At 41.9% G+C, this 144,179-nt stretch overlaps 2 protein-coding genes across 4 annotated transcripts; one reads left to right on the top strand and one right to left on the bottom strand.

Moving 5' to 3' along the window:
• Nucleotides 1-34,611: 34,611 nt before the first annotated feature.
• LOC124118972 (eukaryotic translation initiation factor 4 gamma-like) lies at nt 34,612-47,152 on the bottom strand. Its single transcript, XM_046481321.2, has 9 exons — nt 47,017-47,152; nt 46,639-46,671; nt 46,231-46,247; nt 43,302-43,778; nt 38,269-38,334; nt 37,362-37,565; nt 36,817-36,939; nt 36,546-36,693; nt 34,612-36,406 (listed from the first exon to the last, which is right to left on the bottom strand). Exons 2-9 carry the CDS (start codon nt 46,655-46,657, stop codon nt 36,006-36,008), a joined length of 1,455 nt encoding a protein of 484 aa, XP_046337277.2. The 5' UTR covers nt 46,658-46,671; nt 47,017-47,152; the 3' UTR covers nt 34,612-36,005.
• Nucleotides 47,114-90,911, top strand: LOC124118986 (serine-aspartate repeat-containing protein I-like). 3 transcript variants are annotated; one of them, XM_048382725.1, is made up of 12 exons: nt 47,114-47,229; nt 48,395-48,598; nt 49,057-49,259; nt 49,384-50,467; nt 50,704-50,843; nt 76,228-76,258; nt 76,912-76,988; nt 77,280-77,343; nt 77,582-77,724; nt 78,579-78,609; nt 89,219-89,316; nt 89,655-90,911. In XM_048382725.1, exons 2-12 carry the CDS (start codon nt 48,397-48,399, stop codon nt 89,721-89,723), a joined length of 2,142 nt encoding a protein of 713 aa, XP_048238682.1. In that variant the 5' UTR covers nt 47,114-47,229; nt 48,395-48,396; the 3' UTR covers nt 89,724-90,911. The 3 variants fall into 3 exon arrangements, with proteins under 3 accessions (XP_048238682.1, XP_048238684.1, XP_048238683.1); XM_048382727.1 differs by having other exon boundaries at nt 49,387-50,467; XM_048382726.1 differs by lacking the exon at nt 47,114-47,229 and adding an exon at nt 47,318-47,458.
• Nucleotides 90,912-144,179: the final 53,268 nt, after the last annotated feature.

Raw genomic sequence — 144,179 nt, forward strand, 5'->3', positions numbered from 1 at the left:
TCGCTATAACTAGGTCATGGTTTGTGCATAGCCACAGCTGTGGTTATTTATGAGTAGCTATTGTATAGCTTTTAATCAGTTCTTTTTATGAATAAAGTCTAATCTCTTCATTCTCTGCTGTGTATATTGTAACTGGGCTGCTTGGTATTGTTCTAAAGCTTCGTTATGTCGTTTACGCTCCTCTTCAACCTCTTTAGCGTTTGATTCCCTCATACTGGAAAATGAATGAATACTCCCTGAAAAAGCTAGAGCATTAACAAAAGCTCCACCGACCATCATCGCAATTGTTGCCATAGTATATGAATATAAAATATTCAAATGTTTAATTACTTCATTATGTCTTCTTGGATAAGTCCTTGTTTGATGAGCATATCCTTCGTTGCCATTGCTAATCCAATATCCAGAACCATCATACCTATATCAAATCCATTAAAATCTAGCTTGGGTGGTGTGGCTTTAGTCATCATTTTAGCCATACGGGCATAGCCAATGGCCAAGCCGGTGACCACCCCTGAATGATACGTCGCGTTTACCAACATTTTACCGTCTGTAACTGGAGTAGTCGTGCTTCTTATAGCATTATATGAGGACTAATCTCTAATTGAACTTGTTGTTGCGGCGGGGGTGATGTTTTCTCTTCTCCGGTTATTATAAAAGAACCATACAGCCGCTATACCAGCAACTCCTACTAGTGCCCATGTTTTAATCGGATTAATATTTGAATTATTTATTAATTTCGCTTTGCTCGCCAGCCCACCCTTTCTTCCTGCAGCTATTTCCAAAGGATTCTTTGTCACTCTGGGTTGTTTTTTTGTTTGTGGTGCATTCACATCCTCATTCACATGTTGTTCCTTGTTCACAATCTGTTGTGGTGTCACCTGTTGAGTCTCCATTATTATTAAGTGGGCATGTATGTTTAAATTGACAATACCTAGCTGTTATTAAAGCTGTGGTGAACGGAGCTAAGAACATTCCGAATCTATGATAAAACTCACAGCTCACTGAGCTTATAGCGTGTTCGATGAATGGGTCTTTCTCTAGAGATTCGCATAAATACATGCGATGTTCTGCAGGGATGGGGAGAAACGTACTAGCTACGACTGTGTATAGTTGTAATATATACAACCCTATCGTTTTAGTCATGGTAGCTCCCAATCTAGACTCGTAACGCGCGTACAGTTTTTTAATTTCTTCGTCGGTCATGTTATCAATTTTTTTGATGGTATAATTTTCTCCCAAATATTGAGATCATTTTCTACCAGCTACCAAAGTCTTTCTCTATGTTTATCTACATGTTGATGTGTTTTTTTATCTGCATTAGATTCTTTGAGCATTTGGTCGATGAGTTCATCGCATTCCATAATGTAATACCTAAGGAGATATTTAAGTCTAACATAATATAATATGGCATATCCTATACATCCCGTAATAATGAACTGTTGCGAAAGAATGATGATTTCGAACCACATTTTATGTAATATTAACCGCTAATGTTCAATTTGTTACATTTTGCTATAATTTTGCTATATTTTACTATAATTTTGCTATAATTTTGCTATAATTTTGCTACATTTTGCTAAGCAATTGCATAAGCAGCTGGTTGATCGGTTTTTAATACGAGTTTACAGTGCTTCGTTGCCGCTAACTGTTTTCTGACTTTATCTCGTTCGCCCTTGGTATAAATGACATCATTTTCGCGTAAACATTCCTCGAATGAATCTCAGTCTTTGCAATGAAACAGCGCTACCCATTTGGTCTGCTCTCTGAGATCTTTCAGGACAGAGTTGTATTTTTGAGTAAGTACCCAAACGCTATGTTGAGTATGCCGACCGGAGAATGCTAAATACGAAAGCATATCTTTCCTTTTTGTGAGTTCTTTACTCGCGCTGCAGTCGTCTATTACGAAAAGGGTTGATTCTCCTTTGTATTTTTCGTGACATACTCGGAGGCAGTCTTGTAATCGATGGCCCGGATCGACTCTGTGTACCCCGTTGTCATTCATTACCCAATCTCTCGATAAGTATCTTTTATTATTCCGCAGCCCGTTTGCCTGCATATGATAGCGCAGTGCGGATCTTTAGGTAAAAGATTATTAATAGATTGCTTGTACGAATATCCCATTCTGTATTTTAAGTTGCGAATCCATAATCACGTACAAATATATGTTTAATTTACCAGCCGATTCCTGGAGCTTCGTTATCTGTATGGTGACACCCTCGCCAGCATTTTCTATTCTCCTCCCACTACCGTGTAATTGGTCATCGTCCGTTGTTCGCATGTCGAGCCATAGCGCATACTTCGTGGTGAGGTATTCCAAATCGATACACTCCCTAGAGACAGATCTTTCACGACCGCGTTCACTTCCAGAGAACTTTTTATAAAAGGAAGTTTTTTAATCTCATCCCACTGGTGATACGCTAGCATTCCTTGGCTATATAGTTGATTAGGAACGCCCTCGATAGTCAATTCTACTTTTGTAATCTTGGGATTGTAGAACTTCTCGGTATTTCTTTTAAACACATCGGAGGGGTCCTCGAACAATATTAAAATACCCTTCAACGACCTCGTGGGGACGTTTAGATTTAAATTCCACATCGTATCTTTTTTGTCCCTCATGATCTTTCGATGTCGCAGCACGCGATCGTACAAAATGGCTAAACTTCCGGTATACTGGCTACGAATTTGTCTGGCTAATTCGGGATCCATTATCATATTGTACTCCAGCGAGATATTGTCAATGGAATAGCTAGCATCTTCAGCAGCTCTGATTACTCTGCTGTAGTCATTAAAAGTGAGTTCGTATTCTAACCTATCGCCTAGGGATGCTTGATAAAAGGGCATGTGGGAATCTAGTAATTCAAAGTCTAGGGGAACATAGAATCGGTTACCTAATGCGTCGGCAACGGCCTTATCTTTTTCGTTGGTATCAACACCATTATCATCGCCCACGTGCAGTCTCAATGTGTTCTTATTACAAATACCTTGGTACTGTAAGTTTTCCTGCTCTTTATCCATTCTCCAGAGATCCATGTAACAATAGTATACATCGCTATCATCGATACTCAAAACCTCATTACCGCTAATTTTAATGACGATTTTCTTAACGATAGCACGACCTATGTTCTGAACGGGCTCCCTTTTAACGTCGGTAGAAGTCAAACTAATCGTAAATGCTAGTCGGACAGTTCCCGGAACTAACACATCGTGTGCGCCGAGATTAGGAAAGTGAACCAGAAGCGTTTGATTCTGATCGATGGTACTTGGATTATTAGTTATAGTTACAGACTGACGAATTGCTTTGACCCCTAATGGATGTCGAAGTCTACGTTGTGGTTTTAACTTGCGTCCGTATTGCGAAGACATTGTTATATTGAAAACATGTACCCTATGTTTAATATAAAAATGACAGATTTTGATATTAATGACTTTGATCTAAGTACCTTTGATGATCCGAATCGAACCGAAGAGGGTACTGATGCAACCAGGTTTAGTAGTCTTAACGATGAACTTTTACAATCAAACGTCAATGATTATTACGATGCCTTAAAAGAAGATAAAAATTATGTTAACCCAATAGGCCGTGACTATTCAAAGTTTACGATAGATAGTAAAGGAATATTGCGACTGCGTGACTCTCCGTATATTGATCTTATGAATTCTCGTACTCGTAAGCCCCTAGCCTTGTCTACTATAGCCGGTAAACACGGTGCCGTGTTTGTTCATGATAAATTAGGTTGTGTAGACTACTCGCGGCTTTCCTCGAAGACTACTAAGGTTCTTCGAACCGTGCGTACTGAACTCGGTAATACAGATGATTTGGAAGCAGCCTCGATGGTGGCCACGAACGGAGAAATCTTGGATACCTATTAAGATAATTCCACGGTCAGTGTATCACCATATTCGGAGTTCAGTATGAGGGGAATTACGAGGTCTTGACAAGGCAATGCGAACAATGCGGTGAGAACTCATGAATAATATGGCCAAGATATCCGAATTCGACAAGCATATAGTTTACGAGAAAACAAAACTTGAACAGGCGGGCGATGAGTTCAGTAGACGCCGCGTAGCGGAAAGATTGCATAACTTAGAAGAGGAAAGATCGGCCCGCCTCGAAGCAGCTTCCAGTAATAGAAAGGCACTTCTTTCGCAAATCAGTCGTATTCGAGAAACTATCGATCAAGTCCTCAACGATGACATTACACTGGCCGATAAAATTAAAACATTGTTCAGAGAACAGGGAAAAACCATTGCCAGTATTTTAGCCGCGTTGGGATTTATTATATCGACTTTGACTCTCTCGTTAACAGGTGGCACAGGTGGTAGTACACCGCCTAACGATAAACATGGTATAAAAGAGTAGATAAAAAAGCATTTAAAAACATTAGGTTCAGCACTGGGAAAGCTCGCTTAGAAAGCTGCGGCCGCACTTCCCGGTATAATAGGGAGTGTTGTTTCCTGGCTATTGAATTTATTAGCTAAGACCACGACTTGGCTTAGTCAAAACTTGTGGGGGCTGATCGTAGCAATTGCAGGGCTGCTGTACGTATTCACTAAGAACTATTTAACCAAATCAGTTCGCTAAGAACTATTTAACCACCAAATCATGAGTAAACCATCCGAGACTCCACCCACTACAAGCGCTGTTTTTTCATTGTTGATTTTTAGCCTCAATATGCGGTGGCACTTGTGCGTTAGTAGATGGTTGTGCATTAAAAGATGTTTTAGTAGATAACTGCGGCTTGACTATTCCCTTTTCGCCCGTGATTGTTTGCGTTATTAATTCGACATTAATATCTGAATTTATACCTGGTTTTTGTTGATCGGTAGCGATAACAATTTTAGTATTATAACCTATCACTTGACCGATCTTAAGTTCCATATTACTCGGAGACATGTATAGTCCCGGCGCATAAACGTAGTCCACTTTGGATTGAGCGTACTTGAAAACGCTTTATAGACGATGGTATGTCAACTGGTGAATTAATGGCGTCCTCCACGTTTGCGACAAACTGTTTTTGCGCATCGAACGCTGTCTCAGTACCGATAATGGACGTTCGTGTTTCCGATTGTGCAGCGAGAATTGCCCATACATAAGTTCTTATCACTTCATTAAATCTTACAAATCCTGGGTTAGTAAAATTATTTTCCGTTTTATCATTAAGAAATTCATTCCATGCGTCATCGTTCAGTTGTACAATTTTTTTAACAATATAAATAGACCCACTCTTAAAACTCATAATATTCCCTCTCCAATTGTTACTATAAAGTTCCCAGCCTTTATACCAATGACTGGTTTTATGCCAATGATCATATATTCTTGCGTAAAGTTTGCTGTCCTGCCGCAACTTACCAAAATTAACTGGAAATTTATTAAGTGTTTTATATACATAATCGCTTTCTTCTTTGACGGATATATTTTCCTCTGTGTAAGGAACACCTAGACCATGGTTTGCTCCTTTAATACGCCAATCTTTACTCGTAGAAACATTAAATTCCTGACAAATAAGCTCATACGCAGACCTATCATAATTATTATTTGTGGAATTCCACGCTCGATCCTGCGGTAATGGAGCATTAATTTCTTTAAGTATACGTCTAATCTGATAGTACACGTGAAATAATAAAACAGACTTATATAATTTAAATCCTGGGGCATTAGCAGATACGCCACATCCCGTTGTGGCACACCATACGGCAGAGTTTAACTGATTCTGCGAAAATTGCATCGGACGGTTAAACCAATCGTCCACCATTGTATCGTTAGTTGCCGTGAAACTGTATTTTTCAGAAATATCAGGGAATTTAACTGTAAACTCAGCACCAGAGGCAGTTACTATAATCGATTGATTAGTAATGTGAGTCGATTTCATATTTAAGTTATGATATAGTATCATTGTATATTTAATATGTATGTTACACTCCCTGGAATAACAAATGGTCAGTCTATTGAACTGCTTCATACTATCGATAACTCGGATGGACAACTCGAAGTAGCTCTATGCAATGTAACGTATTACCCACTGTCGACCAATATAAGTGATGCAAAAAGAAATAATAGGATAATGATATTAGGTGAAGACAAATTCATTATTATGCCTGATGGGTATGACAGCGTATGCTCACTCAATGATGAAATTTTTAAGCCTTTGGGATCTAGTCTCACACAAAATGAGGCGACTGGGACAGTGAAATTCGACTCTAGAGGAAAAGGTGTAATTTTTTACTGTAACTTACCAGTTACACTTTGATTTACACTCCCCGCATTTATAAAAGACAGAATAATAAATGGAGATACATTACCCAATCGAGTTCCCTATAAAGAGTTGTGTATCCATCTTGATCAAATAAGCACGACAGATAATATTCAACAAGAAAGACCTACAACTCTACTCAGATGTGTTCCAGTGAAAAATGAAAAATATAATAGTGGTAGAACGGAATCTTTCTCAACATTACAATATAAAAAATTAAAGCGGGGTATTATTTCAGACCTCAAGATTTCTGTATTAGATGCAAAACACCAACCAGTACATATAGGATACTTAAGTGTAACACTCCATATTATGAATAATGGTTGATTCCATATTTAAGTTATGATATAGTATCATTGTATATTTGATATGTATGTTACACTCCTGGGAATAACAAATAGTCAGTCTATTCAACTGCTTCGTACTATCGATAACTCGGATGGACAACTCGAAGTAGCACTATGCGATGTAACGTATTACCCACGGTGGACCAATATAAGTGCTGCAAAAAGAAATAATGAGATGACTATATTAGGTATTTTCGACCCCATTACTATACCTGATGGGTATTACAGCGTAAGCTCACTCAATGATGAAATGTTTTAAGCCTTTGGGGTCTAGTCTCACACAAAATGAGTCGAATGGGATACTGAAATTAGACACTGGAGGAAAAGGTATATTTATTCATGAGAACTTATCAGATATACTTGGATTTGCACGAGTACTAATTGGTGAATACGGATATATGGAGTTATTCAAGGCAACATCTTATGGATCTAAATTGCCCGATTTAGTTCCCTATAAGGAGTTGTGTATCCATCTTGATCAAATAAGCACGACAAATAATATTCAACTAGAAAGTCCTTCAACTCTACTCAGATGTGTTCCAGTGAAAAATGAAAAATACAATAGCGGTAGAACGGAATCTTTCTCGTTATTACAATATAAAAAATTGAAGCATGGTATTATTTCAGACCTCAAAATTTCTGTATTAGATGTAAAACATCAACCTGTACATATAGGATACTTAAGTGTAACACTCCATATTAAAAATAATGGTTGATGCATCAGGCCCTGGAACACTAAGACAATGTAATACAATTGCGCTTTCCGATCTCGCAGACACAGAAGGATTTGATAAACCCGGTTACAATGGTAAGTTATACGCTTTACACTTACACGATAATGTATACAAGCGGAAAGAAGTCACATTCACGGGTAATCTAGAAGATTTAAGCGATGTCAACGTTAGTAGAGTAATTAAAAACACTTCGTACAATATTACTCGCAACGACGATAATAAATGAACTATGATCATAGCAAACATCGAGTAGCTACTGAATATCGTCATTACCCCACCTTATGTGATGATGGGTAAGGCACATAATTTAACTAAGGTAATAAATAGTCGCATCATACTCGCGGCTTATATCCCGTCAAAACAAAAAGGTGTGTTGGTCACTCCCCTGCCACAAAACCCAGGTCATATGATATATAGTCGTCCGGCCTTAAAAAATGTTACTTTAAATTTGGTTACTGAATTCGATGATATTAAAGATAACTTGAGTGCAACACCTAATAGTTCCACGCTTATTATTGAAGTCTTGCTCGGAGATGCACCGGTAGATGCCTTCGAAATATTACCAGGTCTATCGATTAAATGGCTCAAGAAACACGAGCGTCAACGTTGCAGTATTATTCATATCAGAGCATCGCCCGTTGCAACCCTCGAGGGGGTTCAAATTATTAAAAGTGACAGCATTTCTCTTTCTAAGATATTCTTGCCGTATAATATACATTTGATAAGATTGATGTATAGTCTCAAAACATTAAGCAAGACCAATTAAAGACTGTTATATGATCGTAATATACACTATGAGTTTATATCCAGCCCTCGATGAAGCATTTGAAAAGATGGAAACTGTTGATGGATTTCGATTACATCAAATAAGCGACATAAAACATCGAAAAGAGAAGGATAGGGAGTTGAGACTTGGATTGTATAAAAAGTATCGCAGAGCCGTGAATACTCTGGACGGAGTTGACACTGCTCTTGTAGTATCTGGCATGGGACTCGGTGTAGCGGGTATCGGTTTACTATCAACTATAATCGCCGCGCCTATCATACTCGGCATTGAAATAACCGCTGGAGTCTCGGGACTGGCAGCAATAGCGATAAAATTCATTTCTCGTAGGTTGCAAAAGAAAGCATTAAAACACGATAGTATTTGGATACTCGCCGAAGCAAAGTTGAACAGCATTGAGGATCATATTTCGACAGCAATGGCCGATTGTAAGATATCCGAGGATGAGTTTCGTTTAGTGTTGTCAGAACTCACCAAATACAACGCAATGAAGCAGGAGATTCGATCAAAATCGCGTAAGACCAGTGGTATTAGCGAAGACGAGAAAAAAAAGTTCATAGAACAGGGGAGGCAACAAGCGCGTCAATTATTCCGTGCAAAAACCAAAGAACTGGTTGGAGATTAAAAATAGATTGCTTACTATCGTTTGATCACATTTAGACAAATGCTTACATAAATATATAATAATGGAGAAAGCTATTAAATGGAGAGAATTACCACAAGGTTTTATTATATCAGTGATGTCAAACCAACCAAATATGGTTTCTTATCAATTTACAAAAAGAGTGTAGTTATATAGTCTGGTCTCCTAGTAAAATGAACGAAGAACTTAATAAAAATGTTGAATATCGCTTTATCGATAACAATAATAAAGAATGTTTTTATTACCATTTAGACTCATCTAAAGCAATGATTGGCCCCAGGTATTGGTGAGCTAGAGCCAATCTCATGAATATCGTTGAATCGCATAATCATTTTGGCATAAAAAATGCCACCTGTAGTAGCAGTATAGATCCGGCTCCAGTGGAAGTGGTCCAGAACCATCATTACCTTAAAAAAATTGTATCATAGACTCCAGGTGGTGGTGAGCTAGAGTCAATTTAGGTGAATCTCATGACTATCGTTGAATCGCTTAATCATTTTGGCATAAAAAATCCCCCCTGTGGTAGCAGTATAGGTAATAAATCTGTCTCCAGTGGAAGTGGTCCAGAACCATCATTACCTATACTACTGGAATAGTCAAGCCACAGTCACCACAACCACCTACTGACGCACAACCACAAGTACCACCCCTTATTACAGCTAAAAATTAACAACATATCAATGAAAAAACAATGCTTATAGTAGGTCGAGTCGCGGCTGGTTCACTCATGATTTGGTTTAAATAGTTCTTAATGAACTGATTTGGTTAAATAGTTCTTAAGGGATACGTACAACAGCCCTGAAATTGCTACTATCAGTGCCCACAAGTTTTGAGTAAGCCAAGTGGTGGTCTTAGCTAATAAATTCAATAGCCAGGAAACAACACTCCCTATTATACCGGGAAGTGCGGCCGCAGCTTTCTAAGCGAGCTTTCCCAGTGCTGAACCTAATGTTTTTAAATGCTTTTTTACACCCTTTTTATCAGTAGGCGGTGTGTCACCTCCTGTACCACTGGTTCACGTCAGAGTGAAAGTGGATATAATAAATCCTAAGTCGGTTAAAATACTGGCAGTGGTTATTCCCTGTTCTCTGAACAATGTTTTAATTTTATCGGCCAGTGTAGTATCATCGTTGAGGACTTGATCGATAGTTTCTCGAATTCGACTGATTTGTGAACGAAGTGCATTTTTATTACTCGAAGCAGCTTCAAGGCGGGCCAGTCTTTCGTCTTCTATGTTAATCAATCTTTCTGCAACGCGACGTCTACTGAATTCAACACCCACCTGTTCAAGTTTTGTTTTCTCATAAGCTTAATGCCTGTTCTGATAGGTTGGCTATATTATTGATGAGTTCTCCCCGCATTGTTTGCATTGCATTGTCAAGGCCTCGTGATTCCCTAATACTGAACTCCGAGGATGGTACACTGACCGTGGAATTACCGTAATAGGTATCCAAGATTTCTCCGAGTCTGTCTGAGGCTAGCTTCGAGCTTTCTTCCAAATATCTATGGTGCCGAGTTTATCGCGCACAGTCCGAAGAACCTTAGTAGTCTTCGCGGAAAGTTTTTTGTGAGTAGTCTACAAGACCTAATTCAAAGTTGTTGCCGTGTTTAGTGGCTATCCTAGTCAAAGCTAGGGGCTTACGAGTACGAGACTTCATAAGGTCAATATCCGGTGAGCCACGCAGTCGCAATATTCCTTTACTATCTATCGTAAAATTTGAATAGTCACGAACAATTGGACTAACATCTTTAAAGGTATCGTAACAATCATTAACAGTTGATGGTAAAAGTTCATTGTTAAGATTCATGCCATCAAATCTGGTTTCATCAGTACTCTCTTCGATTGTACTAGTGTTATCAATAATTTCAATATAACAATGTCTTCGCAATACGGACGCAAGTTAAATCCACAATGTAGACTTCGGGATCCATTAGGATTCAAAGCAATTCGTAGGTCTGTAACTATAGTGAGTGAGTGAGGTTTTACGCCACTTTTAGCAATATTCCAGCAAATCACGGCGGGGGACACCAGAGACTGTAACTGTAACTAATAATCCGAGTACCATTGAACAGAATCAAATGCTTCTGGTTCTCTTTCCTAATCTTGGCTCACACGATGTGTTAGTTCCGGGAACTGTCTGGCTAGCATTTACGATTGGTTTGACTTCTGCCGACGTTAACAGGGAGCCTGTTCAAAACATAGGTTGTGCTATCGTTAAGAAAATCGCAATTAAAATTAGCGGTAATGAGGTCTTGAGTATTTATGATAACGATGTATACTATTGTTACATGGATCTCTGGAGAAAGGATAAAGAGCAGGAAAACTTACAGTGCCAAGGTATTTGTAATCGGAACACATTGAGACTGCGTGTGGGTGCTGATAAAGATCTCGCTGGTGCCTGCGCATTAGGTAAACTATTCTATATTCAGCTAGACTTTGAATTACTAGATTCCCACATGCCCTTTTATCCAGCATCCCCAGGTGAAAGGTTAGAATACGAACTCATTTTTAATGATTACGGTAGAGTAATCACAGCTGCTGAAGATGCTAGCTATTCCATTGACAATATCTCGCTGGAGTATGATATGATAACCGATCCCGAATTAGCCAGACAAAGTTGTAACCATAATACAGGAAGTAAAGGCACTTTGTACGATCGCGTGCTTCGATACCGAAAGATCACAAGGAGCAAAAAAGATACAACGTGGAATATCAATCTAAACGTCCCCACGAGATTGTTGAAGGGTATTTTAATGTTGTTTGAGGACCCCTCCGATGCATTTAAAAGAAATACCGAGAAGTTCTACAATCCCAAGATTAAAAATGTGGAATTGACTATCGAGGGCTTTCCTAATCAACTATATAGTCAAGGAATGCTAGCGTATCAACAGTGGGATGAGATTAAAAAACTCCCTTCTATAAAATGAAGTCCAGAAGTGAACGCGATCGTGAAAGATCTGTCTCTCGGGGATGTATCGATGGGTGAATACCTCACCACGGAATAGGCGCTATGGTTGACATGCATACAACGAACGATGACCAACTACACGGCTTTTTAACAGCTTTTTTTCTAGATAGTTTAGAAAGTCATTATCAGGACGGTTTCGATCATATTATTATTCTGTGACCGACTATAAGCGTTTATAAAACATACCTATCGAGAGATTGGGTAATGAATGACGATGGGGTACACAGAGTTGATCCTGGCGATCGTTTACAAGACTGCTTACAAGTATGTCACGAAAAATACAAAGGAGAATCACCCCTTTTCATAATAGACGACTGCAGCGCGAGTAAAGAACTAACCAAAAAGAAAGATATGCTTTCATATGTAGCATTCTCCGGACAGCATACTCAACATAGCGTTTGGGTACTTACTCAAACATACAACTTTGTCCTGAAAGATCTTAGAGAGCAAACCAAATGGGTAGCCTTGTTTCATTGTAAAGACTGAGATTCATTCGAGGAATTTCAACGCGAAAATGATGTTATTTATACCAAGTCCGAACGAGATAAAGTCAGAAAACTGTTAGCTTCAACAAAGCATTGTAAACTCGTATTAAAAAACGATCAACCAGCTGCTTATGCAATTGCTAAGCAAAATTAAAGCAAAAATTGCAAAAATTTGGCAAAATTATAGGAAATATAGCAAAAAGATAGCACAAGTAAATTGAACATTAGCGGTTATTATGACATAATTTGGCTTGAAATCCTCATTCTTTTGCAACAGTTTATTATTACGGGCTGTATTGGATATGCCATATTTTATTATGTTATCTCCTGAGGTATTACATTATGGACTGTGACGCACTCATCAAACAAATGCTCAAAGATGAGCCAGAACCTATGACAGATAAATCTTTAGATTAACATTGAGAAAGACTCGATTCTCTGGCAGCCAGTGGAAAATATTTTGGGGAAAATTATACCATCGAGAAAATTGATAACATGACCAGCGAAGAAAAAAAACTGTACGCGCGTTTCGAGTCTCGACTTGGAGCTACCATGACTAAAACAATAGGTTCGGCTATGTTACAACTAAACACATTCGTAGCTAGTACCGCAGAACATCACTCATATTTATGCAAATCTCTCGAGAAAGGCCCATTCAACGAACATGCTATCAGCTCAATAAGCTGTGAGTTTTATCATAGATACAGAATGTTCTTAGCTCCACTCACCACAGCTTTAATAACGGCTAGGTATTGTCAATTTAAACATACGTGCCCACTTAAAAATAATGGAGATTCAAGTGACACAACCACAGATTGTACAACAGGTTGTGGAAACACAATCACAACAAGTGACACCGCAGATTGTTAATGAGGAAATACCACAAGCCAGAGTGACGAAGAAGCCCCCCAAAAATCGCCGCCAGTAGGAAGGGCCCGACTGGCGAGGAAAGTGAAACTAATGCATTATTCAAATATTGAACATAGTTGTCCGATTAAAACTTGGGCTCTAGTAGGAGTTGTTGCTATAGCAGTGGTGTGGTTGTTTTATAAGACCGGAGAAGAGAAAACATCACCCCAAATATCACAACAAGTTCAGTAAGAGGTTAGCCCTCATATAATGCTATAATAAGAAGCATGACTACTCCAGTTACAGACGGTAAAATGTTGATAAACGCAACATATCATTCAGTGATGGTCAGCGGCTTGGCCATTGGCTATGCCCATATAGCTAAAATGATTACTAAAGCAACACCACTTGGCTATGGCAATAAAAGATATGCTCATCAAACAAGGGTCGGTGCGGCTATTGTTAATGCTCCAGCTTTTTCGGGGAGTAATTATTTGTTTTGTACTTTGAGGGAATCCAACGCTACAGAAGTTGAAGAGGAGTGTTAACGACATAATAAAGCATTAGAACAACTAGAAGCAGCCCAGTCACAATGGACCAGCAATAGGATATTAAGATAAGATTTTATTAATGAAGAACTGCTTAAGCAAGGACATCCAATTCAAAGGATGTTGAATCTACCATGCACGAATACTTCCTCGTTTATGGAAAAACAAACTTCACCCAATGCAAAAAAACAACAATAAGTCAGTTTTATACACTGTTAGAGGAACAAAAAAAACACGAGATAGCGTTCATAATGTTTGGGTTTCCAGTCATCCCTATTTATAGCTACATAATAACTACGCATAAACCATGACCTAGTTAGGGCGGGCCAGTCTTATCAGCCATGTCACCCTGACTCACCAGAGTAGATGTGATTTGCATTTAGACAAATGATATGATAGATGTATAACCATGAATCTGTGCAGATTTACACTCATGGGGAAGCCGACTCAATGCAACCGACGTTCTGTTGGTATTTACTGTGGCATCCACTTACATCAGCTGGGAAACATTAACTATACATGTTCATGACATGACTGCTGTAACCCATGTAGGCATCTTTCGCAGAAATATTTCTTTTCTTTATGGGTTGTTTGATCGTATAATAAAACGATGGACTCAACTTCCATGGTATAGACGAACCTACACCAATCACTCAAATTAATAAAGTGGAAAAGCAAAATAATTTAGCTATAAATGTTTTCGGTCATTCTTCTGAAGGAATTGTTGTACACAGGATAAGCTCCACTCCGGAACATATTCCCAGAATCAATTCATTTCTGGTCGAAAAAGATGGTAAAAATCATTAAACATGGATAAAGTGTTTAAGCAGACTATTATACAATCAAACAAAACATAAGGAAAAGAAAGATGCGAAAGATGCCTTCATGGGTGCCGCAGACAAGATAAAAAAAGAAGCGCATAAAGAAGACTGCAGAGGTGTGGGACAGACTGCTATCAGGATCGATACGCCTAAAGAGGGGAAAAATATATTAAAATTTGACCATTATTGTAATCAAATGCAAGTACCATACGTCATTTACGCTGACTTCGAAGCGCTAATCAAACCTATAGAAAATTATCAAGATAATCAAGATAGTTTTACATACAAAACTCAAGAACATATTCCTTGTGAGTTTTGATATATAGTCGTAAGGCATGATGGGAAAACAAATCCGCCTGTGATTTGCAGAGGTCACGATACAGCGTGAAAGTTCCTAGAATACCTTCAAAATAAAGAGAGAATAATCAGGGAAAATTTATCGTGTAAGAAACCCTTGTGTATGACGAGGGATGATTGGAGGGCCCATAAGAAGTCAACGAGTTGTCATGTTTGTAATAAACCCTGAATGGGGTTTCCGTAAGAGATCATTGCCACGTCACGGGTAATTATCGGGGAGCCTCGCATAACTAGTGTTACTTGAAACTAAAAATGAATTCTCAAACAATACCCATCCCCGTTGTGTTCCATAACCTTAGAGGATACGATTCTCATCTCATTATGCAAGCTATCTCAAAGACCCACGGTGGCTTAACATGTATTCCTAATAATATGGAAAAATATGTGTTGTTCTTGTTTACTAAAACTATAATTATAGGGACAAGGATGGGAAATCTAGAATAAAGCAAAGTAATGGGCTTAGATTCATAGACTCCATACAGTTTCTGTTATCTTCCCTGGACAATTTAGCTAATGCGACCAATCCGATGATTTTGCGATAACAAATCAATATACCGATTGGTGCCGTCATTTGTTGCGGAGAAAAGGTGTATATCCTTACAAATATATGGATGATTGGTCAAGATTCGACGAAACTAAATTACCACCCATTGAATCATTCTATAGTAACATAACAGAAACTAAAAAAACTGATGCCGATTATGAACATCCTCTGACGTTGTGGGATAAATTAGGTTATAAGAATTTAGGCGATTATCACGATCTGTACTTAAAAACCGATGTACTGTTACCCGACGATATATTAAAGATATTTAGAACGACATGTTTAAAAAATACAGCTTGGATCTGGCATGGCACTATTCCAGTCCCAGACTGTCATGGGATGCATTGTTGAAGAAGACCAGTGTAGAAGTAAAACAACTCACCGATTACGATATGCACTTGTTTATTGAGAAAGGATTAAGAAGTGGTATATCAATGGTAGCGAAAAGGTATTCTAATGCTAATAATAAATTAGTGGAAGGATATGATCCGAGTAAACCCGACACGCACATATCATATCTCGACGCTAACAATTTGTATGGATTGGCTATGAGTCAACCTTTACCCATGGGTGGTTTTGAGTAGGTCGAGTGAATAATATCCATAATATCAATGTGAATAAAGGGTACATACTAGAAGTTCACTTGGAATATCCAAGTTGGTTACATAAAGATCATAATAGTTATCCGCTAGCTCCTGAAAGATTAATGGTTAATAAAGATTGGATGTCGGATTATCAACACTCCTTGATGGGTAATACAAGGTTAGCTAACGTAGAAAAACTCGTACCAAATTTGGTGGATAAGACTAAATATATAGTTCACTACAGAAATCTCGAGTTATATCTATCGTTAGGTATGAAATAAAAGAGAATACACAGAGTTCTAAAGTTTGATCAAAGCCCTTGGATGAGCCCTATATAAGGTTGAACACAGATTTAAGAAAGATAGCAATTTTGAAAAGAATCTATATAAGCTCATGAATAACTGAGTATTTGGTAAAACTATGGAGAATCTAAGGAAGCGAGTTGATGTTGAATTAGTCAGATCTAATGAGGAAGAAATACTCAGGAAACTTATAGCCAGTCCGGCTAAAAACAGAAGCAAGATATTCGATAACGACTTAGCCGCGTTTCATATGCAGAAGAGTAATATAAAATTCAACAGACCCCTGTACGTTGGTATGAGTATTCTCGACTTGTCAAAACACTTAATGTATGACTTTTATTACAACGAACTTAAGAAGCAGTACGGCGATAGATGCGAGGTGTTATATACCAACACAGATTCTTTGTTGATGGAAATACAAACCGAGGATGTGTATAAAGATATGGCAGAAAAAATAGATGTGTACGACCAAAAGATAATCCACTGCACAGCATAATAAAAAGGTGTTAGGTAAGATGAAGGATGAATGTGCTGGGACCCCTATAGCAGAGTATGTCGGATTAAGACCTAAGATGTATTCTATAAAGAAGTCCGATAATGGAGAGATTAGAAAAGCTAAGGGTGTTAAGAAGAATGTGGTAAAAAAGCATATCAAACACGAACAGTATAAAGAAGCATTATTCAACGGTAGAACATTCAAACACGAGATGAACTCTATAAGAAGTTACAATCATAGGATATATGGATTAAGAATTAACAAGACATCATTATCCCCCTTAGATACAAAGAGATGGATTGATAATGATGGTGTAACTACCAACGCTTATGGTTATTTAGGGCGGTAATACTGTAATGTTGGGAACTATGAGCAACTCTTCTCGTAAAGAAAAGGCTCTCCGATCTTTCATAACCAATCGACTAATGTCTTAAGGGACCAAACCGGTTCGGTTGCATGACATAAGCCTCCTTCGAGTTCACCGGGATGGTATAAATATCTTACACTTACTCTATCCGGAAGTTTTTGTTCTTTGCCTCTCCTCGGTGCTGAAGATTCGGAAGACACAGATTTCATTTTAAACGCATCAGATGGTTTCTTCCCGATTAATCTCGTTACTTCATTATTCAGCGCTGATATAACGGCTAAAAATCGTTTTACTCATTCGGTTGATCTCAATCGTTCTGATTTCATTTCGATCCCATACTGATAGCCAAACAAATATTCCGCTAATGTCCGGTTAAATCTTTCAACGATAGCTTGACTACGGTGGGCCTCTTTTTCCCCCCGCCTTATTTCGACATCGTGATTTGGTTAGTTTAGTTACCGATCCTATAAACTCGCGACCAGGATCTACTTGAAATAGCTTAGGCCATTTTAGTGGTTCACGTTTATTTATGGGGCTCAGTGAATTAGCTACTTCTGTTGAATCTTTCGAGGTTAATGGCTCAGCCACAGACGCATCCACAAAACGTACGTCCGACATCTGGTCGTCTAGATCGCGTACTTAGATGTGTACCCCTCAAGTGTAAATTGGCATGGCTCCCATGGCCAAAAGCTATGAATTCACAATGCCTTTTAGAAAGTGGTCAAATGTTTTTGGTGGGTTGAGTCCCGTCTGGGATTCGAACCCACACTGCCAGAGTGGGTCACCTAATTCCAGACGGGATTAAACCCTCCAAAAAAGTCCGAGAATCTGTACTTTACTATGAAAGATCTGTCAATGCGACTGTAATCGTAAAATCTGCTTCACTTAGGGACATACTGTCCAGCTTCCAGCTGCAAAGTCTGGACATGGGGTGAAGGTTCTACAGATTATAGTTACAAGGCATCATAATCAGTGTTTAAAAAGACAGATCTTATACACTGGGCAAAACAATTCCATCAGAACCAAATCTACTGGTCACCCAATAAATTCCATAAACCAGTCTACTCTAACTCTGAACATTGGTCAGTTTAACCTAGAGCTCATTAATGCAACTATGTTTGGAGAATCTCAGCAGTAACAGAGAGGTAACTACCGGGGGCCTACTTGGGCGATGACACAAATACACCGCCATTCAAACTGGGAAGGTGTATACATTTAGCTTGTCTTTCTGAGTGAAATGAATTGTCATTACACGTCTTTCTTTATTCTCGCAGTGCTCAGGTATTTCGGTGTGTTCTTTCTATTAGGTGGATTATAGACGTACAAAAGATGTGAGGGTCTATTCACATAGAACGAACTATTTCAAGTGTAATTGTAAAGACATGACTGTCAGCCTGAAATCACATTTCAATCATGCAAACCCTTTGAAACGCAGGAGGTATTCCGAGCTGATTTGTTTTTCAGTCAATGCGCGTCCCACGCCCTTCATTGACACCAGTATTATATTTGTTGAGAAAGGAGGTCAAGGAGTTCTTGTGAATTCAACACCGCATATCTCCCACGATAACAGACCTTACTGTATGTCTGTATACGTGTCGAGGCTGTTGATGTCAATGGAGACGTAGACGAGGAGGGTGTTGTTGTGGAAGCAGTTGATGTGGTTGTAGAAGGTGACACAAGCATCGGCGTTGATGTTGACTGTGAGACTGGAGCTTGATGAAGCAAACTGGTCAGGATGGATAGAGTGTTTGCGTGTTTGCGTGCATGCGTGCATGCGTGCGTGCGTGTGTTTTAGCGCCCGGGGAGCATTAATGGTTTCTTCCACACTACTGAATTACAAGAGGGGAAACAATAGTCAACTTTCCCTTTATGTCGAGCCTACAGCAGTTCAGCCTTTGGTGTCTATATTTCGTAATTTTTGCCAGAAGTATTTTTTATCAGTGTTACATTATGCAAGGTCTTCGTGCAAAGTTGTTTGGGATGACATTTGTTTAGTAATTTCGAAATTATTGTCCTTTGTTTTGGATGAGTCCCATCTCGGAGTGAGGCACCTATTTGCCAACACAAAAAAACAGCGATGTAATCCACACAGCCACCTTCTACAAAAATGGAACCCCGACAATGGATAGTCTGGATCAGACATATTTTGGTAATCTCAGACCTAAATGTAAATTGGCACAGTTCTGGTGTAATGAATTTGTTTGCCTTTTATCATAGTTTTATATCGATTTTCATTTTCCTGTTATAACAGCACATTTTGCAAACATTTACTTGGCTTACAAACTAATGGAGATATCAGGGCTAAATTGCAGTTTGTTACTGATATGAATAATAAATTAAGCATGACTTGAAGTGTAAGTGTTGATGTTTAGTGTTGAGTGAGTGGGTTTAAACGCCGGTTTAACAGTATTCCAGTTATATCACGACGTGTCAGCTTAATGTGGGAGAAAAGCCCCAAGTGATGCAGGTCTCAAACGCTTACCACTTCGATGAAACCCATGAGCACGGGTATAGTGCTGACAAACCTAGAAACATAATTGGGGCGAATCGGGATTCGAACCCACCATCATAGGCTTTTGGCATGCCCGAGGGACACAACTCTGCACAGCAAATAGCGGCGCCTTAGACGACTGGGCCACCCGTGCCCCTCGATGTTTCCATGGGATTAATGGGCGCTGATTATTAAATCTGCAATGACACGAATTATATCCGGGAGCCATTGTTGGCATCGCGAACGTAAAACATCTGGGAAGTCATTAACATCGCCTTGGTCTCAATTCGGGTGGTGAAACACCCACTGCACATGTCAGTCACATTCACTCGCATACACAAGGTACATTCATATGAAGAATAAGTGAATGCAGGCTGAAGGTTATGTTTTAGTAGTGTGCTACCAGTTACTCAAGATAAAGGAAAACGCATGACTAATACAGTGGCGTTTCAAGATAAAAGAAAACACATGACTAATACAGTGGCACTTCTGAATATACAGCATGGGCTAGGGATATTCTCATCACTCGGCACTCACAGCTAATCACACATACTGCTACTGGACTGACGTGCATACGTCCTTGTGAATCTGTGAAGGTCTTCCATTGGCGATACCTTTGTTAATGACGAAATACAGGTCGAGTGACAGTTCTCTTGTTGAGTCATATCACATGTCCACCACAATCTTTAAATGTTGTGCAGGTGGTTGGCAGGTGCAGGTGTTAAGACACTAACAATGTTCGGTACACTAGTGTCTTCAATATCAACATGTGTGCAAGTTCTCATTATATACACAGTAAAAAAAGTGTTGCACCCCCACATTAATACGTTTGATACATCACAACATTTAAAACGCCCGACTCTGGTTTTAATGGTAGGTATTCCTTGGGGATCTGATGTTAAATGTGTAATGTTTTCGGAGGGAAGATGATCACCAAAACGTAGCAATCAGCACGTTAATTGCATGGTGCATGACATTTGCAGATTGCAGTATCTTCTTAAGCTCAACATCGCCTATAAAAGATGTTCTCTGACAGCCCAGTTTATTGTAACCCACAATGCCGGGTAGACGATTGTCAGAAGCAGTCAAGTGGCAGATTATTGGCCTTCATGGAGCAGGTCTTTCGTTCAAGAAGATTGGCAGAAGAACCGGACATCACTACTCAACAATAAGCCGTTTGGTCAGAAAACACGCACAAACTAATGACGTAAGGAATCGCAGACCCTCTGGCAGACCACGTAAGACCACAGTTAGAGATGACAGAGCGTTGTTGAGGGTGGTAAGGCGTCATCCATTTGCTACAAGCACAACCTTGAAACGTCTTTGGCTTCCTCGTCAAGAGTTCAGTACCCAGACCTGAGAAATCGTCTTAAAGCTGCAGGGTTGAAGTCCAGAAGGGTTATCAAGCGACCTAAACTCACAGACAACCACAAACGACTGCGTCTAGCCTGGTGTAGACTGAGACAGAACTGGAACTTGAGGTCCTGGAGAAGAGTCCACTGGTCGGACGAAAGCAGGTTCCTTCTGCATGTTGTGGATGGCAGAGTGAGAGTATGGAGGCGTCCTGGAACAGCTTATACTGCAAGAAACATCATGCCAACTGTACCATATGGAGGTGGATCTGTTATGGTCTGGGGATGCTTCTCATTTGATTGTAAGCTTGATTTAGTGACCATACGAGGCAACTTGACAGGGGAGCGCTACATCCAAGAGGTGCTGAATCCAGTTGTGGTGCCCCATTTTGACAATCATCCACTGGCCACCAGACCGATATTCAAGGATGACAATGCCAGACCACATCGTTCACGAGCTGTGACCCAGGTTATCCACAACAATGCTCTGACGCAGATTCCATGGCCAGCAATGAGTCCAGATCTGAATCCTCTGGAACATGTATGGGACATTTTGGGACGCCTGATTTATCGTCGGGACCCTCCTCCACAGAACTTGCGTGAATTGGAAGCAGCATTACACGAGGAGTGGCAGCAACTGCCCATGGAGCGATTCCAACGTCTGGTGAGGAGTATGAGACGAAGACTTCAAGCTGTGATCCACGTGCTTGGTGGAAGTTCTCGATATTGACTTACTGTGTTCGTCAAATCTCCATATGACATTCTTACCCTATTGGATGAATTTGGTCACAAAAAAATTATTGAGATGTCACCATACTTAATGCGTCTTCGTTGTTCGTTCATTTTTCGTAAAAGTTCAGCATGAGATTATTACATGCCATAAGGTCATGGAATACCCCATTTAAGTTCATTGTATAGGCAATACACTGGTTGTTGGTATACACGAAATCCTGGTTATAATATTAATTCGGTTATCTTTACACCCTTTCAAAACACCCCTCCATGAAAAAGTATAGGGGGTGCAACACTTTTTTTACTGTGTATAGTTGTTTACACCATGGCCTTGTCATTTCAAAAAACAAAATAATAATAATAATAATAATAATAATAATAATAATAATGCGATCATTGCTAGCAATTGATTAATAAGGACCGATTTAAAAAGGGATATTGTTTGAAAAGAATGTGGATGTTCCTTGTCAAATATTGACATGTGTATCAAAGTTGACACTTGCACTACGAGGACGTGAGAAGCACCTGGTTGAATCCACCAACTTGAGTGTCCCTCTGTGTGTAGACACAATATAATATGCCACAAGCAGACTCTTGAAATACGCTACAAATACACGTTACTGTTTCAATTAATTTAATGAATATTCACTGGTCCTTAACAAAAGGGGCATGCATTTTCCACAGCTGTGCATTGAACTTTTCACTTGGATCATAAAATAATAAGTAGATGGTGTCTGGTGCAGTTGTTAGGCTTTTTGTGGAAAAGTCAAACAAGCAATGCACACAAGATGATAAAGGCAACTCAACGTGCGGTTATGTAAAGAGACAAGTGCACAAAGGCAACTCTACTCTGTATATTCTGTAGTTTACTGTATTACTATCACTAAGTACATCTTTGTATGTCTGTAACCATCTGTTATTTTCAAATATCGCCTCCCTTTCTAAAGTATATGTGGCATAATGTGGCCTAAGAATCTGTGTCAATGGAAAGCATCTAGGTGAGAAACATTTGTTTGATGAAAGTTATAATAACCAAGGCCAATGTAAAGCTTTCAAAAAAACGTCCGCTTTTTATCTCAAAGAAACATATACTGAGTCAAATTAAAAAATTCACATTTTTAAAAGAAATCCCATTTATGATATACGACGGACAAATGTATCAGAGAAGGTAATTGTTAATCATTAATGTCCAAAGAAGGCTTTTAATTAACGGTGGTAACCATAATTTGTTCCGAGCACCTACGGTATTCGGTAATAACATCAACATTTTAAATCATAAGTCCCAAGCACGAGAATCTGATGGCACACAAGTTCAGTAGCGTGTATGGCCACCATGTGCGTTGACAACTGCCACACAACGCCTCCGCATGGACCTTGTGATGCTTGTGAACATATGATTGAGAAGACGACGCCATTGTTGCAAAATGGTGCCAAGATCTTGCAAATTCTGTATTTGGTTCTGGAGAGTGGAGACTTCTGCCAAGAGCATCCAAGATGTGTTCGATGGGATTTAGGTCGGGACACCTTGACGGCCAGTCCATGACGTTGACTCCCGCATTCTGAAGAAAATTCCTTGTCCAAATTGCTGTGTGGGGTCTGGCATTGTCGTGTTGGAAGATCAAACCGGGTCCATGTGCTGCCATAAAAGGCAGAAGTTCTGGTGCCAGTACCCGGTCGCGGTAAGCAGCAGCGTTGAGGTTGCCACGCATGACTAGAAGCCGGGAACGTGCATTGCCACAGAAAGCACTCCACACCATGACACTTCCGCCTCGAAATCTGTCAACTTCCTGTACACAACACTGGGCGTAACGTTCATGACGGCGCCTCCACAGCTCACCCTACCATCAGCAAATTGAAGATTAAAACGTGATTCATCACTGAAGATGGCTTGATTCCAATTCCTCTGAGTGCATCGTAAGTGTCGCTGTGCCCACAATTGACGTTGACGTCTGTGTAGTTGAGTCAGAATCGGCCCGCAGTATGGCCATCGTGCTTGAAGGTGAGCAGTTCTCAGAGCAGTTTGCGCACTCAGTCTACCCCTAAACAGTTCATTTCTAGTTGCTGTAGCCGTCAAAAATCGGTTACGGAGGTGAAGTAAGACAATCTGACGATCCTCTGCATGTGACGTCACACGTGGTCGACCTGGCCGAGAGCGATCAGCGGTGGTACCCGTTTGCTGTAGACGCGTCTGTAAATCAAAAACAGTCCGTTGACTGCAACCCATCGTCCTTGCGACTTTAGCTACGGACGTTCCCGTCTGTAACATGCCGATGGCACGTTCACGTTGCACATTTGAAAGGCGTGGCATGACAAATGGCTGTAAAGACTTTTGTTTTCATGTGTTTTTCTTTTTTTGTTAATGACTGTTAACAAGTATGTCTAAAAACACGTGCGGTATTATGGTCACGTGACAGTTGCACTTGAAAAAACACTTTTGCCACTATAGTGCTGTGCACATGCTTTTGATCGATTCACCTGCCCAAAAACGGGTGTTATCTGAAGACAATACTTGGCCGTTACTGTTTAAATACACAATAAGGGCCCACAATGATAAATGGTCAACATGTTCATATTTTAGGATTGTAAAGTTTTAATTGGGTTCAGTATATGTATGTAAACTGTCGACTGTAAAATTCTGTCGACGAAGGACAGTAAAACAACTATCATAGATATATGTTTAAAACTAGTACATAACCATAAAATATGACAATTCATAACATTACAATAGATGCAGTTGGGCTATATATCACCAGCAACTACAGTGAGTTCACCATACTGAGGACCATGGACCCCAGCAGGATTTGCACCATCTTTAGTCACTGGCGACCATTGACAGGGTTTAGCCAGATATTTAAAACAAACAAATATTCTACGATTTAAACACTGGGAAAATTACTTTGATTTATGTGGGCTTACATATCCTCTCAGGGGGACATAATGTAACGCTACTTCAACCCTCTTCGAGGATATAGCCACTAACAATCTCAGTTAATAATCATGTTCTACAAATTTATAAAATATATATCTTAGTACATCAAAGTTTATTGATTAATTCTATTTCTTTTAAAAAAAACGATGATTAAAGGAGCATGTGTTTGATTAAATCCGTTAATGATGTTGCACTGAAATAGTTGAAAAATCCAGACAGTCAAGACGTACATGCTTGACTGTCATTCTTTCATCACAAGGGATACAGAATGGAGGATCCTCACCTTTCATATATATTCATTTGTATATATTGAATGGCCAATACGACATCGTCGCATAATGACCTCATCAAATCTGGTCTGACAACCCAAATAGGTTTAACCGATATTTGGTTTTATTGCATGTAATTTATTTATACCCGCTTGGGTGTCCCATTACTTCTGAATTACATCTTTGATGTAAGAACTGATAACAGGCTTATAGTCACTGTAGGGAAGAAGAAGTGGTGTCACAGATTTGTTGAGGGCTACTTTTGCAGCATCATCAGCCATTGCGTTACCAATAATACCAACATGACTGGGTAACCAACAAAAGACGATGTCGTATTGGCCAGTTGCAAGATTATTATATACTTCTAAAATGTCAAGAATCAGAAGATGAGTAGCGCTTACATTGTATAGGGTTTGTAGGCGTGACACTGAATTGGAGAATATGATAAATTGATTGCACTGCCTTTGTTGCTGAATATATCTCAATGCTGTGTATATAGCCTTGGCTTCAGCAGCGACTATGGAGCTATTATCTAGTATTCTAGAAGAGATAATTGTTGATCCAACGACAGTGGCACTAGCAGTTTTGCAACCATCCTTGTACCCATCAGTGAAAATAGAGTGGTGAGAATAATACTTTGAACCTAATTGGATGTTTTGGATTTTCTAAAATTGGCAAGTGTTAGGTCTACCATTGGTTTGACAAGTTGCCAAGGAGGTGTAGACAGCAGCTTATTTGGCGCAATAATATCCAGATCTATGTTAGCTGCTACCATATGTGGCTTAATTCTGATCCCAAGAGCTGGAACAAGTGTGGGTTTAGACAGAAGAAATTCTTCATCAGTGGGATGAAAAACACAATTATAAATTGGATTTGATGGATTTGAGTATAATTGAGTAACATATTGTAATGCAAGGTTAAGACGGCGTTGTTTGAGGAAAGGTTCATTGGCCCCCACGTAAAAAATATCAACGGGAGATGTCCGGAAAGCTCCAAGACAGAGCTCCAAGCCCTGGTGATGTATGGAATACAATTTATGTAAACTACTTTTACAGGCTCCACCATATATGATGGAACCATAATCCAGTTTTGAGTGAATAGGTGATCGGTACAAATGGAGGAGGATTTTCAGTAAGTCATTTCAGGCATTTTGCAGGCAGGAAAGTCAGATGACGATTAAAAATAAGTCCAAGAAACTTGGATTCCTCAACTACTTTCATCGGAGAACCAGATAGAGAAACAGTTCTGGGTCCATATGCTGGCTATATTTTCTGCAGAAATGAACACAGTTAGTTTTACCTTTGGAAAATGTAAACCCATTGGCAAGCGACCATTTATGTATCTTATTCAGACACAATTGCCATCTACTGAATCGCTAAACACTTTTGTAAGACTATTGATCTTGATCCTGAATAGTGTGACAGACAAAATACTGTCTTGTGGGACACCCTGATCCTGGTTGTAATCGTCAGACAGGGTTGTACCCACTCGGACTTGAAATTGTCTGTCGGTTAAAAACTGTGATATAAAATGAGGCAGACGTCCTCTCAAACCAAAATCATGTAGTTCCTGTAAAATGCCAGCTTCCAGGTAGTATCATATGCTTCTCGAGATCAAAGAATATCGATACCACATGTTGTTTATTTACAACAGCATTTTTAACAAAGGATTCTAAATGTACTAAGTGATCAATAGTACTTCTATTTTTCCGAAAATCACATTGAATATTTGTGATAAGATTGTTGGTTTCCAAACACCATACTAATCTGTTATTTACCATTCGTTCCATAGTTTTACAGACACAACTGGTTAAAGATACTGTGCGGTAATTTGAGGAATCTGAGGCAGAGGGTTTACATTTTCAACCGAACCCGAGGGGGAGTGTTTTATCTGTCATATAAATCGACAGAAAATACGAAAAATGCACTTTTTCATGACACATTTTATTTGGGTATGTTGTATTTGGATAATTGTAATGCAGAGAGGAGGGAAACTAAGAAACGATTACACCCAAGCACATGCGCGGGCATCAGACTTTTCATGATTTGCACGTGCTGGAAGTTCGCGATTAAAGTCGTGGGACGACTTCTCATTTCTGTCAGCAGTACAGTGCACCACAAGAAGGATGGAGAGAGGAGACGGCGATGATATTTTTGTGACTCAGTTGAGCATTATTGAAATTGAGGAAAAGGATGATAGTGATTTTCAGTTTAGATTTGGTGATCCTCTGGACAGCATGGACATTGACATGGAACTCAAAATCGACAAGGTACAAAAGCGACTGGGCCCTTACGGTTTTCCAGAGATGGAGAGAAGACAAAGGGTTATTGATTACAATTTGGATCTTCCGAGTGAATGTACTGAATTTAGTTGCATTTATGTGTATTTGTTGTTGACGTAAGTGATACGAGTATTACCTAAATATATAAAATTGTGTAACGAAAGTGTAAATTGCACCTAATTTTACAGACCACATTCTGACCATGAATAAAATTCAAATTGTAATGACCCGGTTTGGATAGTTGATCCGTGAAATTCTGTAATTTAAGAAAATTCCTTTTTCCATGAAGGTCACAAGAGAGAACCTGTGCGAAGCTACAAACGTACATCGGACGTACAGAAGGCTAACATGTCTGACAACCTGTCAAATGCACCTAAGCGACTTCAGTCGGAGACAGCGACAACTGCATCGGAAGGGACAACTGTGTCATGTTCAATGTTACAATCTCGTAAATGTAACGATTGGTGTTTCAAGTGAATAATAAAATTTTGAAACTTGTTGTCCTTTTTATATTGCTTTATTGCCCGGGTAATTATGTCTTATAACCCTTGGTCATTCTATAGAATATCCCTGGGATGAGGGACGTTCTATAGAATATCCCTGGGATATTCTATAGAATAACCCAGAGAGCAGGTTATCGTGAGAAAAGAATACACTCGATAAACAATGACAAGCTGCGACTGGAGGTTTATATGTACAGAAAAGACTTAATTATAGTCTTCTCCATTGTCAGGCTTCAATTATATTTTTTATTTTTTCTGTTGTTTTTGTAATTTGTGAACTTCAGGAACATAATGAGATCATGAAGAATGTTTGGCAAGTGTTTCACCAAGTTTATTGGCGATGTCTATTTGATCAGTTGATAATTTTACACCATCCTTTAGATGGTGAATAGAAGCTTTGGAACCTTTGCCTTTTATTTTCTGAACCATATTCCACACCTTGGAGACAGGTGTAAGGGAATTTATTTTGGAAACATAGTTGCTCCATGATGGTCGCTTATTTTGTTAAAAAGCGCGTCGAGCCTTGGCATTTGTGATTTTAACCAAATCTAAATTATGGACTGTAGGATGTCTGCGAAAGTATTTTTCTGCTTTCTCCCTACACTTTCTGGCCTGTTTGCATTACAAATATGAGGATGCGCAGAGGACTTAGGAATTGTTTGGTCAACAATGTCATTGAGCAAGTCCGAAAACAGCTCTATTGGATCTAGAATATTCCTGAAAAGGTCATGTTTTATGATGTCAATACATAGTATCTCATATAATGACCAATTTTCTTTGGTAAAGTTCCATCACGATAAAGGTGGATCATCAGTAAGAGTTTTAAGAATGGTTGGGAAGTGATCACTCCAGCAGAGGTCATCATGGACCAACCATTCAAATTCATTATACAAGTTTGAGTCTGTGAGTGACAGATCGAGGGCAGAATACGTCCCAGTGGCTGGATGTAAATATGTGGCAGAATCATCATTAAATACACAGGTTGTTGTCAGAAATAAACTCCTCAATGATGTTTCCTCTATGACTTGTATTTGCACATCCCCAAAGCGGGTTGTGTTCGTTCAGATCACCCATGATGATGCAGGGCTTTTGGAGCTGGTTATACAGATTTTGAAGATCAGAGTGTCGAAGATCAGAGGAAGGAGGGACATACAAATAGCACAGCGTGAAAGCAATGTCAGAGTCAGACGAACAGCAACAGTTTAAAGATTGGTATCAAGAGGGACAGGACTATGTATGAGACCCTGTCACACCAAGATGGTAGAGTTGCTGTATCTCCTTGAGGAGAAAAGGAATGATTGTCATTGTACTGTCGTAAGGTCAACTGATGTGTAGTTTTCAGATATGTGTCCTTAAAACACAATTCTGACGGTTGAAAATCCTGTATTAATAATTGTATCTCATTAAAATTATGCAAAAGTCCTCTGCAATTCCACTGCATTATGTTGGACAATTGAGTCATGGTGGCTCAATTGGAGATCGCTCGCATGAATGTGAGGAGGAACTATTCCTCCGCCTGTCCTGTGAGGACAGAGTAACTTCCATGTCCAGAGGCCCAAAGGAGTTCTGTAAAGGAACCTCTGAAGGTGAAGGGACGATCGGTGGTTGGTTTCTATTCAATTTCTTTTTCTCTTTTTTTTTTGACGGATTTACTGGTTCTTTCACAGACGTTTGAGATTGTTTCTCAGACTGAATCACATCCACTCCGAATCTCCGTCTGAGATCCTGAACTAGATTGAGTGGCAGGAATAGGTCGATTGATTTGAATAGTAGCAACAGGTTTGTCTCACGAGACCAATGTCAAGTCAGTCTGCCACGAAATAGATGATGTTGCTACTGAGCGGGATACTGCAGCAGCGTAGGAAATAGTAGATGGAGTCGTTGTCTGATCTTTGAATAGTTTTGAGGCATCCAGATAGGATATGTTTCTTTCACATTTTAGTTTCATGATTTTAGATTCCATTCGCCACACAGGGCAAGATTTAGACGAAGCAACATGTGGGCAAGAACAGTAAGCACACTTCAAATCATGATCACAGTCAGTGCTCTCCTGGTTGTCACCATAACGATGACATACCACAGAGTTACAACAAGATTTGGAACCATGACCGAAATGTTGGCACTTGTAGCATCGGGGCAGATTGGGGACATATACGTCGACTGGAAATAACCTGCTTTAATTGACTGGGGAATAGTTGTACGGGCAAACGTCATGAGATAAGTATTTGTGTTTGTGATGACAGCATTTTTCTTTATCGTGAAACGTTTAACTGTAGTTACGTACTGGTCTCTTAACTCAGTAGCAGTTTCTTCTTCAGACATGCTGGACAGACAACGTATATGTACCCTGTCATGAACAATGCCTCGACAAAAATTTAATGTTCTGTGCACACCGCAACCTCAATATTGGCAAATGTAGAGATAGATAAAATATTGAGAGATTGCTGTCTCCGTGCACACTCCACCAGAAGCGAACCACTATAGAGATGGGTGACGTTCTTGACCTCCCCGCAAATCCCGGACACAGCCTTACACATAGCAAAAGGATTCAATCACCAGGAATCTATCTCAGGCATCATTATTTTTAGAAAGATTTCCAGTTTTCAATTTCCTCTAGACGTCTCTTTTTTCATTTCCAGATGAACCAGATTGTTGTTGAGCCATGATGAAAAGAAAATGATTCAGTACCCCTGCTCCTCACCTGCTATCGAGTGTCAACAAGGACAGTGTTATTTTGCACCGGATATCCAGGATGCAAACACCAGGGATACAGGGACGTTATACTCCAGGGAAGATGACACAAACAGCTGTATTTGTTTACCAACTCAATTCCAGACCCGTGAAGATTCCGGCGTAGAAGAGGTCTTCAGCAACCCATGCTTGCTGTAAAAGGCGACTATGCTTGTCGTCAAAGGTGACTAACGGGATCGGATGGTCAGGCTCGCTGACTTGGTTGATGCTTGTCATCGATCCAAATTGCGTGGAACGATGCTCATGATATTAATCACTGGATTGTCTGGTCCAGACTCGTTTATTTACAGACCGCCGTCATATAGCTTGAAATGAGTGCGGCGTTAAACAACAAACCAAGCAAAGCCAGACTGGTTCCGTCCATGACAAGAAATTGGAAACGTGTATTATTTGGAGGTCAAAATCACCAGATTGGTCAATGAGCCACCGCCTTCTGGCATAGGACTCTAGGCAATTTTTAGATTTGCATAAGTTGGTTTATCCTATTTCATCATCAAACTGTTTCAAATAGTATATCTCATTTGACAGTTATCCATGCACAGGGCATGGCGTGCCCAGCCGACCAGTTCTGTCATTCCCTTGAGAGGAACAGCAATGGTAAGAATCGTACTGTCTTAAATCAAGTTTATCAGTAGTTTTAAGGAACGTTTCTTATAAACAGAATGCCTTTGGTTTGTAATCTTGAATTTAAAGCTGATGGTCATTAAAATTATGTGAAGGAACTCTACAATATTGTATTAAATTAGCAGAGTAAGTCATGGAGGTTTAATTGGAGATTGACCCTTACTTCACCTGGATTGGCCCGTTTCTATCAATCGGCTGGTCACGCCATGCCCTATGCATGGAATACTTTAAAGAATAATTTCGAAATATATCAAACTATTTTGATCAGGATATATCGTAAACTTGATCATGTAAATTTTGCTTAGAGTCCTATGCCAGAAGGCGGTGCCTCATGGGCCAATCTGGCATTATAAACCTCTGAATGCTGTGTTTCTCCAGAAAAGTGGCATTGGCGAACCAGCCTGGCATTTCTTCTTTCAGACTCCATAGCTATTCAAGTTTCTATTTGCTGGGGTATAACATCCTTGTAGCCCTGGTGGTGCAGGCGGACTTCCACTGCACAATCATCCTTGTTGACACTCCATGGCGGGTGGAGAGCAGAGATGTCAAATCCTTTACTTGCACCGTCGCTTTTCCTATTACATCTGGTTCATCAAAGAATAAGCATAGACATGTTGAGTCTTTATCATCTGATGACGGCTCGTCTGATATTGTTAACTCGTGGCCAAAGTTCATAGTGATTTCATCTGCAGATGACAATCCTTTGAAACAAAACCACGTTGCTATCTCCTTGGACATTAAGGCATCTGTTGAGAGGTAAAGAAATGTATTACACCTTCGAAGTGGTTCACTGTTAGTGGAATGTGCACGGAGACAACAATCTGACAATCTCTTGAAATAAAAAACAGTTTGTGAATACACCAGATGTTGTCTCAGTGCACCAGACACTGAACTCTCCTGCAGTGGTATAGTCAGAGAAGGGCTCGTTGTCTTTCAGACATGAGCGAGGAGGAAATTGCAGCTGAGCTGAAAAATCAAGTAATAATTGCTGTAAAGCAATTTACAAAATGCAAAGATGATGGCACAATTACAAACCTAAACACTTATCTGTTTACATTTTCACTTTCTTCAGTTCCAAAGAATATAAAAGCTGGATACTTCAACATCGGAGTAGAGGTATACGTACCAAAGCCGCTCCGATGCTTCAAATGTCAAAAGTTTGGACATGGGGCCAAGTTTGGCCGTAACCATACAGTATGTTCCCGTTGTGGTGGAACTCATGAGGGCTCTGAGTTCTCCAACAGCATCAAGTGTGCTAACTGCAACGGTGAACACTTGGCCTCATCCAAGTCCTGTCCTTTATACCATCGTGAAACAAAAAAATAAAAAATAAAACACGCAACCAATATTTCGTACTTCGAAACGAAAATGTTGGTACCTCTTCTTACAAATTCAACTTTAACATATTCAGCTGCAGTTTCCTCTCCAGTTCCTGTTGCCAGACCAACCATAATATCGACATCGTGTCAAACATCGGTATCTTAGCTAGATGAACAGTTTATCCTTGATGAAACTCAAAACTGTTATTCCATCTGATGTTCCTCCCTCGTCAAGATGGAATTTGACCAAAGCCAACTTGACTTTGTTTGAAACACTTTCATCTAACAAGTTAAAACCTGACCTGTTTACTGATGTCCCTAATACTGAACAACTGTTCGCTGATGAACGAAACAAAATAGCTGATACCATCTACGATTCCACACAACGTACACCATGGTACAATTCTACCTGCAAACAAGCTCGGAAGGCTCGGAAAAAGGCAGAGCATTATTTCCGTCGCCATCCTATTATACATAATTTGAATCAATGTAAAAGATTGAATACTTAAGCTCGGCGAACGTCTAAATAAAAGAAACGCCAGTCTTGGCGAAATTTTGTTTAAAAAATGAACTCATGTACGCCAATGTCAAAAGTATGGAACATGATCAAACAAATCAAAGGTAAGGGTTTTAAATCTAACATTCGCCATCTCAAAAATGGTAATGAACTTTTGACAAATACTACAGATATTGCAAATAAACTTGGTGAAACTTTTGCTAAACATTCTAACTATGTACCTCAATTTCAAAAATATGAAAAAACAGCAAGAAAAGAAATTTTAAGTCAGATAATGGGGAAGATTATAATGAAATATTTTCTATTCATGAACTTCATACTGCCCTTGGGAATCAGAAACTAATCTTTTAATCTATCTGCAGGAACATAATCAGTTACGACATACCTACAATACCTACCGATATGTATTTACCCTATGGATCCAAGGATGGTGGTTCAGTGGCTGGCGCCACTGTTATTGGATCGAAAACAATCCCGTCAAGATTATCAGATGCTTGTTCCATTTTTACAGTAGAATCTAAAGCTATTTTAACACCTCTGAACACATTAATCAACAATCCAAATATAAACAATCAGTCATATTTTCTGATTCGCTTTCATGTCGTCAGGCCATTCAACATAATGCATGTCATAATCCAATTTTATTAGAAATTGTCCAATGTTATAATGATCTTGCTACTGGCCACTACGACATCTTTTTTCGTGGGTTACCCAGTCATGCTGGCACAACTGGTAACACGATGCTGCAAAAGTGGGACTCAACAAATATGTGACACCACTTCAAATTCAATACAGTGATTATAAACCAGTGCTCAGTTGTTACATCCGAGATCTGATGCAAAAGAAGTGGGACACCCAAGTAGGTATCAATAAAAAACATGAAATTTTACCAAATATCGGTTATACCTACTTGGGCTGTCAGTCAAGTTTTGATGAGTTCATTATGCGACGATGTCGTATTGGCCATTCAAGATATACCTATGAATATATATTGAAAGGTGAGGATTCTCCATTCTGTATCCCTTGTGATGAAAGAATCACAGTCAAGCATGTACTGCTTGACTGTATTGTTTTTTCTATCACAGGGATAAATATTTCAGTGCAACATCAATAAAGGATCTTTTTAATAATGTTTCGTCTACTTTAATAATTGGCTTTTTAAAAGAAAAAAAATGATGGATAAATTTTGATTATAATATAGTATAATGTAAGTGGTTTTTAATTTGGAAGAATTATTTCATAACTGAGATTTTTATTGGCTGTCCATTCACAGGGGGTTGAAGTATCGTAAAACAACTGTCCCCCTGGGAGGGTACGTGAGTCCGGTATCATTCCTCTTTGATTTTAATCGTAGTAGTATTGTTGATTTTAACTGTTTGGCTAATCTTTCTGACCATCGCCAGTAGCCAGAGGGATGGTGTAAATCCTGCTGGGGTACCATGTAGGTAGCAGAAGTACCGTAATTCCCATGGTCCCTAGTATGGTGGCCTAACTTTGGTTGCAGGCGATCTAAAGCCCGTTTTTTATAATGTGTCGTCTGTTATAATGTAATGATGTTATTGTTCTAAAACTAGTTTTACAATTATAATCTGTGATATATTGCTGATTGTTGTACAGTCCTTCGTGGACAGTTTTTTATATATATAATATTAATGCATAACTGGTTCGTCACGATATGGATGAAATATGGCCGATGTGACTTTAAATATATTACTCACTCACTCACTCACTCACTCACTCGGTATGAACAATTCAAGAAGAATTTTAAGGTAACAGTTTATTTCATATTGTTTGATAGGCATTCCTTAAGGAAAGGTGTTTTTTATGAAGTCATTTCTACCTACTGTGTCTGGACAAATTTAAGGATCAGTAGAGAAGCCAAGTGAGTTCTGTGTTATGGGATATTCCAACTAAGTGAATAGAAACATGTTTAACCCTTGACACTGAACATATATATATATCACAATGAATCAAGTGTTGATTAAAGCCTGTAAGACTGAATTTAAAGATGAAATAAGCCCTGCAAATTTGTCTACCGTGCGTCACTTATGAAAATTAATAAAAGAACAGTTTATCCAGAGCTTCCCGCCACAACATATAACCCCATCACAACAGTACAGATAAATGTTCATGTTTTATTGACACCTTTATTGTAAATTATGTATTCCATTGTTCCATAAGAAAGTTACTGCTCAAATAGCATACAAAATGCATGTTTCTGCACTCCTTAATAATTTTATTCAAATGATGCCTCAGACAATCTTGGTTGGATTTATTTGGTCAAAAACATGACCTGATGAAAATGTTAAGAATCACAGTCTCCAAATACCTGCACTCCATAGTAATGTTATTCATATGATGCCTCAGACAAATGCCCTTCCAAAACTTACAATACAAACACTTTCCATATTCATAAGAGATCTGCTAAAAACCTAGTGTATAGAAAAGAGTCCGACTATATCATGAGCATGTGTTTACGAATCATTATGAAATAGTGATTATACTAGGTGGTCGTGAAAAGGTTAGCGCATCCTGATACCGGTCTAACACACATGCAAAGGCAAGTCACAGCTCAGTAGTGTCCCTATTTTTGGATTTCACTCTGTGGGTTGTATTTATTTCTCTTGCTCCAAAACATGCTCTAATGAATATGCTGAGAATAACAGCAAACAAATACTAATAGCATCACTTCAATCTGTGTACTGGCTGTGAAGTAACGATGTGACTTTCAAGTTTAACTCACTCACTCACTATTGTCAAAACATATGGCTTTCATATGCATAGCAGAGGATGGTTTTACATTTGCTGGGCATACATATATACCACAGCCAACAAAAGTATCCCAACAGCAAATATTAACATTGGGATGGTCCAGTCGATTGACGCAAGCTTTTTCTCTTCAGATACATCGCCTGTATCGGCTCAGCATCATATTTCAAGTTTTCATTCGTTAGCTGAATAATCTGAGCACCCATCGAGGTTTTCTTTCACAAATGTTTCCCATGATTAAAAATATAAATATGACCTTTTAAAATAATTCATATATTTGTAAATTAATAATACACATTGGTTATTAGTTTTGAGTGAAGGTGAATGACACTAACTTACAAATTATTCAGGACATTTTGCCTACATACTCAGAGAAAGGTTTTACATTCACTGGATAAACATATATACCACAGCCAGGAAAAGTATTACAACAGCAAATATTGACATTGGGATGGCCCAGTCGATTGTCTCCCCATCATCAGGTGCATCCTCATACATCTTCTTCTGAAGTTTGTTATCAATCATCTTCTCCACTTGGTCAGCTGTAGAGGTGAGGATTCTGTCAAGAGCTCTCAGGTGAAGCAGCTTGGTGTTGGTGTCTGTTTCTGTTTCCGTCACATAATTCTTCACGTAACTGATGGCATACCCTGGAATGCCAGTTTGTTCTGACATGTTCTTCACTGCTTCTTGTACTAGAGGGGAAGTGTACAGGTTGGGGAGATTATCTGGATCCTTGAACTGTGGGTCACACTCATCCAGGTGAGTCAGCACCAGGTGGTAGGACAGAGCTGAAACACGATACATTTTATCATTACTGGCATGTAATCAGTACAGGCGGTACTACAAAGCTCTTTTGTATATCGCAATAAACACCCTGAAGTTGCGTGACCTTGTCAATAGGAAGTTCTATCATACGTCTAAACTTACCTCCACGTCCGCCTAATTGTATGATAACATCTAGCTGGCGCTTCAGTTCTTTACCCAGAGTGATGCCATGATGGAGAACCAGAACAACACATGACACATCCCTTTGCGCCTCTTGTAGGTTGCCTTTCACATCAAGGGTTTCTGTTATCTTGAAGCAAACAAATGGATATAAATCTCAATAGATTGTGCATGCTGATTATGTTACCTGCGTCAAGATATATTTAGGCCATATCTAATATATACATATATGGTAGTACTCTGCTGTGCTTACCTCGGCATCAAAGCGAACCCTGCCGGATGCAATGGCTTCAATATTCTCCGTTTTCAAAAGATTGGATTCAAGTATTCCTGGCATGTCAATAACCCAGTGATGTCCATATCGTGCAGCCTGAAACTGTAAAATGAAGCTTTGTGTTGTAGGATTAAGCTCAGCTCAGACGTTATGTTTAGAAATGTATTGGACTCAACTGACACATAGTCAATTTTACACATGCAACTCCAATATCTCATGATAACAATGGTCACGGAGCTAAGTAAGAATCATCACTGTAATCTCAAGTGGTGTATAGATTCTACTTTGGGACACGTTTTAAGAAAAGTTCGTATTGAGGTAACGACTTCCAAACGATGTACGAGGCTACCAAAATGTATCAATGACATAATCTTATGGTCTCTGGTGAGTATAAAGCTATCAGAGGTGACGAAAATACTCGAATCATAAGAGACCATTATAATTAGGAAATAGCATAACAAAAGGATAATAATCTAATTTACAGTGAGGAGAATTATTCAAGATTTGTTCCAGAGAAAACATACATTTTTTGTTAGTGCCCCATCGCACAAACCGACAGCATAGTAGTTGGCAGGTATGTCATAATCCTTAAGTGCTGATCTCAAGCCATTGCAGAAGGAGGATTTTCCAGCACCACCTGGGCCAAATATCAGGATCTTCCCACATATCACCTTCCCTTCCTTGTCTTTGTTGCGTTTATAAAATTTCTCGCGGAGTCGTTTTACCTCCTGCAGAATAGTTAATAATTGAAAGCAATAAAGATACAGCTATTCATTATATAATACTCAACGCTTGCTAATGACACAATTTTGGTGATATCATAATAAATAAAGATATTTATCATATAATGGGTAGGTTTCTCGGCAAGGTAAAGCCAACGGATAAAAACGATATATGTTGGGGTCATATGTGGATAGAGATGCAAATATCAAGTAGGGACTACTTTTCACTGTTTACAGTCACCATATGCTTGAACTTTATCAAACACATGTGGAATGAGCTGCTGATCTTCCTACCAAGAAGTCCTTTCGTTCTCTACAAACCCTTGGCAAGGTTCTAAATGAAGGGAGTTACAACCTTCCCTTGGCAACTATTCAGAACCATATTGGGACAGTACTAGGTTGTGGTTGATTTACACGGATCACATAGCGCCACTGACAATTCTTTTGTTTTGGACAATTAATCTCTTTTCAGGATTGTTTGATGTTTTAGTTTTCGTCAGATACTCTTTCTTTGATGGGTGATCTGCCATATGTGTGGCAAATGACAACATACTTTTGTTTATCAACATGTCTTCATGCAATATTGTCTCTGGCTATTTCAACAAAGTTTTGATCCTTAGCAACTGTTGAGTAGAGTGTATGTCAACTACAGCTGTTCAGCTCTCTGCGAGAGTTTTATTTCTATCTTTTGTTTCTTAGAAGAACACACCATTGATGCCTGATCTTCTCCTTTTGATGTCCCTCTATTTGTCTTATTTGGTCCCCATGAAAACTTCTGAAAATTAAGAATCAAGATTAAATATTGTGCACATATATAAACATGATCACACTTCAAAAAGTGAATGGGAATACATTTGGCAAGGTAACAGAAAGGTGTCTAAAACATTTAGACTTGAATTGAAACAAGAAGGCCTGGGTTTGTGTAATTTTGCTTGAGTAGTACACCTGGGGAGCTGGCTGCCTGAGCGGGTTAAGTAATTATGTCACAAGTGAAGCTTGTAGCTAATCAGCATTATAGTATAAGGTTGGGGTGATTCAAAAATAGTTAGTTTTTCCTGCTTCTTGGGTGTTGGCCAGACCTGTATTTTAATCTCCTCATTTTTAATGTTAAAGTTCAGAACACTGTGTGAGAGATTGTATCCCATGTCGGGGCTTGTGAAACTGAACTAGAAATCATGCTGATATCTGCAAATGTGTGTCTTGGAAAACTTGCATTGTGAGCTTATGTGGAACTATGGATATATGTGTTTTCGTGGAACAAGGAGTGGAGTGAACAATCAAACATGGAAATCAGGGTGACTATATAAGTTATCTGAAGTTGATAAGTTATCTGAAATGTCAGCAATGAGTTGGGTTTTTTTCGTTACAATCTGCAATTTTATTCGAATAGGCTTACAGACAGTCACATGAAACAGCTGATCTAATGTTGTTGTAGTATAATGGATACAGTTGGTTTCATTTTTCAAATAACAATATTCTCCTTGATTGAACTAGAAAGTATATCTAGTACATCACGATTGGAAAATGTATACGGCGATCGACGAGTAAATGAGACCGTCTATCATTTGACTAACACTATTACAATATTTGGCGCAGTTTTCCAATTTTGGTATGTTGACATGGATCATATATTAAACAACCTACACTTTTAATATGGTTGCTTCATATCTATAAGAATGTCGAATGGTTCAATTCATAACATCAACAGTACAAGTAATTAGATCTACACACAATATATAGATAATCGATTTCGGAAAGACAAACTGTTTTCAGTGTAAATGTGATTTCGTTTTGATGTTTTATGTAGTTTTATTTATGTTTTTTTTTTCATTTTGCTTTATCTAAATTATCAAATACTTCACCCAGTGACATAGTAGTGATTACTTTGTTTTGTATCCTTAGTAAGAAATAGATTTTTCCAAAAATGAATATTTGTCTAACAGCAAAATCAAAGCATTCTTGTGGTTCTTTTTCGCCATTTTTACTTGTACATTTTCCCTCCAAAGCCGTAGTTTAGCTAGGGCAAAAAAGGAAAGGCATAATAACTGAAAAACATATATATTTATCATTTTGCTGGTTAAACTTTCGAAGTTCAATACCAAGAATTTTTCTTTTCTTTTATGACGACCCGTGAAGTTCCGGGGTAGAAAGGGTCTTCAGCAACCCATGCTTGCGGTAAAGGGTGACTATGCTTGTCGCGATAGGCGTCCAACAAGATCGGGTTGTCAGGTTCACTGACTTGGTTGCGGCATGTCATCAGTCCCATTTGCGTGGGTCGATGCTCATGATGTCAGTCACTGGGTTTCACTGGTCCAGACTCGATTATTTACAGACCGCCGTCATATATCTGAAATATTGCTGAGTGCTGCGTTAAACAACAAACCATCTAACCAACCTAATATGACAAATAATTCCATTACTTTCATTGACCTCCGATCATTATCTATTTTAACTTTTCCCTAGTAAAATGGGATGGCATTGGAAACTACTGCAAATAAACTATCACGTATGTCCTAAAATATGCATGTATACATACCTAGGTGTAAATACACTTCTAAAGTCGTATTTATAAAACATTTTGGAAGAAATATTTGTTTTTAATGGACTGGCCATACTAATATATATTTTGATCAATTGTCTAAGAGTATGGCAGCCAAGTTTGAAATACTAGCTGAGACGAGGATGTAAGTTTTCTCGTGGTCATAGTAAAACAAATTTGTTCAGAATTTTGAGCACATGAAATCTATATACACAAATACTACTTAAATTCGAAGAAATTCATATTTTCGTAATTTCTCTTTCACTTAATCTAGATATTATTTTTAACTGTACCGTAAAACAATAATATTGCCCACTTTCACCTGCACTTTGCAAGTTATTGATTCCTTGTATTAAATATAGCCTACTCTGCTCTTCCTTAACTTTCAAATTCAATTATTAGAATTGTCCAATTACGTCTCGTTTCAATCTTTATATAAGATTTAATCCATTAACAAGACATCATGACACCCTAAATATCAATAGGCGGTCTGTGTGATTGCACAACAAAGCAATGACATATGGCGCAAGTGATCGAAAATAGGTTTGTTGAATAGATTTGCTGCCATGAAAACGTTTTAATGATTTTGATTGAAACTACATGTATACTTACTCTTGGATGGTATTATTACGTTAGTATAATCTTGTTAATTATCAAGAAATAATAATGATGTGAGCGATGTCAATTTGACTATTGTTAGGGCTGTATACCGATCTTTCACATTTTGTCCTTTGAAAACGTACGATGTCAATTACCTCGAAGTTATTTTTATCACTAATAAAAGAGAACGGTCACTGAAATCTACATGGACGTTACCGGGATTTCTTCAAGATATACATTCCAAACTGTCATTCGTATCGCGATATTATCTTTGAAACAGTCTGCGTATGAACTTATCGTGACCACTTCCGTCAATTATGTTTTGACGTCAGAAAGACGAACGATTTCATCTCGATTTATTATCAGTAAATATAACTAACAGAAAATTCTTAATAAATGTGGCACTCGCGAAGAGCAACCTCCCCGTGGTGAATGCTGGGTCACGCTAATGTATCCTCAGCACCCCACTGCTGGTCGTTGCCACTAAATTGGGCAACCTGTTTGCCGTGGGTTGCGCCTCCTGTGTCGGTGGAGCAAGGGATCCTGGTGGTTGAGGGCACTGGAGCCAGAAACAGGTATTTCTTTTGCCCAACACACCACTTCGACCCTAACTTCACCTAGACGAGTGGTAGAATGGGCCCGATTCTATCAATCGTCTGGTCACCCCATGCCCTGTGCATGGAATGCTTGATTATTTAAAAATGTCATCTCAGACCATTTTTGATCAGGATATCTGATGACCTTGATTATGTACATTGAAAATTTGCCCAGAGTCCCATGCCAGAAGCGGTGGCTCATGGGCCAATCTGGTGATACAGACCTCTGAATTCTGTGTTTTTATAAGAAAATGCCATGTGCCGAACCAGCCTGACATTTCTCCTTTAATTAACCACAGCTATTCATGTCTCTATTTCTGGAGTATAACATCCTTGTTGTTGCAGGCTGGCTTCAACTGCAACATCATCCTTGATGACATTCGTTGGCGGGTGGGGAGCAAGGGTGGGAACTTCCCACATTATTCTAAACAGTGAAGTGTATCTGTGTGCGTGATGTATTTTGAATTTTATTCGACTTCAGAGTGAGGGTGGAAATGGATGGACATGTATGTCTTCTGGCATCCAGGAGGTTAAAAGATGTCTCACACCTAGGCAAAACATTTTTTTACTGTAGTTGCTTTTTCACTATCTGTAAACAGCTACTGGCAAAAGCATGTACAGGTTGGCTTATACATGTCAGCTTTATTTCCATTAGACATTTATTCTACCGAGTAAAGATTATCTTTGTAAATATATATTTTAAAAAACACAATATAGATGATACACAGTAGCATAGTACTTAAGTTACTTTCTGGTGATTTTAGTTTATTTAGGAATGACAAAAGTAATGCTGAGTATAGTGTTGCCTTAATTTCCTGACGGAATGTCACTTCTATTCCTACGACTATCTGGAAGCAAACTGTATGACTAAAAACGTGGCTTAACATCCTATTTCTATCGGTTGGCATATTTGCTTGTGTCAACAATGTTTTTAAAACATGATGATAACATTGATGTAATATCTTGTTGCATAACATTTATGCACCATGTTGAAAACACTGTAAGAACATGTTATGAAATAGTTTAGCCTGTCTTATAGCATGATGTTCTTTAATAACTTCTACAAATATTTAAGTAATATTTTATAAAACGGTAACATTCAACACCTTATTTGTTTGAATTTGTATATGTGTCCATTTCTGCAATGTGTTGAAAACATTGTAACAACATGGTCGAACATTTCAATAACATTTCAAACAGTTGTGAAACCATCTTTTAAACGTTAATCTTAGAAGTAAAAAAACATTAATAAAACCTTATGAAAATGGATGAGCTGAGATTACAATTTTTTTAGATCAAGCCACCTGTTTCTGTACTTTATTTTTCTCATAATAATTTAATCCTTAAATTTGCTTATAGTTTAAAATATGATATATGATTTCATAGGTTGAGTCGTTGTATTTTCCCAAAAATACGATAATATATTTTATGGAGACAAAAACGTAGAAAAGCAATGTACAATGTCCGCGTAGCATAACAGGTTTACACGATCTGAACAATGACAATAAGACTTACATTTATATCTCCATGAACCAAAAAACAGATTTGAAATCAATTCTTATAGATAAACAAGATAACAATAATAACTTCAGAGACAATTAACACAAACAAATTGAAATCAGTGATCTCAGAACCTTATATGATTATGAAAAGTGGTTTATAATTTGTATTCATCGCAAATAATTAAGGGGCTAAAACATGGGCTGGTTGGCTTGTGTCTGAAAGGAGTATTCATATCCAACTGTGGCATGGTATCACATTTGGACAGCACTATATAATCGGCACCAGCCTGGATTAGTACAAGCAGCCGCACACACACGTGCATGCACGTCGCTATATATGTGAAATAATCTTGGAAACGATGTTAAACATCTAAAAAATCCTGCACCTAGAATATCTTTTTAAAAACTGCTCTTTTTGTGATCTGCGAGACGTTTCTTGTGCGTTGACCTGTCGGACATCTGTTCAGGTATATTAGGATACAAATAGTTATTATTTCACACTTACCATTAACGTTTCATCCCTCCTCTGCTTTTCATCTCTCTCATCCAGAAGGCGTTGGTTTTCTATCTCAGCAGTTTCTTTCTTTTGTCTCATCTCCTCTGATTTCTTGGCTTCATCTTCTGCATGTGCTCTTGCCTCTTCTGCTCTCTCTCTCTCCTCCTTTGCAATTTCATGTGCCTCAAGTGCTCTTCGTTTTTCCGTTTGAGCTTGTTCTTTAGCTTGTTCAGCTCTTCTTGCGTTTGCAGCTGCTTCTTCCTTTGCTTTGGCAGCAGCCTTCCTTTCCCTTTCTGCCTGTTCCTTCTCCTCATTCGCTCTTTGCCTCTCCTTTTGGGCTCGTTCTTCGGCATCTTTAGCTCTTGATGCACTTTCATGTGCTTTTTCCTTTGCTTGATCAGCTTCTTCCCTTTCCCTTTCTGCACGTTCCCTTTCATCTTCCGCCCGCCTGCTTTCGGCTCTCAGTGCCTCATCTTGCTGCGCTCTCTGTATTAATGTTTTACACCGGAGTAACCATTATCCTAGCTAGCATGGTGGCATATGATTAATCTAATATCAGTGTTCGAAATAACTGCCTGCCCGACCGTCCGAGACGGGTTGATTTCAACTTCTCTAGCTTATCCTGAGAAACATATGATTATAGTGGGCAGGCAGGTTTTGGTCAGGGCTGGCAAGGATTTCAGCTAGCCAGTCCTGTGGTTTGGCTGAAATTTTTGGGAGATTCATACCCGGCTAATATTGAAAGTACAATTACATCACTCGTTGCCTAAGGGATGTTCTATGCCATTCAATCATGCCCTGATTTTGACCTATTATAACCCCATTACTCTTCATTTTACTGAACAGTGTGTTGTTGAATTTACAATTTTGCTGAAATCATAATTCTTCATAAATTTTGATCAACTTTACTTTTGGCTCAAAATTCATGACCAAACTGATACATGTTACTTGAATCACGTGGAATGCATGATCAGCAGTTTAGTTTGCACAGATATATGCTGCATATGCCTATTCTACCCTGGAATCGTCACGGGTCTGAACACATATATGTACGTTTTAATTGTATTGTTGTTTTCCTTTATTATTATCATTCATTGTTATATACTGAACCGAAAAAGAAACGTCACCCCACGTAACATTGCATGAAATGTTGTCATCTTAATATCTTGGTAATTTTTTACCAAGTTTCTAAAATTTAACATTACCTTGTCCGAAAAAATGAAATTTGATGATAAAAAAACAAAGCAGGTGACAATAAAACCGATCGCGGCAACGGCTTTGGTAACCTGATGCACGTGAATTCCATGCAAATTTAAATGCACATGCATCCCCCCATTTTGTGCCCTATAAAAAAGCACCAAGATCGGATAACATTCATTCGTTATTGAATTATGCTAAAACATGCCAAGATTGATAAGAAATCAGCGACACCAAGCCCTTGAACTACTGCAAGCTGGACAAACCGCTCGGCAAGTGGCCAATGATTTTCAAGTCCATGTAAGGACCACATACAGGCTCGAGCAATGGTACCAGACCAGAAAACACTACAGATGACCGACCATGTAGTGGAAGACCAAGGGTCACCACCCGACATCAGGATCGTCAGATTGTGCGACAGCATCTTCAAGATCGCTCAATTACTGCTGGGGAAACTGCTCCACAGACCATGGGGACACACCAGCGACACATAAGTGCGGACACTGTGCGTCGACGATCGACGAACAGACACCTCCACTGTCACATGCCACACCGAGAACCCATTCTGACACCACGTCATCGCCGGGTCTGTCTTCAAGGGGCAACACAGCACCAGCATTGGCACCACAAACAGTGGAGAATAGTCCTCTCCTCAGACGACGACCGTTACTGTATCTCAACAGCAGATGGCAGAGAGTTTGGCGACGCCATCGGGAACGTTAATCGGATGCTTGCGTTGTTGAGAGAGACTCGTGGGTTGGTCAGAGCATCATAGTGTGTAGGGTGGAATTGGTCTTGCAAGGCAATGGTGTCACAGCAGCTCGGTACATTGATCAAGTCTTGAGACCACATGCCATACCTCATTTGGAACGTCGCCACAACCACTAGTTTCAGCCTGATAACGCCCGTGCCCATAGTGTGAGAGCAACAAGAGACTTCCTCCAGCAGAATGGCATTAGAACCATGCAGTGGCCTACCCACAGTCCCGATTTAAATCCAATTGAGCACCAGCGGGACGACATTCAAAGACGGCTGAATGACGTCCGACCAAGGCGTCTCAAAGTATGTTAACAGTATTTGGACAAATAAGGTTTCTCATATATCTATCCATGGTGACGTTTCTTTTGCAGTTCAGTATATTTGGCGAGGTTCTTGCCTATGGCTTAGTGCTATGTATTCTGTTTTTTTTAATTATGTGTAAAACAAATAAACAATTAGGATGACTTACGTAATTTTCTGAAAAGATTGTAGAGATTTCAAGTCAGGATATGCCCTAAGTGTCCTGTTTTTCTTGACATGGGTTTGTGTCATAGCTAAACAATGGCGATTGCAGCATGAAATAACTGCAAACATTTGTCACAATGCATATATACAACAACAAGTTTAAGAATTAAATCAATCTGAGGAGTGTTATTCTTGTGTTTTAGTTTATACTAATAAAACGTCCTATAAACATAAACGTGCAGTGTCCATATTCAAAAAACTGATTCGATCCTAAGAATTAAACCTCAAAAGTGAAGGAGTGTTCTTAAAGCAGAAACTGATGGGTTGTGTGTAAAGAGAAATACATTAAAACAAATTGGGCAACCAATTCCCTTCCATTGCATTCGCTACTAAAATGTTATATAGTATAGCTATTACATGTTACACCACTGTGTATACTTTGTGCCTACTAAAAATACTGCTTTTTTCAAAAGATTCTGACTGCAAGAACATTGGCGTGAAGAGAAATATTCCTTACCTTTCCTCCACCCACATCTGTAAGATAAAAGTGCGCAAGTGGCAGTTTGATGAAGTGAACACATGTTGGTTTTAAAATATTACCAAATGCTAGTAGTAAGAGTGTTTGTAAACTTGATGCGTATAAACTGTATACGTCTCAATCAATTTAATTAACCAGTCTTAATTATCATGATATATTTTTAAATGTTTCAAAATCACATTACTGTCACATTACTACAGCTAACACACACCCTGTAAGATGATTTCAACTCGTAGGGTTATATTTCAGATGTAAACGCCAAGACAACTGATGAATTAGAATGAATCGCAATTTTAGTTGTACTGAATGTTACGGTTGATAAATATGTAGGTGTATAAAATCAGCCAGGGAGAGGACGATTTCATTTAAAAACAGATGTAAACTTACCCCAGTCCAACCAGCTCATGCTTTATTGATGCGCTGAAAAAGGCAAACATAGAAACATGATCTGACACATACTAATATGTTGGTATATACTTGGTCTAAAGAATATATACAGGTTAAATGTTCAAAATGGTTTGAACATCTATCACATAACCTCATAACCATATGAAATCATTATTTATTTGGCCTCATAATCAAAATAACATTTTCTCATCCATTATCCGATCCGGAATTGACATTATTCTCCAAATAAAAACGGTAATTGAGCTTCAATCATAGATACAAACGAAAACAAAAAGACGAGAATCAACTAAAGTCTGCAAACATATACTAGTATCAGGGTAGTCTCACATCTATTAACTTCATGTGATGTCAACTTACGTTGCGTTGTGGCCTGCGAGGAATAACACGTCTCAACAGCTTGGTGTGCACACATTCACTGAACCAGGATGTCCGGGGCGGCGGTATAAACAAGACGAGTCCTTCCAGCTGGGTGGTGTGCAAAGCCTGACAGGCTGCCAACCACATAGCTGTGACAGGCCCACGCGAACGTACAGGTTATTTTAAGTTGCCTGGCTCCCGCAGTAGGTACAGGTGAGTTAGATATTTCCATATTGTTTTAAGTACCAGCTATTGATAACATGTAGTGGATTAACAGTTCCGTCCTAACTATATGTGACCTGGAATCCGTCTACGTTTGCTTACACGATGTTCTCAACTAAGCAACGTGACATCTATCGCTTTTCATGTAAAGCTTTGATGTCATTACTTACTTCAAATACATAGTTGACTCCTGATTACTGCTTTTTCAACAAGATTGAAGGTAATGGTTGTGTTCTTTAATACATTTCATCTATCATCTAAACAAAATAAACTCTCATCGTAGTTGAAGCAGATGAACGAACATTTTACGTTCTCTTTTATTTCATAAGAAATTTTCAATGACGTTTTAGTTCTCCTCAAACATTGTTCAAAATTATTACATGCTTTTTTTAATGAAATGAGGAGATTTACTTTGTGTTCAAGATACTTTAGGAAAATGCCTATCTGGTGACAACAGAACACAAAGTAAATAAGTATTGTCAGGTTTGATATCGCAGGAAAACTGTCGTCTAAACCTATTATAATCAACACTCATTATAGTAATGTTCTAATCATTCATCAAGCAAATGAACCAAACTTTTACAAATTGTAAAAATGAAACATCAGTTCTGATGAGAATTTATTTATACTAATATAAATATATTTATTGGGTTCGTAAATTGAAACACAATTTCGTTTATCTAAGGATCCCTGGTATGGTGCTGACATTTCAATCAGGCACATCTGAATTCGAAATCCAAATCATGAGTTCTTTTTTTAAACACCATCTCACCATACCTCATCGCATAGTGATTATGTTCTAATCACACGTCAACCAAATGAACGAATCTTTTACGTTCGCTTCTCTCTATTATCAATTGAACAGTTGTTGTTTGTTCTGCTCAAAGTATTGTTTATATACACAGCAGGCTGTGTTTATTGAAATGAAAGGATTTCTTAGTTTCGTTGTTTCGTTAGTTCACAAACTTAGGATAGATCCAAGGATCATCTGAATGGTGCTGAGACTTCAATAACAATAATCAAACCTAATCAAATGCATTTTTTGTAAGATTCTCATGGTCAAGTCAGAGAAGAGAGAAGCCATTTAAATACCTAAATATGGACGTATTTTTTCTTGTAAGATTATCAGGGGCTTTCTTGTTATGATCTATTTCAGATATGCCACTGCCTCTTCTTGTTCTGCCTTGCTCACCTTATGATGACAAACTCAAGAAGTCTTTCATATACCAACTGTCACTTCATGTTGACATAAACAGAGAGCTGTCGCCGACTGTTTCACCACCGATCATTGTGATATTCCGGCCTCAAGGCAGACCGAGCGATGAATTTGATGGCGTGGTTCAACCTTTCCTTGTCATAGGTAAGTTGTGTTGTGAATGAAGACTGCTATGTTGAAGAGTGCATATTGATATATATGTTGATTAATTGTTTTATTCTCGAATGCTTATCATCTTCAGTAACTCTGTAAAATGTTGAAGAATTTGATGGAGTTGTTCTACCTTTCCCTTGTAAATGTGAAATGTGTTGAATGTTATTCTGTAATGATGCATTATCTTATCCAGTCTGGTGAATGCGAAATTAAGGACTTCTATACAAAAAGTAATGAATTATTAAATGTTTCATTTTGTCATTAAGACAAGTTTTCTTGTCCTTCTTTATAATGAAGAGGGGTTTACGACTATAGTTTTCAGCATAAGATATTTTGATAAATTGTAGTTTTACAGATGCTATTCTGGAGAACATATCAATCTGAACATAATTATAATTTAAGCATCTATTAAACTGAAGATATAAAAAGCATTGATCTTTTCATTTCAGGTAATTCTAACTGTAGGAACATTATTCTCTTCACTGCCTTTGCCACGTCACTGCGGTATGGCCGGGGTTTCACTCCAGATTGTGTATCACGCTTTAAGTACACGGACAAACTCTTTATAACGTCTGGACATCTTGATACACAAGTCAACAAGTCCACATTTGAAAGACTTGGGGCTATCCTTGTGAACGAATATGAATTTAAGGTATGTACATGTTATAAAACAACTGGGACATAATTAAAAGAGATGACACTGTTATATATTTGTAGGATAAATGTAAAGCAGGAATTTAACGATTTGAATCCGATTATTTTGTTTGATATATTAGCAGGTTACTGATGACCAATCACAACTAGGCGATTCTACTAGAAGTGATGCTAACAGCCAAGTGGACAAAGGCAAATCTGCTGGAAGAGATGCTGACAGCCAAGTGGACAAAGGCAAATCTACTGGAAGTGATGCTGACAGCCAAGTGGACAAAGGCAAATCTGCTGGAAGTGATGCTGACAGTCAAGTGGACAAAGGCAAATCTGCTGGAAGTGATGCTGACAGCCAAGTGGACAAAGGCAAATCTGCTGGAAGTGATGCTGACAGTCAAGTGGACAAAGGCAAATCTGCTGGAAGTGATGCTGACAGTCAAGTGGACAAAGGCAGATCTACTGGAAGTGATGCTGACAGCCAAGTGGACAAAGGCAAATCTGCTGGAAGTGATGCTGACAGCCAAGTGGACAAAGGCAAATCTACTGGAAGTGATGCTGACAGCCAAGTGGACAAAGGCAAATCTGCTGGAAGTGATGCTGACAGTCAAGTGGACAAAGGCAAATCTGCTGGAAGTGATGCTGACAGCCAAGTGGACAAAGGCAAATCTGCTGGAAGTGATGCTGACAGTCAAGTGGACAAAGGCAGATCTACTGGAAGTGATGCTAACAGCCAAGTGGACAAAGGCAAATCTGCTGGAAGAGATGCTGACAGCCAAGTGCATAAAGGCAAATCTGCTGGAAGAGATGCTGACAGTCAAGGGCACAAAGGCAAATCTACTGGAAGTGATGCTGACAGTCAAGTGGACAATGGCAAATCTGCTGGAAGTGATGCTGACAGGCAGGTGGACAAAGTCAAATCTACTGGAACTGATGCTAACAGCCATGTTGACAGAAACTACTCTGCTAGAAGGTGTGCTGGTGGTCAAGTGGACAGAGATCACTCTACTGTAAGTAAGGCCAACAGCCAGGGGGAGAGAGGCCACTCTACGGGAAGAGATGCCGACAGCCATGTGGACAACGCCCTTTCTTCCAGAAAAGATGTCAAAGCGGGCAAAGCGCACTTCACTGTAAGTGATGCCACAGGCCAATTGGACAACGGCAGCTCTGATCCAAATTCCGAAACAGGAACCATTTGCAATCTCGGTGACATTAGTAAGTATTTATGAACAACATGTGTGTACCCTTGTTTTGGTTATATTATCTCAGTGATACCCCATTTATCCCGGCAGTAAGGATCTCTGATATTGTCCGGAGTGAAATATTTCCAGATTAAAGAAACATGGGTACAAAGAGCATAACGCTGTATGCATAGAAGTGTTGTCAGTTGTAATTATTCTGAAGTTTCTGAGTCTATAACTATCACGAATTCAATCCTTTCTGTATTTCAGACAGATTACGGATGATACGGCAAGAAATGGAGAGAGGAACAACTGACTTGAAAGGCAAGGTGGAGAAAAGGTCTGCGTTACAACCATGGATACGGATAATACTTGAAGCCGTGATGGAATATCTCTTCCCTAGGCAGGAGGTAACACAAATCACGTGATGTAGAATATTGTTCTTTCACATCTGCGATGTCTTTTAGATAAAGCATGTCGGCTTTACATATTTCTTCCTCTGAAATACTGTGGGTTTAACACTGCTCATAATTATGCATCCCTTTGGACATTCTGGGTTATGCCACATGCATGTCCCCCAAACTGTGTTAAATAGGGATTTGATGGTCAGGCTCTATGAATTCGACTGTGTGTAATGCTTACAGTTTCTGGTTTATCTGGATCAGATTCGACTGTTTACAGGACACTGTGAAATAAATTGAACAGTTGTTACTTGGCAATCACCAGCCTTCCCCCTGCTTTATTCCACAAACGTTCTTGTTTACACTGCAAAAAAATCCATCTATACAAGCTTGTATATGCTTTGGAATGATGATATTTCAAAAGCATATACAAGATTGGAATGATGATATATACAAAAATATACAAGTTTGTATAAACGACATATACAAAAATATATAAATTTTTATATATGGTGTATCCAAATTTGTTTTCTTTGTATATATTGGTAAAGGGGGATAATTGTTATGTATTTGTGTATAATTATTTTATATGTGCAAATTGAAATGTTTTAAGTTGAGCACTGTGTTTCTTTGTATATGTTGGTAAAGGAGGATTATTGCTATGTATTGTTCTATAATTGTTTTGTATGTGCAAAATAGTACAGTATAATTACAAAAAACTGATATAGTGGCGTGTAACATTACTGGAATGTTTAATTAGTCCTCCACACTGTTAGCGGGAGTATATACTCTCCTTGCAATGATAATGACGGGTAAGCGATTGAGGTGTCTGGTACTTTTCCTGGCGCGGTGCTTGGTATGTGAGTAGACTTTATGGTCAAATGCACAGAGAGGATAAGCTGTCGGGGGTGATTGTATTGGCGGTGGCTTCTGTTTTGAAAGTGTTAAAATCAATTTGTGCTGAGCTTGTATTCGTGTGTACGGGGAGGCTGCGATGTGATTTGTAACATGCTCTCGTGCACATGGCAGATTAGCCAACAGATTGGATTGCACAGAGGATGAAAACTATTTTATTATTAATTTAATGTGTTGAATTTGGTTTGTTCTGAGGTGTCGGTTTAATTGTAGGGTATACATTGTTATAATGTCAAATCTAGGCGGAACGCAGAAAATCGCGTTTTTTTAAAACGGCAGTCCTTGGAAAAATCCTCTTCAAAATATAATCAAAGATTTTTTTTAAAATATACTCCGAAAATATCGTGTTGCCGGAAACTGTGGCGGATTGTCCTGTTTTCGATCAGAGTTTTCAGCATCAAACATGCCTATATTATTATTCATCACACAATCAAGGGATCATTTCCGGATATCATACGTTTTCTACAAAGGTATGCTTTTCTCAATATTCTCAACATTGCACGATTGTGGCAGTATTGCTCCCAGGTGGTGGCGGCGTCCACTAATGCCTACATCCACTAATGCCTACGGTCTACAATAAACAAAGTCATGCACCAGTGATTTTCAGCGACACCTGCTATCAGTGCATCATTTCTGCATCATTGCAGTAGTTCTTATAGTATACACCAGCAGATATTTGATGATTTCAAAGAATATTCAAAGAGTGCATTCCTAACATGGGTATGTTGTTTTCATTGTATAGGCATTATTCCACACTGCTTTATTTTTTTGTAGGCAATAGTAACTGTAGGCAAACGTGAACGTAGGCATTAGTGGCTGGAACCCAGGTGGCCGGATGCGCAGAAAGTATTCCCGATTTTTTAAAAGTACTGATGTAACTCCGAAATGTTACATCCGCCATCTTTGTTTATTTGACTTTCGCAACTGTTCCATTTGTTGGTATGAATATTGTCTAAACGGCACAAAATTGCTTAAAATGCAATCGAATGTTCAAAACATTTCTTGGGGCTCAGCCTAATATCGTTAGCAAAGTCAACAAACTACGACCATAAATGTAATGTACAACAGGAGCAAGAAAATTAAAAAAATTCTTACAAATACAAATGATAAGAAGTCGAATATGAAATCTTATACCTGTATTATAAGAACAAGAAATTGAGACGCTTTGACGTATTCAGTTTAAATTGACATGTTCTTTACTTATGTAAATGCAAATGATAAAAAAATAATTAACAGTGAGATACTCTGGCTATTGTGCAAAGCATCCAGTCCCAATGAAAGTGAACAGCATGCCAATGTTATACAAAGCAATCATATAATATATCGCAACTGATAGTTCTAAACAATCAGGCAATCAACATAATGATGGTATCAGTGGGCACATCGTGATATTTGAAGATAAAAAATTATAACACATGTCCGCAGTCTGGGAAGTAGTACACAGCATCTTGACAATGAACAAAAAGAAGAAGAAGAATAGTTTATTAAAGTGTCACTATTTACACAACCAACCATTTTGGCTTTCGAGACAAAATTCACATCACACCCCAATATAGAAGTACCACGAACACACACATCCGCAAATTCAGTCACTAACCCACCCACATGTATTACGTTACACACACCACACCACACCACACCACACCACACCAAACCAGTACTACGGATTCCATACTCGGTATTGACCCAAGACATATCCTTCTTCATGTCAGGGAATGGGTTTTTGGATGGTGGTCAACGGACACGTCTTGCCTTAGGGAAAGCTGCTGTAGTGTCCAGCTTCTTCATGTATGTCTCATCTTTGAGCCTCTTCGCCATCTGCAGTTCCGTCGACTCGCAGTTCTTTGGTCGTACTGTAAAAAATCTTTATGTCGTCTTCGTCATAGTTACTTTCCTCGGAGGGCATCAACTGAGCTATCTTTAATGTGTCCTCGTACCTCTGTTTCTTCTGGACGGGAAGGTTGCGATGGCGTATCCCGAGGACTCGGTTACGACTCTTCTGAAGAAAAACTTTATTTACAATTGCATTTCAAATTTATAATGCATATGCATGTATATCCATGTATATCCATGTATATGCTCATGAGCAAAGGAGGAAAATATGTGAAAATCAAATTCAAATTTATTCCGATAACCCTTTAGCAACGTGTCAGTATTATAGCTTGATGTATTAGAACAACACTATTTGTGAATGCCAGGTGCTACCGGTAGTGTAGGGTATGCTTAGCCTCTTTGAAGATTCCTTTCTTTGTAATTCGACATAAAACGGATTGCATCACAATCTAAGTAAACAATCTCATTTAACCCTTAATTAGTTAATTAATCTAGTTAACCTGCAGTATACTGTATCACTTAACGAGGAGTAATCCCTTGTCAGTTGTTGGTGAGTGATCTATTAATGTCTGGAGAAAGGGATTAGCCTTACTCACAATAAATTTACATTTCACACTGCAACAGAAGAGATTATCGATCATTATGCCTTTATAAGAAAGTGAGAAAGATAAAGAATGAATGATACAGAACGGGCCGTGCCTGCATTATATAGCCTGCAAGACTCGTCACTGTATTAATTAATTTCAATTTAACAGAATTTTCAACTGCTAAGTATATGATAAAGTGTTGAAGTAGCATTAGATATGTTTGAGATTACAGTTTTCAATTAACTGTATAATGTACCTTGCTGTCTTTGAGAGAGTCAGTGTCTGTAGAGCTGGCTTGGTCTAATTGGTATTCAAACCCTTGGACACTAGTATTGTTTACTAGCATAGTATTGTGAGCAGCCGGATGCGTAAATAATATGTAATATATTTCCGTATTTTATTTTATAGTACTTGTTGTTTTAATATTGTTAACAACCGAGGGAACGAAGATTTTTTTTGAAAAACCACATAACCACATGAAAAACAGCATTCATATGTTCTAGCAAAAGGAAACTTGATAAATATTCATTTTGGTTAATTTCTACTTTGGAAAACTTATTTGGCGCTCTGAAAGCTTGATGCTGTGTAATTTGGCACGTGCATGGTTGGATGCAAACCAAATGTTTAATTCTCGCAAATTAAGACACCAGCGGCGGTATAGGAGCATAAATCTGATGTCATTCAATACAGAATAATAAATCAAGATGGCACTTTCAATGTTAAGTTTAAGTATTTCTGAAGATATGGGTATTAAATCTTGATAACTGTTTTTAATCTTTGATCTTTTGGGAAAATAATAGTGGAACTGGTTGAGTGACTGGTGTATTCTACATTAAAAGTGAGAGATACGTGATTTACATCATTAAAATTTAAAGTGATACAGTGATACAATTATAAGTGAGGGTTGTGATTTATTTAGGAAAGAAGTCAGTATTTGGGGATTTAACTTACGCTTTCCGACATTATGCATATTTCGCACACAATTAAGAAAACAACATAATTCATTTATTTAGACGAAGTACAAATGCATCAATCCTAAATCACCCGACTAAGTACATAGTTTGTTTTATTTCGTGAATATACAAATTGCATAACACACTCCCTGAGGACAAACCCAAATGGCCCGTCCCTTTGTGATAGGTGTTAATTAGAGAATGTATTGCCACCACATAATGTCCCGGCACTTTTATGACATGTAATAAACCTAGTCGGTCCCTTGGTCTGTAACAACAACATTGGTTTTATAAAATCAAAGTAGCATAAATGTTACTTAATTCGTATCCAAAAATTGACTGAAAAAATATTACATGAATATAATTGCCTTTTTGGAGATAATATAATATTGGGAAAATATACTAAATAGTATATGATTAAAGAATTTCAGAATCAACTGTTTCTTGTATTTATGACCGACTTCACACAAACTGAATAATGAAACATATGTTTATATAGCTATAATTACATGCATTTCCCATACATAAATCCTAAATCCTTTGTCAAACAGAGAGAAGTCATATAGATATCATATCTAACTGGTACTAAAAGTTCACTATCAATCTCCTCTGATAACAAACTATTACGTTTAATATCCCCAAGCACCAATACCCAGTATGCTCATGGAGTAATAATCAGAAACCCGAATAATATCCTGTCTTCATCGTCACACCCGGTGATTGTTAAGACATTCAGACCATATGGCAGTCTGTATTCATTTCTTATATCCCAAAAGTCCCCACCAAGCTTCCTATATACAAATTATATTTAATAATACATATATACATTAAAACAGAACAAAAAGGATTGGTCAACAGTTTGGTGAGGTCGATGGAAAGGTGTTCAATTACTAAGAAAAGCTATTTAACTGTTTAATACTGAATACATGTCTTAAAACATGAATTAATTCCTAAGTTATAACATTAGTGCAAATTCACCCGAATGTAGGATGTCTGATTTCAAAATAGCTAAATTGACAAATTGTTTCCCATAAACCACTGAATATAAACTCACTTAGCCTTTAGAATAGAAAGGTGAATCGTTTCTTAATATATTGTCTTTTAAGCCGATGGAAGTTTAAATCACTACAACCGAGCCCGAGGCGATAAAGGATTATGAGACAAAATCTGGTATCATGGCTTAACTGTATATAAGTAACAGTGTCCAAGTTTAATAATCCTCTATATCAGTTGACTATTCCAATTATTAATGGTATCAGGTAGGAATAACGTGGCATAGCATTCTGTTCTACAACATATAGCCTGTATATAGGTTCGATTTCTATAAATGTAATTACTAACAGCAAAGATGTTTTCCATCTTGTAAAAAGGTGTAATGACTGTGTTAGTTTCTCTATAAATTTTCTCGTGGCCTGTACCCCTTATCGCCCCACAAATAGTCCGTATAGTCCGTATTGAGTGAGTGAGTGAGTTAAAATTTAACGTCTCATCGGCATTATGTCAGCGTCCGAAATGAATCTTAGTGTAAATATTCTAGGATTAATTCTTCTTCTTGGTACAATTATCCCCAATATGGGCATTATCTGCTTGTTCATAATTTCTAACGATTTTGGGGAAAGGAGTTATTTAACTGAGTGAGTGAGTATGGTTCACGGCGGTGGACACCAGAAAGGTATCTAAGACTTTTTAGGCAATTAATCATAGGGATTTCCTTTTTAACTCTATCGTCAATATCAGAATCTGACTGAAATATTATTCCCAAAGTCATAATATTAATTCCTTTCATTTTAAGATTAGGTTTGGCACTTGGGAAGACTTTACTTTAACGTGGATTCTCTGGATTCAATTTTACTTGCTTTCATCCATTTGGTAATTTTCTCTAAATCAACATTAATATTTTACGCAGTAGTATTTGGAATTGTCCATTTGGGGAATTGTCTGGCCCCCACCGTAAACACAGTAAACAGAAATTCCAATGTGAATAACATGTACAATAGTTTGTTGGCTCGACATGCAAGACTCCATAATTTTAGTTATAATATAAAAGTCATAGTTATATTAAATTATATTTTTTAAAAATCATTAATGTATTTGACATGGAAGACGAAGCAACACACATTGTATTTTATAATAATGCACAATTTTGAATCTTAAAACCTGTTGAATTAAACAAATACTGGATTTGATGTTGTCATATAGTGAATCAATATGAGTCTAGTCTTCCAAATGTTCTATTGCGAACACATATAGTGTCAGCGCTCATGATCGCCATATCTATGAATGGATAAAAATATCATCATTAATAAACTCGCCTGAGCTCACTGTGTGTTCTGAAGACAAATCGCTGTAAGGCATCCTGCACGGCTTTGTTCACGTTCATCCTCAAATGTACCATAGAAATCTGCAATTGTGCGTGTTAAATGTTCGGATGCATTTATGAGACAGGCGCTCGTTTATTTATTAAAATTCCACTAATTCATAAATCACATTGAGTTGCTCGCCTCTTCTCCAGTTGCTCACACTCTCAACTGATGTAGCTGCCTTGATTAACTTGAGTCCGGATGTAACTAATTACAAATTCTGTTCTAATTATGCTAATCGTGGAAGTGCATTATACTGGATGACAAACTTAGTAATCCTTTCACACTAATGATCCTTGTTTACCATGAACGCATGTCAATTGACTAAACAAACATCCTTAAAGGGGAAGTGTACTCGCAAAAATCACTTTCTTTCTTTTTCTAAACAAAACGCAATTTTAGAATTAATTAGTATCTGTGTTTGAAAATATACACTCATTTTTTTCACAGTGAACGTAGGAAGCTCACAATAGTGTGAAAATGATTTGCCGTTATGAGGCCTTCGTTTTTCGAGCTAAACAGGCCTGAGTTATCCCCCTTAGATTATGACGTAATTGGTGCCAATTCAACTGGGTCCCTGTCTATTCTCAACGCAAAAGATATCAAGTACCAGTTTGCGGTAAAACAACATGGCCTACGACACACTCCGGCGCAGTGGTGACTCAGCATAACACTATGCTGGCTGGCATCTGAGACGCTAGAATCACACACCTGGACCTACACCACGTGAAGCGGCTCTAACAAAGCATGATGACGTCATAATGTTTATCAATTGGCGCCAATGACGTCATATTGCAAGGGGCAAAAACCATGGTGTTTTTGTTGTGGAAATAGAACACTTGGTAAATGTGAAAAATATAAATCATTTTAATGCGAAAAATATGTTAATTAATTGTGATATTTTTATATTTTTGTCTATGACACTTCTATGTTAACACTTTTAATGTGGAAAAAGTACAAGAAAAATAGGTTCATTTCCGTGTGAACTTGCCCTTTAAGTAGATGTATCACAATAGGCGGTGTGTACAACTAATTTTCAAACAATATCAACTAATATTTTATATTTAGAATCACCATTTCATGAAATCACAGAAACATATATATTAAATTTTCCTTTGAAAACTCCAGAACTAATGCTGTGAATCTAATATAATAGGAATTTATTCCAACAAAGTGTTTCCTATATATATATATATATAGATGTGTGTGTGTGTATGTGTGTGTTTCCTTGTACAATTTTAAATTCATGGATGTTTTATGTATCCATTTGCAATGATCGTGACAATCGCTAAAAGGCTACTCTCTTGCTATTCCGTTTATTGGTTATTCTAGTTTAAACAGCGACAGCCTATCGTTATACAAACAGTGCTTTTCTAACCCCGATTTATTTAAGACAGCGTCAGTCATTCGCATATGTGTGTGCATCGATAAATGATGTCAAAAACACAGCTACGGGTGTGATTCGTTTATTAGATGACGAGTGGTATACCCTTTCTTTCACACCCTGAAATGCACAATAACACTCAATAATAATCTTGTAAATTATGACAATTAAAATGAGAACATGATACTTCATTAGGATTACCTTATACATATATAGAGGATATGTATACGTCCGAACATGCTACATCATTAGAATTACATTATACATACATATAGTATATGCATACATCAAATCAAAATACTTCTTATTGGTGTAAAACGTGATCAATAGATAAACATAATAATAATGATAATATATATTTACATGTGGTGATAAGTAAACATACCAGAAGTATGGCCTCTAGGTGTAGGTTACACTTTAGCCTGTCACGACTACATGGTCAGGGCTACAGTGACATCAAAGTACCTATAAATATGGAAGTTATTCTAAATGTACAATAAAACTAGCTTCCTTACACAATGCTCTTGCACGTGTGGACATTATTGTCAAATCAGTGCTATTGTTTATACATATTTACAGATCTGAACACAGCACTACCATAAAACACAATAAATTACTAAACATCCTAAAACTATCATAAATGTCCACACACTTACAATACATTTAACACATATATGATAATAGCCTCATAACATAGTCAAACAAAACTCTGTCCAGGAGAATCAGACATTGACTAAATCTCACACACATCATAACAAATACCTTATTTAACGTACACCTATTTATATAATCATATTTATGAAAAGATAGATTTATATATGTTTACGTATTAAATTGGAAACATACCTTGACTTTACAAAATCTGTAAAATGTGTCCACTTGCTGTCGTCTGTCAGTGACTTGTCTGTGTAGTGACTGAGGTGCAAGTGAGGGTTAAAAAGCATGCAAAGCTGACCCTAAGGAAAACAATAGGGTCAACCACTCAACCAGAACATTTGCCCAACGTGGCTCTTCCAGGCTCTTCCAGTCCTTCTTGCTCTCTGGGTCAAGTGTCCCAAGCATGTTGAGAAGTGTCCTGTTAAACCGTTCGCACATGCCATTACCCATGGCATGATAGGGCGTAGTGCGAGACTTCTGCATGTTGGTCAATGTGCATAGTTCTTTCATGAGAGCTCCTTCAAAGTTGGCACCTTGATCTGAATGAATACGCACAGGTAATCCATAATGTACCACAAAGTTGTGAAAGAATACATCAGCAGTGGTCTTGGCAGTCATATTTCTGGTTGGATATGCCTGTGCATATCTGGTGAAGTGATCGGTGACTACAAGAATATGTTGTTGTCCGCCCTTGGATGGTTCCAGTGTCAAAAAGTCCATACAGACTAATTCCAGAGGTTGTGATGTTTGTATGTTCACTAATGGGGCTCTTCCTGGGGTAGTCTTGCGTCTAGTACACCGTTCACAATTCTGTACATGTCCCTCTATATCCTTTGTCATCCCTGGCCAGTAGAATCTTGCTTTTATCAATGAAGATGTTCGATCTCGACCAGGGTGACCCACATTGTCATGAAGACTATGCAGCGCTCCTTTACGGCATCTTGTTGGTAGCACTAACTGTTCCTGTACCTCTCCATTGTCTTGGATTACTCGGTAGAGCACACCTCTCTTCAGCTTGAAGTGGTCAAAGCTCTTCAGTAAAGTAACCATCTCTGTATTTCCAGTGTAGTCTGTGTAAAGTGGTCTTGTCCGATTCCTAAGATGGGTCATAATAATGTCTAGAGCTGGATCTCTTGCTTGGGCTCTCCGCCAGTCTGTAGCATTGATGGAACAGGTTTCTTCAGTGATGTTTAGTTCTTCATCAGGCAAAGCATCTGCTGAAAAACAAACACATTCCAACAGATTTGTAGGTAAAATCGTGCCACAAATAGCATGAACGGAGTCTTGAGAAATCACATCCACTTTCTCGTTTACTTCACTGGACTCTGGCAGCCTAGATAGTATGTCAGCATCGACATTGGCTTTTCCTGCTCTGTATTTGATGTCAAAGTTGTACGAAGCAAGGGCAGCTAACCATCTGTGTCCAGTGGCATCCAGCTTGGCACTAGTGAGGATATAAGTGAGTGGATTGTTATCCGTCAGTACAGTGAAGTTCTGTCCATAAAGATAATCATGGAACTTCTCACAAATGGACCATTTCAAGCACAAAAACTCAAGCTTGTGGGCAGAATAGTGGCGCTCCGACTTGCTAAGTCCCCTGCTGGCATAAGCAATCACTCTTGGCTGTCTATTCTGTTGCTGGTATAGCACTGCTCCAAGACCATGACTGCTGGCATCTGTGTGCAGTTCAAAGGGGAGGGAATAATCCACATAACCAAGAACCGGAGGTGTAGATAGACACGTCTTGAGTTCTTGAAAGGCACTCTCTTGAGCCGGTCCCCACTGCCACTGAACTTGCTCCTTCTTAGGAATGTGAGATTTCTTTCGATGAATCTTTGGCATTAGTTCTGAAAGAGGCTTGGCAATTGCGGAAAAGTTCCTCACAAACTTTCTATAGTAACCAGCAAATCCAAGGAATTTTCTGACGTCTTCTGGTGTGCAAGGTGTTGGCCAGTCCTGAATCTTGTTTATCTTTTCTGGATCTGCCTCAATGCCATCTTCAGATACTATATATCCCACATATTTCACTCGTCTTTTGAAGAATTGGCATTTCTTTGGGGCTAGCTTCAAACCACATTCCCTCAATCTCTGTAGGACACGTTCCAGTCGCTCCAGATGTTCCTCAAATGTTCTTGAAAAGATAATCAGATCGTCAAGATGGATTAAACATATATCAAGATGTAATCCAACGAGACACTGTTCCATTAGACGTTGGTATGTTGCCGGTGCATTGCACAAACCAAATGGCATACGATGGTATTCAAAGAATCCAAGAGGTCCAACTGTGAATGCTGTACGCTGCTTATGGTCCTCCTCCAACTCAACCTGGTGGTAACCACTCTTCATGTCCAGGACACTGTAATATTTCATCCCTCTGAGACAATCCAAGAGTTCTTCAATCCGGGGAAGAGCATAGGAATCCTTGATGGTCTTACGATTCAGCTGTCTGAAGTCAACACACATCCTCAGCTGGCCTGACTTCTTCCGTGCTAATACAACATTCGATGCCCATGGGCTATGAGAATGTCGTATCACTCCAGCAGATAAGAGTTGTTGAAGGTGTGTCCGGACTTCATCATACATGGCAGGTGGTATACGCCGGTGTCGCTGTTTAAAGGGGACATCATCAACCAGATCTATCCTATGCTTGACTGCATCTGAATGGCCTATGTCCTCTTCACCTTTTGAGAATATATCACGAAACTTCATGATGACTTGTATCCCTCTCTCAAACTCTTCTGGTGTGAGGGTACTGTGTTCAATCTCAACTTGCTCTGTCAATGAAATTCCTTCAAATAGCTTGCCAGTGGGCGGATGGTGTAAAGTAACTGGTTTGAGTTCACAAAGAATCGCTCTCGGTTGTATCACAACAGTACCTGTGGTAACATTAGCAATATGCACGTCTATGTATCCAGGATAACTGAAGTCATAGTCAATAATGGTAGGGGCTATGTCCAAATCCGTAGGAATGGATGAACTGATTGTTGGCTGTAAAAGGGCACAAACTCTTGGACATCTAACTCCTTTGGTAACTTGGCCTCTAAGTACCGCACGGCTGTTGGCTGGTATGGTAACTCTGGAACCTTCAGCATTGTATACTAGTCCAAGTCTCCAGTCATTCTTCTCCAAGTTCTTCTCACACAAGGTAATGGTTCTAAATGCAATGTACCAAGGCGTTATTAGGTTGGCATGCTGCAAGTATCTGGCACCATGTCGTACCTTGCAATCCTTCAAGAAGTGGGTAAGCACATTGGTTCCTAATAGCACAGGCACTTTCCCATTGTACTGTGTATCTGGTACCACCAGTAACAAACAAGGAATAGCTTCACTAGTACCAGAACCTATTGCATTGACCTTGACCTCAATGAAACCATCGTAAGGTAATGTTTCGCCATCCGCGCATTCGATATCCAATAGATCTCCTAAGGGCTCAATAGGAATACTTGAGAGATGAGAATTGTAGAAGGACCTAGACACCAAAGATACTGATGCTCCTGTATCCAACAATGATCTGACCTGTGTTTCTCCCATATATAAATCAACCTCATTCGTATTCCCAACTAATCCCTCAGGAACTCTGTTCCTGGGCTGTCTTGAAGGACCTATGTCTTGCCCCTGCCCATAGGCCTGCATGAGTTTAAAGTCCTCCCACGACGACTGTGTTCGAGTCTCACTCGGCATCCATACTGGTAATGGCCTCTCTGTCCACATCGCCAACACTCTGGATCAGTTGCTTCACTTCCTGCTCTTATGAGTGAATAAGGCGAATATTCAGAATGGCCTTCTGGTCTTGGGTTAGAATAGTTGGAGGGCTGTTGACTCCTCCACTGGTTATCTCCCCTTGGCACTTGTTGATAGTCCTGGGATGTTCTCCAACTCTGTCCTCTTTGGTTTTTCATGTCAGCCATGTCTGTAGTAATTTCACTGCAAAAAAAATCCATATATACAAGCTTGTATATCCTTTGGAAAGATGATATTTCCAAAGGATATACAAGATTGGAAAGATGATATATACAAAATATACAAGTTTGTATATATGACATATACAAAATATACAAATTTGTATATATGGTGTATCCAAATTTGTTTTGTTTGTATATATTGGTAAAGGGAGATAATTATTATGTATTTGTGTATAATTATGATGTACAGTGTGTGCAAATTGAAGTGTTTTAAGTTGAGCACTGTGTTTCTTTGTATATGTTGGTAAAGGAGGATAATTGCTATGTATTGCTCTATAAATGTTTTGTATGTGCAAAATAGTATCAGCAAGTTACAAAAAAATGATTTAGTGGCGGGTAACATTACTGGAATGTTTAATTAGTACTCCACACTGTTAGCGGGAGTACATACTGTCCTTGCAATGATATTGACGGGTGGGCAGTTGAGGCGTCTGGTATGTGAGTAGACTTTATGGTCAAATGCACAGAGGGGATTAGCTGTCGGGGGCGATTGCTTTGGCGGTAACTTCTGTATTGAAAGTGTTTGAGCTTGGATTTGTTTTAAGGGGAGGCCGCGATGTGTTTTGTAACATGCTCTCGTGCACATATGCCAACAGAGTGGATTGCACATAGGATGAAAACTATTTTATCACTACTAAAAAGTGTTGAATTTGGTTTGTTCTGAGCTGTCGGTTTCATTGTAGATATACATTGTTATAATGTGAAATCTCGGCGGAAACGCGGAAAATCGCGTTTTGTAAAACGGTAGTCCTTGGGGAAAATTGTATTATGAGCAACCGGATGCGTAAATAACGTGTGTAATATATTCCCATATTATATTTTATAATACTTGTTCTTTAAATATTGTTATCAATGCGAGAACGAAGATTACCTTGAAAAAACACAACAGCATGCATATGTTCTAGCAAAAGGAAACTTGATATATATTCATTTGGCTTAATTTCTACTTTGGAAAACTTAGTTGGCGCTCTAAAAGCTTGACGCTGTATAATTTGGCACGAGCATGGTTGGGTGCAAACCATATGTACATCAATAATAATAGTAAAAATAATAATAATAATAATAATAATAATAATACATCATGATGGCAGTTTCAATGTAAAGATTAAGTATTTTTAAAGATATGGAAAATAAATCTTGAGAACTGCTTTAATCTTTGATCTTTGGGAAAATAATAATGGAATTGGTTGAGTGACTAACGTATTCTACTTTAAAAGTGACAGGAACGTGATTTACATAATTAAAATACAGAATAATATACAAATTATAAGAGGGTTTGTGATTTATTTTGGGATGAAGTCAGTATTTAACTTGCGCTTTCCGACATTATGCGTATTTCGCACACGGTTAAGAAAAAAAATGCAATTCATTTATTTATAAAAAGTTCGAATGCATCAATCCTACATCACAGGACCATGTACATAATTTGTTGAATGTTACTTCGTGAATACACAAATTGCATAACACATTCCCTGAGGACAAACCCAAATTGCCCGTCCCTTTGTGACAGGTGTTAATTAGAGAATGTATTGCCACCATATTATGTCCCGGCACTTTTATGACATGTAATGAACCTAGTCAATCCCTGGGTCTGTAACAACAACATGGGTCTAATAAAATCAAAGTAACATAAATGTTACGTCATTCGAATTATAAAAGAGACTGAAAAAATGTAACATGAATATAATTGCCCTCTTGAGGGTAATATATTTTTGGGAAAATATACGTTTTCTTGTATTTATGGACGACTTCACACAAGCTGAAAAATTAAACATATGTTTATATAGCTATATTTACATACATGGCATTAACATGTAATAATAATATTGATCATGTTTGTTAATTTGTACATTTCGTTGTTATTGGTATCCTGAGTATGTTGTAATAATGCATGTGTTCTGATCTTATTTGACGTAGATTACATGAACTAGTAGAGTGACTTTCTTTCATCAGCGTGGAAAGATTACCCACACATATACCCTTAATCCTTTGTCAAACAGAAAGAAGTCATATAGATATCATATCTAACTGGTACTAAAAGTTCACTATCAATCTCCTCTGATAACAAACTTACATTTAATATCCCCAAGCTACAATACCAAGCATTCTCATGGAGTAATTATGAGAAACCCGAATGATATCCTGTCTACGTGGTCACACCCGGTGATTGTTAAGACATTCAGACAATATGGCAGTTTGTATTCATTTCCTATATCCCAAAAGTCCCCACCAAGCTTCCTTTTATTAACATTGGGATGAGGGGAGATATACATATTGTATTAAATAATACATCAATACATCAAAACAGAACAAAAAAGATAGGTCAACAGTGCGGTTGATGGAAAGGGGTTTCTTAAGAAAAGTTATTTAACTCTTTAATGATTAATACGTGTCTCAAAGTATGTATTAAGTCTTACTACTAGTTATTATATATGTGCAAATCCACCCGAACGTCGGATGTACATGGCCGATTTCAAACTAGCTAAATTAGGCACTGTTCAAATTGTTTCCAATAAACCACTGATTAGAAACTCACTTAACCTTTAGAATAGAATCGTTTCTAAATATATTGTAGTTGGGGCATGTGTAAAAATTAATGCAGTGTACCATTGTGACAGCCACAAGAGCATGCATGATGTGTTATCTGAGATGAGTTTTTTAAGCCGATGGAAGTTTAAAGTGACAAAATCTGGTATCATGGCTTAACTGAATATAACATTGTCTAAGTTTAATAATCCTCTTTTTCCGGTGACTATTCCAATTATTAATGGTATCAGGTAGGAATGACTTGCATTCAGTTCTACAACGTATAGCCTGTGAATTGGTTAGATTTCTTTATATGTAATCACTAACAGCAAAGATGTTTTCCATCTTGTAAAAAGGTGTAATGGCTACGTTGGTCTCACTCTACATTTTCACGTGGCTTGTACCTCTTATTGGCCCACAAATAGTCCGTAATCAGTGAGTGGGCGAGGTAAAAATTAACGTCTCATCGGCATTATTTCAGCGTCCGTAATGAATTAATGTGTAGACATTCTAGGATTAATTCTTTTTCTTTGGTACAATTATCCAAAACATGGGAGCAAAATATTGGCAATATATATATGCTTGTTCATGACTTATGTAAAAGGGGTTATTTATCTGAGTGATTGAGTATGGTTCATGGCGGTGGACACCAGAAAGGTATTTAAGACAATTAATCATAGGGCTTACCTCGTTAACTCGCCAATATCATAATCTGACTGAAATATTAATACCAAAGTCCTTTCATTTTAAGAATAGGTTTTGCACTTGGGCACACTTTGACGTGATATTGAACAGTTTACTTTTTCCCTGGATTAAGTTTTACTTGCATTCATTCATTTGGTAATTTTCTCCAAATTGGCATTAATATTTTATGCAGTAGTATTTGGAACTGTCCATTTTGGGAATAGGGTTGACCCCACCGCAAGCACAGTAAACAGAAATTCCAAGGTGAATAATATGTACTATAGTTTGTTGGCTCGACATGCAAGACTCCATAATTTTAGCTATAAATTCATAGTAATATTAAATTAATTTTTTTTATAAAGAATTCATTGATGTATTTGACATGAGACGTAGCGACACTCATGTATTTTTTAATAATGTACAATTTCAATGCCTTAAATCTGTTGCATTAAACAAATTCTTTGATTTGATGTTGTCATATTGTGACTCAATTTGTGTCTAGTCTTCCAAATGTTCTATTGCGAATACATACAGTGTCAGCGCTCATGATCGCCATATCTATGAATGGATGAAAATATCATCATTAATAAACTTGCCTGAGCTCAATATGTGTTCTGTAGACAAATCGCTGTAAAGCATCTTGCACTGCTTCGTTCACGTTCACCCTCAAATGTACGAAAGGAAAATCTGCAACTGTGCGTGTTCAATGTTCGTTTGCATTTTTGTGACAGGCGGTCGTTATTTTCATTAAGATTCCACAAATTCATAAATCACAACTGATGTAGCTGCCTTGGTTAACTGGAGTCAGGATATAACTAATTACAAACTCTGTTCTAATTATGCTTATCGAGGAAGTGCATTATACTGGATGACAAACTTAGTAATCCTTTCACACTAATCCTTGTTTACAATGAACGCATGTCAAATGACTAAATAAACATCCTTTTTTATTTTCTTAAGTAGAAGTATCACAATGGGCGGTGAACACAACTGTTTGTAGAATGATAGTTTCAGAAAGGAATACAAATACAAATATACAGAAAGGGGTTTAAAATGGTTTCTTTCTTTGCATCCACCATTGTTGTTGTGGATGCGGTTATTTGCTGTCGGAATTGTTTTTGCAATTCAATTAGTTAATTACATGTCACATGACAACTGCATGTCACGGGGGCCTGGACATAAATCACGTGGTGCACTATTAGGCCTATAATAACCCCCAACCTTGATTCCGCATCAATTCAAAAACTCCTGAATCCTCATCGACTCCTGAACACTTAGATTTTGACGTTGTCATCTTGATCATCAGAACCATCAAAGGCGGCAAAATACAGTAAGCAACTTTTCTCCCACTTTTCAATTCAGATGTAGACAAGTACAACACGTTTAGTAATGATTTAAAAAATTGTACGAGTTTCTTAGTGTCAATAATTAGTAGAACAGACGTAAAACAGACATACGAATGGACACGTTATAGACAACAATCCTATATATTTTAGTAACAATTTAGTAACAGTTGGAGTGACCAGTATATATTTGCAAAAAATAGATTTATAAAAGTTCAGCTTATTAAGTACAATACACCCATCAAATAGAGCTGCATGTGTCAGGGACCCAATCTAGATAGCGCCAACATCTAGAACCGCTGCGCCGGAAGTAGGTAACGTTTCTAGCTCTTACGTGGAGTAAAATCAGAAATGATTCGCATGATACATATATGATGTACATATATGTGAACAGCCTCTCGTTATTAATGCCCTTTAATTGTAGTCATCTTACTATTTGATCGTTTGTGCCACACAAAGCTATAAGTTCCGTAATAAAAATACGGAAAAATGAACAGATTAATCTCATGGACATATATTCAAAAATGGTAGCATAAGGAATGAAGTAATGTTTTAATTTCCGTTCCCATAATACTGTTTAGATGAAACACCGTTAGCAACTTGAATGGGAATAAACAGTGGTAGCTGTCACTAGCCAAAGGATACTAGACTATACAAGAATAGTTTTAGCATCTCACACCGTCCCGACAGGCGCCAACCTCTCAAATATTGCACAACATATATTGATGGCGTAGTATGATATTAATATTACATTGTTTCTTGAATACTGTGCGAAGAATATTTTGTACGATGGCAAGATTCAAAACAAGTATCATTATCTTCTTTGCGAGGAATTTAGAAGTTGGAGTATTGAGAGAGGATAAGATCTGTGGATGAACAACATCACTTGCTTGATAATGGTGTTACAACATACACCTAAGCGTCGCTCCTAACTGTAATAAATCATATATCTTATCTCTACTCATTATCGCTAAAATTAGACAAAACTGTAAAAATGGTTTAACATGTGTGGTAGCACAGCTAGTCCCTGTAAAATTTTCATTTAAAAAAAATAAATAAAAAATCACAGCGCACAGGGAAATTGAGCGAGGCTCAATTCGAACGGTATTCCCATGTTATGATATGTTTTTCTGAAAATGTACATGAAGGGGATTGGTCAAGAAGTTTATATGAAGACCACTCCGGAATACAATGATTCAAAAATGCATATATGATATTGTAAATATATCTAGATTTTTAGACAGGATAATGCATAGATAATATTCCAACAGTCAGATTAACCAGATTAAACAGATTCCTCTACGCTGGGCAAACACTGGTCTATGTAGAATCATATCGTTATCTGGGACTACGGGTTGACGAGCATCTAGATATGTGAAACTGTGAAAGAGTTGTACAATTCTGCCAGCCATGCTTTGTCTTATTCTGTTGGGTGTATGTCTTATGATGTTTTTTATGAAACTGTATGAAAGTCTTGTTGAGCCGGTAATGATCTATGGCTCTGGTATATGAGGATAAAACATTAATCTAATCCACAATAGAGCCCGTAATTATTTCTTGGTGTTAGTAACGGTACCTCCAGTATAGCCACTAATGGAGACATGGGTCTCTCCTCCCCGTTTGTTACATTACATGCTAATGTTTTTAGACTACCCCAAGATTTAATAACAGTACTTGTAACGCTTTGATGAAGAAAATGGTTACTATGTAAAAGTTCATGGAGTACTAAAGTTGTTAAAATTGCCTGTAATCTTAATATTTATGATGTTATGAATATTATGACTGCTCCAATGTCCCGAAAGAAGAAAATTGCCCATATTAAAAACGTTCTCGTAAACAAAGATGAACTGAGCTGGAGAACAAAGCTTTGGAACGATAAACATAACGTTAAGGGCAATACATTAAGAACTTTCATGATCGTAACGTTGTTGCTCCTTATGTTTTAAATACAGGGACCACCGTCGCATTTTAGCTAGTTTTAGATCTGGATCGAAACAGGACGATTTACAACCCCCCAAACCTTTTAGAAAATAGAATTTGCCCGCACTGTTTTAAAATTGTTCATTAAAGTTTGTCGAAAATGAATTTCACTTTATTAAATGTTATGTCCTTTATGATCTTAGAAGTATTTTACTTAGATAATGGTCATCTCTTTTGAAACACGTGACGCATTCATAAAATAACTTCCTCTGTAAGGTTCACACCCAATTGTCAGATATCCCATTTGGCAGGTGACCGAATCATCAGACAGACCAGTCAAGTGTGACCAGTGTATTCGCCTGGTCTAAACTACTAATTACTGTGCTGCTCTCGACTGTGGGCAGAGTAAGCTATTCACCACTCGTTAAGTGATACAGATTAACCAGATTCCATTACGCTGGGCAAACACTGGTCTATGTAGAATCATATCGTTATCTGGGACTACGGGTTGACGAGCATCTAGATATGTGAAACTGTGAAAGAGTTGTACAATTCTGCCAGCCCTGCTTTGTCTTATTCTGTTGGGTGTATGTCTTATGATGTTTTTTATGAAACTGTATGAAAGTCTTGTTGAGCCGGTAATGTTCTATGGCTCTGGTATATGAGGATAAAACGTTAATCTAATCCAAAATAGAGCCGGTAAATTATTTCTTGGTGTTAGTAACGGTACCTCCATGTATAGCCACTAATGGAGACATGGGTCTCTCCTCCCCGTTTGTTACATTACATGCTAATGTTTTTAGACTACCCCAAGATTTAATAACAGTACTTGAAACGCTTTGATGAAGAAAATGGTTACTATGTAAAAGTTCATGGAGTACTAAAGTTGTTAAAATTGCCTGTAATCTTAATATTTATGATGTTATGAATATTATGACTGCTCCAATGTCCCGAAAGAAGAAAATTGCCCATATTAAAAACGTTCTCGTAAACAAAGATGAACTGAGCTGGAGAACAAAGCTTTGGAACGATAAACATAACGTTAAGGGCAATACATTAAGAACTTTCATGATCGTAACGTTGTTGCTCCTTATGTTTTAAATACAGGGACCACCGTCGCATTTTAGCTAGTTTTAGATCTGGATCGAAACAGGACGATTTACAACCCCCCAAACCTTTAAGAAAATAGAATTTGCCCGCACTGTTTTAAAATTGTTCATTAAAGTTTGTCGAAAATGAATTTCACTTTATTAAATGTTATGTCCTTTATGATCTTAGAAGTATTTTACTTAGATAATGGTCATCTCTTTTGAAACACGTGACGCATTCATAAAATAACTTCCTCTGTAAGGTTCACACCCAATTGTCAGACATCCCATTTGGCAGGTGACCGAATCATCAGACAGACCAGTCAAGTGTGACCAGTGTATTCGCCTGGTCTAAACTACTAATTACTGTGCTGCTCTCGACTGTGGGCAGAGTAAGCTATTCACCACTCGTTAAGTGATACAGATTAACCAGATTTCTCTACGCTGGGCAAACACTGGTCTACATCATATAGTTGTCATAATGAAAATAGTATTAAAGCATTATTGTCACATGCAATAATTATACTGTTCGGTATCATTAGTAAACTTTGCAACCACATATTATGTGAAACATTCTATAAGAGGTGAGGAAATTGAATGAAGCAGTGGTAAAATCTAACCATATATACAAAGTTGTATATTTTGGAAATACCAACTATACAAAATTGTATATTTTGGAAATATCAAATATACAAAATTGTATATTTTGTATATATGGGTATTTTTTCTTGTGTAAGTTGGTGTAGGATAGTCTTCATATCTGACATTTCCTTCTTCAATTCTGGTTCAGACTCCATGGCTCTCTTGACGGTACAGGCCTGTTTCTGTTGGCGAGCTGATGTGGCGCTATGTTGATCTGCCTCGATTTCACGTAGTGCTTCCAGTAAGTCCACAAAGTTATGGATACTGTCAAATTTGTGGCCAGATATATTTTTCAAAGATGGGTTAAGCCCAGTCCACAGCATATTATGGAGCATCTCATCCCGTGTCTCATACGTGATGGAGTTATCCCTCATGGCCCTTGAAAGAAGTTCCTCGAGTCTACAACTCCATACAGATACATCCTCTTTCTCTTCCTGCCGAGCGCTGTAGAAAAGTGCCATACTGCACTCTCTCCTCTCCACAACACCAAACACGCTTTTGAACTTCCTAAGTAAGTCAGTGGTGCCGGCGTCTGGTTGCATGTGAACGGCAATCTTGGCCGCCTCCCCCTTTAAGGAATCCCTTATAGCTTGGTCCTTAGCTTCAGAGGAATAAACCTTGTTGTTAATGAGACAATCTACATGGTATCTCCAGACTTCATAAGATGTGTCTTTGCCAGATTTGTCACCGCTGAAATTTGGAAGTCTGGGAAACTTCTGATACATGTAGGTAGGCATGCCTGATGGTGGCTGTGGAGCTGTAGCTTGGGCTATTCCCTCCTTGGATTCCCCCTCTGATTTGACTGCAGAGTATTCATTCATCCATGTTGCAAATTCCTCTGGGGTGTCTGCTTTGGGTTTAACACCTAACTTCTTGAAAGCCAGGACAATATTCTTCAATTCATCACCGGTGAGTTCCATCCTTATAAATAAATATTCGTCCAAGACTCGGAATGAATTGTTCACAATGACTATCAGAGTCAACAACTAAAACCAACTGAAAACCATGCTAAGTGTAGAACGGATACAACTGTCGTTCTATAAACGTACACTGAAAAACAGTTACAACTGTCGTTTTGTTGACGCACAGTGTGTTTGTGTGTACGGTTTGGGTTTAAATTGGATTAGATGGTTTAATTTTGGTTTAAATTGGTTTAAGTAAATATAGTTGTCGTCCAACTATACAGCAAAGTACATTGTACAGTGTATGTATAGAACAGTTTAGGTGAAAGCAGTTTCAAAAGTTACCTTTTCTGACCCGATAATACCACCTCTTAATGAACTATCACAACATTACACTGTCACTTAATAACAGCAATTACTTCACCTCACCACCCTCTTGTGGTTGAGGAAGTGTAATGCAGTTATACATGTGACAGCAACACATTGTACTTATTGTATGATACCCGAAAAGGAAACACAATGTAAGGTAGGTATTAGTAGTACTAAGTAACTGTATAGGAATAAGTAACTTTAATTACTTAATGTGGCTAAGTTACTTCATGGCTAACTACTACAAGGTTAAACATAACACCAATAATACTGAATGAATATGATACTGTACTGTGATATCTATCCTATTGAGTTCAACCCCACTGACTAACTAATAACTAATGTCATAAAACATTAATCCTATTAGAAATACATGACCCAAAACAATACTAAATCACTAAATAGCAAATTTTAGTATGCAGGGTGAGTGATTAATACGTGCTCTATTGTCTGTTCAGTTCAGTGATCTGTCTGTTGTCAATGAGAAAAAAACAATAAGGAAACCTACTAGCCTATATAGGTGAAGGTATAAGTATTTACGTAACTTTAGGGTAAGTTAGGTTTATGTTTCTTTGGAATGAAAGTTAATAATTTATTTACTCTCCCTCACAACACAAGATTCATTCACACTAAACTTGAAACTGAGATTGAATATGCCAGCATGACTATAATAAACCATGGTATACCAAAGCATGAAAACAACAGGAAATATATTTCAAATGGATCAAATTAAACAAACAACACAATCAGTGATCACCGGTATATTTGCAAATCACGACAACACGGCGCGTCAAGGGGATCCCGCGATCTGTGAAAGTGGCCAAGCATCTCGTTTCCACGTACTTACAACGAATAGTCCGAACATATATTTCACGAATGTCACAATCAAGAGTCACTAATCATGCCACGATAAACATGATAACGCGTAGGCCTATATGACAATACGTATATTAGATAACGTGAAAGGCTGAATTAATCAACTATTCAAGCACTATGGCATCCCGGGCAAACCATCACTGTTCATTCCCACATGTAGTCGTCAGATCCACACTCAATCATCAAGGTCCTCACTGGGGGCTCCATTTTGTAGCAGAATATGTGTGTGCATCGATAAATGATGTCAAAAACACAGCTACGGGTGTGATTCGTTTATTAGATGACGAGTGGTATACCCTTTCTTTCACACCCTGAAATGCACAATAACACTCAATAATAATCTTGTAAATTATGACAATTAAAATGAGAACATGATACTTCATTAGGATTACCTTATACATATATAGAGGATATGTATACGTCCGAACATGCTACATCATTAGAATTACATTATACATACATATAGTATATGCATACATCAAATCAAAATACTTCTTATTGGTGTAAAACGTGATCAATAGATAAACATAATAATAATAATAATATATATTTACATTTGGTGATAAGTAAACATACCAGAAGTATGGCCTCTAGGTGTAGGTTACACTTTAGCCTGTCACGACTACATGGTCAGGGCTACAGTGACATCAAAGTACCTATAAATATGGAAGTTATTCTAAATGTACAATAAAACTAGCTTCCTTACACAATGCTCTTGCACGTGTGGACATTATTGTCAAATCAGTGCTATTGTTTATACATATTTACAGATCTGAACACAGCACTACCATAAAACACAATAAATTACTAAACATCCTAAAACTATCATAAATGTCCACACACTTACAATACATTTAACACATATATGATAATAGCCTCATAACATAGTCAAACAACACTCTGTCCAGGAGAATCAGACATTGACTAAATCTCACACACATCATAACAAATACCTTATTTAACGTACACCTATTTATATAATCATATTTATGAAAAGATAGATTTATATATGTTTACGTATTAAATTGGAAACATACCTTGACTTTACAAAATCTGTAAAAGGTGTCCACTTGCTGTCGTCTGTCAGTGACTTGTCTGTGTAGTGACTGAGGTGCAAGTGAGGGTTAAAAAGCATGCAAAGCTGACCCTAAGGAAAACAATAGGGTCAACCACTCAACCAGAACATTTGCCCTGGCTGACACAAAGGAGCTGATAGGGTAGTGACTGACCCAAGCATAACTAAGTTAAAAGGTGTTGTATCAAATCTTCATTAAAATCCCTAAAGCCCATACTGCAAACTAATACTAAATACTAATACTAAATACTAATATTAAATACTAATATTAATAATTAAACTAATGCTAATACTAACTACAGTATGTATTATTTACACTATATACTAATACTGACACAAATAACTAATGCTAATATTAATACTAATAATACTAACTACACTATGTATTATATACACTATATACAACTGGTATATTACTGGTTAGTTGACAGTTAGACAAAACCTGTAACTGCCACACAAACAGTGTGTTTTTTAACCCTGATTTAGTTAAGACAGGGGCAGCCTTTCCCCATACAAACAGTGCTTTTCTAACCCCAATTAAATTTATACAGCGGCAGCCTTTCGTTATACAAACAGTGCTTTTCTAACCCCGACCTAATTAAAACAGCGGCAGCCTTTCGTTATACAAACAGTGCTTTTTCAAACCGTGATCTAATTAAGACAGTGGTATTATTTACATTATCTGTTACTAAAATCTGCACAAATGTTCTATTTCTTATGTAAAATGCTGTCAACATAACGAAATATAAATTATTTCATAACACTCCAAATATAGTTGCCATAATGAAAATAGTATTAACGTATTATTGTCACGTGCAATAATACTGTTCGGTAACATTAGTAATGTTTTCAAACCCACTGAATACCTCTTACGAGCTCAAAAAATTCAGTGAAGCAGTGGTAAAATATATCCATATATACAAAATTGTATGGTTTTGGATATACCAAATATACAAAATTGTATATTTTGTATATATGGGAATTATCCCTTGTGTTACTCAATCATGAAACAAATAGAGCGGTTTAGTATTTCAATATCTATTTCAATGTTAACTTGAAAATTAAACGGTATTATTGATTCCAAATAGATTTGAAATGTTTGAAATCAGGCAGATTCCATATATGTATAGCAGGCTATATAGGGTGTAATGTTTATTTTATGTTTATGTCAAAGCAAGTTGCAGAGCATATTACAATTATTAGTCATACTTTGGAACAGAAAACGAGGATTGTTTGTCGGGGGAGAATAATGGATTTATATTACATCTTATATACAAAATATAGTACTACCCTGCATGTATTAACATATTTTTTCAGGCTGCAGATACTTCGGAGATGAGGGGAAGATGTAAGTTCCAAACGGAAGTTTGTAGTAACCACATAAGTTATGTAGTAAAATAAAACGTTCAATGGGACTGTAACACTTGCAATGTAAGTTTAACACACGTTACCATTATCAGTTTTCATACACCTCTTAATGTAATATCAGTGGATTAAAAACGTTTTTCCTCATGCTCACATAACGACTATGAGCATCGTGAATGAATGAATTGAACTACTGTCGAGCAGAATCAATAGTTTTTTGGATATATATGTCACCTTTATATTTTTTAAAGATGTGGGTAGTTTGTAAGTTTCAAACGGACGTTCTGGATCGCAGAAGTAATCACAGAATCAAGGAGAAATGTAGTCTATGTAGAAAGTTACGATTATCAATATAAGGCTATAATGTGTTACATATTTTCCCAATACCTTTAATGGTCTTGATATTTTAAAAACAGTGTGTCAAACGAAAGGGTTAAATGCTCCTATTTTGTAGTTCAAGTAAAGACTACGAGCATCGTGAATGAATGCCGCTCACAACTGTTAAGCAGCAACAATCAGCGTTATTTGTTCATGTCATCTTTCTGTTTTGATAAAGATACGTCGTTTAGGCACTAACTTGTAATATTTGATTTGTGCGTGAGAATATGATATCATAATGATCAAAATTTTCGACAGCTCCACCTCTGTCCGGAGACGATATGGCCAGCACAATAGAGGATCGACTGGTGCTGGAAAAAGGCTCCCTTAATAAGGTATTACAAGCTCTGCTGAAGGTACCATTTACGTCAGGGTGCTAATTTTCTGTTGGTGCATAACTTTGTATTGTGTTTAATGTACAGTCAAATGTAGAAAGGGACATGAGATCAGGACATCTTTGTAGACGCCAAAGTATATAGAGATGTTCCGACACTGTTCCGTCAGTAAGTTGAATGTTTCATTGTATGCTGTTCTTAATGTACGTACCTAATGATACGTGCTCCGTACTGTTATTTTATTGCATGTGGCATGTTCCATATGTACACTGCTTGTTTTCAATTTTCTAGGAGTCAAGGCATAACCCTTGTGTACATTTAGGAACTGGATGCAACCAAAATGTCGATGACATAGGTAAGTTTGTTGCAACAAGAGTGGCCTAACTTTGTGTATGTTTATTTGTACAGTGAAAACTGCATTAATCCTACAAATAAACTCTTGTCCAGGGCAACATATTTCCAGATTAAGCAAGTGTACAAAGTGGTACCATGTTGTGTGCATTTGATTGTTCTCAGTAATAAGTATCCTGAAGGTACATTTCCTCAATTTGGATACGTCACTAAATCAAAACTCTCTTACTGGGATATTTCAGACAGATTAAGGATGATTAAGGATGATATGAAGACAAAGACAACTGATTTGCAACTGAGGGTGGAGACCAAGTTAAAGTTGCGAGCAGGAATACTACCTAGAATACTTGATAAGGTCCTGATACATCTGGAACAGGAACGAGAGGTAACAGAAATCTCATGATCTAGGGTATAATATTTTTGTCATCAATCATATGTTTCAGATTGTGCTGGTCAAACTCATATATTTCTTCCACTGAAACATTGTAGGTTTAACTCTTGCTTATCAGTTCTATATCCCTGTAGACATGCCAGGTCAGAAATCCTCATGTATGTCACCCGAAATGTTTAAAGTGGGGATGTCGCTGACTGTATGTAATTATGCCATGAAGCCATATATTTTTGCTCATGAATTCAGTTACCGGATTATTGTGATAATATTAGAATACTGTGATATAAATGGAAAGGTTCTGACTTGGCGATCACAGGCATTCTCACTGCTTCATTCTAAAGTTTTACTTATTTACGTAATCTGTAGAACAGTGGTTAACTGCTTCAATGTCCATGTACCATTGCAAAATTAACAAGAACGGTCTTATGGATTTCGAACAAATTTTTAAACGACTGTTTTTTGTATCAAAATTAGGCCGATTCTATGCATGTTCAGTCAGCTACATATGGATTATATTTATGTTTATGGTTATGTTTATGTCAAAGCAAATTATGCCCTCATTTCTTGAAATGCGTTTTGTGACTTTTCTCAGGAAGATTTGTGTGGTTTAGATAAGTCTATCATGTAAAACAGTGCATATATAATTATTAGGAAACCAGGACTGTGTGTTGGAGCGAGAAATGGAATTCTATTACTTGTTATACAAAATACTACTACCGTCCATGTGAGTGAGTGAGTATGGTTTAACACATCGTACCCATGTCGGGAATCGAATCCGGGTCGTCGGCATGACGACCCTGCTTGTATTTCAATAGACGTTTTTCAAGATAAATTGTCATATTTTTCAGGCTGCAGCAACTGCAGAGATAAGGGAAAGACGTAAGTTCCAAACGGAAGTTTCTAATCAGAGAAGTAAATACAGAAGTAATGTAATTGCAGTGTAAATATATGATGGGGCACCAATGAAACATATAATGAGACTCTCAATTCAATGTACGTTTAACAAGTTACCATTATCAGTATGATGCTGACAAAATAGAGTCTTCATACACCTTTAAACCTCTTATCAATGGATTAAATATACGTTTCCTGATGCTTAAATACAAATTATGAAGATCCTGAATGAATGACATTGAACTTCTTTTGAGCAAAATCAATAAAATTTAATTTTTTATTTCACCTTATTATTTTGATACAGAATTAATGCTTGCGCACTTAATGCCAATTGTTTTATCTATGCAAAAGGATGTGATAATAGTAGTTTTGTGCAGTACTTTGGGACCGCTCCTGGCTTCTGATTGGTCGAGAGGATCACGTGACCTCTGTGACGTCACATCCGGTCACGTGACCTGCGCATGCGCGCGGGGCATGATGGGACTTGCGTGCGCATCCAAGATGGCGGCCCATCCGTTTCCTGTGGCGTGCGCATCCAAGATGGCGTCGCATCCGTGTCCGGTGGCGTGCGCCTTCAAGATGGCGTCGCATCCGTGTCCGGTGGCGTGCACATCCAAGATGACGGCGCATCCGTGTCCGGTGGCGTACGCATCCAAGATGGCGTCGCATCCGTGTCCGGTGGCGTACGCCTTCAAGAGGGCGTCGCCTCCGTTTCCGGGGAGGAGGGATGGGGAAAAACCCGGAGAAGCGCACGTAAAAGGTGAACAGGATCGACATTGAAAGAAGCGCGTCAAAAATCTTTTGTTGTTGTTGTTGTTGTTGTTCTACACATAGACGTGGGGGTGGGGGTGGTGGTGGTGGTGGTGAAGGGAGGGTGGTGGTGAAGGGAGGAAAGTGGGAGGAGGAGGATGGAGGGAGGGAGGAAAGGAGGAGACGGGTCATGGTGTTGGCTGGAGGGTCGTCAAAGCAAAGGAGGATAGTTGTCTTTTGGGTGAGATGGCGATCCTGTTTTGTTTTTCTTCATCCTACAGACAACACAACACGACTATGGGTTCGCCTTCTTTTTAATCCCCCGCTCACATGAACCAACACAACAAAACAAAAGTCACAGGATTAGGGGCGTCCCTGTGACTTTTGTGAACATGAACGTATGTACACGTATGTGAACGTATGTACAGTTTGAAAAAAAGAACTTTTGCCACTTTGATAATGAACGTATGTACATTCCTAAAACGCAGTGGACGTATGTACACTCCTCAATCAGGAATGTTGACAGTCAGGTGATCGTAGGTTCAGTGAACAAGTGTCAGGTCAATAAGGGCAGAAAGGTTGGTTGTTTTGATGTAGGGTACGCGTCTGGGCACTCAGTCGAAAGGCAGGCATCTCATCCACAGGAACGGAGGTAGACACTTTGGTATGGAACCATGCTAATACCGTGGCATCATTCTTGGCGGTGTCCTTCCAGTCCAACGTATCTAACACTTGATTAAAAGTCCACCCACGCACGCGATAGGTCAACATGTAGAGACAGTACACGCCACACAACGTGCTGTATCCATGTTGTAAGGGGCGTGTATTCCATCGTTGTTGAATCTGACCCATGCGATTCAAAGTCTCTTTAAACAGGGGTAATGAATACAGTCCATAGCTATCCATCATTTCCACGGATCCAGCAGCTGGACGATAGATGCTCACCCAGTGTGTGCCAGGTTGATCGCTTAAATCTGTGTTGATCACGTAGGCTTTGGGGTAAAAGGGGTCATCCTGTTGCCATCCCAGTCTGGCAAAGTCATCTCTGGCCAGGGTGCCCCGGTAGATGGCATGAAGTGGTTCGTCATCAGCCACGAGGGCTTCTAAATCCAAGGTGCTCAACCCGAGTGGTTCATCCATGGTTCCTTGTAGGAGGAGAAAAAGTGTGGCATGACCGTCTGATGCTGCTCTTTTTATACCATCATCGCAATCCGGAAACGATCTATTTCCAGAACATTTTCGTATTCCTCATAGCAGATGAGGGTGACTGGGTCCTCGAGAGCTTGTCCAAACTGGATTTCCAAACCCAACTTGCCAGTGTGTCGAGGGTAGTTGATGCCTTCATCAGCGCCAAGGTCTGGTGTAAGATCCACCACCCACAAGGTGTAACCTTGAGTAAAGGCCTTGGGAGTCAGTTTGCAGGTCTCAGGTCGCCATAGCTGTCCCGTGTTTCGGAACAGATTCATGTAGACTTGTTTCAAATGGGCGCTGTTGTTGCTGAAGTCGCTTTTCATTTCCGTGCCATGGACTTCCTGGACGTTGACTTTGAGCTTCATCATGGTGACATGATTGTGTTTGAAGTTGTACGGATTCTTCTCTTTGCTTCCTACGTAGGCACTATTGTCCACCAGTCCAAGGACCACGCGTTTTGGTAATTGGCCACCGATGAGGTGATCCTTGTGAAAGTCCCTACCGCCTCTCGGGATGTCATGGGCAGTCACATGCACACGTGAAAGGGGATACTTGGCAGTCACCCCAGCGTTTAGACTGGACACGTGTGTTTCTCGGACAGCAGGATCGATGTTGAGCTGACGGACATAGAATTTGGCTTTGGTCAGCGCTAGTTTGTAGACACCATCAGCAGCACACATGAAGAAGAACTCATCGGGACTTCGTAGCAATTCCAGTTTCATAGGGACACCATCCAGCAGATAACGGTCTTGAAGAAACAGATCACTGTGTAGACGGCCTGTAAGTTCCACTTCTTTGGTGGGTACGATAAGATCGCGGCGCGTTCTGACACCTGTGTTTCTTGTGTTCGCATCTGCATCAGGATTGAAGACGTCCATTTTACCAGCATCGTCGGTGAACCATCCAGGACATCGAAGGTGAGATGTTTTGGCTCCTGTACCATAACTCAGAAGGGTTTCCAAGTAGGCTCTGTAAGGGTAAGTGCCCATGGAGGGTGTGATCTCCAACTGATTGTGTCCCACTTGCAGCCGCACTTCGCGAAACAGGGAATGCATCACATTGTTGACTGTCGATACAGGGTTATCCGCTAGAACGGTATCCGTGCCATCATCTTTCGTCACACGTAGACATACTCTCAGGTAGCACTGTTTCAAATCAATGTAAGCGTTCACGGGATTGGAAATGTTAAACTGAAGTGGTCCTGCTACAGAGGGTGGTGCCAAGGGACTATAGCGAATCCACTGACCCTCTTGCACAGAGGTGGACACAGGGGGTACAGTAAAGAGATCCAACTGGGCCTTTGAACATTCGCAAGCATCTCGGCGCATCATGATGATAGATGTTTCACCCTTTTCTCTGCCTTGAAGGACGTCTGGTCAGGTTGAAAGTCTGATGAGGACTGACCTTTAAACCGTTTTTCTTTTCCTTTTACGCTGTTTCTGGTGGGTGGTGGTGGTGGTTGGGACGACTTTACGGCTTTTAGGGGGTCTCGGCTCCTCACGTTCCTCCAAGACATCCATCAAAGCTGCTGTGCCGCGATGTTTCAGACTCTCTGACCATTTGCGTTTGCCTCCAACCACATCACTCACCAACCCAGGCAGGATCTTTTTACCCATCTTGAGCACCGATGTTCCGGCAGATTTAAGGAAAGGCAACGCCATCTTCAAGATACCTCCAAGACCACTGCCGCGTTGATGATAACGTCCTTTGTATACTTTGATACCACTCCCACGCTGGCCGAACTGTCCTCGATTCATCTGGTGTGCCAATGCGTGTCCCAACATGTTGCTTTCTGCGTTAGTAGCGGCGTCTGAAGTGGAGTGTCACGATGGCTTTCCCCATTTGAAATGGCACGGGTCACCCTCTGTCGTCCATGATATAGAGTTTAATACCGTCAAAGGAACCATGACGCAACCCAAGGTAGTGAATGTGCTGAGGGCTTTTAATCGCCACACTGTCTTGCATCATCTTCTTTGACACAGGCACGTAGATCAGCAAGGGAGCCATCGTATTGCCCACAATTTGATCTTCGACCAGGTTGGTGTAAATGTACACAGTATCAAATCCTGACAGACGATGTGCTTTTGTGTCACCTGTGATTTCCACATAGCCACCGGTCATGGGAGTAGCCCCCACTGAATAGACGCCTTTCTCGATAGGAATCTTCTTGCTTTCATAATGGACGACACCATACTGTGGGTGTGGTATAGCGCTCCCCGCGCTTTCATACACAAGGGTGTCTTTTTTCAGTTTGAGGTTCAGCGCAAACCAGTCAAAGGGTGGGGCGACGTTGTACCATGTCATCGGAAAGTGAACTTCGCTGACGCCCACCTCCCACTGTTGACGGTCCAGATGCAGAGGATAAGGCAACTTGATTTCATATGCATTGACGGTGTTGTTTGGATAGATGTCCATGGAGGCATCACTGGGCAGGGTCATGTAAAAGTCTTGTTTCGAAAAAAAGATGGCAGCCATGATGACGTGAGTTAGGGTAGAAAACTCTGGGTGGATGAGGTATCAAGTTGAAGTCTTCTGGTGGGCAGGGTCGTCGTGGGTATGCCTGGTGAGGCGGCCAAGGTGGGTGGTGGAAGTATGTATCCCAAACAACTGGAGAGCAGGGCTGTCCACAACTGTTTCTCTCCGTGATCCAAGGCCAACTGTACCATGCTCATGATGATCACGCCATATATCACAATGATCTGAGCAAAAACCACGACTTCACTGCGGGGTAACGTCATGCCAAAACAACACCAAGGTGAGTGTCGGCGCTGGTGATGACGAGGTGCAGCAGCAAGGGGTGGTTCATCGGTACCCACGGATGCTGAGAGGCTTCTCTGCAGAGGTGATGACGGTGGTGGTGGTGGTGGTGGCGGTTCTGTCATCGCGTGTGTCCACCCTCTGAATGAGTCTGAGAGACAGCATGCTCCTTATTTTATCTGTAAATGATCTGCAGGGATCCACGAATTAAAACTGGCAGGGTAGCCAGTCCATTTCACCAAGACCTCTTCTTGACCCTGTTTCGGTCCTGGACGTCTTTTCAGCACGCGATCCACGGCATACACATCGTCTGTTTTCAAGATGGGTTGTATTTCTTCAGGGTAAAAAGTTCCTTGGAGGACTTCACCATGATCATCTTTGATCCGATACACAGGAGGTGTTCTCCCAGTCACCAACCGATCCACCGTAAACAGTTCAGTGGTCCAATTGGGGAGATAACCTTTCTCAAAGGTGCCTTTGGTTTTGTTCAGACGTACACGGGTGCCCGGCAGTAAAAGAGAGGGGGATCTTTTCTTGGGGGACGACAGTCTTTGTGTTGTTATTTTCTTTTTGCGCTGAAGCCGTTGTTGTTGTTGTTGTTTTTCCTCCATGTAGTCTAACACCCGAATTTCTGACAGGGGATCTCCTGGGAGGACGTCCACAGGTCGCTGGCCAATGGTCCGATGCACACGACGGTTGTACGACTTGATCAACTGGGGTAAGACTTTCAAATAGTGTCTGGTCCCATGCTGTGTAAAGTATCGCCACATTTTATTTTTCAGAGTCCTTTGAAACCGTTCCACCACGGCTGCTTTCGTTTCAGGATTTTGACTGGTGTAGAAATGAATGCCATGCTTCGTCATGAGAGCCTGGAAAGGACGGTTGACAAATTCTCTGCCTTTGTCTGTTTGCAATTGAGCAGGGAGTCGATCTTTGGCTTGTTGCATCAGCAAGGTTTGAAAACCTTCGGTCAAAGCAGAACTGCTCTTGGCCTTCAGGGGTTGCACCCATGCCATCTTTGAAAACACATCGATCACGCACAGCAGATATTTGAATCCTTCGTTGTCGTCTTGAAAGGCAATCATGTCACTCAAGTCTGCTTGCCACAGTTCATCGACCCTCCCACACGATAGTGGTCTCTCGGAAAGGAGCGTCTGGCTGGTTTGTGCAAGGTGTAGGTACTTTTGGTTTGCAACCAACGCTTGATTTGACTTTGCGATGGCATGGTTTCTTCTTGCTTTTACTGGTTCTTGCATCTTGAGCGTGGATGCGTGCTGCTTTCCACAAAGGTCGCCAGCCTCCAAAACTTGCAGGATGTTCAGGATGAAAGTAAGTTTTTTCCAAACAGGCCGTCCAAAGGGAAGTAGGAAGTAGTTGTTTCCCTGCAGCAGCAGCAGCAGAGGGAAGAATGGGCTGTCGCGTCTTGGTCTGTCGCTTCATTTCTCTCAGACTGATGCCACTTCCGACATGAATGGCCTTTTTATAGAGAAGGGGAGAGATTTATTTTTTCTTAGGTGGTGCTAAAGGGTATCCATGAACCTCGCCTGTTGATGACTCTGTCCTGTTTGGTATCAGATGGAGGTGGAGTCATCAACCATGGGGTTGACATCACATCTTTTTCTTCCTCCACTGGTGGATCCAGTTGCCACGAAGGAGGTGGGGGTGGCATCTCATCTTCTTCTTCTTCTTCGTCTTCTTCTTCCGCTTGTGGATCCAGCTGCCGCCTCCTCCTTCTTCTTCTCTCTTTGTGACTTTGTGGGGAGAACGTGGGGAGGGAGAACTGGGTTATGGGGGTTTCTGGTGTGGCATGAGGATGGTGTTGCTACTGCTGCTGCTTCTGCATCCATTGCCATCGTTGAGGATTTCCAATTATTTCATGAGGGACATGACTGTTGGCCAAATGGTGACTCAAAATGGTCCAACCTGCAGGTCCCTCTTTGGTTTTCCGATGACGCACTAAATCGTTGATCAAGTCCACCATGTGTGTGCCAGGGACAGGTTTCCCTTCCACGGTCAGGGTTCCCTCTGGAGTCCAACTCAAGTCGGGATTGTTTTGAATCCTTGTCATCAAATTCATGGCTTTACTGGACATGGCTTTAGGAACACTCATGACCACTTCGTCTATCACTTGTTGAGGAGGGGCAGGTCTACCTGTGGTGTCCATTGTTGATGGTGATGACGGTGGTAGTGGTGGTGTCACTTTGGGTTGCAGTGGTTTGATGGTGTTGTTGTGCTGTTGGCGCTGCAACTCTAGCATGTGTTGCAACATGGTTGTATTCTTGTTCCCGCATGTGAAAAGGCTGCTGTGACCTCTGCATCAACGCGTCCATCTCTTCCAAAGTTTGGAGACGTTTCTTTTCCAAGAGAGGGGTATGAAGTGTCTGACGATGACGTTGTTTGGTGGCCTGTAGACTTTGCCATGTGTCTTCAGACACCAACACCATCTTGCGTGCGTACTTCATGGTGGCACACCACACACTGATCCCAACCTTCCCGGTGTCAGACCATTTATTACTTTCCTCCAAACAAAGAGGCTAGGGCAGAACCAATAAGAGGGATGAGTCCTCCTAATAATCCTCCTCCATGTTGAAGAAGTTTACGTTTCTTGCTTAGAGGTACTTGTTTTTTCATCAGCTTATTCAAGACTTTACCGTGTCGTTGCAAGTTTTGACGTTGCGTCGTGGTCATGGGAATATTGCCTGCATACAAGTTCACCACACATTCACAAAGGGCACGGATGAGATCAGTAGGAGCATGTTTGAGAATGGCTTTGCGCATCGCTGGAGCGGCAGCACACAAATGACACAGAGCATGTTTCTGTTTCCTGAGGCACTGAGACATCTTTCTTTCATGGAGGTATTAGCCTGAATGAGTCACCTGATCTGCAGCTTCTCTCTTTTATCAGGCAGTGGCAGGAGGTAGTTGCAACTGTTGATCTGCCTTCTTGGACTTTCTTTGGGTCCGCATGTGCACCAATCGTCTGAGAGCATCAGCTTGATATGCTTTCATGACATTTTCATGAGCCTTATCTTTTGGCTTAGTAGTCATCGTTGTTGTTGTTGTAGGTCGGTGACGCCTGGTGTTACCCTGTTTGAGGAGTGGTGCTTGAAGATAATGTTGCCATTGCAACAGAATGCGTGTCAAGACCCCTGCAAGTGTTCCACTACCACTGCGTTGCATCAGGTAGTCAAGACGTTCATCCATAGGCAGACGTGGATTGACAATTTTAGTCAGGGTATCATGATGTCTCTGCAACCACGTCTTATGTTGAGCTTTCAATGGGATGTGTCCTGCTCTCAGGTTCCGCACGACAATCGCAAACCACTGCAAACGACAATTTCTTCCTTTGACGGCAAGGGTTGTCGCATCCCTTGTCGGAAAAATAGACGGTCTCTTGTCTTTTTTCTTCCTTTGTGGGGGCTCCTGCTGCTGCAGACATTGAAAGCGTTGAAGATCGAGTGGGGGTGAGGGTGCTGATGAGGAAGGCCGTTGTTGTTCTTGACGATGCTTGTTCAAGGGTACCATCGAAGAGTAAGACGGACCTGCCTTGGACTTCTGCTCCTGCTGCTGTTGCTGTTGCAGAGGTTGAAAGCGTTGAAGATCATGTGGTGACGAGGGTAGCGAAGGTGCTGATGATGTTGAAGGACGTGGTGATGGCTGCTGCTGACGATGTATGTTCACGGGTACCATTGAAGAGGGACACGATCCTGGAGATGAAGGAGTCTTGTGAAATACAGAGGTCACAAGTCCCTGTAGCGATGAGGGGGAGACCATACTGTCATAGACATCATTCACCATCTCTTTGTCTTTGTTCTTTCCCTTCGTAGGATGAACATGTTTCCGTCTTTGCCCCATGATGGATGTAGGTCAACTGAAGGAAGGTCTGAGGGTTCACCTCCTTTTATGAAAGTCTCTTCATCTCATAGGATCGGCAGATACATGAGGGGTAATTCGGATCTCGAAAACAGGCGGGCGCGTACGCGATGGTCTTGCAACGTTGTGGGCTTCAAGTCCAAGAACAAGTAAGTGTAAGGCTCTCGGGTAGCGTCTTCATAGGCTTCACGCAGAAAAGGAACTTTGCCTGGAAACACCTGGCGAGCCAGACTGTCGATCTGCGATGCATCTCTCGGATTTTTAAAGAGGACCATGTAGTGAGCATTCAGGCTGATGGTGCTATGTTGCGGCGATTGAGCAAACAAGTTCTGAGTGAGATACAGCACAGATGTGTTTCGGTGATGACTTTTCTTGGTGAACCATCGCAGCACTTCGGTTTCTTCTTCTTTCGTATTGTCCCCCAGCAAATCATCGATGACCAGCCAATGTGGGGCCACCCCTTTTTCGGGCAAGGCACGATCCGCTTCTTTCATGCTGTGGACAAACTCAAGAGCGACCCCTAAGCGGCCTGCCATCTCTTCCAGTTCATGATGAAGCGGTTGCCATTCGCTGTACACCCACACGATGCGATGGGGTGACGTATCCAACACCTCGCGGCGATGCATCTGCTCCATACATGATTTCACAAAGGAACTTTTTCCTGATCCCGTGGGTCCCGCAATGAACATCGTAAAAGGATGGCGTAGGGTCAAAGGGCTTGTCATGGCCTCTTCATCATCATGTGATGCCATCCTGTGTTCTGGCTGACTGACACCAGGTAACTGATCTTTTCAAGCATGACCTTTCTCTTTTATCTGTTATTTTTTTCTTCCTATCTCTCCCATGACCCATACAATTTCTTATGAAAAAAAGAAACACAACGGTCGGTCCGATTTAGAAAACCGGGGCTCAGACCAAGTGTCGGAACGAACCCATCAGCACGATGCGTTTTCGACCAATCAGGAAGCAGGGTGTCAGTGCCTCTCCTATAAAAAGAGCGAAGCCACGCACACCGTCACAGTCGAGCACTGAAAGAGAGATCAACCATGTCGTCTCGATGCAGCTGTCTGACGTGCCAGACCAACAGTCAACAATGCCAGCGGAGGATGAAAGTCTATTCATGGACAATAGTGGGCTACCCACGGGGTGAATCGGAGACGATCCTATCACAGAGCCCACACTGGTTTAAGAACAAGTCTGAGGCTATGTCAGCATTACAACAAACTATTCAACGCGGAATTGACATACCCGACTGTTGGGGTGGTCCGTATTATTATCTAGTATCGAGAACAAGGAAAGTAATGTAATCAGGATGACAACCCTTGTCCAGCTTGTTTCCAGTTTGTTTTCCAACAGCCCTTTTCAGGGCCACCCATCTCTCCCGAAAGACAGCTTTCCTCCTTTGCTTTGACGACCCTCCAATCCCCACACCGTGAACCCACCCCCGCCTCCTCCCACCTTCCTCCCTTCACCACCACCCTCCCTTCACCACCACCACCACCACCCCCGCCCCCACGTCTATGTGTAGAACAACAACAACAACAACAACAACAACAACAAAAGATTTTTGACGCGCTTCTTTCAATGTCGATCCTGTTCACCTTTTACGTGCGCTTCTCCGGGTTTTTCCCCATCCCTCCTCTCCGGAAACGGAGGCGACGCCCTCTTGAAGGCGTACGCCACCGGACACGGATGCGACGCCATCTTGGAGGCGTACGCCACCGGACACGGATGCGCCGTCATCTTGGATGTGCACGCCACCGGACACGGATGCGACGCCATCTTGAAGGCGCACGCCACCGGACACGGATGCGACGCCATCTTGGATGCGCACGCCACAGGAAAAGGATGGGCCGCCATCTTGGATGCGCACGCAAGTCCCATCATGCTACGCGCGCATGCGCAGGTCACGTGACCGGATGTGACGTCACAGAGGTCACGTGATCCTCTCGACCAATCAGAAGCCAGGAGCGGTCCCAAAGTACTGCACACAACTACTGATAATAATTGAAACTATCTTCAGCTCCGCCTCTGCTTAGCGTCGACGTGGCCGGCAAGATAGAGAAGCAACTAGGACTGGATGAAGGATCAGTTAATAAGATCATAACATCTCTGCTAAAGGTACATTTACTTCAGGGCTGTAATATAGAACTGTGTTCAGGTAATTCTGGTGCTTTCATCCACTTGGAGGCACTTCGTTACACAGATGATACACCATGACTATTTCAGTGGAATGTCTCCCATAGCTTGGAGTCATGCCAAGTGTAAATGTACTCAAAGCCTTTTTTTACTTTGGTTTGAAGGACACAAATGAAATAAAAACAAAATCAGTGATACAGCAGATCAACTGATCTGAACTGATGAGAAGTAGCTGTTTCTCATTGAATGTTTTGTAGCTAAGCGATGATGACCATGTGGGAGGAAGGCTACAGTGTGGACTGTTTGATTGGTCCTTTCAGGTGAAGCCAGAAGTGAGCAAATGGAATATCCCTGGCAGAGTGAAGAACTGGTGGAATGAGAGACGCTGAAGAAAGTCTTGGGGGAGTTGTTGTGAAGAAGTTTCATATGACGCCTCCACGTGCGCAGCTTGTAGGCAAAAGGTTTAGGCAGTGGAACTAAATGAACATGAGTGTGCGAACTGGTTGAAGCGATATACATAAAGAACGTAGTTGTCTTATCCAGCAACTTTCAAGGACATTTGCAGCAGGTTAGGCGAATGTTATGCACCCATCCATAATCTCAAATACCTAGTGAAATAGTCATCAAAGTTCCACTATTTTCAGGCAGCAGACTCTACATATGAGGTTTTATATATCACACAAGACTGGATATACTTTAGGCTCGGTCAGGCAAAAGCAAGCGAAGCTATATATCATGTGAGACTGTAAATAAGGTTGAATGTTGAAATGTGAGTTTGTAATATTGACCTAATGCTAATATTTACTTTGTACGTATAAGCTTTGTTAAAGAGGAAGGCCGATTATCGTTCAGAGTTTAGAGAACAATGTAGTGTTATTGTTTTGTTTTGTTTTATTTTTGTATGTACGTAAGCATAACTCATCTGTGCTTTACATTCTGTTATAAGGCTTAATATATGTTGAGGATAACATGTGATGCTTGCAAACACATAGAGTGAATAAGCACCTTTACACTATATTCTAATCATTCATTTCAACTTAAACTCGCCTTAAACAGGTGAAACTCAAGAGGATGTAGAAATGACAACCAATGGATATTGATCCACTACCCACGAATCCAGGAACAACGGATCCCAGCACAACTACAATTTAATTTTATTTCACACAAATGAATTAAATTCAATGTGTGTACAAATAAGAAAAAACATTGTTATACACTCTATACTGTCTAAGATTTGAGTAAAGCGTGAATCCTATATTCTCGAACAAGAAAATGTTGCCAGACATCTAGATTCCTGCATATTGTACCACAAGGTTGCCATTGAAGAAAAACTGTAAATATATTGCAATAGTTGTTGTTATCGTTGCCCATGTCATCTAGCAGGAAGTGAAGTGTCGGAAAGTAAATACTTGACAGCTCATGTTGATGATAGAATACTGTAGTACGGCACCATTGTAAGAAACTGATACTGTAGCCAATTGTTGAGCTTAGGCCTTCATACACTGAATAATTTCATCCGTATTGAAGAGTGCTTTTGTGACAACTTTTTATCTCATCAACCAGAAAATACAGATAAATATAAATACTTAAGAATCATAGAACATAGAAATGAACGTCTAAAAGCTCCTCTTTTGTATATGTTATCTCATGTATAAATTCATAGTGGAAGTCTATTAGTTTAATATCTCTTGTATATTTTCTACATTGATTAAATATATCCTTTAAAACCAAAGGCTCTGTAAGTTGTATTTGCCTTTTAAAGCATACATAGAGTACTTTACTAGTTTTAATTAAGGTATCATAAAATTGTCTGCCTCCTTTACTATGAATTGATGTAAATGACAGTGCAAGAAATGTTCATCAACAATTTGTTATGATCTAAAAACGTATGCTTAATATCACAGTTGTCCTGGAAACCTGGAAACTCATCCATATTTTTTCCTTATCTATGTTTTTAACTGGATGTACCTTCATATTCACTCAACTTTTTATCACTAAGTCGGAATCTATAAAGTGAATATTAAGCCCCAGGGGTTCCCTAATTATTTCAACAACAAGACTGTACGTAGAGCTTTGCCCAAGTATTTAAAAAGTCTCTCTCAAATAGATAATCAATATGATAATGTGTATTGATACAAGCTCCTTCATTTAAACAAATGTGGAAATGGAAAATATGATATGTTGGCTGCAGCTTTTTGATAGCTCGTTTCACAAATGACAATTTTAAAGAATCAGTAAAAGCACTGAGATCAATCATCATAAGATAACTTATTCATTATAAAATTGATCCTCTTTATGTTATCAGGTTTGTCATTCCAGATGAAGTTACAGAAATATTATTTAATGTTTTTATTTAACTTTCAGGCGGATTCGGCAATGTTCTAAAATATGTATTGTTGTTGTCAATGCAAGTTTCTTGAGAATCGTAATTTTACCAAATAATTCCAAGTTTCTTCTCCTCTCGCTCGCCTTTATTAACATGTTTTAGTCTTTTTCTGGTGTTAATGATCCAAAGGTCCTCTATTTGTGGTTTTAAGTTTAAATCTCTAGTAAGTCAAAATTGCCTATATGCCAATCTGATTGTGTATTTTGACATAGCCTAACATTACTATTTGTAATTGTGCCAATCAAATTGCTTAATCTTATCTACATTAATCATGAGGCTGATATTTCTTTCAATATGTCAAGAGTATCTTAAGCAGCTTTGAGGCTTTATTCTGTTCAATCTAAAAGTAATTCTGTATTATCAGCATATTGTCCAAGTTTATTTTCAGTATTGTTGAGATTTATCCCCCTTATAAGTCTTTATTTATAACCATATTTCCTAAAATGACAGCCACAAAAGGGAAGAGATACGGAGCGAGAGGGTCACCCTGCCTGCTCACTCTTTCATTTTGAAAGATGTGGATCATGGGTTTGAGTTACTTCTCAACATATTGATCCGTTTTCTAAGGACTGGGTCGAGACCATACTTTTCAAGGACTAACATCATCAAAGCTTTCGATACAGTATGAAACGTTGTTTTTTTCAAAATCAATCAAAATGAGCAGTTCATGCTTTATTTTGTTTCCCGGTTTTGTTTCACAGATCACATAGTTTTGAAAGATGGAATGCTTGAAAGACCAACACCGCTTCCAACTTCTTACTTTTGTACACCGTTTTGCCAAGATGAAAAGCTTGACAGCTCGACATTGCATCTCACTTCCCACCTTCGTAAATGTGTTCAATAGAAATCTTAGAAGCTCAAATGTTCTGCCAATTTTGAATTTGATATTAATATATTTTGAAAACCTAAGGTTAAGGAGGTGGTTGTGCTGCTTGTTTACTCTCATCCTTTTTAAACGAGACCAACAAGGGTTTACGACAATGCCAAACTGATTTTGCTGTTGGGTTACGTCATTATATTAGTGGGGAGCATCTTTGGAATGGGCTGCTTACTTGTATTAGTGGGGAGCTTAACATGATCGATTAGGTCCTTGTATCACCCTGTTTAGGGTGTGTTGTGTTGTTGAAAATAACTTTCTTAATCAGCTTCAAACAGAGATAGATCAGGATACATGTTGTGCCTGCTTCGTTTTGGATCAGATATTAGAACCTCTGGCATTGTACTAGCTAATACTTTCTCCTTTTATCCAGGGGGCACGGGTGGCTCAGTCGTCTAAGGCGCCGCGATTCGCTGTGCAGAGTTGCGTTCCTTGGGCACGCCAGAAACCTATGATTGTGGGTTCAAATCCCGGTTCGCCCCGATTATGTTTCTAGGTTTGTCAGCACCATACCCGTGCTCGTGGGTTTAGCCGAAGTGGTAAACGTCTGAGACCTGCATCACTTTGGGCTTTCCTCCCACATTAAGCTGACACGCCGCGATATAACTGGAAAACTGTTAAAAGCGGTGTTAAACCAAACTCACTCACTCACTCACTCCTTTTATCCACAACCACATATTTAACTCGCAGGGCATGGATCAATTTTAGTGTATATCAAAATGAGCTTATGATGAAATTGGTTAATTATCATGTAAAATATGTCTATGGATGCATGTTTCGGCTTTTTTTTGTTATTTTATGAGGAACTCTCCAGTATTCGTGTTTTTCTTGTTTCCAAAATATCGCTGATAATGTCGTGTTGTGATATTTGTGATGCACTGTTGTTTGTATTGATGACACGAACCTGTAAACGTATTGAGCATAAGTGCCGGTCCTTAGTTCCACTACAAGTTAGTTGTCTATAGATGTCTGTAATGTATGATGCATCACCTCGCAAACAGTTATGAAGTCAGTTTGTTTTGCCAGCATGGTCGAGGTCATAAAGTATCGCTGTCACTGAAACCGTTTCCAGACAAAACTGAAGTGAAGTATGTGTTCTCACTATGGTTGAATACTCTCTCCAATGTAGCGTTCTGAATTAATTATATTAAAAAAAAAATGTTTGATGCCATCCTTCCTACAATTGTGTTCTGAGTGAGTGATTCCAGTATTCCAGTTATATCACGGCCTGTCAGCTTAATGTGTGGAGGAAAGCCCTAAGTGATGCAGGTCTCAGACGTTTACCACCTCAGTGAAACCCTCGATCAAGGGTATGGTGCTGACAAATCTAGAAACATAATCGGGGCAAACCGGGATTCGAACCAACAATCAGGCGTGCCCAAGAGACGCAACTCTGCACAGTGAATCGCTGCACTTTAGACGACTGGGCCACCCGCGCCCTCAATTGTGTTCTGAAGTAAACAAACAATATATTCAATACACAAATACATCTCCAAATCAGCTTCCTGAATTAAGTATGGACTATACTGGATACAAACCCTGCCCTCTTGAGTGTTCTGTACTATGTACTATATTCAACATATACTCTCCCCGTTCTGTGTGTAATGTATGATGCATCATCTCACAAACAGTTGTGAAGTCAGTTTGTTTTGCCAACATGGTCGGGGTCATAAAATATCGCTGTCACTGAAACGGTGATCTTGCGAATTGAAATACTTCTGTTTTCAGACGGAACTTTTGTGTTGTGAAGTAAACAAACAATATATTCAATACACAAATACATCTCTCAATCAGCTTCCTGAATTAAGTAGGGACTATATTGGATACAAGCCCTGCCCTCTTGAGTGTTCTGTACTATGTACTATATTCAACAGGTTCTAGGCAATGATTATGAAACGTTTCCACACAAATCTAAATGGCCTTCTAAATGCTTTACATTTGATTGTAATGTGTATGCTACAATTTAACGGTGTAATAGAAAATGAGAGATGCATTTTGGTATTTGCAATGCCGATGTAAAGTATGTGTTTTTGTGAAAATCGATGACAACAAATTAAGAATTGTTAAACCTCCAGCTTACAAGATGTTATGAAGCCTTCATCCTTTTCTTTGTATGACATACGGATAATAAGAAAAGAACAGGTTCTCCAGAATTGTATTCTTACTTATATGGAATTGTAAACGAAAAGCAAAAATCATAATTGTGTATTAAAAAATATCTTGGATGAGAATTGAGAGGTTAATCCACATACTAATTGTGGGCTACAAGATTCTCCTGAACGAGTACTGACAGTTTCAGATTTAAGTACAGCGGGCGTCAGAGTAAGCTTTTAGATCATGAACAGCTGAAGGGAAATAACTCTTGGCAACCTCTCGGGTGGGAGTTCAACAAGCATCAGTGCAGTACAGGCAACATGAAACCTGTCAGTGTGTCTAATATGTAGGGATAACAAATACAACTTGTTAACTGGCCTCCGCTCGCCGAGATCTCTTACAAACTAAAACCCTTAATCATATGTATCAATTGTATCATCCCTTTTGTCAAAGCGAGTGAGTTATGATTTTAAGCCGCTTTTAGCAGTAATACAGCAATATCAAATGGGTTTCACAAATTGTTCCCATGTGGGGAATCGAACCCGGGTCTTCGGCGTGATGAGCCAACGCTTTAACCACTAGGCTTCCCCACCGCTGGATAATTTGTGTCACTCTTTATGCATGGATCTATAAATCAATATGATAAGGCGCTCTCGCTGGTCTCTTATATTTCTATTTGGATAAATCAGTGGAAAAGAATGGGCTATTTGACTATTATTGAACAATATCAGATCATCAATATACCTTGTTATGAGGCACTGTGATTTATTGTTAAACTGTATTACTTTGTTGGGAATCCAAAGAAGCCTGAAACATTATGTTTTGATGCTTCTTAGTTGTGAGAAATGTTGTATACCCATAAAGATCCGGATTAGAATAGGTCTTCAGGGACCCATGCTTGCCGTAAAAGGCATCTATGCTTGTCGTAAAGAGGCAAGTATCGGGATCGGGTGGTCAGGTTCACTGACTTGGTTGATGCATGCCATGTTCTTTGGTTAAGTAAATATTGCAGTGATGCTTACAAAAGATGGTTATGCTATCTGAGGTGTTTGGTTCAATTGAAATATGATATACCTGCAACTCTACAATAAAATGTTTATACACATATTAATACAACTATTTAAATACTTTAGGTCAGTATACAAAAAAAGTATCTGCTACATTCCTGTTCACTGGGAATATTGCAATAAGCAACGAACAAACAAAAATAACATTTGTGAAAGTAGCTGTGCATGACAAAGTATCGCACAAAGAAGTGTGACTGGAGGAGTAGTCTCCCTTGCACTGTCCGTGCCCTGACAGTGAGCCTATTCCACCTCACTGCTATGATGATGTTGGTGAGACTGAAGGAGTAGTCTCCCTTGCACTGTGCGTGTCCTGACAGTGAGCCTCTTCCACCTCACTGCTGTGGTGATGTTGGTGTGACTGAAGGAGTAGTCTCCCTTGCACAGTGTGTGTCCTGACAGTGCTTCTCTTGCACCTCACTGCTGTGGTGATGTTGGTGTGACTGAAGGAGTAGTCTCCCTTGCACTCTGTATGTCCTGACAGTGCTTCTCTTACACCTCACTGCTATGATGATGTTGATGTGACTGAAGGAGTAGTCTCCCTTGCACTGTGTGTGTCCTGACAGTGCTTCTCTTGCACCTCACTGCTGTGGTGATGTTGGTGTGACTGAAGGAGTAGTCTCCATTGCACTATGGGTGTCCTGACAATGAGCCTCTTCCACCTCACTGTTGCGGACCTGGGCCCATCGGCACACTACTATGTCAGTTTTGATATGCCTACCGATCAGTGGTATAAATCTCATACGGTATTCATGTTGACAATGATTTCTTTCTTGTTCAATGCCACTTTCAGCAATATTCTTGCTTATGGTCTTTACATAATTGAATCTGGACCAGATAATCCAGTGATAGATAGACATGTGCCTCGATTACGTAATTGGAATACGACGACATGCATCAACCAAGACAGTGATTGCAATCGTGGTTCTGGTTGTGGTGGTGAGAGTGGTAGTTGTAGAGACATGAGGTAGTATATACACACGGGTGTGGAGTGTTGTAGATACATGGGTAGTATATACACACGGGTGTGGAGGGTTGTAGATACATGGGTAGTATATACACACGGGTGTGGAGCGTTGTAGATACATGGGGTAGTATACACACGGGTGTGGAGGGTTGTAGATACATGGGTAGTATATACACACGGGTGTGGAGCGTTGTAGATACATGGGGTAGTATATACACACGGGTGTGGAGTGTTGTAGATACATAGGGTAGTATATACACACGGGTGTGGAGTGTTGTAGATACATGGGGTAGTATATACACACGGGTGTGGAGTGTTGTAGATACATGGGTAGTATATACACACGGGTGTGGAGGGTTGTAGATACATGGGTAGTATATACACACGGGTGTGGAGTGTTGTAGATACATGGGTAGTATATACACACGGGTGTGGGGTGTTGTAGATACATGGGTAGTATATACACACGGGTGTGGAGTGTTGTAGATACATGGGTAGTATATACACACGGGTGTGGAGTGTTGTAGATACATGGGTAGTATATACACACGGGTGTGGAGGGTTGTAGATACATGGGTAGTATATACACACGGGTGTGGAGGGTTGTAGATACATGGGGTAGTATATACACACGGGTGTGGAGTGTTGTAGATACATAGGGTAGTATATACACACGGGTGTGGGGTGTTGTAGATACATGGGGTAGTATATACACACGGGTGTGGAGTGTTGTAGATACATGGGTAGTATATACACACGGGTGTGGAGGGTTGTAGATACATGGGTAGTATATACACACGGGTGTGGGGTGTTGTAGAGACATGAGGTAGTATATACACACGGGTGTGGAGGGTTGTAGATACATGGGTAGTATATACACACGGGTGTGGAGTGTTGTAGATACATGGGGTAGTATACACACGGGTGTGGAGGGTTGTAGATACATGGGTAGTATATACACACGGGTGTGGAGTGTTGTAGATACATGGGTAGTATATACACACGGGTGTGGAGTGTTGTAGATACATGGGGTAGTATATACACACGGGTGTGGAGGGTTGTAGATACATGGGTAGTATATACACACGGGTGTGGAGGGTTGTAGATACATGGGTAGTATATACACACGGGTGTGGGGTGTTGTAGAGACATGAGGTAGTATATACACACGGGTGTGGAGGGTTGTAGATACATGGGTAGTATATACACACGGGTGTGGAGTGTTGTAGATACATGGGGTAGTATACACACGGGTGTGGAGGGTTGTAGATACATGGGTAGTATATACACACGGGTGTGGAGTGTTGTAGATACATGAGGTAGTATATACACACGGGTGTGGAGTGTTGTAGATACATGGGGTAGTATATACACACGGGTGTGGAGTGTTGTAGATACATGGGTAGTATATACACACGGGTGTGGGGTGTTGTAGATACATGGGGTAGTATATACACACGGGTGTGGAGCGTTGTAGATACATGGGTAGTATATACACACAGGTGTGGAGTGTTGTAGATACATGGGGTAGTATATACACACGGGTGTGGAGGGTTGTAGATACATGGGTAGTATATACACACGGGTGTGGGGTGTTGTAGATACATGGGTAGTATATACACACGGGTGTGGAGGGTTGTAGATACATGGGTAGTATATACACACGGGTGTGGAGTGTTGTAGATACATGGGGTAGTATATACACACGGATGTGGAGTGTTGTAGATACATGGGGTAGCATATACACACGGGTGTGGAGTGTTGTAGATACATGGGTAGTATATACACACGGGTGTGGAGTGTTGTAGATACATGGGGTAGTACATACACACGGGTGTGGGGTGTTGTAGATACATGGGTAGTATATACACACGGGTGTGGGGTGTTGTAGATACATGGGGTAGTATGTACACACGGGTGTGGAGTGTTGTAGATACATGGGTAGTATATACACACGGGTGTGGGGTGTTGTAGATACATGGGTAGTATATACACACGGGTGTGGAGTGTTGTAGATACATGGGTAGTATGTACACACGGGTGTGGGGTGTTGTAGATACATGAGGTAGTATATACACACGGGTGTGGAGTGTTGTAGATACATGGGTAGTATATACACACGGGTGTGGGGTGTTGTAGATACATGGGTAGTATATACACACGGGTGTGGGGTGTTGTAGATACATGGGTAGTATATACACACGGGTGTGGGGTGTTGTAGATACATGGGGTAGTATATACACACGGGTGTGGGGTGTTGTAGATACATGGGTAGTATATACACACGGGTGTGGGGTGTTGTAGATACATGGGTAGTATATACACACGGGTGTGGGGTGTTGTAGATACATGGGGTAGTATATACACACGGGTGTGGGGTGTTGTAGATACATGGGTAGTATATACACACGGGTGTGGGGTGTTGTAGATACATGGGTAGTATATACACACGGGTGTGGAGTGTTGTAGATACATGGGGTAGTATATACACACGGGTGTGGGGTGTTGTAGATACATGGGTAGTATATACACACGGGTGTGGGGTGTTGTAGATACATGGGTAGTATATACACACGGGTGTGGGGTGTTGTAGATACATGGGTAGTATATACACACGGGTGTGGGGTGTTGTAGATACATGGGTAGTATATACACACGGGTGTGGGGTGTTGTAGATACATGGGTAGTATATACACACGGGTGTGGAGTGTTGTAGACATATTGGGTAGCATATGCACGGGTGTCGAGTGTTGTAGATACAAGGGGTAGTACATACACACGGGTGTGGGGTGTTGTAGATACATGGGTAGTATATACACACGGGTGTGGAGTGTTGTAGACATATTGGGTAGCATATGCACGGGTGTCGAGTGTTGTAGATACAAGGGGTAGTACATACACACGGGGTGTTGTAGATACATGGGTAGTATATACACACGGGTGTGGAGTGTTGTAGATACATGGGTAGTATAGACACACTGGTGTGGAGTGTTGTGGATACATGGGTAGTATATACACACGGGTGTGGAGTGTTGTAGATACATGGGGAAGTATATACACACGGGTGTGGAGTGTTGTAGACATATTGGGTAGCATATGCACGGGTGTCGAGTGTTGTAGATACAAGGGGTAGTACATACACACGGGTGTGGGGTGTTGTAGATACATGGGTAGTATATACACACGGGTGTGGAGTGTTGTAGACATATTGGGTAGCATATGCACGGGTGTCGAGTGTTGTAGATACAAGGGGTAGTACATACACACGGGGTGTTGTAGATACATGGGTAGTATATACACACGGGTGTGGAGTGTTGTAGATACATGGGTAGTATAGACACACTGGTGTGGAGTGTTGTGGATACATGGGTAGTATATACACACGGGTGTGGAGTGTTGTAGATACATGGGGAAGTATATACACACGGGTGTGGAGTGTTGTAGACATATTGGGTAGCATATGCACGGGTGTCGAGTGTTGTAGATACAAGGGGTAGTACATACACACGGGTGTGGGGTGTTGTAGATACATGGGTAGTATATACACACGGGTGTGGAGTGTTGTAGACATATTGGGTAGCATATGCACGGGTGTCGAGTGTTGTAGATACAAGGGGTAGTACATACACACGGGTGTGGGGTGTTGTAGATACATGGGTAGTATATACACACGGGTGTGGAGTGTTGTAGATACATAGGGTAGTATATACACACGGGTGTGGAGTGTTGTAGATACATGGGGTAGTATATACACACAGGTGTGGAGTGTTGTAGATACATGGGGTAGTATACACACGGGTGTGGAGTGTTGTAGATACATGGGTAGTATATACACACAGGTGTGGAGTGTTGTAGATACATGGGGTAGTATACACACGGGTGTGGAGTGTTGTAGATACATGGGGTAGTATATACACACGGGTGTGGAGTGTTGTGGATACATGGGTAGTATATACACACGGGTGTGGGGTGTTGTAGATACATGGGTAGTATATACACACGGGTGTGGGGTGTTGTAGATACATGGGTAGTATATACACACGGGTGTGGAGTGTTGTAGACATATTGGGTAGCATATGCACGGGTGTCGAGTGTTGTAGATACAAGGGGTAGTACATACACACGGGTGTGGGGTGTTGTAGATACATGGGTAGTATATACACACGGGTGTGGAGTGTTGTAGACATATTGGGTAGCATATGCATGGGTGTCGAGTGTTGTAGATACAAGGGGTAGTACATACACACGGGGTGTTGTAGATACATGGGTAGTATATACACACGGGTGTGGAGTGTTGTAGATACATGGGTAGTATAGACACACTGGTGTGGAGTGTTGTGGATACATGGGTAGTATATACACACGGGTGTGGAGTGTTGTAGATACATGGGGAAGTATATACACACGGGTGTGGAGTGTTGTAGACATATTGGGTAGCATATGCACGGGTGTCGAGTGTTGTAGATACAAGGGGTAGTACATACACACGGGTGTGGGGTGTTGTAGATACATGGGTAGTATATACACACGGGTGTGGAGTGTTGTAGACATATTGGGTAGCATATGCACGGGTGTCGAGTGTTGTAGATACAAGGGGTAGTACATACACACGGGGTGTTGTAGATACATGGGTAGTATATACACACGGGTGTGGAGTGTTGTAGATACATGGGTAGTATAGACACACTGGTGTGGAGTGTTGTGGATACATGGGTAGTATATACACACGGGTGTGGAGTGTTGTAGATACATGGGGAAGTATATACACACGGGTGTGGAGTGTTGTAGACATATTGGGTAGCATATGCACGGGTGTCGAGTGTTGTAGATACAAGGGGTAGTACATACACACGGGTGTGGGGTGTTGTAGATACATGGGTAGTATATACACACGGGTGTGGAGTGTTGTAGACATATTGGGTAGCATATGCACGGGTGTCGAGTGTTGTAGATACAAGGGGTAGTACATACACACGGGGTGTTGTAGATACATGGGTAGTATATACACACGGGTGTGGAGTGTTGTAGATACATGGGTAGTATAGACACACTGGTGTGGAGTGTTGTGGATACATGGGTAGTATATACACACGGGTGTGGAGTGTTGTAGATACATGGGGAAGTATATACACACGGGTGTGGAGTGTTGTAGACATATTGGGTAGCATATGCACGGGTGTCGAGTGTTGTAGATACAAGGGGTAGTACATACACACGGGTGTGGGGTGTTGTAGATACATGGGTAGTATATACACACGGGTGTGGAGTGTTGTAGACATATTGGGTAGCATATGCACGGGTGTCGAGTGTTGTAGATACAAGGGGTAGTACATACACACGGGGTGTTGTAGATACATGGGTAGTATATACACACGGGTGTGGAGTGTTGTAGATACATGGGTAGTATAGACACACTGGTGTGGAGTGTTGTGGATACATGGGTAGTATATACACACGGGTGTGGAGTGTTGTAGATACATGGGGAAGTATATACACACGGGTGTGGAGTGTTGTAGACATATTGGGTAGCATATGCACGGGTGTCGAGTGTTGTAGATACAAGGGGTAGTACATACACACGGGTGTGGGGTGTTGTAGATACATGGGTAGTATATACACACGGGTGTGGAGTGTTGTAGACATATTGGGTAGCATATGCACGGGTGTCGAGTGTTGTAGATACAAGGGGTAGTACATACACACGGGGTGTTGTAGATACATGGGTAGTATATACACACGGGTGTGGAGTGTTGTAGATACATGGATAGTATAGACACACTGGTGTGGAGTGTTGTGGATACATGGGTAGTATATACACACGGGTGTGGAGTGTTGTAGATACATGGGGAAGTATATACACACGGGTGTGGAGTGTTGTAGATACATGGGTAGTATATACACACAGGTGTGGAGTGTTGTAGATACATGGGGTAGGAAGTACACACGGGTGTGGAGTGTTGTAGATACATGGGTAGTATATACACACGGGTGTGGAGTGTTGTAGATACATGGGGTAGTATACACACGGGTGTGGAGTGTTGTAGAAACATGGGGTAGTATACACACGGGTGTGGAGTGTTGTAGAGACATGAGGTAGTATATACACACGGGTGTGGAGTGTTGTAGATACATGGGTAGTATATACACACGGGTGTGGAGTGTTGTAGATACATGGGTAGTATATACACACGGATGTGGAGTGTTGTAGATACATGGGGTAGTATGTACAGACGGGTGTGGAGCGTTGTAGATACATGGGTAGTATATACACACAGGTGTGGAGTGTTGTAGATACATGGGGTAGTATAGACACACGGGTGTGGAGTGTTGTGGATACATGGGTAGTATATACACACGGGTGTGGAGTGTTGTAGATACATGGGGTAGTATATACACACGGGTGTGGAGTGTTGTAGATACATGGGGTAGGAGGTACACACGGGTGTGGAGTGTTGTAGATACATGGGGTAGTATATACACACAGGTGTGGAGTTTTGTAGATACATGGGGTAGTATATACACACGGGTGTGGAGTGTTGTAGATACATGGGGTAGTATATACACACGGGTGTGGAGTGTTGTAGATACATGAGGTAGTATGTACACACGGGTGTGGAGTGTTGTAGATACATGGGTAGTATATACACACGGGTGTGGAGTGTTGTAGATACATGGGGTAGTATAGACACACGGGTGTGGAGTGTTGTGGATACATGGGTAGTATATACACACGGGTGTGGAGTGTTGTAGATACATCGGGAAGTATATACACACGGGTGTGGAGTGTTGTAGATACATGAGGTAGTATGTACACACGGGTGTGGAGTGTTGTAGATACATGGGGTAGGAGGTACACACGGGTGTGGAGTGTTGTAGATACATGGGTAGTATATACACACGGACGTGGAGTGTTGTAGATACATGAGGTAGTATATACACACGGGTGCGGAGTGTTGTAGATACATGGGGTAGTATATACACACGGGTGTGGAGTGTGGTAGATACATGGGGTAGTATATGCACAAGGGTGTGGAGTGTTGTAGATACATGGGGTAGTATAGACACACGGGTGTGGAGTGTTGTAGATACATAGGGTAGTATATACACACGGGTGTGGAGTGTTGTAGATACATGGGGTAGTATATACAGACGGGTGTGGAGTGTTGTAGATACATGGGGTAGTATATACACACGGGTGTGGAGTGTTGTAGAGACATGAGGTAGTATATACACACGGGTGTGGAGTGTTGTAGATACATGGGGTAGTATATACAGACGGGTGTGGAGTGTTGTAGATACATGGGGTAGTACATACACACGGGTGTGGAGTGTTGAACATACATAGGGTAGTATATACACACGGGTGCGGAGTGTTGTAGATACACTGGGTAGTATATACACACGGGTGTGGAGTCTTGTAGATACACTGGGTAGTATATACACACGGGCGTGGAGTGTTGTGGATACATGGGGTAGTATATACACACGGGTGTGGAGTGTTGTAGATACATGAGGTAGTTTAACACACGGGTGTGGAGTGTGGTAGATACATGGGGTAGTATATGCACACGGGTGTGGAGTGTTGTAGATACATGGGGTAGTATATACACACGGGTGTGGAGTGTTGTAGATACATGGGGTAGTATATACACACGGGTGTGGAGTGTTGTAGAAACATGGGGTAGTATATACACACGGGTGTGGAGTGTTGTAGATACATAGGGTAGTATATACACACGGGTGTGGAGTGTTGTAGATACATGGGGTAGTATATACACACAGGTGTGGAGTGTTGTAGATACATGGGGTAGTATACACACGGGTGTGGAGTGTTGTAGATACATGGGATAGTATATACACACGGGTGTGGAGTGTTGTAGATACATGGGGTAGTATATACACACGGATGTGGAGTGTTGTAGATACATTGGGTAGGAGGTACACACGGGTGTGAAGTGTTGTAGATACATGGGTAGTATATACACACGGGTGTGGAGTGTTGTAGATACATGGGTAGTATATACACACGGATGTGGAGTGTTGTAGCTACATTGGGTAGTATATACAGACGGGTGTGGAGTGTTGTAGATACATGGGTAGTATATACACACGGGTGTGGAGTGTTGTAGATACATGGGGTAGTATAGACACACGGGTGTGGAGTGTTGTGGATACATGGGGTAGTATACACACGGGTGTGGAGTGTTGTAGATACATGAGGTAGTATATACACACGGATGTGGAGTGTTGTAGATACATGGGGTAGTATGTACAGACGGGTGTGGAGTGTTGTAGATACATGGGTAGTATATACACACGGGTGTGGAGTGTTGTAGATACATGGGGTAGTATAGACACACGGGTGTGGAGTGTTGTGGATACATGGGGTAGTATACACACGGGTGTGGAGTGTTGTAGATACATGGGGTAGTATATACACACGGATGTGGAGTGTTGTAGCTACATGGGGTAGTATATACACACGGGTGTGGAGTGTTGTAGAAACATGGGGTAGTATATACACACGGGTGTGGAGTGTTGTAGATACATAGGGTAGTATATACACACGGGTGTGGAGTGTTGTAGATACATGGGTAGTATATACACACAGGTGCGGAGTGTTGTAGATACATGGGGTAGTATACACACAGGTGTGGAGTGTTGTAGACACATGAGGTAGTATATACACACGGGTGTGGAGTGTTGTAGATACATGGGTAGTATATACACACGGGTGTGGAGTGTTGTAGATACATGGGTAGTATATACACACGGATGTGGAGTGTTGTAGATACATGGGGTAGTATGTACAGACGGGTGTGGAGTGTTGTAGATACATGGGTAGTATATACACACGGGTGTGGAGTGTTGTAGATACATGGGGTAGTATAGACACACGGGTGTGGAGTGTTGTAGACACATGAGGTAGTATATACACACGGGTGTGGAGTGTTGTAGATACATGGGTAGTATATACACACGGGTGTGGAGTGTAGTAGATACATGGGTAGTATATACACACGGGTGTGGAGTGTTGTAGATACATGGGGTAGTATGTACAGACGGGTGTGGAGTGTTGTAGATACATGGGTAGTATATACACACGGGTGTGGAGTGTTGTAGATACATGGGGTAGTATAGACACACGGGTGTGGAGTGTTGTAGATACATGGGGTAGTATACACACGGGTGTGGAGTGTTGTAGAGACATGAGGTAGTATATACACACGGGTGTGGAGTGTTGTAGATACATGGGTAGTATATACACACGGGTGTGGAGTGTTGTAGATACATGGGGTAGTATATACACACGGGTGTGGAGTGTTGTAGAAACATGGGGTAGTATGTACACACGGGTGTGGAGTGTTGTAGATACATAGGGTAGTATATACACACGGGTGTGGAGTGTTGTAGATACATGGGGTAGTATATACACACAGGTGTGGAGTGTTGTAGATACATGGGGTAGTATACACACGGGTGTGGAGTGTTGTAGAGACATGAGGTAGTATATACACACGGGTGTGGAGTGTTGTAGATACATGGGTAGTATATACACACGGGTGTGGAGTGTTGTAGATACATGGGTAGTATATACACACGGATGTGGAGTGTTGTAGATACATGGGGTAGTATGTACAGACGGGTGTGGAGTGTTGTAGATACATGGGTAGTATATACACACAGGTGTGGAGTGTTGTAGATACATGGGGTAGTATAGACACACGGGTGTGGAGTGTTGTGGAAACATGGGTAGTATATACACACGGGTGTGGAGTGTTGTAGATACATGGGGTAGGAGGTACACACGGGTGTGGAGTGTTGTAGATACATGGGGTAGTATATACACACAGGTGTGGAGTTTTGTAGATACATGGGGTAGTATATACACACGGGTGTGGAGTGTTGTAGATACATGGGGTAGTATATACACACGGGTGTGGAGTGTTGTAGATACATGAGGTAGTATGTACACGCGGGTGTGGAGTGTTGTAGATACATGGGTAGTATATACACACGGGTGTGGAGTGTTGTAGATACATGGGGTAGTATAGACACACGGGTGTGGAGTGTTGTGGATACATGGGTAGTATATACACACGGGTGTGGAGTGTTGTAGATACATGGGGAAGTATATACACACGGGTGTGGAGTGTTGTAGATACATGAGGTAGTATGTACACACGGGTGTGGAGTGTTGTAGATACATGGGGTAGGAGGAACACACGGGTGTGGAGTGTTGTAGATACATGGGTATTATATACACACGGGCGTGGAGTGTTGTAGATACATGAGGTAGCATATACACACGGGTGTGGAGTGTTGTAGATACATGGGGTAGTATATACACACGGGTGTGGAGTGTTGTAGATACATGGGGTAGTACATACACACGGGTGTGGAGTGTTGTGGATACATAGGGTAGTACATACACACGGGTGTGGAGTGTTGTAGATACATAGGGTAGTATATACAGACGGGTGTGGAGTGTTGTAGATACATGATGTAGTATATACACACGGGTGTGGAGTGTTGTAGATACATGGGGTAGTATATACACACGGGTGTGGAGTGTTGTAGATACATGAGGTAGTATATACACACTGGTGTGGAGTGTTGTAGATACATGATGTAGTATATACACACGGGTGTGGAGTGTTGTAGATACATGGGGTAGTATATACACACGGGTGTGGAGTGTTGTAGATACATGAGGTAGTATATACACACGGGTGTGGAGGGTTGTAGATACATGGGGTAGTATATACACACGGGTGTGGAGTGTTGTAGATACATGGGGTAGTATATACACACGGGTGTGGAGTGTTGTAGATACATGGGGTAGTATATACACACGGGTGTGGAGTGTTGAACATACATAGGGTAGTATATACAGACGGGTGTGGAGTGTTGTAGATACATGAGGTAGTATATACACACGGGTGTGGAGTGTTGTAGATACATGGGGTAGTATATACACACGGGTGTGGAGTGTTGTAGATACATGGGGTAGTATATACACACGGGTGTGGAGTGTTGTAGATACATGGGGTAGTACATACACACGGGTGTGAAGTGTTGTGGATACATAGGGTAGTATATACACACGGGTGTGGAGTGTTGTAGATACATGGGGTAGTATATACACACGGGTGTGAAGTGTTGTGGATACATAGGGTAGTACATACACACGGGTGTGAAGTGTTGTGGATACATAGGGTAGTATATACACACGGGTGTGAAGTGTTGTGGATACATAGGGTAGTATATACACACGGGTGTGGAGTGTTGTAGATACATGGGGTAGGAGGTACACACGGGTGTGGAGTGTTGTAGATACATGGGGTAGTATATACACACGGGTGTGGAGTGTTGTAGATACATAGGGTAGTTTATACACACTGGTGTGAAGTGTTGTAGATACATGGGGTAGTATATACACACGGGTGTGGAGTGTTGTAGATACATAGGGTAGTTTATACACACTGGTGTGAAGTGTTGTAGATACATGGGGTAGTATATACACACGGGTGTGGAGTGTTGTAGATACATAGGGTAGTTTATACACACTGGTGTGAAGTGTTGTAGATACATGGGGTAGTATATACACACGGGTGTGGAGTGTTGTAGATACATAGGGTAGTTTATACACACTGGTGTGGAGTGTTGTAGATACATGGGGTAGTATATACACACGGGTGTGGAGTGTTGTAGATACATGGGGTAGTATATACACACGGGTGTGAAGTGTTGTGGATACATAGGGTAGTACATACACACGGGTGTGGAGTGTTGAACATACATAGGGTAGTATATACACACGGGTGCGGAGTGTTGTAGATACACTGGGTAGTATATACACACGGGTGTGGAGTCTTGTAGATACACTGGGTAGTATATACACACGGGCGTGGAGTGTTGTGGATACATGGGGTAGTATATACACACGGGTGTGGAGTGTTGTAGATACATGAGGTAGTTTAACACACGGGTGTGGAGTGTGGTAGATACATGGGGTAGTATATGCACACGGGTGTGGAGTGTTGTAGATACATGGGGTAGTATATACACACGGGTGTGGAGTGTTGTAGATGCATGGGGTAGTATATACACACGGGTGTGGAGTGTTGTAGAAACATGGGGTAGTATATACACACGGGTGTGGAGTGTTGCAGATACATAGGGTAGTATATACACACGGGTGTGGAGTGTTGTAGATACATGGGGTAGTATATACACACAGGTGTGGAGTGTTGTAGATACATGGGGTAGTATACACACGGGTGTGGAGTGTTGTAGATACATGGGTAGTATATACACACAGGTGTGGAGTGTTGTAGATACATGGGGTAGTATACACACGGGTGTGGAGTGTTGTAGATACATGGGGTAGTATATACACACAGGTGTGGAGTGTTGTAGATACATGGGGTAGTATACACACGGGTGTGGAGTGTTGTAGATACATGGGGTAGTATATACACATGGGTGTGGAGTGTTGTAGAGACATGAGGTAGTATATACACACGGGTGTGGAGTGTTGTAGATACATGGGTAGTATATACACACGGGTGTGGAGTGTTGTAGATACATGGGTAGTATATACACACGGATGTGGAGTGTTGTAGATACATGGGGTAGTATGTACACACGGGTGTGAAGTGTTGTAGATACATGGGTAGTATATACACACGGATGTGGAGTGTTGTAGATACATGGGTAGTATATACACACGGATGTGGAGTGTTGTAGCTACATGGGGTAGTATATACAGACGGGTGTGGAGTGTTGTAGATACATGGGTAGTATATACACACGGGTGTGGAGTGTTGTAGATACATGGGGTAGTATGTACACACGGGTGTGGAGTGTTGTGGATACATGGGTAGTATATACACACGGGTGTGGAGTGTTGTAGATACATGGGGAAGTATATACACACGGGTGTGGAGTGTTGTAGATACATGGGTAGTATATACACACGGATGTGGAGTGTTGTAGATACATGGGGTAGCATATACACACGGGTGTGGAGTGTTGTAGATACATGAGGTAGTATATACACACGGGTGTGGAGTGTTGTAGATACATGGGGTAGTATATACACACGGGTGTGGAGTGTTGTAGATACATGGGGTAGTATATACACACGGATGTGGAGTGTTGTACATACATGGGGTAGTATATACACACGGGTGTGGAGTGTTGTAGATACATGGGGAAGTATATACACACGGGTGTGGAGTGTTGTAGATACTAGGGTAGGAGGTACACACGGATGTGGAGTGTTGTAGATACATGGGGTAGTATATACACACGGGTGTGGAGTGTTGTAGAGACATGAGGTAGTATATACACACGGGTGTGGAGTGTTGTAGATACATGGGTAGTATATACACACGGGTGTGGAGTGTTGTAGATACATGGATAGTATATACACACGGATGTGGAGGGTTGTAGATACATGGGGTAGTTTATACACACGGGTGTGGAGTGTTGTAGATACATGGGGTAGTTTATACACACGGGTGTGGAGTGTTGTAGATACATGGGGTAGTTTATACACACGGGTGTGGAGTGTTGTAGATACATGGGGTAGTATGTACAGACGGGTGTGGAGTGTTGTAGATACATGGGTAGTATATACACACGGGTGTGGAGTGTTGTAGATACATGAGGTAGTATATACACACGGGTGTGGAGTGTTGTAGATACATGGGGTAGTATATACACACGGGTGTGGAGTGTTGTAGATACATGGGGTAGGAGGTACACACGGGTGTGGAGTGTTGTAGATACATGGGGTAGTATATACACACGGATGTGGAGTGTTGTAGATACATGAGGTAGTATATACACACGGGTGTGGAGTGTTGTAGATACATGGGGTAGTATATACACACGGGTGTGGAGTGTTGTAGATACATGGGGTAGGAGGTACACACGGGTGTGGAGGGTTGTAGATACATGAGGTAGTATATACACACGGGTGTGGAGTGTTGTAGATACATGGGGTAGGAGGTACACACGGGCGTGGAGTGTTGTAGATACATGGGGTAGTATATACACACGGGTGTGGAGTGTTGTAGATACATGAGGTAGTATATACACACGGGTGTGGAGTGTTGTAGATACATGGGGTAGTATATACACACGGGTGTGGAGTGTTGTAGATACATGAGGTAGTATGTACACACGGGTGTGGAGTGTTGTAGATACATGGGGTAGTATATACACACGGGTGTGGAGTGTTGTAGATACATGAGGTAGTATATACACACGGGTGTGGAGTGTTGTAGATACATGGGGTAGTATATACACACGGGTGTGGAGTGTTGTAGATACATGGGGTAGGAGGTACACACGGGTGTGGAGTGTTGTAGATACATGAGGTAGTATATACACACGGGTGTGGAGTGTTGTAGATACATGGGGTAGGAGGTACACACGGGTGTGGAGTGTTGTAGATACATGGGGTAGTATATACACACGGGTGTGGAGTGTTGTAGATACATGAGGTAGTATATACACACGGGTGTGGAGTGTTGTAGATACATGGGGTAGGAGGTACACACGGGTGTGGAGTGTTGTAGATACATGGGGTAGTATATACACACGGGTGTGGAGTGTTGTAGATACATGAGGTAGTATATACACACGGGTGTGGAGTGTTGTAGATACATGGGGTAGTATATACACACGGGTGTGGAGTGTTGTAGATACATGAGGTAGTATATACACACGGGTGTGGAGTGTTGTAGATACATGAGGTAGTATATACACACGGGTGTGGAGTGTTGTAGATACATGAGGTAGTATATACACACGGGTGTGGAGTGTTGTAGATACATGGGGTAGGAGGTACACACGGGTGTGGAGTGTTGTAGATACATGGGGTAGTATATACACACGGGTGTGGAGTGTTGTAGATACATGAGGTAGTATATACACACGGGTGTGGAGTGTTGTAGATACATGGGGTAGTATATACACACGGGTGTGGAGTGTTGTAGATACATGAGGTAGTATATACACACGGGTGTGGAGTGTTGTAGATACATGGGGTAGTATATACACACGGGTGTGGAGTGTTGTAGATACATGGGGTAGTATATACACACGGGTGTGGAGTGTTGTAGATACATGAGGTAGTATATACACACGGGTGTGGAGTGTTGTAGATACATGGGGTAGTATATACACACGGGTGTGGAGTGGTGTAGATACATAGGGTAGTATATACACACGGGTGTGGAGTGTTGTAGATACATAGGGTAGTATATACACACGGGTGTGGAGTGTTGTAGATACATGGGGTAGTATATACACACGGGTGTGGAGTGGTGTAGATACATAGGGTAGTATATACACACGGGTGTGGAGTGGTGTAGATACATAGGGTAGTATATACACACGGGTGTGGAGTGTTGTAGATATGTAGGGTAGTATATACACACGGGTGTGGAGTGTTATAGATATATGGAGTAGTATATACACACGGGTGTGGAGTGTTGTAGACACATGGGTAGTATATACACACGGGTGTGGAGTGTTGTAGATACATGGGTAGTATATACACACGGGTGTGGAGTGTTGTAGATACATGAGGTAGTATATACACACGGGTGTGGAGGGTTGTAGATACATGGGGAAGTATATACACGCGGATGTGGAGTGTTGTAGATACATGGGGTAGTATATACACACGGGTGTGGAGTGTTGTAGACACATGGGGTAGTATATACACACGGGCGTGGAGTGTTGTAGATACATGGGGTAGTATATACACACGGGTGTGGAGTGTTGATAGATAGATAGATAGATATTCTTTATTTCCTCCAGATATTGAAGATACATATCATATATGATATTATGTATTATTACAGCTGTACAGTAGTACAATTATGAGAAATGATAACTACAAAATGCATGACAATCCAGCATTCTTATAACTGTTTTGTAACAGAAACAGCCATTTACTACAGTATCTTGACACAATAACCATAAGGACGCTCCATAGACTTTGAGATAAAGAGCTTACACACTCAGGCATACCGCCAAGTAGTACAGACAGGATTATATAGAGACATCTATTACATCACAAATGATTTCAAATAGTTCATTTCTGTCATTCATATTCAATGTACAATACAAAAAGACATGCCTAATAATATCATGAGCTACAAGTCTACATCGACAGTCCCTAGATTCTATATTTAGTCATCTATCTATCTATACACACGGGTGTGGAGTGTTGTAGAAATATGGGGTAGTACGTAGACACGGGCGTGGAGTGTTGCAGTGACATAGGGTAGGATGTACAGACGGGTGTGGAGTGTTGTAGAGACATCGGGTAGTATGTACAGACGGGTGTGGAGTGTTGTAGAGACATCGGGTAGAACTTAGAGATGGAATTGAAGTGTTGTAGAGACAGACGGGTACGATGTACAGACAGGTGTGAAGTGCTGTAGAGATATCGGGTAGGATGTAGAGACGGGTGTGGAGTGTTGTAGAGATATCGGGTAGGATGTACAGACGGGTGTGGAGTGTTGTAGAGACTTTGGGTAGGATGTACAGACGGGTGTGGAGTGTTGTAGAGATATCGGGTAGGATGTAGAGACGGGTGTGGAGTGTTATAGAGATATCGGGTAGGATGTAGAGACGGGTGTGGAGTGTTGTAGAGACTTTGGGTAGGATGTACAGACGGGTGTGGAGTGTTGTAGAGACATCGGGTAGGATGTACAGACGGGTGTGGAGTGTTGTAGAGACATCAGGTAGGATGTACAGACGGGTGTGGAGTGTTGTAGAGACATCGGGTAGAACTTAGAGATGGAATTGAAGTGTTGTAGGTTCTACTACACCAAATCAGTACCAGTTTGGAGAGTGCGGTTTTCGTAGGGAGCCTTCAGTGCAGATCGAGAGATATCTGCAGGCTGTGATTGGAGGATATTCTGTAAGATTTTTATGTCTTTCAAATGTACATCCATCCAGTTATTAAAACTGACCATGTTTTTCTATATTTAGTACTGTCTTTTTCAACATGATGACTTATGCTGAATGTGACCACAGCTATTTTCAAGTAGGTGACATTTGGTGCGAAACTGGGGGTGGTGTGTTTAGCTTCCGGTACTCGGAAAAGGAGCTGGCTAAGCTAGTCATTTTTATTTTTTTTATTGCTGCTCTAAGGCCAAACTGTGCACACACGTACAGGTAATAGCTGTTGAATGCTTAGTTATTTTAAAAAAAATCATAACGTTACTATAGAAGTCTATGGGAAAACATTTGGTTGTGTGTAACCTGTAGGGTGAGTGCACATTTCAGTAATTCATACTTTACATGCTTTTCTGTTTATATTTCACCATGGATACACCATGGAGGCAAATTTAAAAATAATGACAGTAAAGTTGGGGACATTTTGGGTTGAATGGAGCATTTGGATGGGCTGGAAATGAATGTTGCTTCGTATTGTGGTCGAACTCAGCACGAACCCCCAAGGGTACCTCTGTCCAACAAGCCCTCCTCCTGCCTTTTGAATTTGTTGAAACTGATGAATTTGACAACAAATTAGGATAAAGTCACCACTGCCACAACAATTTCTGCCTTGTGTCAATCGCTTGCCAGTCAAGTTACGCGATGCCGTTATCTTGAGTATGAAGCATGTACACTGCTGACAGCAGAATATGTCAAACATCCCCTTATTTATAGTAAACAATGTAATATACCAATATTTCTTTCTGTTAGGTGCTCTTGTGTGAATGAATGATGCTATTTTTCTATTAAGTTTCTTAAAACAGACTTATTTTTCACTCATATGACTTTCAAATAATTATTTTGTCCCCTCAAGAACTGACTCCTGGCTGTTATATCCAAACTGGTTTGCCATTTGATATTGTCTGAACACTTTTTTCAGCTTTTCACATGCCTGATGTTGACTGGGGAGGTATATGTGCACTCATGCAGAAGAAGTAGGAGTTTCGACATCGAATTTGGCATTTGGAGAAGCTGATCCGAAGTCCGGTGTTGGCAGTGTGTGATCGACAACCCTTGTTTTGCCTCGCTGCGCTTTATTACCTTGTAGAAGTTGTGGAACTTGGACATGTAGGTACAGTAAGTACATTTAAGAACCCCAGTCCACTTGAGGCCCCTCTGTTGCTCACTATCAAGTGCCATAATAAGATCACCCTCATGCACTAGACATTTCTGACAGTGCTCCCTTAATGCCTCACTGTGCAGTTTTTTAGTTTGCAAACATGAAGTAAGGGCTATACACCAGTCCCAAAACCTGCTTAGATGAAAATAATATCCACTGGCTCTTTTGGAATGTAACATTATGGTTCTGAAATCATCTGTAAAGAATGTGATAGTGTTCGACAAAACTAAATTATCTCCCCTGTTTAGTAAAATGCATTGTATCTTTCATTCCCCTATAAACCCATAAATTATTGTAGAGAAACACTATTTTAAGCTGGTATTGCATGACACTGTTAATTGTGAATAAAAAGAATTACATTTATGTCAGGATAAGCTGTACATTTTCAAAATTATATGGAATTTTAACTTTGTTTCATTGAAACTGGCAAATAACTGAAATAAGCAAGTTTAGCCACCTTGAAACATTAAACAGTAAGAATGTTTGATGTCCTGTGAGTATTTTAAAGTCTTAACTAAATATATCAATAGAGTTAAGTGTAATTTCCTTCCATGTTGTGGTTTCAAAAAGCTTTTTTCTACTTGAGGGTCCATTTCAATTTCTCGGCTTTAATAGGCGGTATGGTTCACTGGTCAGTGTTTGAGATTGCTGTTAACAATGCATCCCTTTACTTCCTATTTTCTGGTAAAGTTCATTATCCAGCCTTACATATATGATGACTTTAAAGCTACTTAATGTGGCCCTTGCTTATTGTTGGCCTGAATTCCATGCTCTCTGTCCAATTTTGAGACTTTTTTTCTGATTCCTTTCCATGTGTACTTATGTCACCAGCCTATATCATAGATGATTATACTTTTGATTTTTGGAGTATATGAAAGCACAAACATTTGTGATAGCCCCTCCATAGATGATTTACCAAATGCTGACAGCCATTTGAGTGTTTAATTAAATAAACAATGGATGGTGTAAGTTCGAGCAATCTCAAACAATATCGATCGCATCATGTCATGAGTGTCAAAACCATATTCCATGAATGTAGCAGACTCTGCTATGTTCTGATGATGTCAGCAAAGGAAGGCAAACAACAGGCCACTACTTAATTTTAAATATGTATTGTAACTGATTTTGAGGTTTAAAGATTTGTTGAATTTTTTTAGTCGAAAAAATATTTTAGGGTGATATGATCTATGCAGCCTCAATCATTTATAGAATTGACCCCTGACCACCATCTTTTATGAAATATAAATGAACTTCCATGGTCAGTGCATGAAGGTAAAAACTTCTTTATTAATACAAAAATACCTTTTGTAAAACATTGATGAAGTGTACATCATTAAACTCTCACAACTCTTTCTGTGCATCAAAACTATGTATTCTGGTGCCATATAGACATGCTGGATAGGAACAAGTAGTGAAGTTTAATCCAATTTCCATTTTTTTTCTGAGAAGCTACATATATATACAATATATAAATCACAGATTTGACAAGTGCAAATATATTCTGATTTGTCTACAGGTTCTACTACACCAAATCAGTACCAGTTTGGAGAGTGCGGTTTTCGTAGGGAGCCTTCAGTGCAGATCGAGAGATATCTGCAGGCTGTGATTGGAGGATATTCTGTAAGATTTTTATGTCTTTCAAATGTACATCCATCCAGTTATTAAAACTGACCATGTTTTTCTATATTTAGTACTGTCTTTTTCAACATGATGACTTATGCTGAATGTGACCACAGCTATTTTCAAGTAGGTGACATTTGGTGCGAAACTGGGGGTGGTGTGTTTAGCTTCCGGTACTCGGAAAAGGAGCTGGCTAAGCTAGTCATTTTTATTTTTTTTATTGCTGCTCTAAGGCCAAACTGTGCACACACGTACAGGTAATAGCTGTTGAATGCTTAGTTATTTTAAAAAAAATCATAACGTTACTATAGAAGTCTATGGGAAAACATTTGGTTGTGTGTAACCTGTAGAGACAGACGGATAGGATGTACAGCCGAGTGTGGACCGTTGTAGAGACTTTGGGTAGGATGTACAGACGGGTGTGGAGTGTTGTAGAGACAAAGGGTAGTATGTACAGACGGGTGTGGAGTGTTGTAGAGACAAAGGGTAGGATGTACAGACGGGTGTGGAGCGTTGTAGAGACATCGGGTAGTATGTACAGACGGGTGTGGAGTGTTGTAGAGACATCGGGTAGAACTTAGAGATGGAATTGAAGTGTTGTAGAGACAGACGGGTACGATGTACAGACAGGTGTGAAGTGCTGTAGAGATATCGGGTAGGATGTAGAGACGGGTGTGGAGTGTTGTAGAGATATCGGGTAGTATGTACAGACGGGTGTGGAGTGTTGTAGAGACATCGGGTAGAACTTAGAGATGGAATTGAAGTGTTGTAGAGACAGACGGGTACGATGTACAGACAGGTGTGAAGTGCTGTAGAGATATCGGGTAGGATGTAGAGACGGGTGTGGAGTGTTGTAGAGACATCGGGTAGTATGTACAGACGGGTGTGGAGTGTTGTAGAGACATCGGGTAGAACTTAGAGATGGAATTGAAGTGTTGTAGAGACTTTGGGTACGATGTACAGACAGGTGTGAAGTGTTCTAGAGATATCGGGTAGGATGTAGAGACGGGTGTGGAGTGTTGTAGAGACATCGGGTAGTATGTACAGACGGGTGTGGAGTGTTGTAGAGACATCGGGTAGAACTTAGAGATGGAATTGAAGTGTTGTAGAGACAGACGGGTAGGATGTACAGACAGGTGTGAAGTGCTGTAGAGATATCGGGTAGGATGTAGAGACGGGTGTGGAGTGTTGTAGAGATATCGGGTAGGATGTACAGACGGGTGTCGAGTGTTGTAGAGACTTTGGGTAGGATGTACAGACGGGTGTGGAGTGTTGTAGAGACTTTGGGTAGGATGTACAGACAGGTGTGGAGTGTTGCAGAGACATCGGGTAGGATGTACAGACGGGTGTCGACTGTTGTAGAGACATCGGGTAGGATGTACAGACGGGTGTGGAGTGTTGTAGAGACATCGGGTAGTATGTACAGACGGGTGTGGAGTGTTGTAGAGACATCGAGTAGGATGTACAGACGGGTGTGGAGTGTTGTAGAGACATCGGGTAGGATGTACAGACGGGTGTGGAGTGTTGTAGAGACATCGGGTAGGATGTACAGACGGGTGTGGAGTGTTGTAGAGACATCGGGTAGGATGTACAGCCGATTGTGGAGCGTTGTAGAGACTTTGGGTAGGATGTACAGACGGGTGTGGAGTGTTGTAGAGACAAAGGGTAGGATGTACAGACGGGTGTGGAGTGTTGTAGAGACTTTGGGTAGGATGTACAGACGGGTGTGGAGTGTTGTAGAGACATCGGGTAGAACTTAGAGATGGAATTGAAGTGTTGTAGAGACATCGGGTAGGATGTACAGCCGGGTGTGGAGTGTTGTACAGACATCTGGTAGGATGTACAGACGGGTGTGAAGTGTTGTAGAGACATCGAGTAGGATGTACAGCCGGGTGCCGAGTGTTGTAGAGACATAGGGTAGGATGTACAGACGGGTGTGGAGTGTTGTAGAGACATCGGGTAGGATGTACAGACGGGTGTGGAGTGTTGTAGAGACATCGGGTAGGATGTACAGACGGGTGTCGAGTGTTGTAGAGACATCGGGTAGAACTTAGAGATGGAATTGAAGTGTTGTAGAGAGAGACGGGTAGGATGTACAGCCGGGCGTGGAGTGTTGTAGAGACATAGGGTAGGATGTACAGACGGGTGTCGAGTGTTGTAGAGACATCGGGTAGGATGTACAGACGGGTTTGGAGTGTTGTAGAGACTTTGGGTAGGATGTACAGACAGGTGTGGAGTGTTGCAGAAACATCGGGTAGGATGTACAGACGGGTGTGGAGTGTTGTAGAGACATCGGGTAGGATGTACAGACGGGTGTGGAGTGTTGTAGAGACATCGGGTAGAACTTAGAGATGGAATTGAAGTGTTGTAGAGACAGACGGGTAGGATGTACAGCCGAGTGTGGACCGTTGTAGAGACTTTGGGTAGGATGTACAGACGGGTGTGGAGTGTTGTAGAGACAAAGGGTAGTATGTACAGACGGGTGTGGAGTGTTGTAGAGACAAAGGGTAGGATGTACAGACGGGTGTGGAGCGTTGTAGAGACATCGGGTAGTATGTACAGACGGGTGTGGAGTGTTGTAGAGACATCGGGTAGAACTTAGAGATGGAATTGAAGTGTTGTAGAGACAGACGGGTACGATGTACAGACAGGTGTGAAGTGCTGTAGAGATATCGGGTAGGATGTAGAGACGGGTGTGGAGTGTTGTAGAGATATCGGGTAGTATGTACAGACGGGTGTGGAGTGTTGTAGAGACATCGGGTAGAACTTAGAGATGGAATTGAAGTGTTGTAGAGACAGACGGGTACGATGTACAGACAGGTGTGAAGTGCTGTAGAGATATCGGGTAGGATGTAGAGACGGGTGTGGAGTGTTGTAGAGACATCGGGTAGTATGTACAGACGGGTGTGGAGTGTTGTAGAGACATCGGGTAGAACTTAGAGATGGAATTGAAGTGTTGTAGAGACAGACGGGTACGATGTACAGACAGGTGTGAAGTGTTGTAGAGATATCGGGTAGGATGTAGAGACGGGTGTGGAGTGTTGTAGAGACATCGGGTAGTATGTACAGACGGGTGTGGAGTGTTGTAGAGACATCGGGTAGGATGTACAGACAGGTGTGAAGTGTTGTAGAGATATCGGGTAGGATGTAGAGACGGGTGTGGAGTGTTATAGAGATATCGGGTAGGATGTACAGACGGGTGTGGAGTGTTGTAGAGACTTTGGGTAGGATGTACAGACGGGTGTGGAGTGTTGTAGAGACATCGGGTAGGATGTACAGACGGGTGTGGAGTGTTGTAGAGACATCGGGTAGGATGTACAGACGGGTGTGGAGTGTTGTAGAGACATCGGGTAGAACTTAGAGATGGAATTGAAGTGTTGTAGAGACAGACGGGTAGGATGTACAGCCGAGTGTGGACCGTTGTAGAGACTTTGGGTAGGATGTACAGACGGGTGTGGAGTGTTGTAGAGACAAAGGGTAGGATGTACAGACGGGTGTGGAGCGTTGTAGAGACTTTGGGTAGGATGTACAGACGGGTGAGGAATGTTGTAGAGACATCGGGTAGGATGTACAGACGGGTGTGGAGTGTTGTAGAGACATCGGGTAGAACTTAGAGATGGAATTGAAGTGTTGTAGAGACATCGGGTAGGATGTACAGCCGGGTGTGGAGTGTTGTACAGACATCTGGTAGGATGTACAGACGGGTGTGGAGTGTTGTAGAGACATCGAGTAGGATGTACAGACGGGTGTGGAGTGTTGTAGAGACATCGGGTAGGATGTACAGACGGGTGTGGAGTGTTGTAGAGACATCGGGTAGGATGTACAGACGGGTGTGGAGTGTTGTAGAGACATCGGGTAGGATGTACAGCCGAGTGTGGAGCGTTGTAGAGACTTTGGGTAGGATGTACAGACGGGTGTGGAGTGTTGTAGAGACAAAGGGTAGGATGTACAGACGGGTGTGGAGTGTTGTAGAGACTTTGGGTAGGATGTACAGACGGGTGTGGAGTGTTGTAGAGACATCGGGTAGAACTTAGAGATGGAATTGAAGTGTTGTAGAGACATCGGGTAGGATGTACAGCCGGGTGTGGAGTGTTGTACAGACATCTGGTAGGATGTACAGACGGGTGTGGAGTGTTGTAGAGACATCGAGTAGGATGTACAGCCGGGTGTGGAGTGTTGTAGAGACATCGGGTAAAACTTAGAGATGGAATTGAAGTGTTGTAGAGACATAGGGTAGGATGTACAGCCGGGTGCCGAGTGTTGTAGAGACATAGGGTAGGATGTACAGACGGGTGTGGAGTGTTGTAGAGACATCGGGTAGGATGTACAGACGGGTGTGGAGTGTTGTAGAGACATCGGGTAGGATGTACAGACGGGTGTGGAGTGTTGTAGAGACATCGGGTAGAACTTAGAGATGGAATTGAAGTGTTGTAGAGAGAGACGGGTAGGATGTACAGCCGGGTGTGGAGTGTTGTAGAGACATAGGGTAGGATGTACAGACGGGTGTCGAGTGTTGTAGAGACATCGGGTAGGATGTACAGACGGGTTTGGAGTGTTGTAGAGACTTTGGGTAGGATGTACAGACAGGTGTGGAGTGTTGCAGAGACATCGGGTAGGATGTACAGACGGGTGTCGAGTGTTGTAGAGACATCGGGTAGGATGTACAGACGGGTGTGGAGTGTTGTAGAGACATCGGGTAGTATGTACAGACGGGTGTGGAGTGTTGTAGAGACATCGAGTAGGATGTACAGACGGGTGTGGAGTGTTGTAGAGACATCGGGTAGGATGTACAGACGGGTGTGGAGTGTTGTAGAGACATCGGGTAGGATGTACAGACGGGTGTGGAGTGTTGTAGAGACATCGGGTAGGATGTACAGCCGATTGTGGAGCGTTGTAGAGACTTTGGGTAGGATGTACAGACGGGTGTGGAGTGTTGTAGAGACTTTGGGTAGGATGTACAGACGGGTGTGGAGTGTTGTAGAGACTTTGGGTAGGATGTACAGACGGGTGTGGAGTGTTGTAGAGACATCGGGTAGAACTTAGAGATGGAATTGAAGTGTTGTAGAGACATCGGGTAGCATGTACAGCCGGGTGTGGAGTGTTGTACAGACATCTGGTAGGATGTACAGACAGGTGTGGAGTGTTGTAGAGACATCGAGTAGGATGTACAGACGGGTGTGGAGTGTTGTAGAGACATCGGGTAAAACTTAGAGATGGAATTGAAGTGTTGTAGAGACATAGGGTAGGATGTACAGCCGGGTGCCGAGTGTTGTAGAGACATAGGGTAGGATGTACAGACGGGTGTGGAGTGTTGTAGAGACATCGGGTAGGATGTACAGACGGGTGTGGAGTGTTGTAGAGACATCGGGTAGGATGTACAGACGGGTGTCGAGTGTTGTAGAGAAATCGGGTAGAACTTAGAGATGGAATTGAAGTGTTGTAGAGAGAGACGGGTAGGATGTACAGCCGGGTGTGGAGTGTTGTAGAGACATAGGGTAGGATGTACAGACGGGTGTCGAGTGTTGTAGAGACATCGGGTAGGATGTACAGACGGGTTTGGAGTGTTGCAGAGACATCGGGTAGGATGTACAGACGGGTGTCGAGTGTTGTAGAGACATCGGGTAGGATGTACAGACGGGTGTGGAGTGTTGTAGAGACATCGGGTAGTATGTACAGACGGGTGTGGAGTGTTGTAGAGACATCGGGTAGAACTTAGAGATGGAATTGAAGTGTTGTAGAGACAGACGGGTACGATGTACAGACAGGTGTGAAGTGCTGTAGAGATATCGGGTAGGATGTAGAGACGGGTGTGGAGTGTTGTAAAGATATCGGGTAGGATGTACAGACGGGTGTGGAGTGTTGTAGAGACTTTGGGTAGGATGTACAGACGGGTGTGGAGTGTTGTAGAGATATCGGGTAGGATGTAGAGACGGGTGTGGAGTGTTATAGAGATATCGGGTAGGATGTAGAGACGGGTGTGGAGTGTTGTAGAGACTTTGGGTAGGATGTACAGACGGGTGTGGAGTGTTGTAGAGACATCGGGTAGGATGTACAGACGGGTGTGGAGTGTTGTAGAGACATCGGGTAGGATGTACAGACGGGTGTGGAGTGTTGTAGAGACATCGGGTAGAACTTAGAGATGGAATTGAAGTGTTGTAGAGACAGACGGGTAGGATGTACAGCCGAGTGTGGACCGTTGTAGAGACTTTGGGTAGGATGTACAGACGGGTGTGGAGTGTTGTAGAGACAAAGGGTAGTATGTACAGACGGGTGTGGAGTGTTGTAGAGACAAAGGGTAGGATGTACAGACGGGTGTGGAGCGTTGTAGAGACATCGGGTAGTATGTACAGACGGGTGTGGAGTGTTGTAGAGACATCGGGTAGAACTTAGAGATGGAATTGAAGTGTTGTAGAGACAGACGGGTACGATGTACAGACAGGTGTGAAGTGCTGTAGAGATATCGGGTAGGATGTAGAGACGGGTGTGGAGTGTTGTAGAGATATCGGGTAGTATGTACAGACGGGTGTGGAGTGTTGTAGAGACATCGGGTAGAACTTAGAGATGGAATTGAAGTGTTGTAGAGACAGACGGGTACGATGTACAGACAGGTGTGAAGTGCTGTAGAGATATCGGGTAGGATGTAGAGACGGGTGTGGAGTGTTGTAGAGACATCGGGTAGTATGTACAGACGGGTGTGGAGTGTTGTAGAGACATCGGGTAGAACTTAGAGATGGAATTGAAGTGTTGTAGAGACAGACGGGTACGATGTACAGACAGGTGTGAAGTGTTGTAGAGATATCGGGTAGGATGTAGAGACGGGTGTGGAGTGTTGTAGAGACATCGGGTAGTATGTACAGACGGGTGTGGAGTGTTGTAGAGACATCGGGTAGGATGTACAGACAGGTGTGAAGTGTTGTAGAGATATCGGGTAGGATGTAGAGACGGGTGTGGAGTGTTATAGAGATATCGGGTAGGATGTACAGACGGGTGTGGAGTGTTGTAGAGACTTTGGGTAGGATGTACAGACGGATGTGGAGTGTTGTAGAGACATCGGGTAGGATGTACAGACGGGTGTGGAGTGTTGTAGAGACATCGGGTAGAACTTAGAGATGGAATTGAAGTGTTGTAGAGACAGACGGGTAGGATGTACAGCCGAGTGTGGACCGTTGTAGAGACTTTGGGTAGGATGTACAGACGGGTGTGGAGTGTTGTAGAGACAAAGGGTAGGATGTACAGACGGGTGTGGAGCGTTGTAGAGACTTTGGGTAGGATGTACAGACGGGTGTGGAATGTTGTAGAGACATCGGGTAGGATGTACAGACGGGTGTGGAGTGTTGTAGAGACATCGGGTAGAACTTAGAGATGGAATTGAAGTGTTGTAGAGACATCGGGTAGGATGTACAGCCGGGTGTGGAGTGTTGTACAGACATCTGGTAGGATGTACAGACGGGTGTGGAGTGTTGTAGAGACATCGAGTAGGATGTACAGACGGGTGTGGAGTGTTGTAGAGACATCGGGTAGGATGTACAGACGGGTGTGGAGTGTTGTAGAGACATCGGGTAGGATGTACAGACGGGTGTGGAGTGTTGTAGAGACATCGGGTAGGATGTACAGCCGAGTGTGGAGCGTTGTAGAGACTTTGGGTAGGATGTACAGACGGGTGTGGAGTGTTGTAGAGACAAAGGGTAGGATGTACAGACGGGTGTGGAGTGTTGTAGAGACTTTGGGTAGGATGTACAGACGGGTGTGGAGTGTTGTAGAGACATCGGGTAGAACTTAGAGATGGAATTGAAGTGTTGTAGAGACATCGGGTAGGATGTACAGCCGGGTGTGGAGTGTTGTACAGACATCTGGTAGGATGTACAGACGGGTGTGGAGTTTTGTAGAGACATCGAGTAGGATGTACAGACGGGTGTGGAGTGTTGTAGAGACATCGGGTAGAACTTAGAGATGGAATTGAAGTGTTGTAGAGACATAGGGTAGGATGTACAGCCGGGTGCCGAGTGTTGTAGAGACATAGGGTAGGATGTACAGACGGGTTTGGAGTGTTGTAGAGACATCGGGTAGGATGTACAGACGGGTGTGGAGTGTTGTAGAGACATCGGGTAGGATGTACAGACGGGTGTGGAGTGTTGTAGAGACATCGGGTAGAACTTAGAGATGGAATTGAAGTGTTGTAGAGAGAGACGGGTAGGATGTACAGCAGGGTGTGGAGTGTTGTAGAGACATAGGGTAGGATGTACAGACGGGTGTCGAGTGTTGTAGAGACATCGGGTAGGATGTACAGACGGGTTTGGAGTGTTGTAGAGACTTTGGGTAGGATGTACAGACGGGTGTGGAGTGTTGTAGAGACATCGGGTAGGATGTACAGACGGGTGTGGAGTGTTGTAGAGACATCGGGTAGGATGTACAGACGGGTGTGGAGTGTTGTAGAGACATCGGGTAGAACTTAGAGATGGAATTGAAGTGTTGTAGAGACAGACGGGTAGGATGTACAGCCGAGTGTGGACCGTTGTAGAGACTTTGGGTAGGATGTACAGACGGGTGTGGAGTGTTGTAGAGACAAAGGGTAGGATGTACAGACGGGTGTGGAGCGTTGTAGAGACTTTGGGTAGGATGTACAGACGGGTGTGGAATGTTGTAGAGACATCGGGTAGGATATACAGACGGGTGTGGAGTGTTGTAGAGACATCGGGTAGAACTTAGAGATGGAATTGAAGTGTTGTAGAGACATCGGGTAGGATGTACAGCCGGGTGTGGAGTGTTGTACAGACATCTGGTAGGATGTACAGACGGGTGTGGAGTGTTGTAGAGACATCGAGTAGGATGTACAGACGGGTGTGGAGTGTTGTAGAGACATCGGGTAGGATGTACAGACGGGTGTGGAGTGTTGTAGAGACATCGGGTAGGATGTACAGACGGGTGTGGAGTGTTGTAGAGACATCGGGTAGGATGTACAGCCGAGTGTGGAGCGTTGTAGAGACTTTGGGTAGGATGTACAGACGGGTGTGGAGTGTTGTAGAGACAAAGGGTAGGATGTACAGACGGGTGTGGAGTGTTGTAGAGACTTTGGGTAGGATGTACAGACGGGTGTGGAGTGTTGTAGAGACATCGGGTAGAACTTAGAGATGGAATTGAAGTGTTGTAGAGACATCGGGTAGGATGTACAGCCGGGTGTGGAGTGTTGTACAGACATCTGGTAGGATGTACAGACGGGTGTGGAGTTTTGTAGAGACATCGAGTAGGATGTACAGACGGGTGTGGAGTGTTGTAGAGACATCGGGTAGAACTTAGAGATGGAATTGAAGTGTTGTAGAGACATAGGGTAGGATGTACAGCCGGGTGCCGAGTGTTGTAGAGACATAGGGTAGGATGTACAGACGGGTGTGGAGTGTTGTAGAGACATCGGGTAGGATGTACAGACGGGTGTGGAGTGTTGTAGAGACATCGGGTAGGATGTACAGACGGGTGTGGAGTGTTGTAGAGACATCGGGTAGAACTTAGAGATGGAATTGAAGTGTTGTAGAGAGAGACGGGTAGGATGTACAGCCGGGTGTGGAGTGTTGTAGAGACATAGGGTAGGATGTACAGACGGGTGTCGAGTGTTGTAGAGACATCGGGTAGGATGTACAGACGGGTTTGGAGTGTTGTAGAGACTTTGGGTAGGATGTACAGACGGGTTTGGAGTGTTGTAGAGACTTTGGGTAGGATGTACAGACAGGTGTGGAGTGTTGCAGAGACATCGGGTAGGATGTACAGACGGGTGTCGAGTGTTGTAGAGACAGACGGGTAGGATGTACAGCCGAGTGTGGAGCGTTGTAGAAACTTTGGGTAGGATGTACAGACGGGTGTGGGGTGTTGTAGAGACATCGGGTAGGATGTACAGACGGGTGTCGAGTGTTGTAGAGACATCGGGTAGGATGTACAGACGGGTGTGGAGTGTTGTAGAGACATCGGGTAGAACTTAGAGATGGAATTGAAGTGTTGTAGAGACAGACGGGTAGGATGTACAGACGGGTGTGGAGTGTTGTAGAAACTTTGGGTAGGATGTACAGACGGGTGTGGAGTGTTGTAGAGACATAGGGTAGGATGTACAGACGGGTGTCGAGTGTTGTAGAGACATCGGGTAGGATGTACAGACGGGTTTGGAGTGTTGTAGAGACTTTGGGTAGGATGTACAGACGGGTGTGGAGTGTTGCATAGACATCGGGTAGGATGTACAGACGGGTGTGGAGTGTTGTAGAGACATCGGGTAGGATGTACAGACGGGTGTGGAGTGTTGTAGAGACATCGGGTAGAACTTAGAGATGGAATTGAAGTGTTGTAGAGACATCGGGAAGGATGTACAGACGGGTGTGGAGTGTTGTAGAGACATCGGGTAGGATGTACAGACGGGTGTGGAGTGTTGTACAGACATCTGGTAGGATGTACAGACGGGTGTGGAGTGTTGTAGAGACATCGGGTAGAACTTAGAGATGGAATTGAAGTGTTGTAGAGACATCGGGTAGGATGTACAGAAGGGTGTGGAGTGTTGTAGAGACATCGGGTAGGATGTACAGACGGGTGTGGAGTGTTGTACAGACATCTGGTAGGATGTACAGACGGGTGTGGAGTGTTGTAGAGATATCGGGTAGAACTTATAGATGGAATTGAAGTGCTGTAGAGACAGACGGGTAGGATGTACAGCCGGGTGCCGAGTGTTGTAGAGACATAGGGTAGGATGTACAGACGGGTGTGGAGTGTTGTAGAGACATCGGGTAGGATGTACAGACGGGTGTGGAGTGTTGTAGAGACATCGGGTAGGATGTACAGACGGGTGTGGAGTGTTGTAGAGACATAGGGTAGGATGTACAGCCGGGTGCAGAGTGTTGTAGAGACATAGGGTAGGATGTACAGACGGATGTGGAGTGTTGTAGAGACATCGGGTAGGATGTACAGACGGGTGTGGAGTGTTGTAGAGGCAGACGGGTAGGATGTACAGACGGGTGTGGAGTGTTGTAGAGACATCGGGTAGGATGTACAGACGGGTGTGGAGTGTTGTAGAGACATCGGGTAGAACTTAGAGATGGAATTGAAGTGTTGTAGAGAGAGACGGGTAGGATGTACAGCCGGGTGCCGAGTGTTGTAGAGACATCTGGTAGGATGTACAGACGGGTGTGGAGTGTTGTAGAGACATAGGGTAGGATGTACAGACGGATGTGGAGTGTTGTAGAGACATCGGGTAGGATGTACAGACGGGTGTGGAGTGTTGTAGAGACATCGGGTAGAACTTAGAGATGGAATTGAAGTGTTGTAGAGAGAGACGGGTAGGATGTACAGCCGGGTGCCGAGTGTTGTAGAGACATCTGGTAGGATGTACAGACGGGTGTGGAGTGTTGTAGAGACATCGGGTAGAACTTAGAGATGGAATTGAAGTGTTGTAGAGACATCGGGTAGGATGTACAGAAGGGTGTGGAGTGTTGTAGAGACATCGGGTAGGATGTACAGACGGGTGTGAAGTGTTGTAGAGGCAGACGGGTAGGATGTACAGCCGGGTGCAGAGTGTTGTAGAGACATCGGGTAGGATGTACAGACGTGTGTGGAGTGTTGTAGAGACATCGGGTAGGATGTACAGACGGATGTGGAGTGTTGTAGAGACATCGGGTAGGATGTACAGACGGGTGTGGAGTGTTGTAGAGACATAGGGTAGGATGTACAGACGGATGTGGAGTGTTGTAGAGACATCGGGTAGGATGTACAGACGGGTGTGGAGTGTTGTAGAGACATCGGGTAGAACTTAGAGATGGAATTGAAGTGTTGTAGAGAGAGACGGGTAGGATGTACAGCCGGGTGCCGAGTGTTGTAGAGACATAGGGTAGGATGTACAGACGGGTGTCGAGTGTTGTAGAGACATCGGGTAGGATGTACAGATGGGTTTGGAGTGTTGTAGAGACTTTGGGTAGGATGTACAGACGGGTGTTGAGTGTTGCAGAGACATCGGGTAGGATGTACAGACGGGTGTGGAGTGTTGTAGAGACATCGGGTAGGATGTACAGACGGGTGTGGAGTGTTGTAGAGACATCGGGTAGAACTTACAGATGGAATTGAAGTGTTGTAGAGACAGACGGGTAGGATGTACAGCCGAGTGTGGACCGTTGTAGAGACTTTGGGTAGGATGTACAGACGGGTGTGGAGCGTTGTAGAGACTTTGGGTAGGATGTACAGACGGGTGTGGAGTGTTGTACAGACATCTGGTAGGATGTACAGACGGGTGTGGAGTGTTGTAGAGACATCGGGTAGGATGTACAGACGGGTGTGGAGTGTTGTAGAGACATCGGGTAGAACTGAGAGAGGGAATTGAAGTGTTGTAGAGACATCGGGTAGGATGTACAGACGGGTGTGGAGTGTTGTACAGACATCTGGTAGGATGTACAGACGGGTGTGGAGTATTGTACAGACAACTGGTAGGATGTACAGACGGGTGTGGAGTGTTGTAGAGACATCGGGTAGGATGTACAGACGGGTGTGGTGTGTTGTAGAGACATCGGGTAGAACTTAGAGATGGAATTGAAGTGTTGTAGAGACATCGGGTAGGATGTACAGCCGGGTGCCGAGTGTTGTAGAGACATCGGGTAGGATGTACAGACGGGTGCGGAGTGTTGTAGAGACATCGGGTAGAACTTAGAGATGGAATTGAAGTGTTGTAGAGACATCGGGTAGGATCTACAGACGGGTGTGGAGTGTTGTAGGGACATCGGGTAGGATGTACAGACGGGTGTGGAGTGTTGTACAGACAACTGGTAGGATGTACAGACGGGTGTGGAGTGTTGTAGAGACATCGGGTAGAACTTAGAGATGGAATTGAAGTGTTGTAGAGACATCGGGTAGGATGTACAGCCGGGTGCCGAGTGTTGTAGAGACATAGGGTAGGATGTACAGACGGGTGTGGAATGTTGTAGAGACATCGGGTAGTATGTACAGACGGGTGTGGAGTGTTTTAGAGACATCGGGTAGGATGTACAGACGGGTGCGGAGTGTTGTGGAGACATCGTGTAGGATGTACAGACGGGTGTGGAGCGTTGTAGAGACATCGGGTAGGATGTACAGACGGGTTTGGAGTGTTGTAGAGACATAGGGTAGGATGTACAGACGGGTGTGGAGTGTTGTAGAGACATAGGGTAGGATGTACAGACGGGTGTCGAGTGTTGTAGAGACATCGGGTAGGATGTACAGACGGGTTTGGAGTGTTGTAGAGACTAAGGGTAGGATGTACAGACGGGTGTGGAGTGTTTCAGAGACATCGGGTAGGATGTACAGACGGGTGTGGAGTGTTGAAGAGACATCGGGTAGGATGTACAGACGGGTGTGGAGTGTTGTAGAGACATCGGGTAGGATGTACAGACGAGTGTGGAGTGTTGTTGAGACATCGGGTAGGATGTACAGACGGGTATGGAGTGTTGTAGAGACATCGGGTAGGATGTACAGACGGGTGTGGAGTGTTGTAGAGACATCGGGTAGGATGTACAGACGGGTGTGGAGTGTTGTAGAGACATCGGGTAGGATGTACAGACGGGTGTGGAGTGTTGTAGAGACATCGGGTAGAACTTAGAGATGGAATTGAAGTGTTGTAGAGACATCGGGTAGGATGTACAGACGGGTGTGGAGTGTTGTACAGACATCTGGTAGGATGTACAGACGGGTGTGGAGTGTTGTACAGACATCTGGTAGGATGTACAGACGGGTGTGGAGTGTTGTACAGACATCCGGTAGGATGTACAGACGGGTGTGGAGTGTTGTACAGACAACTTGTACGATGTACAGACGGGTGTGGAGTGTTGTAGAGACATCGGGTAGGATGTACAGACGGGTGTGGAGTGTTGTAGAGACATCGGGTAGAACTTAGAGATGGAATTGAAGTGTTGTAGAGACATCGGGTAGGATGTACAGACGGGTGTGGAATGTTGTACAGACATCTGGTAGGATGTACAGACGGGTGTGGAGTGTTGTACAGACAACTGGTAGGATGTACAGACGGGTGTTGAGTGTTGTACAGACATCTGGTAGGATGTACAGACGGGTGTGGAGTGTTGTACAGACAACTGGTAGGATGTACAGACGGGTGTGGAGTATTGTAGAGACATCGGGTAGGATGTACAGACGGGTGTGGAGTGTTGTAGAGACATCGGGTAGAACTTAGAGATGGAATTGAAGTGTTCTAGAGACATCGGGTAGGATGTACAGACGGGTGTGGAGTGTTGTACAGACATCTGGTAGGATGTACAGACGGGTGTGGAGTGTTGTACAGACATCCGGTAGGATGTACAGACGGGTGTGGAGTGTTGTACAGACAAATTGTACGATGTACAGACGGGTGTGGAGTGTTGTAGAGACATCGGGTAGGATGTACAGACGGGTGTGGAGTGTTGTAGAGACATCGGGTAGAACTTAGAGATGGAATTGAAGTGTTGTAGAGACACCGGGTAGGATGTACAGACGGGTGTGGAGTGTTGTACAGACATCTGGTAGGATGTACAGACGGGTGTGGAGTGTTGTACAGACAACTGGTAGGATGTACAGACGGGTGTGGAGTGTTGTAGATACATCGGGTAGGATGTACAGACGGGTGTGGAGTGTTGTAGAGACATCTGGTAGGATGTACAGACGGGTGTGGAGTGTTGTACAGACATCGGGTAGGATGTACAGACGGGTGTGGAGTGTTGTACAGACAACTGGTAGGATGTACAGACGGGTGTGGAGTGTTGTACAGACAACTGGTAGGATGTACAGACGGGTGTGGAGTGTTGTACAGACATCTGGTAGGATGTACAGACGGGTGTGGAGTGTTGTAGAGACATCGGGTAGGATGTACAGACGGGTGTGGAGTGTTGTAGAGACATCGGGTAGAACTTAGAGATGGAATTGAAGTGTTGTAGAGACATCGGGTAGGATGTACAGCCGGGTGTGGAGTGTTGTAGAGACTTTGGGTAGGATGTACAGACGGGTGTGGAGTGTTGTGCAGACATCGGGTAGGATGTACAGACGGGTGTGGAGTGTTGTAGAGACATCGGGTAGAACTTAGAGATGGAATTGAAGTGTTGTAGAGACATCGGGTAGGATGTACAGCCGGGTGTGGAGTGTTGTAGAGACTTTGGGTAGGATGTACAGACGGGTGTGGAGTGTTGTACAGACATCGGGTAGGATGTACAGACGGGTGTGGAGTGTTGTACAGACAACTGGTAGGATGTACAGACGGGTGTGGAGTGTTGTACAGACAACTGGTAGGATGTACAGACGGGTGTGGAGTGTTGTACAGACATCTGGTAGGATGTACAGACGGGTGTGGAGTGTTGTACAGACATCTGGTAGGATGTACAGACGGGTGTGGAGTGTTGTAGAGACATCGGGTAGGATGTACACACGGGTGTGGAGTGTTGTAGAGACATCAAGTAGGATGTACAGACGGGTGTGGAGTGTTGTACAGACATCTGGTAGGATGTACAGACGGGTGTGGAGTGTTGTATAGACATCGGGTAGAACTTAGAGATGGAATTGAAGTGTTGTAGAGACATCGGGTAGGATGTACAGACGGGTGTGGAGTGTTGTACAGACATCTGGTAGGATGTACAGACGGGTGTGGAGTGTTGTACAGACAACTGGTAGGATGTACAGACGGGTGTGGAGTGTTGTAGAGACATCGGGTAGGATGTACAGACGGGTGTGGAGTGTTGTAGAGACATCGGGTAGAACTTAGAGATGGAATTGAAGTGTTGTAGAGACATCGGGTAGGATGTACAGCCGGGTGCCGAGTGTTGTAGAGACATCGGGTAGGATGTACAGACGGGTGTGGAGTGTTGTAGAGACATCGGGTAGAACTTAGAGATGGAATTGAAGTGTTGTAGAGACATCGGGTAGGATCTACAGACGGGTGTGGAGTGTTGTAGTGACATCGGGTAGGATGTACAGACGGGTGTGGAGTGTTGTACAGACAACTGGTAGGATGTACAGACGGGTGTGGAGTGTTGTAGAGACATCGGGTAGAACTTAGAGATGGAATTGAAGTGTTGTAGAGACATCGGGTAGGATGTACAGCCGGGTGCCGAGTGTTGTAGAGACATAGGGTAGGATGTACAGACGGGTGTGGAGTGTTGTAGAGACATCGGGTAGTATGTACAGACGGGTGTGGAGTGTTTTAGAGACATCGGGTAGGATGTACAGACGGGTGTGGAGTGTTGTAGAGACATCGTGTAGGATGTACAGACGGGTGTGGAGTGTTGTAGAGACATCGGGTAGGATGTACAGACGGGTTTGGAGTGTTGTAGAGACATAGGGTAGGATGTACAGACGGGTGTGGAGTGTTGTAGAGACATAGGGTAGGATGTACAGACGGGTGTCGAGTGTTGTAGAGACATCGGGTAGGATGTACAGACGGGTTTGGAGTGTTGTAGAGACTAAGGGTAGGATGTACAGACGGGTGTTGAGTGTTTCAGAGACATCGGGTAGGATGTACAGACGGGTGTGGAGTGTTGAAGAGACATCGGGTAGGATGTACAGACGGGTGTGGAGTGTTGTAGAGACATCGGGTAGGATGTACAGACGAGTGTGGAGTGTTGTTGAGACATCGGGTAGGATGTACAGACGGGTATGGAGTGTTGTAGAGACATCGGGTAGGATGTACAGACGGGTGTGGAGTGCTGTAGAGACATCGGGTAGGATGTACAGACGGGTGTGGAGTGTTGTAGAGACATCGGGTAGGATGTACAGACGGGTGTGGAGTGTTGTAGAGACATCGGGTAGGATGTACAGACGGGTGTGGAGTGTTGTAGAGACATCGGGTAGAACTTAGAGATGGAATTGAAGTGTTGTAGAGACATCGGGTAGGATGTACAGACGGGTGTGGAGTGTTGTACAGACATCTGGTAGGATGTACAGACGGGTGTGGAGTGTTGTACAGACAACTGGTAGGATGTACAGACAGGTGTGGAGTGTTGTACAGACATCTGGTAGGATGTACAGACGGGTGTGGAGTGTTGTACAGACATCCGGTAGGATGTACAGACGGGTGTGGAGTGTTGTACAGACAACTTGTACGATGTACAGACGGGTGTGGAGTGTTGTAGAGACATCGGGTAGGATGTACAGACGGGTGTGGAGTGTTGTAGAGACATCGGGTAGAACTTAGAGATGGAATTGAAGTGTTGTAGAGACATCGGGTAGGATGTACAGCCGGGTGTGGAGTGTTGTAGAGACTTTGGGTAGGATGTACAGACGGGTGTGGAGTGTTGTACAGACATCTGGTAGGATGTACAGACGGGTGTGGAGTGTTGTACAGACAACTGGTAGGATGTACAGACGGGTGTGGAGTGTTGTACAGACATCTGGTAGGATGTACAGACGGGTGTGGAGTGTTGTACAGACAACTGGTAGGATGTACAGACGGGTGTGGAGTGTTGTAGAGACATCGGGTAGAACTTAGAGATGGAATTGAAGTGTTGTAGAGACATCGGGTAGGATGTACAGCCGGGTGTGGAGTGTTGTAGAGACATCGGGTAGGATGTACACACGGGTGTGGAGTGTTGTAGAGACATCGAGTAGGATGTACAGACGGGTGTGGAGTGTTGTACAGACATCTGGTAGGATGTACAGACGGGTGTGGAGTGTTGTAGAGACATCGGGTAGAACTTAGAGATGGAATTGAAGTGTTGTAGAGACAGACGGGTAGGATGTACAGCCGGGTGCCGAGTGTTGTAGAGACATAGGGTAGGATGTACAGACGGGTGTGGAGTGTTGTAGAGACATCGGGTAGGATGTACAGCCGGGTGTGGAGTGTTGTAGAGACATCGGGTAGAACTTAGAGATGGAATTGAAGTGTTGTAGAAAGGACGGGTAGGATGTACAGACGGGTGTGGAGTGTTGTAGAGACATCGGGTAGGATGTACAGCCGGGTGTGGAGTGTTGTAGAGACATCGGGTAGAACTTAGAGATGGAATTGAAGTGTTGTAGAGAGAGACGGGTAGGATGTACAGACGGGTGTGAAGTGTTGTAGAGACATCGGGTAGTATGTACAGACGGTGTGGAGTGTTGTAGAGACTTTGGGTAGGATGTACAGACGGGTGTGGAGTGTTGCAGAGACATCGGGTAGGATGTACAGACGGGTGTGGAGTGTTGTAGAGATAACGGGTAGGATGTACAGACGGGTGTGGAGTGTTGTAGAGACTTTGGGTAGGATGTACAGACGGGTGTGGAGTGTTGTAGAGACATCGGGTAGAACTTAGATACGGAATTGAAGTGTTGTAGAGACAGACGGGTAGCATATACAGCCCAGTGTGGAGTGTTGTACATACATCGGGTAGGATGTACAGACGGGTGTGGAGTGTTGTAGAGACATCGGGTAGGATGTACAGACGGGTGTGGAGTGTTGTAGAGACATCGGGTAGGATGTACAGACGGGTGTGGAGTGTTGTAGAGACATCGGGTAGGATGTACAGACGGGTGTGGAGTGTTGTAGAGACATCGGGTAGGAAGTACAGACGGGTGTGGAGTGTTGTAGAGACATCTGGTAGGATGTACAGACGGGTGTGGAGTGTTGTAGAGACATCGGGTAGGATGTACAGACGGGTGTGGAGTGTTGTAGAGACATCGGGTAGAACTTAGAGATGGAATTGAAGTGTTGTAGAGACATCGGGTAGGATGTACAGACGGGTGTGGAGTGTTGTACAGACATCGGGTAGAACTTAGAGATGGAATTGAATTGTTGTAGAGACATCGGGTAGGATGTACAGACGGGTGTGGAGTGTTGTACAGACATCTGGTAGGATGTACAGACGGGTGTGGAGTGTTGTACAGACAACTGGTAGGATGTACAGACAGGTGTGGAGTGTTGTAGAGACATAGGGTAGGATGTACAGACGTGTGTGGAGTGTTGTACAGACAACTGGTAGGATGTACAGCCGGGTGTGGAGTGTTGTAGAGACATAGGGTAGGATGTACAGACGGGTGTGGAGTGTTGTACAGACATCTGGTAGGATGTACAGACGGGTGTGGAGTGTTGTACAGACATCCGGTAGGATGTACAGACGGGTGTGGAGTGTTGTACAGACAACTTGTACGATGTACAGACGTGTGTGGAGTGTTGTAGAGACATCGGGTAGGATGTACAGACAGGTGTGGAGTGTTGTAGAGACATCGGGTAGAACTTAGAGATGGAATTGAAGTGTTGTAGAGACATCGGGTAGGATGTACAGACGGGTGTGGAGTGTTGTACAGACATCTGGTAGGATGTACAGACGGGTGTGGAGTGTTGTACAGACAACTGGTAGGATGTACAGACGGGTGTGGAGTGTTGTACAGACATCTGGTAGGATGTACAGACGGGTGTGGAGTGTTGTACAGACAACTGGTAGGATGTACAGACGGGTGTGGAGTGTTGTACAGACATCGGGTAGGATGTACAGACGGGTGTGGAGTGTTGTACAGACAACTGGTAGGATGTACAGACGGGTGTGGAGTGTTGTACAGACAACTGGTAGGATGTACACACGGGTGTGGAGTGTTGTACAGACATCGGGTAGGATGTACAGACGGGTGTGGAGTGTTGTACAGACAACTGGTAGGATGTACAGACGGGTGTGGAGTGTTGTAGAGACATCGGGTAGGATGTACAGACGGGTGTGGAGTGTTGTAGAGACATCGGGTAGAACTTAGAGATGGAATTGAAGTGTTGTAGAGACATCGGGTAGGATGTACAGCCGGGTGTGGAGTGTTGTAGAGACTTTGGGTAGGATGTACAGACGGGTGTGGAGTGTTGTAGAGACATCGGGTAGAACTTAGAGATGGAATTGAAGTGTTGTAGAGACATCGGGTAGGATCTACAGACGGGTGTGGAGTGTTGTAGGGACATCGGGTAGGATGTACAGACGGGTGTGGAGTGTTGTACAGACAACTGGTAGGATGTACAGACGGGTGTGGAGTGTTGTAGAGACATCGGGTAGAACTTAGAGATGGAATTGAAGTGTTGTAGAGACATCGGGTAGGATGTACAGCCGGGTGCCGAGTGTTGTAGAGACATAGGGTAGGATGTACAGACGGGTGTGGAGTGTTGTAGAGACATCGGGTAGTATGTACAGACGGGTGTGGAGTGTTTTAGAGACATCGGGTAGGATGTACAGACGGGTGTGGAGTGTTGTAGAGACATCGTGTAGGATGTACAGACGGGTGTGGAGTGTTGTAGAGACATCGGGTAGGATGTACAGACGGGTTTGGAGTGTTGTAGAGACATAGGGTAGGATGTACAGACGGGTGTGGAGTGTTGTAGAGACATAGGGTAGGATGTACAGACGGGTGTCGAGTGTTGTAGAGACATCGGGTAGGATGTACAGACGGGTTTGGAGTGTTGTAGAGACTAAGGGTAGGATGTACAGACGGGTGTGGAGTGTTTCAGAGACATCGGGTAGGATGTACAGACGGGTGTGGAGTGTTGAAGAGACATCGGGTAGGATGTACAGACGGGTGTGGAGTGTTGTAGAGACATCGGGTAGGATGTACAGACGAGTGTGGAGTGTTGTTGAGACATCGGGTAGGATGTACAGACGGGTGTGGAGTGTTGTAGAGACATCGGGTAGGATGTACAGACGGGTGTGGAGTGTTGTAGAGACATCGGGTAGGATGTACAGACGGGTGTGGAGTGTTGTAGAGACATCGGGTAGGATGTACAGACGGGTGTGGAGTGTTGTAGAGACATCGGGTAGGATGTACAGACGGGTGTGGAGTGTTGTAGAGACATCGGGTAGAACTTAGAGATGGAATTGAAGTGTTGTAGAGACATCTGGTAGGATGTACAGACGGGTGTGGAGTGTTGTACAGACAACTTGTACGATGTACAGACGGGTGTGGAGTGTTGTACAGACAACTGGTAGGATGTACAGACAGGTGTGGAGTGTTGTACAGACAACTGGTAGGATGTACAGATGGGTGTGGAGTGTTGTACAGACAACTGGTAGGATGTACAGACAGGTGTGGAGTGTTGTACAGACATCTGGTAGGATGTACAGACGGGTGTGGAGTGTTGTACAGACATCCGGTAGGATGTACAGACGGGTGTGGAGTGTTGTACAGACAACTTGTACGATGTACAGACGGGTGTGGAGTGTTGTAGAGACATCGGGTAGGATGTACAGACGGGTGTGGAGTGTTGTAGAGACATCGGGTAGAACTTAGAGATGGAATTGAAGTGTTGTAGAGACATCTGGTAGGATGTACAGACGGGTGTGGAGTGTTGTACAGACATCTGGTAGGATGTACAGACGGGTGTGGAGTGTTGTACAGACAACTGGTAGGATGTACAGACGGGTGTGGAGTGTTGTACAGACATCTGGTAGGATGTACAGACGGGTGTGCAGTGTTGTACAGACAACTGGTTGGATGTACAGACGGGTGTGGAGTGTTGTAGAGACATCGGGTAGGATGTACAGACGGGTGTGGAGTGTTGTAGAGACATCGGGTAGAACTTAGAGATGGAATTGAAGTGTTGTAGAGACATCGGGTAGGATGTACAGACGGGTGTGGAGTGTTGTAGAGACTTTGGGTAGGATGTACAGACGGGTGTGGAGTGTTGTACAGACATCGGGTAGGATGTACAGACGGGTGTGGAGTGTTGTACAGACAACTGGTAGGATGTACAGACGGGTGTGGAGTGTTGTACAGACATCTGGTAGGATGTACAGACGGGTGTGGAGTGTTGTACAGACAACTGGTAGGATGTACAGACGGGTGTGGAGTGTTGTAGAGACATCGGGTAGAACTTAGAGATGGAATTGAAGTGTTGTAGAGACATCGGGTAGGATGTACAGCCGGGTGTGGAGTGTTGTAGAGACATCGGGTAGGATGTACACACGGGTGTGGAGTGTTGTAGAGACATCGGGTAGGATGTACAGACGGGTGTGGAGTGTTGTACAGACATCTGGTAGGATGTACAGACGGGTGTGGAGTGTTGTAGAGACATCGGGTAGAACTTAGAGATGGAATTGAAGTGTTGTAGAGACAGACGGGTAGGATGTACAGCCGGGTGCCGAGTGTTGTAGAGACATAGGGTAGGATGTACAGACGGGTGTGGAGTGTTGTAGAGACATCGGGTAGGATGTACAGCCGGGTGTGGAGTGTTGTAGAGACATCGGGTAGAACTTAGAGATGGAATTGAAGTGTTGTAGAGAGAGACGGGTAGGATGTACAGACGGGTGTGGAGTGTTGTAGAGACATCGGGTAGTATGTACAGACGGTGTGGAGTGTTGTAGAGACTTTGGGTAGGATGTACAGACGGGTGTGGAGTGTTGCAGAGACATCGGGTAGGATGTACAGACGGGTGTGGAGTGTTGTAGAGATAACGGGTAGGATGTACAGACGGGTGTGGAGTGTTGTAGAGACTTTGGGTAGGATGTACAGACGGGTGTGGAGTGTTGTAGAGACATAGGGTAGAACTTAGATACGGAATTGAAGTGTTGTAGAGACAGACGGGTAGCATATACAGCCCAGTGTGGAGTGTTGTAGATACATCGGGTAGGATGTACAGACGGGTGTGGAGTGTTGTAGAGACATCGGGTAGGATGTACAGACGGGTGTGGAGTGTTGTACAGACATCTGGTAGGATGTACAGACGGGTGTGGAGTGTTGTACAGACAACTGGTAGGATGTACAGCCGGGTGTGGAGTGTTGTAGAGACATCGGGTAGAACTTAGAGATGGAATTGAAGTGTTGTAGAGAGAGACGGGTAGGATGTACAGACGGGTGTGGAGTGTTGTAGAGACATCGGGTAGTATTTACAGACGGTGTGGAGTGTTGTAGAGACTTTGGGTAGGATGTACAGACGGGTGTGGAGTGTTGCAGAGACATCGGGTAGGATGTACAGACGGGTGTGGAGTGTTGTAGAGATAACGGGTAGGATGTACAGACGGGTGTGGAGTGTTGTAGAGACTTTGGGTAGGATGTACAGACGGGTGTGGAGTGTTGTAGAGACATCGGGTAGAACTTAGATACGGAATTGAAGTGTTGTAGAGACAGACGGGTAGCATATACAGCCCAGTGTGGAGTGTTGTAGATACATCGGGTAGGATGTACAGACGGGTGTGGAGTGTTGTAGAGACATCGGGTAGGATGTACAGACGGGTGTGGAGTGTTGTACAGACAACTTGTACGATGGACAGACGGGTGTGGAGTGTTGTACAGACATCGGGTAGGATGTACAGACGGGTGTGGAGTGTTGTAGAGACATCGGGTAGAACTTAGAGATGGAATTGAAGTGTTGTAGAGACATCTGGTAGGATGTACAGACGGGTGTGGAGTGTTGTACAGACATCTGGTAGGATGTACAGACGGGTGTGGAGTGTTGTACAGACAACTGGTAGGATGTACAGACGGGTGTGGAGTGTTGTACAGACATCTGGTAGGATGTACAGACGGGTGTGGAGTGTTGTACAGACAACTGGTAGGATGTACAGACGGGTGTGGAGTGTTGTAGAGACATCGGGTAGGATGTACAGACGGGTGTGGAGTGTTGTAGAGACATCGGGTAGAACTTAGAGATGGAATTGAAGTGTTGTAGAGACATCGGGTAGGATGTACAGCCGGGTGTGGAGTGTTGTAGAGACTTTGGGTAGGATGTACAGACGGGTGTGGAGTGTTGTACAGACATCGGGTAGGATGTACAGACGGGTGTGGAGTGTTGTACAGACAACTGGTAGGATGTACAGACGGGTGTGGAGTGTTGTACAGACATCTGGTAGGATGTACAGACGGGTGTGGAGTGTTGTACAGACAACTGGTAGGATGTACAGACGGGTGTGGAGTGTTGTAGAGACATCGGGTAGAACTTAGAGATGGAATTGAAGTGTTGTAGAGACATCGGGTAGGATGTACAGACGGGTGTGGAGTGTTGTAGAGACATCGGGTAGGATGTACACACGGGTGTGGAGTGTTGTAGAGACATCGGGTAGGATGTACAGCCGGGTGTGGAGTGTTGTAGAGACTTTGGGTAGGATGTACAGACGGGTGTGGAGTATTGTACAGACATCGGGTAGGATGTACAGACGGGTGTGGAGTGTTGTACAGACAACTGGTAGGATGTACAGACGGGTGTGGAGTGTTGTACAGACATCTGGTAGGATGTACAGACGGGTGTGGAGTGTTGTACAGACAACTGGTAGGATGTACAGACGGGTGTGGAGTGTTGTAGAGACATCGGGTAGAACTTAGAGATGGAATTGAAGTGTTGTAGAGACATCGGGTAGGATGTACAGCCGGGTGTGGAGTGTTGTAGAGACATCGGGTAGGATGTACACACGGGTGTGGAGTGTTGTAGAGACATCGGGTAGGATGTACAGACGGGTGTGGAGTGTTGTACAGACATCTGGTAGGATGTACAGACGGGTGTGGAGTGTTGTAGAGACATCGGGTAGAACTTAGAGATGGAATTGAAGTGTTGTAGAGACAGACGGGTAGGATGTACAGCCGGGTGCCGAGTGTTGTAGAGACATAGGGTAGGATGTACAGACGGGTGTGGAGTGTTGTAGAGACATCGGGTAGGATGTACAGCCGGGTGTGGAGTGTTGTAGAGACATCGGGTAGAACTTAGAGATGGAATTGAAGTGTTGTAGAGAGAGACGGGTAGGATGTACAGACGGGTGTGGAGTGTTGTACAGACATCTGGTAGGATGTACAGACGGGTGTGGAGTGTTGTACAGACAACTGGTAGGATGTACAGACGGGTGTGGAGTGTTGTAGAGACATCGGGTAGAACTTAGAGATGGAATTGAAGTGTTGTAGAGAGAGACGGGTAGGATGTACAGACGGGTGTGGAGTGTTGTAGAGACATCGGGTAGGATGTACAGCCGGGTGTGGAGTGTTGTAGAGACATCGGGTAGAACTTAGAGATGGAATTGAAGTGTTGTAGAGAGAGACGGGTAGGATGTACAGACGGGTGTGGAGTGTTGTAGAGACATCGGGTAGTATGTACAGACGGTGTGGAGTGTTGTAGAGACTTTGGGTAGGATGTACAGACGGGTGTGGTGTGTTGCAGAGACATCGGGTAGGATGTACAGACGGGTGTGGAGTGTTGTAGAGATAACGGGTAGGATGTACAGACGGGTGTGGAGTGTTGTAGAGACTTTGGGTAGGATGTACAGACGGGTGTGGAGTGTTGTAGAGACATCGGGTAGAACTTAGATACGGAATTGAAGTGTTGTAGAGACAGACGGGTAGCATATACAGCCCAGTGTGGAGTGTTGTAGATACATCGGGTAGGATGTACAGACGGGTGTGGAGTGTTGTAGAGACATCGGGTAGGATGTACAGACGGGTGTGGAGTGTTCTAGAGACATCGGGTAGGATGTACAGACGGGTGTGGAGTGTTGTAGAGACATCGGGTAGGATGTACAGACGGGTGTGGAGTGTTGTAGAGACATCGGGTAGGAAGTACAGACGGGTGTGGAGTGTTGTAGAGACATCTGGTAGGATGTACAGACGGGTGTGGAGTGTTGTAGAGACATCGGGTAGGATGTACAGACGGGTGTGGAGTGTTGTAGAGACATCGGGTAGAACTTAGAGATGGAATTGAAGTGTTGTAGAGACATCGGGTAGGATGTACAGACGGGTGTGGAGTGTTGTACAGACAACGGGTAGGATGTACAGACGGGTGTGGAGTGTTGTAGAGACATCGGGTAGGATGTACAGACGGGTGTGGAGTGTTGTAGAGACATCGGGTAGAACTTAGAGATGGAATTGAAGTGTTGTAGAGACATCGGGTAGGATGTACAGACGGGTGTGGAGTGTTGTACAGACATCTGGTAGGATGTACAGACGGGTGTGGAGTGTTGTACAGACAACTGGTAGGATGTACAGACGGGTGTGGAGTGTTGTACAGACATCTGGTAGGATGTACAGACGGGTGTGGAGTGTTGTACAGACAACTGGTAGGATGTACAGACGGGTGTGGAGTGTTGTAGAGACATCGGGTAGGATGTACAGACGGGTGTGGAGTGTTGTAGAGACATCGGGTAGAACTTAGAGATGTAATTGAAGTGTTGTAGAGACATCGGGTAGGATGTACAGACGGGTGTGGAGTGTTGTAGAGACATCGGGTAGGATGTACAGACGGGTGTGGAGTGTTGTAGAGACATCGGGTAGAACTTAGAGATGGAATTGAAGTGTTGTAGAGACAGACGGGTAGGATGTACAGCCGGGTGCCGAGTGTTGTAGAAACATAGGGTAGGATGTACAGCCGGGTGTGGAGTGTTGTAGAGACATAGGGTAGGATGTACAGACGGGTGTTGAGTGTTGTACAGACATCTCGTAAGATGTACAGACGGTTGTGGAGTGTTGTAGAGACATCGGGTAGAACTTAGAGATGGAATTGAAGTGTTGTAGAGACAGACGGGTACGATGTACAGCCGGGTGCCGAGTGTTGTGGAGACATAGGGTAGGATGTACAGACAGGTGTGGAGTGTTGTACAGACATATGGTAGGATGTACAGACGGGTGTGGAGTGTTGTAGAGACATCGGGTAGAACTTAGAGATGGAATTGAAGTGTTGTAGAGACAGACGGGTAGGATGTATAGACGGGTGTGGAGTGTTGTAGAAACATAGGGTAGGATGTACAGCCGGGTGTGGAGTGTTGTAGAGACATAGGGTAGGATGTACAGACGGGTGTGGAGTGTTGTACAGACATCTCGTAAGATGTACAGACGGTTGTGGAGTGTTGTAGAGACATCGGCTAGAACTTAGAGATGGAATTGAAGTGTTGTAGAGACAGACGGGTAGGATGTACAGCCGGGTGCCGAGTGTTGTGGAGACATAGGGTAGGATGTACAGCCGGGTGTAGAGTGTTGTAGATACTTTGGGTAGGATGTACAGACGGGTGTGGAGTGTTGTAGAGACATAGGGTAGGATGTACAGACGGGTGTGGAGTGTTGTAGAGACATAGGGTAGGATGTACAGACGGGTGTGGAGTGTTGTACAGACATCGGGTAGGATGTACAGACGGGTGTGGAGTGTTGTAGAGACAGACGGGTAGGATGTACAGCCGGGTGCCGAGTGTGGTAGAGACATAGGGTAGGATGTACAGACGGGTGTGGAGTGTTGTAGAGACATCGGGTAGGATGTACAGACGGGTGTGGAGTGTTTTAGAGACATCGGGTAGGATGTACAGACGGATGTGGAGTGTTTTACAGACATCGGGTAGCATGTACAGACGGGTGTGGAGTGTTGTAGAGACATCGGGTAGTATGTACAGACGGGTGTGGAGTGTTGTAGAGACATCGGGTAGGATGTACAGACGGGTGTGGAGTGTTGTAGACACATAGGGTAGGATGTACAGACGGGTGTGGAGTGTTGTAGAGACATCGGGTAGGATGTACAGACGGGTGTGGTGTGTTGTACAGACATCATGTAGGATGTACAGACGGGTTTTGAGTGTTGTACAGACATCGAGTAGGATGTACAGAGGGGTGTGGAGTGTTGTATAGACAGCGGGTAGGATGTACAGACGGGTGTGAAGCGTTGTAGAGACATCGGGTAGGATGTACAGACGTGTGTGGAGTGTTGTTCAGACATCGTGTTGGATGTACAGACGGGTGTGGAGTGTTATACAGACATCAGGTAGGATGTACAGACGGGTGTGGAGTTGTAAACACATGGAGTAGGATGTACAGACGGGTGTTGAGTG

The sequence above is a fragment of the Haliotis rufescens genome, unplaced genomic scaffold (assembly GCF_023055435.1).
Source record: "Haliotis rufescens isolate VD_foot unplaced genomic scaffold, xgHalRufe1.0.p SCAF_41, whole genome shotgun sequence".
NCBI classification, from domain to species: Eukaryota; Metazoa; Mollusca; class Gastropoda; order Lepetellida; family Haliotidae; genus Haliotis; species Haliotis rufescens.

Bases quoted from the DNA above. Each gene is read 5' to 3' on its own strand.
- LOC124118972 (XM_046481321.2), bottom strand. The intron at 36,940-37,361 runs GTATGTTTTCTC...TTCATTTTACAG, and splicing joins ATGGGGCACTAACAAAAAAT to TTTCAGGCTGCACGATATGG. The intron at 36,694-36,816 runs GTAAGCACAGCA...GTTTGCTTCAAG, and splicing joins GGGTTCGCTTTGATGCCGAG to ATAACAGAAACCCTTGATGT.
- LOC124118986 (XM_048382725.1), top strand. From the start codon at position 48,397: ATGCCACTGCCTCTTCTTGTTCTGCCTTGCTCACCTTATGATGACAAA. The intron at 50,468-50,703 runs GTAAGTATTTAT...TCTGTATTTCAG, and splicing joins TTGCAATCTCGGTGACATTA to ACAGATTACGGATGATACGG. The intron at 76,989-77,279 runs GTATTACAAGCT...TCAATTTTCTAG, and splicing joins AAAAAGGCTCCCTTAATAAG to GAGTCAAGGCATAACCCTTG.